The sequence below is a fragment of the Ambystoma mexicanum genome, chromosome 1p (assembly GCF_040938575.1).
Source record: "Ambystoma mexicanum isolate Mex_15411 chromosome 1p, UKY_AmexF1_1, whole genome shotgun sequence".
In the NCBI taxonomy this organism is placed as follows: Eukaryota; Metazoa; Chordata; class Amphibia; order Caudata; family Ambystomatidae; genus Ambystoma; species Ambystoma mexicanum.
The window spans coordinates 202,275,803-202,401,313 of NC_090921.1; the positions used below are offsets into that span (position 1 = coordinate 202,275,803).

At 45.0% G+C, this 125,511-nt stretch overlaps 1 protein-coding gene across 1 annotated transcript; it reads left to right on the forward strand.

Annotated features, from left to right (window-relative positions):
- The first annotated feature begins 41,751 nt into the window (after positions 1 to 41,751).
- LOC138468366 (extracellular calcium-sensing receptor-like) lies at positions 41,752 to 119,838 on the forward strand. The gene is made up of 8 exons (XM_069608934.1): positions 41,752 to 41,978; positions 51,752 to 52,043; positions 55,630 to 56,463; positions 72,819 to 73,043; positions 97,260 to 98,348; positions 98,628 to 98,786; positions 112,755 to 112,878; positions 118,898 to 119,838. The coding sequence occupies exons 1-8, from the start codon at positions 41,752 to 41,754 to the stop codon at positions 119,836 to 119,838; spliced, it is 3,891 nt and encodes a 1,296-aa protein (XP_069465035.1).
- The last annotated feature ends 5,673 nt before the right edge of the window (positions 119,839 to 125,511 follow it).

Consider the following 125,511-nt stretch of genomic DNA (forward strand, 5'->3'; position numbering starts at 1 on the left):
AAGGCCAAGTATTGCTGATCCTGCTTCAGCTAGGCCTCAATTCTAAAATAATCCCAATAACCAAGGGAAACGCTGTGGTGTTTTGGGAAGCATTCTGAATTAACCCGGCTTGCTGCTCACTAAATGCATGCCTGCTGCAAACCTGCCATCCAGCTGATCTGCAGTTTCCAGTGCCAGTCCAGTGCCATCCGGTAACCAGTCCATGCCCAGCTGATCCTGTGCCGCTGATTTTGTCCGGCTGTCCTTTGTTAGTCCAAAATCCAAAAACTAAAAGTGGACTGTGAATATCAATAGGAACCATAGACATTCATAGTTTACCTTGCCTTATTGTTTAAATCATTCTTGTCACCCTGTATTTGATTCCTTGTGCGAGCGCCAACATCTTTAATAATCTTGTCTTGTAAAATCCTAAACTATTAACCCTGTTTGGAGTGATCGGACTGGGTCCGCCATGGCTCATGGCTCAATTTACCAGCTAGAGACCTCATTTCATTTCCATATTGTACCAATTTTGATAAAAAACCATTTTGCTAAATTTAGGTGGGAATGGCAAAAGTTTTCTAATTTCACATCGTGTCATATTGATTATAAACGGTTTTCAATCTTCCATGTAATTTCGAATTGTATGATTTTGCTCAATCCATTGCTTGTGATTGTTAGTATCTTTCCAGTGTTGCTCCAGTAAAGAATTGCAAGGGTTTCAAATCCGTCTTTCACTCTCATTTGAGGAGGGAAAGTTAGATTTTAATTCTGTTTCCAGATTCATAGTCCTAACTGCATGCTGCTTCCTTATATCCATTCGGAAGTGATTGTTTGAGGGTTGAGGGAATTTAGCAGGGGAAATCCTAACTTGAATACTATCTTTCCAAAAATCAAAAAGTGTTTCTATTCCCTGGTGTTTTCTATCTGTGTGGCTAAAGGGTTGAATTAGGTGAATTGCCTCCATTCCTATTGTTCGTATCACTTCATTGGTGATTACTGCCCTATATTAAAAATGGTATGATTCTTTTGATTTTCAAATAAATAAATAAATGTTATATTTTATCAACCAGCCTGGTTTATGGTTCATTGTGACCTGGGGTATTTGAAATGGGGGTGTGATATGAGTGGTATATCATCTCAATATTGAATCTAATCTATACCATAACTCTTAGACACAGAACATTGAACATGCAAGAACCATTCGACATAGATGTCATACGCTTAGGTTGTACACATAACTACACAGTTCGTAACTTTTCTATAACATATGTTGCACAGACGTCGCCCAACAGAGGTACAAGTGGAGCTAGATTAAATAGTGGGTCTCAAAGCAAAAGGATGTGGTGAGATGCAATCGCATATAGTACATTAATGCAAGGGAAAGCATGAGACAGAAAGAGAGAAGGAATAGCAAGCACAGTGAGCAGAAGCAAAGTTAGTGCAGACACAGCTAGCAGAGGTAAGTACTTTACTTTATACATTTACATTGCGCACTAATGACCCAGAGGCTTAAGGGGCCAACAAGAAAAAAATAAAAGTAGACAGGAAAAATGTAGAGATCAGACCTCCGACATCAGGATTTAGAAAAACAAGATAAGAATCAAGGATTTAACTAAACAAGTATGTCTTAAGTTTTTTCCTGAAGACAGGTGTTGACGGTTCCTCCCTAAGGTTCATGGGTATTGTGTTCCATACATAGAAGGCCGCCGCAAAAAAAGCTCCTTTCTTGACTTGCGACAATCTGCAGGCTGGAATTTTCAATTGAGCAGTATTGTTCGATCTCAAGTTGTGGGAACTGGATTTTTCATCCAGGATTTCATTCAGGTATACTGGTTCTGTATGGAATGTGCAGGAGTTACAAATACAACAGATGGTCAACAAGAACAGGAGTTGTCATGGGAGGTAACAGGTAATGGAAGAAATGATAGAAAAAACATGGGAGGGGTACACAGAGCAAAAGGTAATTCTCAGAGAGGGTGATTAGGTGGATTGGAGGATTGATATCAAGATTTGGAAGGGCATGTTGGCATGTGGAAAAGTGGGACATGTAGCGCGACACTGTCGAAGCAGGCCACCCATGCAATATCATCCAGGTGGACTACCAAATCAACACACTGCCTATGATTCATCTTACAAGGCACCAGCATACAGGAGGCTATGCCCCGGGGTCTCGACCGCCGCAGAATACAAGCACAATACAGATAGCAGCTCACATACAGGGATGACATAGTCAGTACCCAACCCTGCATGCTGCACAACATGCTACATTGCAGAAACATTCGCAAACCACCACACATTCGTGGGAGCTGAATGCACAGTACCCCATGATGTGGGAGCAAGTATCTGTCATGAGAGGACAAAGGCAGTGAATATGGCAAGGGAAATGTGCACACGATCACACAGTGAAAAGCTTTGAGTCAAACCGCATGCACTCAGGAACCAAGATACATGTACACTAACACTCTGGATGTGCAGGTAGAGCACATTAAGAATAGAAATATATGAAAAGGGATGTGGGGTACGTGCTAGGAAGCTCCTTATGAATACAAAGAAAGTTGGAAATCTCCTTACACACAATTGATGTTACAGATATTGTCAGCGTTAAGCCCACATACAGGGCAAGCAACAGTGGGATCTGTGAGCTGACATCCTTGACAGTGTTGTACAAGGTAACTAAAAGACAATACTAATGAGGATGAGAATTACCACCTGAAATGTCAGTGAAGCCCACAAACCCTGTTGATCAAAGAGGGACCCAGAAAGGCTATAACAGCAAAGGGAGGATAACTTAATGCATCAGGCTCCTGACAAGGGACAAGTAGGAATAGTGATTACAGAATGGTGGGGCAAACATAGGCATTCACACAGGAGCTGGCTACAACTGCACAACCCACCTAACAATCAATAGGGAACAAAGGGAGAAGTGCAAGGGAAAACATTGCACAGATTCCAAGAGAATGTAAAGGAACAGGTGCAGGCACAAAAAGATTACAAAGACAAAGTCTACCCCCTCCCCATCCAGGGAAGGAAAGGCGAACTGGGACAAAATGTGTAATGTATAAAGGAGGAGTGACTAAAGAATAAAGGCTTCACTGCTGAATAGGGCAAAGTCAAAGGAATAAAGAACACAGACAAAATGGGCTGCACAGCAAAAGGAAAGCATTGAGAAGTTCTAACTACAAAACAGAGGAAAACAGAAAGAGAGAATCCAGGAAGCAGAAATTAATAATAAGCACACTAAATTCTAAATGCAGGGAAAAGGGAACAAGAAATTAGAAACTAGGACCATTTTGTTGACAGACATTAGAATAGTGTGCTCCCCATCAGGAATGCATTATACCAGAGTAGTCGAAGTAGTACAAGCCTTATGCAGCACTAATGCAATTCGGGCCCTACAAGTGCATGAACAGATGTTAAAGTATGCAGTGACAGTCCTGACTTCATAGCTCCCAGTAGTACAAAATATATTACGCTTGCCAGCGAAATCCCTGTTTAGACCAGCAATCCCACAAGAGAAGGCACCAGTAACAATGTTCACTTTACATACAGAAGTAGTGACTCTGCAACTCATCCAAAACAGGACTGCGAGACTTGTCCTTGGCCTCAAGCCCAGGGACCGTATCTCTCCAGGACTGAAATCTCTACACTGGCTCCCTGTGGCTGTGAGGATTAAGTTCAAAACCATCTGCATTGTCCACAAGGCCTTCTGGGGCCTAAGTACCTTCAACTCTCTCTTCCTAAATATCTTCCTTCCCGAGCCCTTCGCTCATCTGTCTCCAACTCCCTCAGGGTCAGCCGCTTCTCGAAGCAACAAGCTGGGGGTAGATCTCTCTCTGTGGCAGGGGCCTCCGTCTGGAACAGCCTTCCTGCCTCCCTGAAACTTGAGGAGAACCATCTTCGGTTCCGGAAGCACCTCAAAACCTTCCCCTTTGCTTCTGCTTTCTCTCTCCCTCTCCCCTGCTAAATTCTTCACTGAAACTGCGCTGAACCTGCACCTGGGCCACTCTCACCGACCTTGGTCCTTGGCCCAGCCACTCTCCACTTGCACTGCCTCCCTGGCAACCCCTGCACTGCGGGACTGTCTCTGCATCCCTACGACCCCCCCCACCCCTCCCAGCACTTGTCTGCACTTACCTTGCACTTGCCACCAGCTGGCCCTATTCATTGATTTATTTATTTTTTATTCTACTTACCCTGTTCAGCACTTCCCCCTCTCCCCTTTCCCTTGCACTTTTTCCTTTCCCTCTACCCCTGCACTTGCGTGATCTGAATGACACCTGGCCTAGTAGGATCGTTGTCTGTCTTCCCCCCTGTTCCCCCTCCATGCCTCGTCGCGCCTTGAAACACTTGTGTATAGGCGCGTTACAAATGTCATATCATATCATATCATATCCTTTTAACAGGTACAGACGAAGAGCTAATTGAATGGTTCACAGTGTTATGCATAGACACGCAAAACTGGCCAACTGGCAAACTGTTATTTGCATACACAGAATCAAAGGGGGAAATACTGTTCAAAATGTGTATACCCTGTCACATGACAGTACAACAAAGAGAGGTACCACAGACAATAGTAGTTGCAACAGAACCACCTTCACAACTGCGTGAGGACTATATGCCCAGTCGACTGTGAACAGACAACCCCCATAATATTGGGTTATTGAACAGCATAGGAACAGTGAGAATCAAACTCAAACCAGGTGCAATACTTCCCAGAGTGAAGCAATACCCACCATCCAGAGAAGCAAATGAGGGAATATATGACATTATTACAGAATTAGCTGAGTGAGGCAGCATAGTACCATCCACTTCACCATGAAAAATAGCTATAAACCCCATGAAGATAGCAAAAGGCTCATCATAGTTAGATTCATACACGATCTCAGACCTCTGAACAATATAGTAGAAGCAGAGTATCCATTCATGCCCAATTCAGCTTCAATAATCTGCAGCATCCCTGCAGATTCAGTATATTTTACAGTGATTGACCTCAAAAATGATTTTGTTTCTGTGCCATCGCACCCAGATTCTCAGTATCTTATCACATTCTACTACCATGGACAGAGGTACCAACACATCTATTTACCACAAGGGTACGGTGAGCACCAAGTATCTTCAAAAGGGTCCTCCAAGTGGACCTAGGAAACATATAGATGACAAGCATAGGCATGTAGAATGTAGAGAACTGCCAGTATGTAGCACCACATAAAAGCAGTGCAGGGAAGACACAATCACACTTCTACAACTTTTCACGGCTAAAGGAGACAGGGTGGTCAAAGAGAAATTACAGCATTGCCAAAAAGAAGTAGTGTACTGGGCAAATACTGTCTTCAGCAGGGAGAAGAGTAACACCAGACAGAGCCACTGCAGTCTGGAACACACCACAACACACCACAACCCAGTACAGTTAAAGAGATGCCAGAGTTCCTATGGGATGTGTAATTACTGCAGGTCATGGATCTTTGATTGTTCAACGTATGTCAGCCCCCTGCTAGAAGCACTTAAAGATGCCCAGAAAAGAAAAGGTGCCCTTCAATGGACAGACGAGATGACAGAACGATTTACAGATCTAAATAAGCAATTCGCTTGTGTTAGCAGCACCACATTACAATAAGCAATGTTATCTGTTCTCACACACAATTGGACAATTAATGACAGCAGTTCTTGCACAGCGACCTTCTCAGAAGAATAAGCCTCTGTCCTATTATAGTGCCTCTTTGGATTCAGTTATACAATGTCATTTCCCATGCAAACAGGCACTAGCAGCCGCCACATTTACACTTCATGCCCAGTAACAGTATATGTCAAATTTGCAGTTTTCACCATATTAGAGAGAAATAAGTCTACCCTTGCCACACATAGAGTGTCTGGGTATGAAATGATATTGTCCAATACAGCCATTAACATAGTAAGGTGTCACAATGTAAAACCTGCATCATTTGCAGCCAAGCTAGTTGAAATACTTGTGTATAGGCGTGTTACAAATGCCATATCATATCATATCAATAACAAGATCAAGTACATGAGTGTGAAGTGTATGAAGGAGATCTAGAAGAGAGCAGCAGTGTGAGTGAGGGTGCACTTGAAATAGGAGAAGCTGTTTATGTTGATGGGTCATCAACCATAAATCAGGAGAATGGTCAAAGGTACACAGGAACAGCAGTGGTGAAATGTGTGAAGGGAGAAGAGGAAGAATACCAGATAGTAATGCAAAAAAGACTACCTTCAGATTCCTCAGCACAAGCAGCAGAACTCATTGCACTCATAGAAGCGCATGAGGTGTCATCAGACTATGACATCACCATATGTACAGATTTAGAGTATGTAACATCTATAGTTCATTCAAGCCTATCAAGGTGGAAAAGAAGAGGGTACAGGACATCAGATGAGTCACCAGTTCAGCATGCCAGTATTTTCTAAATTGATAGATGCACTGAAATGTCCTCACCATGTAGCAATTGCGCAACACATACCAAGGGAAAAGATGCAATTTCACAGGGAAACACAGCTACACACACAGCTGCCAAAAAGGCAGCTTTTATGTCCTTTACAATGAAAAGAAACATGCCATAGCAGTACAACATGAACAGTTACCTAAACGATATCGCTCAGTGTCCATGCTGCACATTGTAGAGTTGCAGGAACAGGTACCAGTTGAGGAGAGAACATGATGAATGAAACAAGGTAGTACATTAATGCCCACTGATATGGTATGGAGACAAAACAGCACAGGTAAAGTAGTGATACCCCTGCAAATACTAAAGGTTGCCTTGGAGGAACTCCACCATATAACCCATGCACCTAAGCAGAACATTGCTGTTGACATCAGTGAAGATTGGTTCGTACTGAACCTGGAAGAACAAGTAAATATGTTTTTGCCACAATTTCCCCCGTGGATACACGTTTTGCCTAGAATCTTTCTATAAGCATGTATACATTTGTGTGAGTACTTTACTATGGTTTTCATACTTTTCAAGTTATCTTTATAAAACAGAGTATTGTTAAAAGACAAACGTGGGGGTGAAAGTGGAAAGGTAGAGGGGGCAAGTGAGTAATACATGTTTGCCCAGTATGCGGCGGGAGAGGTTACAGTCTTGGAGACTGCAGTGGTTATTTTCTTTGGTTCTGGCCCTGTGTTGATTTTCAGTGCACAAGTCAAGTATACGTGTTTGGCCAGTGTCCAGACTCCTTTTTCAGAGAGCAGACTCAACCCCTGTTGTGTGTATTTGAGGCCAACATTAAAAAAAGATACTTGTTCAAGAGTTAGGCTACTAAGATGTCACCCCAGGTTGCCATGTTCCCAATGCAGATGGTTACTCACTAGAATAAATACAGGAGTAAGTAAAGCACACGCCTCCTGTTCAGGGTTTGTATTCCTTGGAATATTCATAATAATTTGTTGGGTTTAAAAGATGGGCTCTTTCATACTTTGCCAGCATATTTATTAATATATATATTCTCCTCTCTGGAATATGTTTCCAGGTTGATTATTTATTGACATATTTTACTGGTATATATTAATTACGTGTCTAGGCTAGCCTACATTTTGCGGCCAGTTGAACATGTTTTTATAGTGGCATGGCATTTTTAATGGCAAAGCATTATATATGTTCCTTCGCACTGTTGGGGACTAGCATGTATTGGATTTTTTGATTGGTGTTACCCTCCAAAACAATTGCATAAACACTGGCTTTTTAGCCAGTTTATTTCCAGAAAGTGTGCTGTATAATGAATTAAAACACATATTCATATCTTTCTCCTTGTGCAGTGTACGGCATGCCCCTGTACCTGCATGACCATATGTATTGCACAAGTGTGTAGTCTACGCTGGCCCAGAGTGTGGTATGACCTGTGATTTCTTGCTGAGTTAAGGGCAGCGGGGCCCCCTCAGCATGGCCTGCAGGGACCCCACCACATTTTGTGCCACGCTGTTAAGGTGGATTTCTGAACTCTGACCTGGTGGGCAGAGGTATAGAATGCCAGCCAAGATCCTTGGAACAGGGTAACATTCTGGACAAGCCAGAGCAATCAAGTTAGCATTGGTGCAGTCAAGACTAGACCTCAGGAGCGGTGAGGGTGATCAAAAGTTCACAATGAGCATAAACAGCAAACAACACCACACATTACTCTCAGTCAGGTTTATATTTTAAAATAAATATACATTTATTAAATACCTTTTAAATAAAACTCAAGATGAAACCAAAGCAATATTAACAATGCTAACACAACCTTACACTAGGGAAGATATATACATTAACTATTGACCTAAAGCATTATAAAACAAGTAAGGATCCTCAAACTGTAACATAAAATGGTCAGACTGTGCAAATATACTTTAGGCAATTCTTCAGGAGTCTCAACCCTAACTAATAGGCAGTCCATCACTCCCAAATGTGGAGCCTTGTGCTCAAAAGTACATTTAGCATGGCAGTGCTCGATCATGCGTTCAAGTACAAAAAGGGTCCCTTCAAGGGGCTGTAGTGTCTCAGGAAGGGGGTAAGGTGATGAAGAATTGCGTTCCACTATTCGAGGAGGGTCTCCACAAGGGTGGAGAGCTATTTTCAGGAATCGGGAATAGGATGGTAGTTCAGACTACCCTATCAAAGGTGAGTGACCCTTGGGGGACAATCATGTGTAAAAGTCTATGGATGCACCAGGGGCCACCGGTAAGTGTTGCAAGTACTCACCGACTCTCGATGCAGTCCAGACCAAACTTTGCCAGTCAAGTCCAGTTCGGTCACAGGTTCGAGTCCCGCAGTTCTGTGTCTCTCTGGCTTTCAGGGGATGTGTTCTGGGACCTCAGTCTGTGGTGGGACCGTGGCCTTTTCTGCGCTTCATGGGAAGGGATCAGGCCAGTTCAGTTCCACTGCAGGTCATCTTAGGGCACAGGAGGGCACAGCAGCAAGGCACCCAGGAAGCTTGTCAACACAGCGGGCGACCCAGGTAACGCATACCTGGTCATTCAGGCGCACTCTCCTAATTCCAGAACTAGGATTGCTAAGTGTATAAAGCTTGGTGGGAGAGTGCCTTCTACCAAGAACTTATGGTTCCCAAAGTCAAAACTTGAGACGTGGCGATTCCAGATCAAAGGTCTTGTACAAGCTGGTCAATTCACTGGGCAGTCCAGCAACAATTCCAGAGGGGTTCATTCGCAGGTTAAGGAGCAGGTGCCATGAGAAGTGTCTCCAAAGGGTCAAAGCGCACTTGTAGGCCTTCTGTGATCGATGAGAAACAGGGGCTCTGACGGGACAATGGTGGGGTCAGGGTGCCAAACCTTACAGCGGGTTGTGGGATGTATTGACCCACTTCTGCTCTGCTATGCTGCATCACCCTGTTATGATGGTACTAGAAACAGCAAGATGGCCGCAAAACTTTTGTGCGTGCCAAAACGCCTGAAAATGGTGCTTTTCAACACACAAAAAGATAGCTGCCCAATCTGCCACACATGTTGTCAGTGGTGGAACAGGGCTCTCACTTCTGAAATGTGTCACCTGGCTCCACAACAATTGAAAGTGGAGTGCAGAAGGAAAAAGCAGTGCTTTGCTAAATGAAACTCCAAATCTTGCTTGAAATCACCTTTTTCTTTGTTGCTGAAACTTCAAAATGCCGGTACAGAACACCTTCAAATATTCAAAATTCTTGCTGGGTGCTACAAATCACTTAGTTTAAGAAATAATTGTGAACTTACAAGGTCCTGAAAGGCTGAGAGCATAAAAAGATTTCCACAGCAAAAGTGGCCTGCATGTGGATCTGTCAAAAAACTCTGTGCAGCAGAGGGCTGCTGTGATGATAGCTGTCAGGGACCGGCCTGATTAAACTTTAACATGTATCTCTGAAAAGCAAAGGTGTTCAATCTAAGAGGCATGTACTGATAGTAAACCATATTGTAATTGTTTGATCCCATGGTTAAATTCTTGAATGAGAATTCTAGTTGTTATTTGAGACAACAGGTTTGTTATGTGATAAGGAAAAGGCCAAAGAATTTAACAATTAATTTAAACCTGGTTGAAGCTGCAGAACTTAAATAACAGGTTTCTCACAGAAGGAAGGTTTTTTTTTCCCCCAGCAGGAAATTACAGAGAAGTGTTAATTACAGCGTAGGAAAGAACCTGGTCTTTAGAGGCAAAAGGAACAATGACAAGCAGCAGAGCAGGAAATTCGAAGTGCGAAGACAGTCGTAAATGGCCTCTACAAGGAACAAACATGGGGGATGGCTCATGGGCTTCCAGGGAGAGACCAAGGGGTGGAGCCAAACAACCATTTGTTACTTAACATGGACAAAGATCATATTTTCTGATAACGTACTATTTGAAATTGTGAAAAATATAAAAATAACAGAGATGTTAATGCAATTTCTGGATGCACGGGCAATGGCAAGAAATGTGGTTTTACACAAAATGTATTTCCGCCAGAATTGTGAAACTTTATTCACTTATTCCCATGTTAAACACGCACACTTGTAGAAATGTGCTTAAAAATTGGACATTGTGTTCCCAATGAAAAGGGCGAAATTCTGTGAAAAGCGGAGACAAGATCCCACAGTTACAGGGTTTTGAGGAATAGCTGCTAGGTAAAATATGTTATCTGTATATGTGAGTCTTATAGAGGTTGCACAGGTGTAAATATGTATTTTGCCAAAAGTAGATTTTGTGTTCCATGGGCTAGGGTGGATTCTCGGCCTCGTAAAATCACACCATAAAGATGACACTCTGTTTCTCTCCTCCTATCAAGGCAGGGGGGAGACTTTGACCTAATCACCTTTCAAAGGGGCAAGCTTAGGCTAAACCAGCACACACACACACTTTATGATGTCACTTCATAGCAAAAATAGGGACAGCTCACCACACATAAAGACAGACAGATTCACTCACTATCCTGAAGCTGGCGCAGCACCCTGTTGCTGAACTCTACATCTTCATTGCTCCATACTCCAGCTGAACCATTCTCAGCTAGGCCTCAAATTCCAGAATCGAAACCCACAAGCCTAAGGGGAAGTAACATACCACAGCTGGGCTGTGCCGTTACTGCTTGCCTGCTGAAAAGAAATAACCTCAGAACCAAGAAGGGCAGATCCAGTCCAGTCCTGTGCCGTGCTGTGACCAGAGCACTTTGCTGATCCTGTCCAGTCCTGTGCCGTGCTGTGACCAGAGCGCGTGCAAATCCTGACCAGTCTGATGTGCCAAGCAGTCTTTACTAAACCAGATCCAATTCCCTGACCAGAACTGACGGTTCCATCTAAAAATGTATCCAGTGAGTATCAATAGGAAGAATTGTGTCTTTAGCATATGTACTTTGCATAGTCTTAGCCCTATTTTAGACCCATCCTATCTTGTATTCAGAACCTGTATTGTTAGGAGTATCTTTGCATTGTCTGAAACCTCTCTCCAACCCATTCTATCTTTACTCCATAACCAGTATTGTTAAAACTATCTCTGCGCTGATTTTTCTCAACTGAAGAAGGCACGTTTCCTTAGCAGGCAGTCACCCTGAATCAAGTGACTGTGTTCCTGTGTGGTATTCGTTTTGTTCATAGTCATCCTTTAGTGTAAGCAACCCAATTGTCATTTTTAAAAGTGCATTCCTGTTTTCCATTCTTGCGCCTGTCTGTAATTCCCTCCGTTTTTGTGATTCTGCTTGTGGCTAACATTCATATCTACCCATCACACCTAAAAACTACCATCAATGTGATTCTCCGGTTATCGTGAATATCGCACAGTGAAACGTTTGCCGCAAATGTTCGTTTTGGGAACATTTTACATGTGTAAAACACCTTTTAATTGCTTCCGACTTTAATTTTAAGTTTTCAAATGTTTTATTGGGACTAAATCATTAATTGTGTTTGTGTGCAACTATTCAAAGCGGCTCCCATAAGAATGTATAACAATTTCAGCAATTTTGACCATATTTGGTGTTTTTGCCCAGTCCATTCTAAAGATAACTTTAAAAGCCATTTTGACAGCTGGATAGTCAACTCCGTTTTTCTCTTGTGTTTACTGGGGGAAAGTGAGATTGACATTCTGTTTGAATTCTGCCATTCCTGAAACCTGTTCTCTCCTATCTCTTTATATTACCTATTGGGGGTTGAGGGGTGTGCAGGGAAAACTCTAACCACAGTGCTATCAGATGTGAACCCACACAAAAGTATTATTTTCTATGCTGAATTGTTTTGCTCACTACCTACTCCTTGTGCATTAAAGAGATTATACAATGTTACCTCACCCTATTGATGATTGTTGTGTACATATTAAAACATACTGTGATTAGATTTTAAATACGTAAATAAATATTTACCTTTGCAAACCAGCCTGATTCCTGGTTCAGTGTGACTGGGGGGTTCCAGGAGAAGGGTGTGATATGAGTAGTATCTCGTTCAGAATGAAGAACTTTTAGACAAAAATAAATAAGGATTTCAGTTGTGCACTACATGCTAGGCGTTGACTTGGGTGTGTGCCGGATTGAAATCACTTACAGGGTCACCAGCAGCTTCACAGATATGTTTCTTCAGTTCAGGATACTTGGATCCTTTACTTAGTTTGGTGTGAACTCAGATGATCGACCTGGAATAGGTCTAGAGTGCCTTCTTGTATCCAAAATCAAATTTGGGCCAAAACAAAGAGAAACCAATAGGATATCAGCTCATATTCACCCATTCCAGACGTGGACCAATCACGGACCATAGTTTGTTTGTTTGTTTCTTTATTTGTAATGCGCGCCATACCCGGAGGCAGCAGGGCGCAGCAGGAAAGAAAGTGCAAAGCTTACAATGTTACAGAGTTATACACTTATGCATAAATATGCATGTACAAAAATTACAGAAATATACAATATGCAGTATCCTAAACAGAATAATAGTTGATACAGAAGCACAGTGCAGTGAGATATATGTACAACAAGGATCTGTGTGTTCAGTATGTGCAGAAATGTGGATTAATATGAATAGATTGGATATCAAGTACGAGGATTGTTCATTAACCTTTGCGTACATTGGAAGGCTAGGGGTTGTTGGCGTTCAAGTGTTTGATGAGGTTCACAGTGGTCCCAGTCATCCCAGCACACCCGACATCCTGGCACCCAGGATGTGTATTGGAACTAGGCAGCTCCAGCCAACATCCTGGACGCACACACAAGGCATGCAGAAGCCTGCAAAAGCTTCTGTTTACACAGGGATCTGCATGACCAAATAAGGAATTTCCAGGGTTTGCTTGACCTGGAGAAGGCAAAGGAACAAAATGGGCAAAGGACAGAAGAAAGGACTTCACGGCCTGGCCATTTTAGGCACTGGCAGCTGTCCTGGGCCAAATTCGGTAAATGCGGTTTGGACCATTGAAAAGTGTCAACATTCCTTTAAAAATAACAGCTGCCAACAGCTTTGTCCTGGGCACAATTGTACACTCGCCAAAAATCCTTTGAGGGTATCTACGGCCTGAGAAATGAAAAAGAGACGCCAGCGCATTGTACTGGAAGGTACATTGTGCACTGATAAAATGTTGCCAAGAAATGGCAACCAAGTGAAAGACTAAGGGAAAGAAAGTCTCCCAGTATTGACAGTCTGAAGGGCATGTCAGTTTCCCCTTAACAAGGTGAACAAAAGCCTAGCGGAGTACAGCAGAAGGCTGGGCTCAACTGGTAAAATTCGGGCTAGGATGGTCAGACAAAAGAAAAAAGTTGGGGGGTTCACAACTGGAGGGAAAATTAAACATAAATGGAAACCTTTATTAACCTCCGCCACTGATTGTGGGTCTCAAAAGATGTATATGATTGGGCAAGAGAACAGGAATTAAGGGACAAGGAGTGCATGGCAGAATTCATTCTGGATGAAATGAAAGGGGGGAATGTTGGGAAGTATGTCCAATGTCCCAAACGTGAGGGAAAATATAAACTAAGGAAGCCCATAAAACACAATACTGAAACCACAGTGAAGACCAGAGGCCCAGACAAGATAACCCACAATGGGCGAGGGAATAGGCTAATTTCCAAAACCTCTCCTCGACTTAAGATAGACAGTAGCCAGCAATGCACAGATAGACTGAGAGTTTTGTTAATGTAGGATGATGGCAAAGACACATAACGTGTGAGCAAACATTAGGTCTAACCAGACATGCACACACACATAAGTGAGCAAGCAGTAATATAAGCACCCATTAGAAACACTAAAGGTTAGCAAATATAAAACAAAACATAAACATATCTAACATCCTTTAGGTGTGTAACAAATAGAATACACCTCAGAATAAAGGGGCCTCAGGAATACATGGACTATTCCAAACAGTAAAATGCATCCAGTTTCAGCTCACACTAGAGAGACACACATACAAGGTCAACAGCCACGGACAGGGTATAAAGTTGTGCTGCAATTGGTCAGAGCAGAAGGGTGATCATCTTTCCCAGGCTCCGGCCAAGGAGCAGTGACTTAATCAGGTGTTACAACTTTGCATAGAGCATATGAGGAAGGGAGTAAGAGATTCACAGGCGATGGGCTAGGAACAGAAGGGCAGCATGTTTCCCAGGTCAGGAGTAAATGAAACATGTTGCAGAAGCTCATTGTCTCTACAGCACTGTTTTCTCTGTAGGCTAGACTACTGCAATAGCCTCTTCCTTAATCTACACTCTTCTTCTGTATGACCCCCTCCAGCTAATTCAGAATAGAGCTGCGAAACGTATCCTTGGCCACAAGCCCACAGACCGCCTCTCTCCCACCATAACATCTCTCCACTGGCTCCTGGTTGCTTCAATGATTAAATTAAAATCCCTCTGCATCATCCATACGGCTGTTGGGGCCAGGGACCATACAACTGGCTCTCACTAAATACTCTCCCTCCAGATCTCTATGTTCCTCCGGCACCAACTCTCTTTGTGTCAAGCACTTTGCTAAACAGCGAGCTAGTGGCTGATCTCTTTCCTCAGCAGGCTCCCTCCTCCCCCTTCTTCTTCATCTTGAAATGGATCTCCTCAAATTGTTGAAGCACCTCAAGTCCTTCCTTTTCACCTCCTCCCTCCTCTGCTAAACCCCACAGTTGCTGAGATTGGTGATCAGAGTCCTTATGTGTTCTGGCCCCCACATCCAATCTCCTCCAGCCTCTGCCACTCCCAGCACTTGCATTAGCACCCACTGGCCTATGCCACTACAGGCCTGCACTTGCTTATGTTATTGGCAATCGTCCACTCTCATCAAATCACTTAACAGCTGCCTATGCCCTAGCACCTCCTTCTGTGTTAATCTTAACACCTACCGCCCCCCCACTGCCTCATCCCTTCTCTCTCTCTCTGCACTTGCACATTCTGAATGCTCACAAGGCCTAGTTGGTCCGCCTCTATCTGTCATTGTTATATTTGCTTTTCATTCCCATGTCCACTCCCAGTTGCTCTGTGGGCGCTTTAAAAAATGTACTTGATGTATAAGCGCCTTGCAAAGGCACAATAAGTAAAATAAAACAAATGTTACAAGTAATATTTCTATCCAGTGCTTTAGAAACTAGCAAGACGAAGGTCACAGCTACAGAGAATGAAAATGTGAGCAGAAAGGTGCATGGGACAAGTTGATTAGGGAAAAGACACATACTGCCCTATGTAGGAAAACATCCACCTAGGAGTGGAATTACAAATACAGAACAACATGAGCACCCCAACTAAGAAAGAGATCGGTAGTCAGCACCAAGAGAAGCCAAGAGGTCCTTGTACATAATTGGGAATATATTAAAGATTATATATTAATTCCTGACAACCCCTGAATTATAGGTATTCATAGGTAGCAGGGCCATTCACCTTCACTCAAATAAAAATGAACTATTTAGACGTGCACATAATCCCGGAGTAAGAGGCCAAGAAGCATGCCCCATGAAGTCATGTAGCCACATCATGAGAAAGGAAGGAGAAGGGTAACATGTTTCAAACGAGCAGTCGCAATACTAGCTATCAATTGAACAGTCACAAGGGTGAGAATGGTAAGTTGTGAAAACCTTTGGCTCCCGTGTGAAAGGACGTGAAGTATTATTTTTTGTTGTCACACTATGTACACCTCACAAAAGGACTGGTAATTATGACAGAAGTGACCAACCCAAGAACCTTCGATGAGACATAGCCAATGTGCAGCAACATTGTATGTGAAACATTTTAGCCTGTCAACTGCCCAATAAAAAGTGTGTGAAACTAGATGGCCTCACCTTGAGATAATTACCATGAGGTAGTCATTAGAATGGTCACGAGGCATAGGATAGACCAATTATGTATTGCTGAATGATTCGTGAATTGTTCCCAGCTACGGTTGCATGTACTACATTTATGTTTTTCTTTCTTCTGTGCACTTTAATGGCTCATTGGATTATTTTTCAATGCCAATGTTTGGGCCTTACCCTACAAGAAGATGGCTTAGGAGTGTTTTGATCTGCTACAATGGGAGGACCACTGCAAATGCGTTGTTTCTTTCAATTAATTGTAATCGTACTACTTGTATAGTAGGTAAACATAACGGGCCTAAGAGGCTTTTAAAAGCTATGGAAGACAGATCTGTATTGTGATGTATTATAATCTACGTTTTTAGATCTGTTAATTGTATGCCACATAACATTGAATTGTTTGATTACCGCAGAATAAGCTATTTCAAGAACTTTGTCAGTTGCGATTTGAGGTACCTAATATTACAACATTGTCCTGTTCTTTGAAATACAGCACAGTACAGTAGCTGCAAATCCTTTGGTATAGAGCAGGGAGAAAAAGTATCCTATCCATATTGTGAGAAGAGGCACTTTTCAAATCCATCTTTGTTGAATATGGGTAGCCAAATCCATGGGCCAGAGCCTTGCAGCACAGTGCAAACTGGATGAGCGAATGCTAAGGCTTTATACAGAGTTCGCTGCACAGATCCAGGAAGTGAAAGGGTGTGCGCCGCAGAAGAGAATGCAAAGTGATTTGGGGATAGGAGGCATGTGTGGTGCCATTGTGCTAGGGGAGAGGTGTTAGGGAGAATTCTCCAGAATGGCTAATTCCCCTTACCTACTGAGTCCCTCAGCAGCTTTGCTGAATTTCTAGGATTTATTTTTTTCACCTGGTAAGAGTGTGAGCCTTTTTCCCCACTCTTACATGTGTTTTGCTGTGTGTTTTACATTTTTGTGTTCATAGACTGTGGAGTCTCACCTACTCCATAGTCATCATCTTTTTACTGTGTGTCACACAGCACCTTTAGTGCAGTGACACAGGGTTGGTTTTTTTAGGCTTCCCACTTTAAACTCCATTTTCTGGGACTGACTACTGTCTCCCAGAACATGTAAAGTTTCCATTGACTTTATTAGTCTTTTTAAATTCACAGACCCAGTACAAACTACCTTCCATAGAGTACTGGAAAGGGTTAATATTTATCCCTTTTTGTCTGTTTCTCATGGAACAATATTTAGTTCCCCTTTCTTTAAGATTTGGCTGGTGGCAGTGGTATCTACCATTTTTTTCCTACCGCGGACTATGAAAATAGCCTTGGTACTGGTTAATGCTATGTTAGTAGCCTCGAACTTCAATCCACTGGACCCATTTTAATTTGATTTGGTTCTGGCTGGGTTTATTCGCCATTTCATTTTGTAAAGGTCTTTCTCGTGTTTTACTCTGCGCTCCAAACCAGGTTTGGTTCCTTTGTTTACCTTCCTTTGACGGGCTTCTGGATCCACTGGATCGAGCGAACCGAAGAGAAGCTGAAGGAAGAGGACTACTGCAACTACTGAACCTCCCGGTGAAGCCCTACTGCGGGTCCAAATCTCCTAAACTTTCCTCTGCAAAGACTCTGAACCATTCACATTGGCACAGGCCTTTTTATTTGAATCCTAGTTGTAGTAAGCCTTTTCTAGATTGCCCTGCCTACTTACTTGTGACGCTGCTTGACTTTGAATAACCTTGTCTTTCCCTCCCTTTTTAAATTGGTGGAGTGCCATTTTGCTCACACTTCATTTTGAGCTTAACTTATGCATAATTCTTTGGGTGGTGTGTACTGTATTAAGATTGTTATTTTCTGCTGCTTTATATTAGTAAACTGTTTTATAACTGATGGTGCACATACATGTATATTCTTTTACTCAGAAACCTTGAGGGAGTGTTTGTTTGAACCATAGCAATTGCTGTCCTTTGTGTAACTTCTGATACTGCTCACTTTACTCTTGAGAGAAGTCTGGCTGCTCAGCCATCGCTACCACTTTACTGTGTAGTACAGGCTTGTACCAGAGGTACATTTTTACTTGCACTTGTAGTCTTAAGTGTGTGTGGTGTTCCCAAAGGGTACTGCATATAATTCTGCCTAACAAGAGGTCCATTGGATGGCAGGCAGCTGTGCATCATGCAGGTGGGGTTTTTAGTGTGGGGGACATAGATGGTGGAACCCCCTCATTGAGCTAACAAATGCAAGGGAAAAGGGGCATGGGGCCCTATTTCTGGGGATAGCAGGGGAAATAGGAAAGGAGTAGGAGGAGAGGATTCAGAGAAACAGGCTTTGAAGGGTGTCCGGAGCCAGAAAGTGGGCAGGATCCGGTCATTGAGGATTTCAGGATCTGTGATTCAACCAGTTTTAATTCAATCAAATTATATAGATCCTGAAAGAAAAGGGCCATGAGAGACAAACACCGCTAAAATCCGGGTTGCCTTGTTGAGATTCAGCATAATTTATTTTAAAGAATTTGGGAACAACATTTTTTCTTATAACATATTTTTCTTGTTCTGAGTTTGTCTTCATGGTGCCTCATGTTATGGGATTTGTTGTTTTACAAAGAGTGCTGACAATTACGCATAATAAAGATATGTGTGTCTTGCTCGCAACAGGGATGTGCATTGGCCAGCCCATAGGATTCATGAAGTGAAATTGACAACCCATGCACGGGGTCAAATGAAATAACCAGATTCATATCGGTAAGTATTAAAGTTTTGATGGCAACATTTAATTAAATCATCTATTGACAGATAAAAGGCAAGTCCCAGATGCCTGGGGCCTGGAGGATGTTTTCCCTGCTGAAAATCAAGTCAAGTGAAGCAATTAACAGTTGCATTCATTATTGAGTAAATGACGCCAGCTGCTCTGCACTTTTCCACTCAACCCCCTCCCCTACTATGAAGGCCATGGGTATATTATGGCACCCTCTTCTCCCGTCCAGTCAGTGTGCCACAGAGACACTAATGCCCGGACTGATTGCCAACCGTTATCTGACTTTCTCAGTGTATTTTAGGGGAGGTTGTGTTACTCCTAAACTCATACGTTTGATGATAGGCTGGAATGTCTGCAAAATGTACAGGCTTGTTTTTCATAAGCACAATCAGACAGAGATTGTTTGAGAGAGTGGGATACAGATTTTGAAGTAGGCCTTGTGGGTTTCATCTCTCCGAACCTCGGGTGTCACTTTTTGTGGAAACTTGAAATTCCCTTAAAGATGGAAATTTGACAAATGTGTGCCTAGATGCACCAAATTGTGTGATACTGTGCAAATTGCTTAGCTCTATGTACCAGAGAAGTTGCAACTGTGAGTGCTGAGAAATCAGTTAAACCAAGTATCAAGGTCCACATATTTAATTGAACAAATCTGCATGTTCCTTAGGTTTCAGGAGATTTTGTGCACTTTGATAGTGAGAAAGGTAGAGCAGTGTCTCGAGCTCCTGTGCTTAGTGGTCAGGGCTTTCAATTGAATCCCACTTTAAGTCCATGTGGCGCGTTCCTTCAGGGAAGCGCCCTGAGCCATGTGTCTGCTGGAAGCTCTCTCTGCTCATACACTGTCTAATGGCTCAGTCTGTCGCTCAGACCATGGAGCCGGGCTGCCGGATCGATGGCTCTAGCGCTATAGGGCTTTTCCAAGATGGGGATGTCATTTTGGGTGGGATCTTTCCACTCCACGATGATGCTGAATTCCAGAAGACCACCTTCACTGAGAAGCCTGCACCAATATCCTGCCGGAGGTATGGCGAACCCATCTTTTATAATGTCTTGTTAAAATCTATCAATTATCTGGCAAATGTATCGAACATCTAACAACCTAACAGGAAACATCTTATTTTCAGTCCTGGTCCATCCTCTGATTAAGTCTTCAGTTTATTTTACTTTCATTCTTACCCACCTGAAAATAACACTAATTATGAGTTTGCATGCATTTATATATTTATTTATTTATGTATTCATTTGTAAATCTATTATACATGCATTTTGAAAAATGTATTCAATATGCTCTACTTTTTTGCCCTGTGTGCCCTGCCTTTGGTACTCATATTTGGGTGGGCTTTTATAGACCAAATGTGGTTAACTTCCTTTTCAGCCACACATCTATGTATGTATATTCCTTTCCATGTTATCACAACCATATGATGAACATGCGTAGCTAGTAGCAACATCAACTGAACTGAAAGGTATAATGGAAGAGGGCCTGGAAAGGACATAGGAAGATATATTAGTGGCACAGCGAAATATCAAATGGCCAGGCACATGCTGATCAACCATGATGGATTGGTCGCAATGTCCTGTAAACAGTGGATAGATACTGTTCTTCATGCTTCGCTTGGAGGGTCGTTTATTATGGCGCATTTCATTGTTTGATCCATTGCACTCTAGCCTCCCTCAAAGTGCTGAGATCAGAATGACTTGTTGATACGGATGGGGATACGGATGGGCACGTATTGTTCACAATATTGGCTCTCAGACACACCTTATATACACAAATGCACTCTGCACCCGCCAAAGCATCAACTATATAAAACAAATCTAAGTAACACGTGACAGTCACGTGAGAGTCAGATTGCTAGCAGTGTAACCTCATGCCTAATAGACAACAGGGGATTTAGGCTGGCAACACAGGAGGCACAGTCTGTTCTAGAGGGCTGGGGCAGCAGGCGAATATCAGAAACTATATAAAACATTGTTTATTATCACCAGCATTTGGTGTCAAATGTCTCTCCTTTATGCGAGCAGGTAAACAGTACTTTAAGTAGGGTTGGCTCAGAGGTTATCTTATGTTTTCTTCCATTTGCATAGTGCCTCCTGCCATAGGTTATGGCTTTGAAGCACTGTCAGAGAGGCAAAGGAGGAGTATGGTAGAACATTCATTAGTGGTAGGGAAAAGCAAAGTCGGGCAGATAGATGGGTTGAGGGTGGGGGGATAGATAGGATGCACAGGAAGGCATGGGAAGGAAAAGGTAGAGGAGCTATGTGTGCAATGGGACCAAATTAATTGTGGCACTCAGCTGAAGTCTATGGGGTGCAGCGCAGAGAGGAGAGATAGCTGGAGAAGAGGGGTTCTCTGCTCAAGGAGGGTATGTGTGAAAATGACTCACTGCATGGTAAGCCTGCCCCAGAAAACACATGTGGCAAAGCCCTTACGCTTTCCCCAGGGTCCCAATACAATGTGCAAGGGGTTGTATGTCAGTCATCTGAATTTGCCAAGTTTGCAAAACGTGTGATGCTACTTATCCTGCCATACATATCTCATGCATGCAGGAAGATCTATAGCGGGCACTTTGACCTCCATCCCACACCATCAGCCCAGGTTCATATCCCGTTGTCCCAGTGTCACAGAAACTCAGCTGGGGGCCTCTTACAATTCGTTATCTGCCTTGTGTTTGTTTTGGGAATGACTGATTTTTAAAGGGACTGATCGTTTTTCTCAAGTGCACTCACGCTGGGTCAAGTGCACTGGGGTTCTGGCCTATATCTGCAGAGACAGATGCGTTGAAAACGCAGGCTAGAGACATTGATTTCAATTTAAAAGCATGCAGCCTTTCGCATGTGTTTTTAATACATGTGCCTGTGTGCTAGGGCTTTTCTGTCGGTGACTATGTGGCTGACCACGTCAAATGTTGATTTACGTTTAGAAACTGTATCTACCACTTCCATTGAGAAGGCTGTGAAGTTTGAACAACTTCCTCCCTTAGTGTTTCACGGGCATACACGGTGAGGTTGCATTATCTGAGGTAGTCGACAACGTGAGTGACTGTCAAGAAACGACTTACATTCAAGATACCTACAAATGTCTTCACAACTCGGCTCCAACATACATTCAGACAAGGTTCCTGCCATACATCAAGGCCCGGCTGTAGATGTGCATGGGCCCATTTCAACATGATGGTTGGGGGCCCCTTTTAGAGTGCAAGACAGTGACTCTGAGGTACACTGAAGTGCATACATTATAATGGGGACAACAACGAAATACACCTGATGGTTAATAAGGCCGGATTGGCCAGCCACCCGAAAGACTAAATGTCCACTGATGATCACCTCATTGACTTTTAACACCAGGTCCTCCTCATCAGCCCCATAGATGACAAAAAATGGTTTACAGCTTTTCAGTTTCCTTTCCTGTTTTCAGTGGTAGAAGTGTACCAACAAAAGTAGTGGAGCTGTGGTCTTGGCAGGGGAGAGGGTAGGTGGAAGATTAGTGCAAAATATGACAAGTGTTGCAGCCGGGGCATTGCAATCGTCTAAGTGACAAGTAACTTAGGCTCCTATTACAACTTTACACGTGCACGGGGACATTAAAGGATATATCCTCTTATAGAATGGTGAATATGGTTGTAAAAAGTAGAAGAATGGTAGACAGAAAAAAATAAAAGCAGTGGTACACTGCTCTGGATCGTTCCCGCTCACTTCGATCACTGATTAGCTCCCTGCTGACTGGCTGTCTAGTGATAATCGGCTGATAATAACCTGGGAGTATGCGCTTTTCAGAGATTACATTACAAGCTTCATTTGCTGGAACCCTTCAGGCTTCTACTTCCAAGTGATTGCCTGAAGGGTTGCAGTGAATTAATTTTGCAACGCGCTCATTTAAAGCCCCAGAACGAAAATAGTACAGAAAAGAATCTATTGCAGCATTATACAAGAAACTACTGGAAGCATGGGGAAAGTGCTGGGGGCCCCCCTTGAAACATCTTTCAATTGAAAAGGTTGCAATGTCCAGGCGCCGTCCCTGCATACATCCGGCATAAGTATAGTGACCAGATTTGAAAGACAAAATAAATGGAACAGGCAACAACATAAAAGGGGTAACCCACTCAGCCCTCTTCGCTCCCCTTTACGCAGACCGTACCCTCCCCCCATTCTCACAGTATCTGCATACAAATTGTGTTGCTTTGAGTGGTCATAAAATTACGTAAATAACACCATTCTAAGTTGACAGAATTAAGAACTTCTAATAATGTTTATTTAATTGCTAATAGTTGAGGAAACAGAATATGTTCAGTTGCTGCCCCACCTTCTGAAACATAATACCTCTCTTTATTTTCCAGACAATAAAAAAAGACTCCCCAAAAAGACAAAGGTTTAGTGCACCCCTTTGCCAGGAAAACAATATTTACTTTGCATACAAAAAGGAAAAAGGTAACAGGAGGTCCTGTAGAACCAAACTGACACAGAGCTCTCTGTTTGTTCAAAGCAAGTATGAGGTTTTAAGGAAATAAATCATCACTTATGATGTGATCAATATACAGTGTCAATCCCCCACTCTCAGTGGCTACCACCTATACATATACTACTAGTCCCCTATAGTCCCATGACTGATTGGCCACATCCTAATCCATCCCTTCCCTCTAACACATGGTTCCCCTATTCCAACACCTTTGTTCCGAGCTACTAGATTGATGAGTTACCTAGGATGTTTCCCGCCCCATCGGCCTAGTCACATGGTGTGCACCAGGTTATTGGCATGAGCTCAGTGGTATACTTGGAGATCAAATGGCCCCTTTGAAGTAATAGAGTGCTATTCGTAATACCTGACATGAGGGCACCCCAATCATGCCTCCTGTTGCAGGACTAGATTTATTGGCAACGCCTCGTGCTCCTCAGACCACAAATTCCAGGATGTTCTGCTTGTCACGCCTTCCTTATCAGCTGCCTACCCCCGGTACACCTCCAGGCTCTCTCAAGGAACACATTACTTCTGATGGACTTAGGTACTCTATTTTCCAGCCATCTGGCAATTCTAATGGGCTGGCCATTGTTCCGGGCGTACTGGTGCCCTAAATCTAGATCAAACCTTTTGGTAGCTCGAGACCTCTAACCTGGCTCCCATGGGTTTGTCCATCGGGACAGGCGCAGCCCTACCCTGGCTCTGCCGTTCACATTCCATTCTGGTTTTGTAGGCCGACAGCTTGATCCAATTAAACTATTATCGGTTCGGCATGAATGCCACTATTCTCAGCTGCTGGGGCTTGGGAAAGGGAACATTATTTGAACTCTTCATTGTGCCACGCTGCAGCACCTCCAACAGAGAATACAAAATGCTAGGCCTCACTTCCAATATGGCAATGCTTACATTTTTCATGCACCCTGGCCCTGTATATACATCATCATCGATACAAATTATATTTCAGTACGGTGACACAATATCACCTATGCTGTACACTTGGGCCTCCCTACACTTTTGTGACTCCTATAAAAGAAACAAATGTGTTGTTCCCACTTGCGCTGTCCACCTCCCTTCAGCCGCGCAATTTCACTTTCGCGTACGCTAACAGATTTTTCAGAGCCTGAATCATTCGGCAGCATGGGAGATGTTAAGTGCATTCCACATCATGATGTTTTACTCCAGCGCCTGCTTATTCCTATTTCATATCGTATTCCTAAGCTTCTTTATTCCTCTTTCATATCATTCCAGAGCCTCTTTTTTTCCTGTGTCATATCATTCCTTTTTACTGCCGAGCCTCTGGGTTCCTTTTGCATACAATGATGGTGTTTCCTGCCCTCGTTAGTCAAGCTCCCCTCACATACACATCCTGCGCCGCTTCATAACATGATGTTGTAGTTCCGGGTCTCCTAACTGCAGCTTCACAACATGCTATTCTACTCTTGTGCTTCTTCCCTTGAGCTTGATTTATAAAGTTATACTCCTCAGCCTTCCCTGGTCCACCTTCATGTGTTGATGTCTTGAGACTCCTTACCAGCCTGCTCCTATTACGCGCCCTCCGTTTGTTTCCTTTCTGACTGTCTCTCCCTTTATCCCTGGTACCGGGTTCCTCTCCCCTGACCTGTTTTTGAATATTTGGCACACTCTACTCATCTCTTCATTCTTCCCACTCTCTCTTGCTCTGTGCCTCTCCCTAGCGGAGTAACCTTGCTGAAAATGTTGAGGGGGGACATGACATCTGAAGAAAAGGTGTCCCAGCCAAATGAATGGGGACAAAGTTGTGTGCCATGAAAGTTGAGGGAGGGGACAAACACCCCTGTCCCCCCCCTAAAATTACGCCCATGCCTCTCCCATACCACTCTCTCTCCACATCTGCAATCCATCTCACCCTTCCTCTCTCCCCATGACCTTTTATGCCTTTCTGTCTCCTACTGTCCTTGTCTCTCTGTTCCACCCACTTCAAGGTTCACCCTCACTGTCTACCTGTCTCTTTCTCTCTCTCTCTCGGTCTATCTCTCTGTGTGCTTTCAGCTCCACACCAGTTATCTCTTTTAATTTAGTCTGGACAGTGGCACATACCCCGATTTGCAAATTATGGCATTTACGTGGTTGAGGGCTTAGGAGAGTGAGTGGAATAAGTACTGCATTTCAAGAACACTGTGCTTTGTAAATCCGCTCCATCGCAAAGTAGTGAATTATAAAAAAAAAAATGCACAAAGCACGGAACGTGGTCAAGTGCGTGATTCCAGAGACAGGGCGAGCGAATGGCTTGAAAATAAGTACAGCCTTGAAATGGAGGATGTCGACATTTTCATTCTTTTCATGTGTGAAGTCGTTAAGAGGTTCTTTCATTAGACAGTATAGTGGCATAACCCCCACTTTATTATGAAACATAATCATCGGGTGTCGGTGGTAGGATGTATTGCATTCGCCTGAAAGTTTGCACAGATTGTCCAGGATGGGCGATTACTATTCATAGATTTAAGAATATTGTTTACTGAAGGGGACTCATTAGTGGTTTTGCTGAATCTCATTATTTGGGAAGCTGAGATTGTTTTCTATTACTTTATTTATAAAAGTGATTCTGAAAATGATGTGACATTTATCAGCGTTATAGGGGTCAGCCCCTATTTTTCCATTGCAGAGATATGTTAGTGTCTGCTTTGAAGACACTTTTCTGGCGAGGCAGTGTAGAAGTTAAGTACAAAGTAGTTTTTTGGGTGCCTGGGGAAGGGTATGTTTGGTCAAATGAGTATTGCTTATTAGTTTTGATTAGATATTATTTGGATACCATACCAAATGCCAAAAAACATCTTTATCATTTTTTCTGTTTAATGCTGTGGGAGTTAATTTATTTTCTGGTCGTGTAATATGGTTTTGCATCATTTTCTTTAAAGGCGAAAGCTAGTTTGTTATGTGACTAGTCCAATGGTATGGAGTTATTTTACTAAGGATTTTTGCTTTAAATTATGACCAATTTGGCCAATTTGCATTGCGCAGATACCATGTTGAGACTCGAAAAGGGTTAATGAACTTGTAAAATCCATGTGGGATCAGCCGTCTCTCTGCCGCTGGGATCAGCTGTCTCGCTGAAGCTGGGATCTCTCCAGTTCTTTCGTGGTTTCACACCTTCCTTTCTGATCGTTCTCAGGCGCTATCTCTGTAGCCCTTTCTTTCTGCCTTATCTGCTTTGGTGTGTGGCGTTCCTCAGGGCTCTGCCCTCTTGCCCACCCTGTCCAATATTCACATACAGCCTTGCTCCTATGGCTTCAGATGTTACTCTTACACTGATGATACTCAGATTATAGTTCATCTGGACCTCTTCCACCCTTCCCATGCCAATCAGCTGAGAGGGTGCCTGCAAGCCGTTGGGAGCTGGTTGAGTGACCACTGGCTCAAATTGAATGGGTGCAAGTCCTAGCTCTTGGTCCTGGGTTCTGCCTCTGCCACCTCTCCTTGGATTTCTTCCTTTGGTTCCTTCCCTGTTGCTGTGCCTGTTGTTAAGAATCTTGGTGTTAAGCTCTCTTCTTCCCTTTATGTGCCTTCTCAGATCAGCTCAGTCTGCCATCCGGGTCATTTTCAGCTGAAGATCCTTAGAAAGGTGTTGGAGTTTATTCCCTAACATCTTTGCGCCCCAGTGGTTACAGCTTTAGTTCTTAGTTGTATTGATGACTGCAATTCTTTATATCTGGTGCAACTAGATTAACTGGTACAACGCCTTCAAATGTTGCAGAACTGTGCTGCCCGGCTTGCGACCAGCTCTCCTTTCAGGGATCACATTCCTCTCGTTCTACGTGCTCTACACTGGTTTCCTGTTGTCAAGCCTCCATGTCTTGTACACAGGGCCTGCCACTCTGTGGGCCAGGAGTACTGGCAGCTTAAGTTTCGGCCTTATGTCCCTGGCTGTCTGCTGTGTTCAAGGGACAGATTTCTCATCTTTGTGCCCAGATTTAGCTTTGTCCGTGTTGGTGGCTGCTCATTTTCTGTGAGGTCCGCCAAGCTGTGGAATGCCCTGCCCATTTCACTTCGGTCTATGGTCGCCCATCCACAATGCAGACGTGTTTTAAAAATCTTGCTCTTCTGATTTTTCTGCTTGGCCTTTGCTGCCTTCTCAGTTAGCGCCAGGTTGCCTTTTGGTGTCAGTTGCACTGTACTTCGGTACAAAATGGATAACGTAACATAACAGGAAAGAATTGGGCAAAGTCTCAAACATGCACATCCTATCACTTGTGCCAAAAAGACATGTTTGCACTATTCTCAAAGGGCACCTGAATGTGCGCAACACAGATGCGCCCATTCAGATGCACTTTCCCTCTCTTTGCGATTTGCACATATAATGGGGTTTAAATGTTTCAATGTACATACTGAATCCACAAACATAATGATCTTTGAAATGCACATAAAATAGTCAAATTTCTCTGCGGCTAGTTGGAATAGGCACAAGAGGACGTGCAGTGCATTACAGGGGCATTGCTGAACTTGTCATGCATTGCAGCTAGAATTCAATATTACCAAAGAGCTGTCATTGAGCTGAGTCGAACCATCAAATGCACCTATCTATACGAGGGGTGCTAATTCAGGTTTGAAAGTTTGAATCATTTTGAGTAATTGTTTTTGAGCCCGTGTGCCCATCTCGAATGGTCAATCACACCGCTCTTTTCAGGTAACCACAATGGGAAGGGCACAATTGCAAGTTTTAATAAAAATCGTTGTGTTCCCATTGTGGAAATTAAGAACAAATGTATCCATAAACTCACGGAGATCATGATTCTTTTTTAAGGCAGAAATTAATAGAAAAATGGAAATTATGCATATTTTTTGCTTTCACATGACCTAAAGGGCCCAGAATAATTACATCTACTTTGCTGACCAAATACCCCCAAAGATGTCCTATCACGAATGCTAAATGGTGCACATGTATGGATTATTTCAAAAGGGGACTGAATAGTAAGTATTTCGAGTAAGTGATAATTTTCAATAATTGTAATGGCCTCTAGATCCCCGATAATTTTTGAGTTATCAACAAACATTAACACATATTTAATTGATAAACTACATAGGTTTCTGTTAAAAGTATTCTAGCCAGATTATCTGAAGCCAACCGACCATTAACTAATCTCATACTCCATTGAATTAACAAACTATGCATGATTTATTTTTATTTCGATATTCCCTTTATGCAACCCTTGAGAGACTGATGACTTTTTTTCCTTTGTCCATTCTCACTGGATTGTTCTCAATTTGGCAGTGCAAGAAGCTTTCGAAACCATTCACCAGCTCTTGAGATACGTGTTTTGTGATTTTTAGGATTTTGGTGTTGGGCCACTGCTTATGCTTAATGGATATCCTGTTTCGTTTTGGCTGGCTGGCTTATGACATGGGTGGCCAGATGTTGTGGATTCCTCCTGGGGTGGCTGTATGAGCCTGGCCTATGTCCAAGGAAATGTTGTGTTTGCTGAGGGAGGAACGGTTGTGTTTGTGGAATACTCCAATACTGTACATGATGACACAGCCTCTGAGGAGACTGACACTTAGGGAGTCATCACACCATCTTACCCAGCCTCCAACCACTGAAGATGTTAATGGTATGCCATGTCTACTGGATAGTCCTCAATCCTTTTTCTCCCACTTCCTGGCTCACCCATATTGCTCCAAAGCTTGCTTTTCTTCGTCTTCCTCCTCCTCCATCCCCTATTGGCTACCACCGAGCCTGCTATCTTTAACCAGCCCCCTACTGATCATCAGGGATCCTTTCCTCAATCTTCTTCTCTCTTCAATCTTCCAAACATGCTTCCCATGACTTTCTGTGGCATGACTGTGCAAACCTTTCCTTTCCTAACTACTGCAGGGCATAGTTTCTGTCCTGCAATGTTCGTATCACACACTTGCATTTCTACAGCCTCTGTCAACCGGCCTGCAGTGATGTATCCCCCTGTCTTTCTAGGCATGCCACTTTAAAACCCTCACCTTGCGTGCTGCTCTGCCTCCAACCTCCAAACTCTAGCTCTAATGATGATTAGATGGATGATGATCAAGACATAGATCAGGATCCATCAGAGTTCAGCCAGGAACATACACATTCTGCAGGGAATGTGTGTGAGTGGCTGGAGGAGTAGAACTAACTTGCGTGCTACACCTATGCTGTCCCATATGCCACAGAACCATACACAGACATGGGAAGAAGTCAGACTGAAGAGCACAGTGGTCAGAGTTTGAACATCTAAATTACATATGTTGGACTGGATATGCGATCAGAGCAATGCCATCACTCACAGCATGGACCTAGAATGGGCATTTTTAATAGCATGTCAGTATCAGCTTCAGTTGCTGTCTAAGGTCTGCTGCTCACTACAACCTTTTGAGGAAAACAAGTTGGTTAATCATCACAAAGCATCCATGAGGGAGGTTCCCTCTCTGGTGTGCTTGCTTGCGCTCAACCTGACCAACATAGAATTGACATATACCTCCACAGGTGATGAGGGACCTGCTATGAACCTTACTTGGGTGGTTGGATTTAAAGAAAATATTGAGTGCCTGCTGGCTACGTTTAGAGACCCATATTTTGAAGTGAAAGTGTCTGCTTTAAATCTGCATGTCTCAATGGAGGTGGACTTGCAGTAAGCATCAAAATGAGTGAATAATGTGTAAGCGTGCAAGGATGCTTGCAAATACCAATTCAAGACAAAATGCATCCAGAAGAAAGAATGACTCCCAGTCCAATTTTTGACAAGTGCACGAGAAATGTCATGCTGCCTCCTCCCTCTGGAATGGCCTCCCTGCGCCCTCAGACTTGAGCAGGATCTTCTAAAGTTCCGGAAACTTCTCAATACTTTCCTTTTCTCCTTTTCCATCCCTCTCCCCCTCCTGTGCTAACTCTCCCTCTGACATTGCAAATGGAGACTGGCCCCTTCAGAGTCATATAGGTGCCAGACCAACCCCTACCTGTCACCTTGCATCCTTTTCCAGCACTTACCCTCAGGCTCCCTTTCCTGAACTAGCCCACCTTGGTATTCCCTGCCCAACACACTCATCCTCCCTCTCCCCCTTTTCCCCTGGCACTTGCCACCTTGGCCCGCCCATCACTTCCCTGCCCCCTTCCATGGACGAATACCACTCCTGCACTTCTCCCTCTGCCCCTCACCCCCTGTACTTATCACCTTCTCAAACACTTGCATGGTGGGATTGTCACAAGGCCAATAAAACCATTTTGTGTTGTTCTACTTTCGTGATTCCCATGTACCTCCCACCCCCACCCCTTTCTTGTCTTGTAACACCTAGAAAGACTTGTATATAGGCACCATACAAATATCAAATAAAATACATTTTAAAAAAATGAAACAAAATGCTAACGATTGAGGGCATCAAAGGGCAGTTCATCAATAGGACACTACAAGGAGGAGAATCTGGGGGAAAAGATTTATTAAATAAAGATGAGTCATCAACCACCGAATATCAACTGCAGATATACTTGTCTATTTTCGGGATGCATCATCCTTGGGAAGTTAAGATGACATTTTACAGTATCTGGTCTGTCTAGTCAGTAGCACTTGTGCGTGTTGCTGTTGCATTGTTAAGCTAACCATTTGACAATGTGCATTCTGATGGCGTTTTTAGTGCAGCTGGGGAAATCCAGCTCACCGCAGGAGAATCCTAGCAGCCCTGCATGTAGAACAACAGACATATATAAAACTGAATAGTCACTTCATTGTGGAAGACTGAACGATGATCTACCTGTAGCCAACACACCTGATCGAATGATGAAGATGCCGATTTGTTACTCAGTACATGTCAGACACTGAAAAGTGGAATAGGGTGTTCTATGTTCAGTGTGCATGGGAAACAAATAGCTGTAGTAGTGCCAGGTCATTCCCTAATATCAGTCATGTTTTTGTATCGTTGTATTTTTCATGGTCACACCACTTGTCATGCTCTCCCCAAGGGCACTGCCAGCCCATAAGGTTATCACTTTCTCTTACAGGGTGCAGCCAATCTTTAAGATTCTTGGGTTCAGCCAAAGGACACAGACACCCCTTATGATTCACAGGTTTTCTCTCAAGCCCAGCCCTCCCTATAAGTTCTCTCTCGGACTGCAGCCGTGCCTTAAGGTGCGCACATTTTCTCACCCGACACAGCCACCCACTAATGTTCTCAAGTTCTCCCACAAGGCGCAGCCAAACTCTTGGGATCTCCCACATGGTCCAGCTACCCCTTTAATGTATTGTTTTTCACAGGGCACAGCCTTCCTCTGGGTACTACACAGAGCTCAGCAACGCCTTCTGGGTCTCAGTTTCTATGATAAAACACAGCCACTTACATTGTGTGGTTCTCCCACATGACCCAGCCGTGCCTTAAGGTGCTCATGCTCCCTCACAGAGTCAGACAACGCTTAATGTAGTTGAGCTCTCTCACAGGTTGCGTCTACCCACTAAAATGAATGAACTTTTTCACAGTGCTTAATCAACAACCAGAGCTGTTGTGCTCATTCACAGGGGACACCCACCCACTAGCATTCTCAAATATTCCCACAGAGCACAGACACCCCTTACAGTTCTCAGGTACTCTCACAGGGCGCAGCCAGCCATTGCATATCTGTCACCCACTAAAGTGACCCTTGCATAGGGCACAGTGTTTCCTAAAGTTCTCCAGTTCTTCCACAGACTGCTGTCACTTGCATTTGGAGAGCCCCACTGTGAGATCAGTTCTCCGCCCTTTACTGTCTCATTACTTACCCCCTGAGCAACATCCTGCATGAGGGAATGGTGGTGGAGCTCCATTTGCCTACTCAGGATGTCTGCCAATACTTTAAGGTCCAGCCCCCGACTCCGCCCAGCAAAAGTACTGCCTGCTAAAAAGGCAGTGGGAACCTCCAGGCCTCATTATGCAGTCCATGGGGTCTGCCCAAAACAGGTACTTCTGGTGGTGCACTACACCCAACTGCTTGTTTGGGTTGTCCCGGCAACAAGGGCCTGTTGCTGGCCACAGATTCTGGTGCAACTGGCACAGATTGGATGTTCTAGGACCTTCTCCTTCCTGATCTCCACTGGACAAATCAGTGGTGGAAACTGGTAGCACATTCCACAGAATCAGAATACTAAATTGTCATATATACTTGGTTGTGTCACTCACAAACATCATTCCCCATGGTACTTTTCCCAATGGTGGCTTTATTGCCCTTTCCTTCCATCCCTGCTTCACCCCATCCCACTGCCCTTCCCCATGCCGAATATATCAGACTACCCCCATAAACATACATGCCTTTTTTCGGAAATTAGCATTATACCGTAGAGGTTTCGAGAGTGCTCTCCTAACACTAATGTTCTACAAACTCCAAGCACCTATGTGGGTGCTGGAAGCACATTTCACAATGACAGGCCCTGTTTGAGGAATTGAAATGCAAGTTAGACCGCAGTGATTTATACGTCGGCTGTGACAGTTACAAAAATTGCATGTGCAAGACCGGGTCAGGGTAGACTCTGTCATGCAATGCGCACCCACTGTGCCAATTCCAAAACAAACGCATGGAGTTGCCTCATTTTACTGCACATTTCACAGTGCATCCTGTTTATGAAATTGTGATGCACTTTTAAATAAGCAGAACGGTCAGCTAATTTGCACAAATGCACAAAGAGATGAAAAAGGGCTAATGTATGGTCAAATATAAGATGCAACTTGTCCTTTGTCGGTTGTACTGCTTTTTTTGTCGCAAATGTTGGTAGGCACTAGCATCACTTACGCGACAAACATTTTTTGTGAACCGTGTGAAACTTTTTCTGCAGGTATTTTTGTAAAAATTCCTGTTTTCATGTTTATTATACATGTATTTATTTATTTATTTCAAATCTTAGTAACGCGCCAAATCGCCCGGAGGCCTCATGGCGCACATGAAACAAACAAGACAGTGACATAAAAAGGGAAAATTGAGATGCAGAAATCATAGAAGAGACCAATTAGCGAGGACTAAGGGGTGTTAAAGAGATGGGTCTTCCACAGAGCAGGGGCAGCGACACTGAAGATGGTTTTGCCAAATTTGACGGAGCGGAAGCGAGGCTGACTAAGCCTGGCCTGCTGAGTGGACCTGAGTGATCGACCAGGGACATAGGGCCTCATTACGACCCTTGCGGAAATGGAAAAATGATGGCGGAAATGCAATACCGCCATCGAACACCGCTCGTTGCGATCATGACCCGTCACCGTAAAGTACGATGCCATTAGCGACACCGCAGTGAACGGCAACGCTAACTGCACCAAGTACGCGCACGCGCGCCTTGCAAAACCGGAATCACCGCCATGGCGCAACGGTACGCGAATTCTGACCCTAGCGGACATGTACTGAACGCCATCAAGCACGTCGTAAAGTACCATTCCGCCATGGCGAGAAATACGGCAACGCGAACCAACCGTAAATGGCCCACTGAGTGCCTGTACTCCACTCCCTGGCCTCATTGCACAACTCCTGGCATGCGCAATGTACTCACACTATGCAACCAGTGAAATCCACAATTCACCCATGCATGCCAACGTAGAAAAGCATGCAGGGGCTCAAAGCGCCCCGTGAGTGGGCATCCATGTACGGCATGTCACCATAGCCGTACTGACGCAGCACAGGCATGTGAAGGTACAACACATCAAAATGAAAATCAAGAACACATGACACAAAACAACAGTAGTCCCCCATCGCTTGCCACCAGCGCAAGGCAACATCCACAACAGCATCCTGAGGGGGATTGCACCAGCCCTGTACTCATGCCAGTAAACAAACCAACCATCAGCAGAAGCATGTACCACACAAGTCGGCAGAGTGACTGAGCAGCCAGGCTCATCCCAAGAGGGGCCGATGGGAGCTGCAGGGCACAGATGGCATCAATACAGAAGCTATTCCAATGGACATGACCCCAGTCCCCCTCCAACAAACGCACGCAAACACAGTCACCTGTGACCAGCCACATTCTGAACAACCCATCATTCCACCAATCGACCTGGCTGACAGGCACCAGTCGGCCAAAAGCCAATCCCCCGCCCCTGAACAGCACATCATGTAAACAGTCACAATGGCAGCCACTATCCGTGACCATACTGTGCTACGTAGGCAAACGCGGCCAGTACTGTACCACACAACTCAACTCAGAAGGCGGAACACAATGCAGATCATCACGCAATACATACCGCCACAAAGCGAAAATCGCCACATCACCTGCAAAGAACAACGCAACACGACAAATATCGGAATACAATTTAAATGCACATCCAAATGACAAAGGCCCCACAGCAATTTGCAAAATACCACCAAAACAACCATCATCACCGAGGGCTGCATCTGCAATAATTGACCGGCTTCCACTTGTGTGACGCCCTGTACCATCATGGCACACAGGGCTTACATCAACGTTCCAAAAGGCAACATGGAAGCGGCAAGAACCGCAGGTCCGTCCCATGAGGCAGGCACTAGTCGAGCTGAAAGGCCGAAATGTTGCACCTAGCCACCAGTACAGCGTAAGGGCATGTGGCCCATTGGCGATCGTCCCATATGATCGAAATGGTGCTCCACTGATTCACCCGAAGCTGCAGGAGTCGAGAGTAAAAACCATCTGGAGGAGTGGCGTAGAGATGGCATCTGCAATAGGGCAGGAGATACCTGTCACCCAAAAGAAACACAAATCAACCGATTGCATTACGGGACTCATGATGCATTACAATCTTCATTCAACACACCAAATCCACACCCATATGCATGCTAGCCCACTCCAAAGGAATATACACACCCCTAAATCAGTATCGAATCACAACGAAACCAATCGAGCTAAATACACCATTGGCAACGTCGGTTACTGTGCATGCGTCCGTCAAGATAGAACCCATGACATGGGATTAGTAACGTGCCTAGACACAAGTGTATGAAGGCGCGTCGAGACAGGGAGGATCCGACAAGGGCAGATAGACGTATGTCCCACTATGGCAGCCTTGCATCACATAACGCAGGGGAAGGGGAGTGAACCAAAAAACCCATGTACATGGCAGACCCTAAACGGATTCATCAGTCCATGCATCCACACATCATTCCCTCATCCCGCAATGAAAACGCATGAATATTCACTCACATAATATGTGAAACTTCCATCGCGTCTGTGCGTAATGCAGTCCGCCAAAAACCACTGTGCCCCTGGCCGGATCTGTAGTGTTGTGAAGCAAGATGGATTTGGGAACGTCCTGCCTCATCGTCCACTACGCTATTGCGCATCCCATTCAATTCATATCATTCATTGCCTGCTCGTTATGGGCCATGTCCCAAGGACATTCTACAATAGAACGTTACATTTCCAGCCAGACCTGTGGGCGTATCCTCGCCGCTACTTCAAAACCCAAAATGCTGGCCTTCGAATTCCTCACTTGCAACATTACGTCGAAAAGGCTTCTGTGAACGCTTGCATTCACAATTACATCAATGTAGTGCGGCTGTGTGTCATGATGCTAACTGGCTGCAATCACAAATGGCACGCCACGCCCGTCGGTGAATTACGTTACTGTGCTGCATGAGGGTCGGCCATCGATCGAGCCCTACATACCACTGACTCTTCACAGGTATGTAAGCGGCTGCAATCATAGCATGTGTAACAATGGGAGCATAGCATGAAAATCAGTCAAAGTACATCACACTGCCATCGGGATTTGATACATGATTCCAATCCCAAGATGCCATGCGGCCAAATGCAGCCTTACGTGCGGGACGTGCTCGACCAGAAGGGATTGCATCTGCCACAGATTCATTCAATCAGCACAGGTGGAGGCCATACAGGCCGACAGCACATATATTGCAGACCCAAACCCCTCCCACAACCACTCCCACTCCAAAATGCTACCGGCAGGACTAGCGATGTTGGGCCTGGGGTACCAGATAGCACTGCAAGTGCTACAACTACAAGAAGACGACGAACAACAACAGGTACAACAACCGGGCGCACAGGGGAGACGGAGGAGAAGGAGGAGGAGGAGGGCAAGGCAGGGTCAGCAAGGCCCACAAGCACTGCCACTACCACCACGCAGGCGGCCCGCAATCCCACGCCTACTGAAGGTGGTGTCTGCACTCCACTTCCTGGCCACAGGCACCTACCAGCACACAGTGGGACAGTTGCATGGCATTTCACAGCCACTGTTCTCACGGACACTCTTCCAAGTGCACGATGCCCTCCTGAAGCACGCCGACGACCACATCACACTACCACGCACGTACCAGGAGATTACCAACGCTAAAGTGGGATTCCATGCACTTGGCGGCATCCCGGGTTGCATTGGTGCCATCGACTGCACCCATGTTGAATTGGTTGTCCCACATGCCATGGAGGTCCAGTACCGCAACCGGAAACAATTTCATTCAATCAATGTGCAAATGGTGTGTGACTCCAACAAGATATTTACGCATTGTTGTGCCAGATTTCCAGGATCTACCCATGATTCTATGGTCCTGAGGAACACAAGAATACCACGCTACATGGAGCGACACGCAGGGCACAGATCCTGGCTACTCGGTGAGTCTCATTCCATGCATGACATCGTGGCCCATTTGATGCGTCAATGACCTTGCAGGGGGGGGGGGGGGCTACTTAGCACTATCATTCCACTGACACCCTTTATTCGTCTCATACAGGTGATGCCGGGTATCCACTGAAGAGATGGCTCCTTACACCAATCCGGAACCCACAGAACGAGCATGAGGAGGACTACAACCATGCCCACTCACGTACCCGTGTGGTCATTGAACAGGCATTCGGCCTACTGAAGGCTCGTTTCCGCAGCCTCAGCAGGTCTGGCGGGGCACTCATATACAGCCATGAGAAGGTTTCTAAGATGGTCATGGCATGTGTCATGCTGCACAACATGTGCATACGTAGGAATGTGCCCATGCCCCCTGACGCTGTACTGCATGCACCTGAAGATGATGATGATGATGAGGGTGGGGATGTGGAGGCACCTCAAGGAGTCCATGAGGCACAGGATGCACGTGCAATCCGACAGAGCATCATAGATGCATGCTTCTAGCAACCACGCATGGTGCCTATTACACGGAAAGGGGACCTGTGGCACTGTGTGTGTGTAGTACAGGCACATTGTGGACTGTACGCCTATGAAGGCCTCGTACGCAAATATCAATGTCCACACATGTCATTGGATGATAATGAGGTGCTGTATTGTTAATGTGATTTGATTTATACACCCTATGGACCCGCCACCCAGTGAAGCCCAACACACCCCCTCCACCCTACTACCTCCCCCCCCAACACCAGTGTCCAAATATGCATGCTGTCCGTGGGTAGACGCTATTGCAAGCCCCCTCTACGGGTATCAGGGGCACCCCTGCCCGTGGAGCGCAGGTTCCTGCCAGATCTGCGTTGGGGGCTGCCCTGGACGGAACTTGCCACGGATGAGGTCTCTGCCTGCTCGCGTCCATGCATGTCTCTGAGGGTTTGTGAGAGCTCCGAGAGCACACGGCGCACAGCAGCAAGTTCAGCACAAACGTCTTTGGACGTCGCATGCAGTTCCCCCCTCAGGCTCTCGGTGCTTTTCTCCATTTGTGCTCTCAGGCTCTCGGTGCTTCTCTCCATTTCTCCCCTGAGGCTCTCACTACTTTTCTCAATTTGTGCCCTGAGTGTCTCGGTGGATGTTTCCATGGCTGCCCTGGAACCCCCGCATTCATTTGCATGGTCCTTGAGTAGCGTGGACGCTTCCTGCTGTTGCTCGATCAGCAGGTCGAGGGACTGTTGCCTCTGCTGGGCCATGGACATTTGCGGTGGTGTGACAGGGGGGCTGCTCAACACATGTTGCCTTGGCACAGGACTTGTGGGGGTTGGCCAGTCGTCGTCTTCAGGGTGCCCCTGCGTGGTTTCGTCATGGTGTAGGGGATGGAACATGCAGGGGGATTGGGAAAGGTCATGGATGGTACCTACGTCGCCAGCACTGTTTTCCGTGTCGGAGCATGCTGGCATGACAGCTGTGTCACCTATGGTGCTGCTACCACCAGAGGCAGTGCCATCAGATACGTTCTTTGGGGGGACCTGTGGTGCTGGGGTTGTGGACTTGCTGGCTGCTGGGGTGCCTGTTGCAGTCCCCTCCAGTGTGCTGCCACTTGATTCCTGCTGCTGCCGTGTCTTGATCCTTGCACCTGAGGTGGAGGCTCTTGGGACGTTGGTCCTGGCCCTCTTTGCAGGTGTGCTGGTAGGGGTGTCCTGCAGCTCGTCGTTGGTATCGGACCCTGTGGTGGAGTAAAGAGGGGCGAGCGTTAGTTATGGGTCTGTCGGATTTGGAATGGCAACGTATCAAATGCATTGGGGTGGTACATGAGGCTGATTTGGGACTGGGCCTTGGAGGTGGTCTCATTTTCGTGTGGATTGAGGATGCATTCATTTGGCTGCCTGCAGTTAGGGGGTGCATGCTGCACATGTAGGGGTTGTTTATGGCTTCTTGATTGATTTGTTTGTTCATTCTGACTTTTAGAGGGCGCTGTCAGGGCTAAGTATGTATTGCACTATGGGGTCACATGGTACTGCACATGTTCGTGGTTTGTGGATTTCGCATTGTTTCTCTTGGCCAACCTACCTGATTCTCCGGATGTCGGCACTCCTTTCTCCATCCCTCCGACTCCCTCTATGCTCTCCATTCCTATGGTGGAGGCGCAGATTTCCTCCCAGGGGGTCAACTTGATGGGCGACTCTGAACCCCCCCCGGTAGCTGTGGCGATGTTCCTGTTCGCAGAAAGTATGCTGCGTACGCGGATCCGCAGGTCGTCCCACCGCTTGCGACATTGCTGTGGCGTGCGGGGTGTTGTCCCCACCGCACTTACGCGCTGTGCCACCAGGGCCCATATGGCCTTCTTGTTGGCAAGGGCCGTCCTGGTCATTTGACTGGAGAAGACGACGGCGGAATTTTCCTGTAGGGTCTCGGTGAGCACGGTCAGTTCCTCTCGGGAGAAGTGTACCTGCCGCTTGCGGTCACACGCTTTCTTGGCTACCTTTCCCATATTTATTTTTTTAACTGGGGTTGCTAACGGGTTGGGATGTGTGTCAGGGTCGGATTTTTTATGGTTGTGTTGGGATTCGGTTTTTATAGTTGTGCGGCGTGCTGTTTCCCGTTCCGGCCACATGCTTTTACTTCCGTTTCCGTATATTTACGGTGGCCGTAATTTGCGGTGCACGCTCGTTACGGTGACCGCTCATTACGGTGACCGCTAAGATGGGTGGCGGTATTGCACCTGGTGCAGCGTACGGCGGCGGTAAGGGCCGTTTTGGGGTCATTTCCGCCATCGCAGCCTTTCGGATTCCGCCATGGCGTAATGCTCGTGCCCGATGGGTCGTGATTGGCCGCACTTTGCTCCTTCGTGCAATGGCGGAAACGCTATTTACGCTGTTGCGGTCCGGTCAGTCACTTTCCGCCAGGGTCGTAATGAGGGCCATAGTGATGAATACACTGGGTCAGATAGATGGGTGCAGAGTCAGTCAAGCATTTGAAAGTGAGGGTGAGTATCTTGAAGGATACCGTATGCTTGATAACCCAACCCTTTTCTTGGCAATCCCTGTGAACGCAAAATCACGATAAGAGTCTGACTAATACTACTAATTCTACTCCTGATAGTAATACATTTAGTACTGGATTGGCACCCTTAGTTGTACTGGTAGAAGTACTGTTTCTGCTGCTAGAAGAAGTGCTACTAATATCGGTAGTTCTAGCACCATTCATATAATACTGTTGGCCCTATTGTTTCTGTTAGAGGTGTTTTTATTTTTTTATTTATGTATTTATAGAGCGCCGCAGCCCGCAGCCATCAGGGCGCTACTACGTCTTCTACTTGCAATGGCATTAGTTTGATTACTGATGGTAGCAGTGGTTTTACTGTTTGTAGCAATGTTGTTACTTCTACTGATAGTTGCATACTTCTTCTGGTACTGCTTCTTTTGGTGGGACTGGATAATAAGAACATTATTGGTGTGAAGTAAAATGAAATGCACTATTTTACGTTGTCCCTTTGCTGCTATAATAGATATGCAGGCTGCACTCACACTTCTCCCCCTGTGTGCCTTCTTCTTAAAGAGCTCCAAAGCAACACCAAAAATAGAGGACACTCCTAGCAAGACAAATGCTTAAAAGGGAGACCACCAGGGGGTGCGGACCACGATGGCAGCTCACCCTTGCGCCTCATATTGAAAAATAAAGCGCAGCCCTAGGCCCAAATCTGCACTGGGGTACAGAAATCAGACCCCCAGTTTGGGGCAGACCCGGATAACGGAACAGGCATGCCCCTTCAAGGCTACTGAAGGACCGCGACGGAAAGTGAAACTGGCCAGGAGAAAAGTGCGACAGGAGTGGTCACAGGGATCAATGGAAGCAGACTGACCCCAGCACAGGCAAGAGATCAGGCGCACCGTGCATGCATACGTACCTCGAGGCCACCACGTAATGGAGGAGACTGCGGGAAAAAAAGGAGTGTGTGTCAGACTCTGACTATGTAGGAGGAACCAGAGGTAGAGTTATGCTGTGGGATGGGAGGGCACTGGGCACAGAGGGAAGGTGTGTAGGCCTGAGGCCTTGATAAAGGGCTCTGGTGCCAAGAGCAAAAGCTTGCACATTGGAGACCACAGCAGAGGGATCTGGAGTGGGCAGGTGACGTACCGTGCACCTTAAGGATCGGGTGGACCCTTGATGTGGGTGGGGGCCTATTGACACAAAGGCCTTGAGGAGGGTGATTAGTCGGTTTTCATAGTGGATGGCGTGGAGGGCCAGACCCCCAGACACACGTGGTGCACACAGCCCAGGCAGAGTGAGTGGAGGTGGATGTTTGTGGGCCTGCAGAAGTTAGATTAGTCGCTGGGTGATGGGGATGAGTTCTGAACAGCGTAAGCTGCTTGTTGGTTGTGACTCAGGACTAGACCCCAATGCCCTTCCATATTTAGGCCCAGGATACAGTGGTTTGCCTTATATCGGTGAGGACAGGAGAGGCGGACAAATGGAGTGTGCCAGGGGAAGCCCATCCCTCAACTACTAGGCGTCCTGGCCCAGTGGGACGACACAGAGTGCAAACCTGGAAGGAGATCTGGGTCAGCGAGATTGCAGCAGAGTGATCTGCTACTGTGGGCCGAGTCGTATACATGCGGTGCACACTGGAGAAGAAACTGTTGGTCAGAAAACAGGCACAACAAATCAGGAGAAGGGCAAATATGGCGAGTAAAGAGAAAATGATCCACAGAAACCGCAAGTGGATGGTGGAATTCAGATCACATCCACAAAGTAAGATATCCAAGCCTCCATTTCAGACCTTCATGAAAGAGTAGAGGTGCTGGAAGATAAGTTGTAGGGGATAGAAAATGATCACCTTGATACTGACTTTTTAGAGGTGACATACGAGGCAAGGATGATGGACTTGGAATCCTGAGATGAAGATTATAAGATGAAGCTGGATGATCTGGAAAATAGGGAGAGGAGGAAAAACCTGAGACTGTTTGGTCTGAAAGAAAAGAAAGCGGAGACACCTGGGGACGTCCAACGGAAGGGGAACGCATTGGTGGACTCCATGTTCATCTGTGAAGGTGGGAAAGAGGTGGACATTGAAAGAGCACATCAAGTTGGAATGGGGAGAGGCAAAGGGCTGAAATCGGTGCTGCTGAAGTATTTAAGGTACAGAGACAAAGGTGAGGGGCTGGAAAGGGTGAAAACACAGACAAACGTACAATTTGAAGGACACACTTTACAAATATATCAGGGCCTCTCGAGCTTCGCACTGTCCCACAACAGTCTCCACCTGAGTTCCTGGATGTAGGAGAAAGGAATCCGATACAGGTGGACCTACCCATTTCCTCTGGTGTTTGACGTCAATGAGGTGGACTATAGAGTGACTATGTGGTTGGAAGTTCGGCAGGTCCTGCAGCATCTCTCTGATAGAGAACAGGACGAAGGGCATCAGTCGATGGAGATCGAGCGGCCCTCAATCCGTGAGCCAGTGAAGGGGATCGTGCCTCGCAAGAGAATACCCCGAGCCTGGAAATTGCAGAGATTGAACACTCATCACCACTGAAGTGATACTAACTCCCAGGAGGCTCTATATAGGCAGAAGAGGGGCCGAGATGCTGGAAAAGTACAACAGGTCTGGGGATGGCTGTTCCAACATATGGGATCTTATTAGTCGGTGGGTGGGGTGGGATCAGGGTACCCTTGGTGGCCCTTTCATGAATGGGTGTCTTGTTATGGGGTTTGACAAGTTCTGGGGTAAAAGGGAAGAGGGGGAGGGACAACGTGTGGTACAGGGGAAGGGGAGGTGAAACCGTTGGGGAATGTTGTTTCATTGTTACCGAGGGTGAGATGAGGTGTACAAGTTTATTGCCCGGGTAGGAGTGAGTAAATGGGGATGGACAGACCAGCTGGTGGTAGGGACCTTGAGTGTAAAATGCTTGAATTTACCTACTAATCGCTCCTTAGTGGCTCCTCAGTGGCTCAAAAATTCCAGAGAGTGGGGCTAGACATCCTCATGGTCCAGGAGACTAGAACAGTGGATATCTGCATACCTAGTGGGCAGATTGACTAGGTTTTCCAGGGGTTGGGAGATATGAAGAAAGGTGGGGATCTTGTTTCATAAAGACTGCAAATGGGTGAACCCAAGATGTGGTGGGAGACGGATGGTAGGATAATAGTGGTGATGGAAAACATTGGTGGAGTATTGCTAATGGTATCTACAGTTTACTGTCCTGTGGGGTTCTTTCAGGTTATCCTAACGTGGATAATTCAGGTAAGCAGGGGACCATTGATATTAGGAGGAGATTTCAATATGTGGGCCAACCGCCAGTTAGATAGCTGTGCCCCCGGGGTGATGGAGAGTCCAGGTCAGACACAGCGGCAGACAGATTTTCAAGAATGTCTGGAAGTGCAGGGAGTGTCAGATATGTGTAGATATCTACATCCAGATATAAAGGGCTACACCTTTTTATCCCACCTCATGGTACATGCACTCGTATTGATAATTGTGTTTAAACAAAGATTTCCTGTAGATCGGTCTCATGTGAATTGGTTCCCATTCGTTTGTTGAATCATGATATGGTGTACATGGATTTATTTATGGCGGGACTGCATACCTCGGAATCCCTATGGGGTTGTAATGACACCCTTTGGAAGGATCAGATATTTGTGGCAGGGATGCAAAAGGTTATCATGGGGTATTTTCAGTTTAATCAGACTGGTGAAGTGAACACTTGTAATGTTTGGGAGGCAGAATAAGCAACTTGGAGAGGGGGCAAAAAATAAAAGGGAAAGGAGGCTGTTTGAGACAAGACTCCAGGCGGAGATTGGCCTCTTCGAAGAGAGGATACAAGCGAGCGAATGGGTGGAGAGAGGACTGATATAGAGAGCAATGGAAAAGAGGGACGAATTGCAAACAGGGAGCAAGGGAAAAGAGAGAGGAATTGCAGACAATTGAGATGGGTAAGGTGGAGCGAAGGTTACAGTATTTCCATCAACAATATTATGAGAAGAACAGCGGGCAGAAAGATGGGTAGATGGGATGTTGGATTCACAGGAGTGGTATGCTCGATGCCAGAGGATATAGAGGACCGTTTTGCCTCATTTTATGAAGGATTTTATAGGGAGAAGGTGGTAAACAGGGAGGACTTGGGATGATACGTGTAGGGGGTGTCTTTCCCAGTACTGGAGTTGTCTGATGCAGCAGGGATAGATGCCCCGTTTACACAGGAGGAAGTCCTGACTGCTATCCAGAGGATGCAGGAGGATAAGGCCCTGGGAGATGACGGCTTTGCAGTTGGTTTTTATTAAAAGTGTGCTCAACTGTTGATCCCCACTTGCTAAAACTGTAAAATTCTATTATGAGACAGGGCAAGCCCACAGAACCTATTGGCAGGCATTGATATCTGTAATACCTAAAAATGGGAAATACCCACATTCCTGTATGTCTTATAGACCTATATCTCTTCTCAATGTTGACACTAATATTTTTACGAGGGTACTCGCCACTAGATTTGAGGTATTCATGCCCCGGTTAGTTCATACGGATTTGGTGGGATTAATTGCAGTGAGACATAGAGGAAGGATAACCCCAGGGCAACGTGTTTGTCTTGGAAACAAGACAATGCAGCGCAACACTGTTTCGAATCCCTGATCCAGGGCTTTGAAACTACTCACTGGTATTAAGTGCATTATAGAAGAACAATTATAAAAGAACAATTATAAGGGAGTGGATACATTGAGGAAAATGCTACATCTCATTGTTTATTTGCGAGGAAGGGCTGGTAATGCAACTCTGCTCTCCCTTGATGCAGAGAAGGCCTTTGATAGAGTAAACAGGGTCTTCCTATATGCAGTTCTGCAAAAGTACATTTTGGGGCCAAGAACCACAATGGCATCAGGGCAGTGTATATAGATCTGTGGGTATGGATGGCAGTAAACAGGAGGTTCAAGAGAGAGATTTGGCTACAGAAGGGAACTAGGCAGGGATGCCCCCTCTCACCATTGAGATTTCCTTTGTCCCTTGAACCATTAGTGGAGAGGTTAAGTAGGACCCCTCAAGTGGAGGAAATACAGCTGGGGGAAATAGATTTTAAATTAGCGATGTATGCAGATTATAGTCTATTACACCTGTGAAATCCACATATCTCAGTGCCGGTTGCCATGGAAGTGATTGACGAATATAGGTCTCTCTCCGAGTTCTGGGTGAACAGATAGAAATCTCTTTTGATCCCCTTTGATGCAGATGTGGAGAGGGAAGTCAGTGCATTTCAGACACTAGGGATGGACGTACGGTTAGAGTATATTAGATATTTGGGAGTAAACATCACAATGGACCGAGGGTGAATTAGGTGATGCTAACTACCCATAACTGTTTGAGGTGGGCAGACCATCTCTTGGATAGGCCGGCTTAACACCCTGAAAATGAATGTTCTTCCCAGAGTGTTATATCTGTTTCAAATGTTCCGTGTTACAGTGCCGGACTTAATGTTGAGAGAGGCAAAGGGACGTATGCTTCATTTCCTCTGTAAGGGAAGAAACCGTGAGTGGCCTATAACACCCTTATGCTACCCAAGGATCAAAGGGTGTGAGGTTGCCAGATCTCAGCTTCTACTACACAGCAGCATAACTGAGAGTACTGGTACCACACTTATGGGCAAGCAGTGGGTCTATTTAGAGAATCAACACCTGTGACCAGTGACAGTTGGTGATTGGTTTTGGGTCCCCCGGGAGAAACTGCTGAGAAGGGTCAGGGAACATCCTATAATAGGAGTGAAAGGGGCCCCTAGGGGTCCCTCGCGGTATGGAAACAAGGCAATAACCATACACGAAAAGATGCGCCAGACACGAGGTTCAAATTCCCAATGCTAGGGTTTATTGCAAGCAAAAATAGTTCCAATTGGCCAACTGTGGTCTCACGCCCTGCAACGTGAGTTTCCTAGACCTCGAGGGACGCAAGAGAGCAAATTACGTACATCAGTTGCATATATACAAAATGCATATCATACAATCAGCTATGTCATGTTTAACACCCTCCTTTATTAAGTTTCTTTGAACTCGGGATGACGATGGACATTTCCGACGGGTATGACAATTATGACACTTTCGATGTCTATTCTAGTAACAATGTGCAATTAGAAAGTGCGGAGGCATCTTTTAGTTGTTGAACAGAACACGGTGGTTCTGTTCTTGGAAGCAAGCTGCACACGGTGGAAGAGTCACATTCCAAGCTTTGCTATCTATGAGGTACTATTCGTGTCCTGGGAGCCGACATGCTCTAAAGGGTTTTGCGAAGGGGGGCCTTAAGAAGAGCATAATTCAAGCCTTTAGCTGCTTTATTCTAGCATATTCTACCACAGTACGAGACTGGCTGGCAGCTGTGAAATGATCAAATGCCCTGCAGCTCTCCATCAAGGCTACAGAGAGGGAGCGTGGGCATTCCTTTCCGGGCTACTCATGAGGAGTTTCAATGAACTCCTCAGTCCCGCGAACTTGCCCTTTCATATTCAGACAACAATGTTAACTGTTGAGCAGAATAAGCAGAATCCGCAAGAATTGCAAGCTGCAAATCAGTTTTAGACAGAAAGCAATGAGCAATGGTTAACAAGCAAAATGGCGATTCTTGCTATGTTTAAAATGGCCGCTTGTTGGTCAAGCATAGCAGTCTGTATTTTCTATAATTCGGTGTATAAGACGGTTGGCCTACGGGCATCAAGTTACGTCTGTCATTCAAAGGAAGGGTATTCACTTTTCCAGATTGACAGGAGTGTTCTGGAAAATCTGGCGACAAGGTCCAGGAATGAAGGGGGTCGCAACTTGCCCCTCACCACTGAGTAATTTATGGGCCCTGCTGATACGTGATGACATTCCAGACCCAGAGACATACCAGAGCGGATTCAAAGTAGGGCTGGCAAGAGTGGGACAACTACGGGTAGATGGGAATTCTATCGCCATTCAGGAGCTGGGTGTCAGACTGTAGAATAGGAAACTAACTGTGTTTATGTTCTTAACAGTGGAGAAGTGCAAAACCATTGATACAGAGGGGCCTTACACGGACTGAGAAAATATTAGACACTGGGATATGAAGGGTCTAATTTCATTGCTGTATACATCACTAGTAATCCACAATAGAATCAGGGCGGTGTATACAGATCCGTGGGCATGGGTGGCAGTAAACAGGAGGTTCGAGTGAGAGATTTGGCTACAGATAGGAACTAGGCAGGGATGCCCCCTCTCACCATTGTTATTTCCTTTGTCCCTTGAACCATTAGTGGAAAGGTTAAGGACTCCGGGGCAAGTGGGCAAGGGATTTGGGACGGGAGGTGGATAAACAGTGATGGTGGATGATGTGTAGGACAGCCATCAAGACCTCAATTGCCTGTCAATAAAAATTCCATGGGGTCAAATGATTACAATGATGGCAATATGACCAGTTCCGGCTTTCAAAGAAGTTCCCAGCAGTAAGCCCCTACTGCTGGCGTAACTGTGGGGAAAGTGCTGCATACTGCCATATGTGGTGCTCCCGCAGAAAGGTATAAGCATACTGGACTGAGGTGCTGGGGTGGATAGAAGATTCAGATGGGGTGCTGAAGGTCCTGTATCCCATGTCGGTACATTTTGGATTGAATTGGGTACATTTGCCTTGGGTGAAAGGATGGTCCATTAAAGTCAAATAGATCTATTCAATGGAAAATATCACATCTGCACTCCACGGAAAGAGCTTTGGGTTGGAGAGTGATAGGTTAGGATTCCAGAACAAATGCATGTGTTCATGACTTCTCACACTGGTCGAGTGTCAAAGTCCGAAAACCGTGAAGGGGTGGAGTGCAGGATGCTGTGGTTTCCCTATTTGTGAATGGAGGATAGCACAGGGGCAACGTGCTCGTCTTGGATGCAAGACCACGCAGAGCAACAGAGGTTTGAACCCCAGATCCATGCTTAGAAACCAAACTTGTATCAGTATTAAACGCGTTATAAGAAACCCATAAATAAATTAAAAAATAAAATAGTCCCCACATATATGGACACTCAATTAGAGGGACGTGCGGTCATCAACTACAGGTGAACGTTCCATGGACTTCAGTTTAGACTTTTTATGTGTAAACATTGCAGATTTAGTTATGTTGCAAGGGGAAAGTTTCCACACTCAGTGTGTAGGTAACTTGGGGGTGGGGGGGATTAGAGAAAGCAAAAAGAGTCCATTATGGGCCTAATTACGAGGTCAGCGGTAACCTGCTGGTGCTACTGGCGATTGCCGCCGACCTTGTCACACCATTTCTGACTGCCTGATATCCTGGTGCCACCAGGATATTACAAGGCCAGGCGGCCCGGGATGTTAGGCAGTGGGAACTGTAAGTCCCCATTCCCGTGGCGTCCCATAGGAATCCACGGGAATGGGGACAGAGAAGCACCAGCATTGTTACATAACGGTGCCAGTGCTTCCGTGAAAACCAGGCCTGCAGCCGGTAGGCCTTCTCGTAGTCTGGCAGTCCGGAAAGGGTGGTGGTACGTTGCTACCTGCACCCTTATTTCCGGACAGAGGTTTTAATCAGATTGACGGAATGGCACAATATACACATCAATCTCTTCCCTAAAGTTCTCTGACACTAGCTTTGGAAACTCTGTTACTTCTAAAATGTTTGTTATATATTCTGGTTTAATGAATAGATTAAGTATGAAAATTATCTGTCAGATTTAAAGTATTATATTTCAATAAAATATATCCCCTTTCATATAAAATATTCATAGATTAGATCTAAGATTGTACATGCAAACTCTTGCTCTAATTCTGATGTCTTGTCTTGTCAAGTAACACTTTATCACACTGTAATCTATTCTCACTGCTTTCTTCTGAGTTCATTTCCCTAATGATATATCTTCATTGGAGTTAAGCCCCAAGTACTTAGTGCTCAGACCTAAAATACCTGCACTGTGCTGGATAAAATGGCATAATAACTACCCCTTGTTGTTCATTGTCTGGCCATTCTATTCTCAGTTTATCCAATTTACCCCATTGGCACATCAATGACCTTCATCTTGGGGGTCTTTCTCTTCTTGGCCCACCTTAAACTGTTCTTTATGGCAGCCCGGATACCCGTACAAGCTTCTTCAAAAAAGGGCATCTCTCAAAACATCTACTTTCTGAACATCAACACCAATACACTGCCTAAAGGTCTCTGCCTATTGCCCACACTTCATCTGTGAGGGAGAAGTTAATTTTGTTAATATGTTCACTATTTCCTCAAGCAATACCCGTCCTCCTATGTTGAGGTTCAAACCGGCATCTTGGATATTCTTCTTGAATATAGCAATTTTTAGAGTTGGCTGGAGCCTTATTGTTGTTATTCGGTATGCAGTCTTTATAACAAATCTTTTATGAAGACATGCTTTTATATCAAAACTTTTATAACGAAAACACATATTGAGAATATATGTGTGGGTGGGGTTAAGGGTTAAATCTGTTCAGAAAACATTGGGGGTAGGTGTTTAGGGGTGGGAAACGGGGGTTCGGTTGGGGCATTCCCCCCAAAAAAATGTGATTTCTGTTTTTTAATTATAATATAGTTTTGGTATACAAGTATTCAATATAAAAGTGTTGGTTATAAAGACATGTATAACTCATTTCCTTTCTACTTATTGGCTCACATTGAAAATGTTGGGTAACTTTGTTGTGGGGGAACGCGCTTCCACTGTCCCGCAAGCTGAACTCCCTGAGGAGCGATCGTGTACTGTGACACTCGCCAGACTTCTTAATCAAAAGCGACCGCGATGCGGATGAGTGCCCCCGTCTTGGCAGTTTAGATCCTTTGCTGATCCCAGTGAAGGACTGCATGTGTAACACGCTATGAATGCGACGCCCACAGAGACGACTTTAATAATTTTTTCAGCTGCAGCACCTTGATTACAAAATATTGAAAACTGTAAAGGATGCACTAAGTGCTTGAAGACAGAATAATACCCAGCCTTCCCCTGTACTACTCTCACTCTGATGCTAGCAGCACCAACGTTGTTTGAGCACTTTATAATGTCAATGTGCTTCATTGTTTGATAAAGAGAAAGTGACGGAGAACTCATATGGGGAGGGGGACAGCCTTGTATTGCACTGGCTACACTCCAGAGATCGGTTTGGGAGGGTGGTATCGGTGTGCCCTGTCTCCGAGCTTACTACTGGGCCTCCCAGCTGGCAGTGGTTAATGACCTACTACATGGGGATAGGGAACTCCCGCACATAAAGGCAGAAATTGCAGCCATCCACGACACTGACCCATTACACCTGCTCTTCCAGCCCCTCCAAAGACCCCTACCCCAAACAATGGCAGCACATGTCTCAACGGTCTGGAGACGGGCCCACGCCTATGTGGGATGGAAAGACAAGATCACCACGGCACAACCCCTGTGGCACAATAGTAACCTGGCCGAATTGGGGAAACTCAGTCCATGGCCCAAACGGGAGGAGGCTGGAATCACACAGATCGGGGATGTCCTGATAGATGGGGAAATCGCCTCCTTTGTAGCACTGCAGCGGAAATTCCACCTTCCAGCAACCGAACGCTATCACCATACTCAAGTGACTCACGCCCTACGGCCACACATCCAGTTGGACCCCGCTATTCCCGAGTACACACCCATAGAACGCAATATACTTCCAACACATATCCCTACTAGAGTCACTTCTAAATTATACAATGCCATGTCCTCCTTTGCTACTGCGGAACTTCCTCGTCTTAAATCCAAATGGGAGGACGATGTGGGAGCCATAGACCAGGAAGACTGGATCCAGATCCAAATGCATCCCAGGGAGATTGCTATCTCCTTCAGACTCCGCTTGGTCCAACTAAAAATCCTCCACAGAATATACTACCCAAGAACTGTGATGCATGGCTGGAAATGAGCCCCAAACCCGAACTGCCTCCGATGAGGGGGAGAGGTTGGTACATTCATACACATCCTCTGGGAATGTCCGCGGATCCAGACTTTCTGGGGGAAATGCTGCAATGAACTATCCAGGGTGCTAGGCGGCAATATAACAATGGACCCGAAGGTGTTATTGTTGGGCTCTCCCGACGAGAACACTGCTAATAAATGGGAAGGACTGCTCCTATCCACGGTCGCAGGACTGATGAAGCGGAACATTGCACAAAAATGGGGCGCCCCAGAGTCCCCAACACTGGAACAATGGACAGACGATATGGACACATTTGCAATGTTAGAGCACAGAGTTTATAAAGCAAGAGGCTGCCCGACCAAAGCTTCTAAGATTTGGGACACAAGGGTGGAGAGAGAATCCCAGTAACTTCATAATGTCCTAAGACACTAGACTGAATTGTAGATGGAATGGGTGACAAATGGAGATCCGTTGACTCTTATTGTGCCTTCACTTACTGATTCGTACCTTGAATGCCTATGTTTTGATCTTGTTTTCTTTTGGTTCGCATTGATTGTGTTGTTGTTTAAATTCAATAAAAAGCAATATAAAAAAACACCCTCCTGAAGATAGTTTGAATGAAAATATACGAACTGAAACATGTCGAGGCATTACACCAGTTATTAGATCTTCTGATTTGTGTATTTAGGTCTTTCTTGACCAATAATTTGTTCCTCTCCTGTATAAGTCATATTAAGGTGTACACAGGAGTTGTGCCCTAGTCTATTTAAAGACTAGTGATGAATTGTTACAATTGATTTTGTTAGCATTTTGCTTGGTGTCACTTGCACTTTATATTTTATGAGTTTTTAACATCTGTATGTTTTTATGATGTTTTTTAAAGATTATTAAATAAAATGTATGCATTGTGATATTAGTTTGGTGTAGCTGACTGTGTTCTCTCTACCTTTGCAATTTGTATTTTTTAACTTTGATGTGTGACTGTACATAAAATAGTGAAGTGCATTTTACAAAACAATATTTCATTGCTAATGTAAGACATCTGTTTATGTTCCAGTGCTCCTTCTGAGACATATCAAGCGCTTCAAGGCATGGTGTTTGCGATTGATGAGATCAACAGCAATCCCAGCCTCTTACCAAATATTACACTGGGCTTCCGGATCTACGATTCCTGTAGAGTAATGCAGAGGTCCATCGAGGGGACAATGTGGATGGTGACAGGAAAGGATGTGTCAGTTTTAAACTTTTGTTGCCAAAGACAACCGCCTCTAATGGGCATCATCGGGGATGCAGGGTCATCATGCTCCATCGTTATCGCACGGTTGATAGGTCTTTACAGACTACCACAGGTAAGAATCGGTCATTCATACATCAATATTAAAGGATGATGAGAGATTAAGGTGAGGTAACTCTATTATTGTAAACCAGAGGCCATGGAAAAAGATTTGGTGCTAAACATACAATAAACAGACATATGAGCAGTATTTCTGAAAAGCGCTAGATGCCTCTAAGAGATAAAGAATTTTGGAAACAATTATTTTTGTCACTTGATTATAGAAACAATGTATATACAAGTAAGGTGAGGACACGTTGTTCTGCATCTTCCCTCCATCTGGCACTTGCAAATTCTCTCAATAGTGCACACCTGTGTGGTTCCTAGCTGCTGATTCACTTTGTATAGGGGAGACACCACTGACTCTACCTTTGACTCAGACCTCAGCAACCTACACATTTCAATCACCAACACTATTGCCAATCTTGCTGCAGTCATGAGGATATGCTTGAAACCTGCTCTCAGCGTAACATCTGGTACGACTCCGAACTCGCAGCCCTAAAACAGCAGTACAGGGCTGCAGAACGGAAGTGACAAACCTCAGGCTCAACCTCTGACAAACTTGCCTGCCACCGGCTGCAAAGGCAATACAGACTTGCCATCTGTGCCAAGAAAAGAGTCCACAATCAGACATGGGTTTCCGGTGCGTCCAATAACACAGCTGAACTTTTCAAGATCTATAGGGAACTAGCCAACCCCTCCTCAGTTTCTTCCAGGCCCTGCGCAATGCATTAGCTTCACAAGTTGTCAAACCCAAAGACATCTTGACCTCCCTTGCTACAAACCCTTGCAAACCCCCTCCTCCAACCCCACTACCTCCTCCTTCCTCCTTCTCCTGCTTCACCTCTGTCACACATGAAGAAGTTACCAAAGTTTTCCGCTACATGAAGGCCTCCTCTCACCGGGTTTCCCCCTGCTCATCCAGGACCATCATGGATAACATTGGCTCTCTTGCCCCTGCTCTCGTTGATTACTGCAATCACTCTTTAGTCACAGGAACTTTCCCCTCCTCCCTTAAGCACTCCCTTGTGTGCCAAAACCTTCATCAGATCCTACCTGCCCTGCCAACTACTGCCCTATTTCCATCACTCCCTTAATGGGGAAACTGCTGGAGAAGTTGGTTTTGCTCCAACTCAACTCACAGACTGAACTTGTTGGTGGACTCCACGACCCTCAATCTGGATTCTGCGCACACAGAGGCACAGAAACTGCTCTTCTGAACACCTGTGAAGAACTGCTTGCATCTCTGGACTCCAACTCTCCAGCTGTCCTTATCCTTCTCGATCTCCACTACATCCTCATACAAAGGCTCCACGATACTGGACTGGCTGACATCCTTCCTTATTGACTGCTCTTCCCAAGTCATCCTGGACACCTTCTCTACCACCACCCTTTCCACCTGTGGTATCCGCCAGGGTTCTATCCTCACCCCCTGGCTTTTTAACATCTACCTTGCTCTGCTTCCACGCCCCATCTCCTCCTTCTCTACCAACTTCCAGTATGACGCAGATGGCACACAGCTCTTTTTCAAACTCCCTGCCTACTCTCCGTCATCCCTGACTGCCTGTCATCCAGTCCTGGTGCACCTCCAACAATCTCTCCCTCAATGCTTGAAAAATTTAGATCCTTTCCTCCGGGAACCCTGCACCCTCTTTCTTCCCCTCACTCTGGCCTTCCTCTTTGGGCTATCCCCTGCACGCTGTTCTGAAGGCAGAAACCTTGGAGTAGCCTTCGACTCCTCTCTCCTTCCTCCCTCACACTCAGGACATTGCCAAGAAGTCCCACTTTCAGCTCTTCTCAAAGGAATTCTCCCTTTACTCACTTTCCCCCAGAGGTTCTATGTCACCCAAGCCCTGGTTCTCTCTAGGCTTGTCTATTGACTCCTCCTGAATCTTCCATCCTCCACTCTGAGACCCATCCCGCTAATCCAGAATAGGGCAGCAAGACGTATCCTTGCCCTTAAGCACAGGGACTGCATCTCTCCTGCACTAGAAAGTCTTCACTGGCTCCCGGTTCCTTCTCGGATTAAAATCAAATCCCTCTGCATCATCCACAAGGCTGTATGGGCACAAGGGCCTCACTATCTTCAACTTTATCTTACCAAATGCTCTCCCTCTAGACCACTACGTTCCTCTGTGTGTAAAACATTTAGCTAAACAGAGGGTAGGGGGTCGTCACTCTCCTCAGCTGGGTCCCTCCGATGGAACAGCCGGCCCCTCCCTCTGCGCCTTGAGCAGGATCTTCTTAAATTCCAGAAGCTCCTCAAGACCTTGCTCTTTACCTCTTCCTTCACTTCATCCCACAGTTGCTGTGATTGGTGTCCTGGGCCCTTATGCATCCTTGGGGTCTTGACCTGCCACACCCAATCGGCCCAGCTCCTGTCTTTCCATTGCACTTGCACTTACACCCTCTGCCCTGGAGGCTTGCACTTACACCTCTCGCGGCTCCGGGCTGTGTAGCACTCAACATTCACAGAACTCCATCTGTGGCTCACCCTTGAGCTCAGACTCCCCAGCATTTGCCCACTCTGCCCTCTTCCTTGCTGCAATTGCACATTCTGAATACTCACAAGGCATAGGAGGTTCGTCCTCTTTTCCTTTCATCCCAATGCTCTTAAATGTTGTGTTTTAATGTATCTTAATGTATTACTGTATTCAATATTAATTTGTTTATGTATTTTCCCCTCCTGCTCCCTCCCCTGCACTGTGGGAGCTTTGAAACATTATTTTATTATTGTATAAGCACCTAACAAGCAAACAATAACTAAATAAATAAATAAATAAAATAACCACACATATAAGAAACACATTATTGTTCTGTGGTCTCTATGAGGGGATTTGAAGCCAACTCAGGCCTGGGTTGCCACCTTCACCCTGTAAAAACAATCATTAGCCATATGTGTGCTAATGCAAATGTTTGCTGTGGTGAAGGAGGGGTTGTGTGCAGGTGCACGGCATAACCCTATGAATGTGAGACTGGGTAATCCGCCTTGCAAAGCGTTTAATCTCAGAAGTTTATCCTCTGCATCCAAGTAGCTAATTAGTGATAAACATTCTGGGGGTGTTGACCAACAAGAGGATTCCTGGGCAATATTGCTATCCTGGAAGCAGGCACACATTTCCCACAGGCTTCACTGGGGGAGGCAGAAAAAGGGCCCTAGTGGAGAGAGTTTGGAAAGCCAACAAAGATGCATGAATGATTTAACACTCGGCACAATGCTGAGAGAGGGTACCCCAGGCTCGAACCCCAGCATAGAGATGTATGTCTATAACTGGATGGAGCATGTACACATTTCAAATGTAATGTACTGGACTGTTCGATTGGACCAATATTGCTTTAAACAAACTGTGAAATCACTTAAGACGTATACAACCACACACAGAGAGTAGAAATCTTCTGAAATTCAATGCAGATAAAAAATAAAAAATAAAATATTTGCCAATGTACATAGTATTATTTAATTAACTAATTTCAACAAACACAAAAACGATATCTAAAATATGTTGAACCCCATAAAGAACATCTAATTAAATTACAGCATTCTAATAAAACTCCTTGTTTGTTAGATAGTTGACATTGTGATATAATTGTAATTTTTACAGATCAGCTATGTTTCAACAAGTCCACTCCTGAGTGACCGGATCCAGTTCCCTTCCTTTTTTCGAACAATCAGCAGCGATACCTTCCAGTCCCAAGGGCTGGCCCAGTTACTGATGCATTTTCGCTGGACATGGGTTGGCCTCCTGGTGGAAGACAATGACTATGGCCTACAGGGTGCCCGTATATTAGAGCAAGAGCTGGCCAATGCTGGAGCATGCATTGCCTTCAACGAGAAAATAATTGTGAGCCAAGCTGACAGGAATGGCTTCCACATCATCCAAGTGATCAGAAACTCAACAGCCAATGCCATTGTCATCTTTTCCAGTGATGCCGGACTCAGGCCTTTGATTGATCAAATGATGAAGCAAAATGTGACTGGGAAAGTCTTCATTGCTAGTGAGGGTTGGTCAACATCTGCAACGTTATCTATTGAGAAGTACAAGGACATCCTTGCTGGCACCATTGGGCTTGCAATGTACAGCGGAGAGATGCCCGGGTTCAAAGTGCATCTCAACAGTGTCCACCCGTCGAAGTCTAAAGACAACGTTTTTCTGCCAGAATTCTGGGAAGCTGCTTTCAATTGCAAATGGTCACCTCAGAATGTCTCCACGACAGTGTGGGGGGGCACGATGTCAAAACAATGCACTGGAGAAGAGAAGATAGAGGACCTTCAAGGTGGTTACAATGATGTGACCAACCTTAGAAGCACTTACAATGTCTATAAAGCAGTATACTCCAGTGCCTGGGCTTTACATGATCTGATTTCTTGCAAGACGGGTGGAGATCGAAGTTTCAATGGGGCCTGTGCAGATGACCTGTACTTTCAGCCTTGGCAGGTACGGTATGAATTACTCAACACATCCAGCTTCACCATAATGCCCATCAACATGTTAGAAAAGAAGAAGAATGCTAGTAGGCTTTTTGAATCTGGACCGTACATATAATATAGGAGAATGGCTCTCATATATCAAGTAGCTAGTTGTACCCTTAGTCTAAGTCTGTCTCTTTGGGTAAGAGCAATGCAATGTGATTTAGGCTGTAAAATTATATGCAAGCATTAGAACAAAAAGCCTGAAGGTAGTGAGGAGCAGTGCAAATAAATTGTCATTCACTGAAGTAATGTAGCTATAGCCGATGTTTTCACAGGTATAGAACGAAGTGATGATCATCATTCAGCAGAACACAAGAGCTTGTAATCAAGCCAAGTTCATATCAGCAATCCCTCCCATACTCTGAAAGATGGGAAGCATGGCACCTTGGATATGAAGTGGGAGTTGACAACTATGCATTATTTGGGATAACTGACATCCAATTGTATATAAGGAGGTTATTTCAAGCCCATTTATGGTCCTCTATGTATGTATTTATTAATCTGGGATTTATATTGTACACATTGCAGCACGTCTCTTCATGGAGCAATGGCGAGAAGAGCTGGGGGTACGCTGGGGAGCAGGTTGGTAGACTGTGGGCAGGGGTAGATGGGATTAATCAGAAATTCAGTCCAATTTTACTTTCAAGGAGTTCTGTCCTGGAAAGTCCATTTTGGGGCACTTTTCAGGATTTTCTACGATTCGCTTCAGTTTGTAGGGGTAGCAGCACTTTGTTTCACCACTCAAGCAAATTAAAGCAATCCATCTTCCACTTTGTCATAGGCTATTGGATTGTTTATACACTATCTGTTATAGTCCTAGGTGAAAATGATGATATTTGCACCAAAGTGCAAATGTAACAGGTTCGCTTGGCGGGGGCTAGGAGTGGGGGCTTACATTATTCGTTCCTCTGACTCATTATAAAGTGAATGGTAATTACATGTAATGGTAGCAATTACATAGGGTTGGGTGTGCCCTGCAAGTTTTCAACATTAACAAAACTGAGTGGCAAATGAAAGAATAAATACAGGCAAAATCATATTCACTCTTCCGTTTCATGCATGTTTTGTAAAAAATGTAAGTGACGCCTACAAATTAGGCCCTGCGGCTTCATTTCCAAAGGATTTCTGTGCTAAATGCATGCAGATTCCATTGAAAGTCTTCCAGGTGGAAATATATGTAGTTTTGCAGGTAGAGAGGGAATAATGAGATGGAGCTACACATCCCCTGCTGTCTCCCACTCAGCCTGAACAATGTTTATGTCCCAGAGCAGTAAAATGAGAGTAGGCAATGGGGCAAGCCATGTACACCTTGTTTTTACAGTCACTTTTCCAGGCCATGTTCTCAGCTCTGCACACGTCGCCTACCTTATCACAATAGCAAAATGGGGCAGAGAGGGAAATCAAGGTGGAAATAATGATGCCTCAATTTCATGAGCCCATTTAAACTGAGGCTGGAATCACTAGCGTGTGCTTTTACACCTCGATTTGACACATTTATTTACAGCAATGTGACAATTAAATTGACCCCAGTTTGTAGTCAGAGAGAAGGTGTTGATGTCTAGTACAGGGCGTAGTCTTGACCTCTGTGAATGTAGTTTACCTTCAGGACTGCCATGACGTTCACAATTATCATAGCCACAATGTTAGGTAAGATGTTCATATTTATGATAAATCGTCCCAACCTGTTTCAACCCCAGACCTTTTTTTCTGGGACTTGCTAATTATTTTACTTTGTCCCTAGGTGAAGGCGAATCTTTTTTTCCCCTCTCACCGAGAGAATAACATTTAGAAACATGAACAGGTCATTAGCACAATAAGTAGAACTATTTACAAGGGGGGAAGAGGGTGGGAGGAGGGTACAGGAGGGGGTAGGTAAAGGGAGTTACGGTGTAGGATTTGAGGTAGGGGAGGAGGAGGGAGGGGATAGGGCAAGGGAAGGGGGAGTGATCTGGTGTCCTTGTTGCCCTTAAGTAGTATTTGTTACCAATTTAAGGTCAGTGGGGAAAGAGAGAGGATGGGGGGAAAGGAGGGGTGCAAGGGTAGGAGGGGAGGTGTAGGAAAGGGAAGTCAGGGGGGAGTGAAGAAGATGTGCTTTCAGGGAGTGGCAGAAGGATGAGTTGATCCCCTTGCTTACTTACCTGTAGCATTTGTTTTACAATTGCAAGTATACTTGAATGGTTGATGCCACTGGTCTACATTAATGACGTTTTAGTCTTATTACTCGCAGGCTTTTTCTAAAATGCTGGGCTCCTTCATTTTTTGCCATTTCTTGTTTGTTTTTGGTTTCTGAGGGCGTCCCCTATGAATATAGGTGAGAACAACCTCAGTGTGAGTTTTGTCTTCGGTGGGAGACCATTTTATTACCTGCCAAAGCTCCAGAGTGTCTTGCATAGGAGGAAGCGAGGGAGGAGTCCACAACTCAGCAGTCCTTTGTCTCTCACCTTGCATGAAAGTAGCCCAGTCAATAAGTTAGAGAGTTACTGCTTACCTTAGTCTGTGTTGCACTGATCTGAAAAGCAACTGTAATAGTATATTACACACTTAGATTTGGCCTGCCTTGAATAGATGTATGCTATTCCTCATAGGTGTACAGTAGGTTTAGCTGACCTTGGTCTGCCTTGTGCAATCCTAAATCAGTGTAGAAAGTTATTGCTTACCTTAGTCTGAGGTCCACTCTGTCATGGGTTTTGAACCATGTTGAATCAATAGACTGGGTAGATGTGGGTCTGAGCTGTCGCCGCCCATTATTCTATCCCAGAACAAACTAAATCAATAGACTGGGTGGATGTGGGGATGAGCTATCGCCGCCCACATTCACGCCAGAATAGGAGAACTGCGCAGTTGGCACGAGACCACTCCAAAGATACAACCTTCTTGTGGGGAATTCATTTTCTTAATCCCAAAAATGGTTGCATTACCAGTACTCACCACTATCAGAAAGCCAGCGTTTTAAAACCACCAGACTTTTGTGTAAAACTGAACAAATGAAACAAAACCAGACCAAGGAAAGACTTGCTAAGAGGTGGATACAATGTAAAACTATATTCTGAAATGACTTGAAGGAAGTAATTATTTAATGTATATGTAAAAATTATAAGTGATTTAAACTGGGAACAAAACGTGACGTTTAGCTGAAACCTGGCTTAATGAAACTGAATTCTGCTTGACAACTACCCCCGACAGGAGTTGATACTGGATCAACAGCTGTGTTCCCAGGCCTGGCTGCCAGGCCTGGCTGCATCCTGAGGTCACATGGCCCTGTTGATTAGATTAGGGGTGGAGCAGCTGGGGACTACAGGGAGTTGAACAAAGGCCTGTCCTGGACTCAGGCAAATGTTATATTGGGGGGCTGTAAAGTGGCTTCCTCTTAGGGGAAACTGGGAGGGGCAGTGCCTCTGCTAGCAGCTGAGCTTGGGGGAAGTGGATAAACCAGTTATTTCACCCTGTGATGTGGGAAGCCACACCCCTTTTTGACCAGGGCATAATTTTAAAAAGATAGATAACTCAAAGTGCGGACTTGTCAGAATTATATAAGTAATATCATTATTTTTGTGATTTTTCTGTGAACATTTTGATATGCGTTAGGACCCTTTGGTGTATTCTGGGGGGTTGCTAGCGGAAAATAGGGTCTCACTCCAAATGTCTGCATGTTAAAAATCTGACACTTCATCAATTAATGTCCATACTCCTTGCGCACATGTGTGTAAATTTGGGTAAATGTCCGATATTGCAAAACCAGTTAAAAAGCGCAAAATGTTGTCATTTTTTAATGCAAGCCCCCAGGAAGATCAGAGGCGGACAAGCATGGACCATAAGGAATATATAATGTGCACATGTAATTTCAACAAATTGTATATCTGGGAAGGATGTATTTGAATCAAATATAGATTTGTGGGCAAACTGACCAGGGGAGGATCCTCTGACCCATAAAACCTACAGCATCACTCTGACTCACATTTCCTTCCCCCAATCATGGGAGAGGGGAGAATTGGGCCAATGACAAGTAGAGAGGGGCAGGCTTAGCTAGGCCCAGGCACACACCCATTTTCAAAACACATAAAAAGAGACTGCTGGGACAGGTAGAGACATTCAAATCCAGTTGCTGCGGAGCGTTTTGCCGGACCACACAACATCCAGAAGATACCAGTTCCAGACTGACTCCAGCTACATACTCCAGAACCTAGAACTTATACTTTAGAACCTAAATCAGAGGCCTAAAACCACAAGCTGAGTTCTCTGCAGCAGGCCTCAAATCATTGCAAGCTACTCACAGCCGGGCGAGCTGCTTGAATCCCTTGCCAAGAACTTTTGCCAGGACCAGTGCAGAGATCCAGGAGCCGTGCAGAGACCACTGTATCCGGACAGACCAGACCAGAGATCCAGAGTGACCCAGACCGCTGTGAGCAGAACCAGAGAGCTGACCCAGATCACTGTGAAGTGCTGAGACCAGAACCGGAGTCCAGTCCAAAACCTGACCAGATCCGTGGTGAGGCCTATTTCAAATTTATATTGTGAGTACCTAGCAGAACTGTGCAGAACCAATCTCTTAGTTAAAATAATCTAATCCAAACTATTTTAACCTAAGTAGAACAGCCTTCTAGAAACCGTGTCATCTGTCATTTGTAAAGCTGCACAACTGTCACCTGTCAATTCTGAAGCTGCAAGCTGTCACCTGTCGATTTGAGTTTACTTTAAATCCGAAAAACTACCTTTATTTAATCGTCCGTATCTCTGGAACCGTTTGGGATAGGAACAAAATTTACTCCTTATACTTTTGCCGTAATCACGATTCACGCACTCGCAAATTTTACCGCGATTTGCGATTTGGTTAAAAATCCAGCCACGTGTAACCATCAGCAGTCATTTCTTTCCTTGCTAAAAATTCGTTTGCCTCTTAATCACCATCTCTGAATCATTGCTAAAGTGAGCCTGAACTCATCCAAAGTATCTCTCACTCACCCTGAACCTCCTAAAGGGAATTAAAAGCATTTTCAGCATATTTCTCACTTTATTGCCACCACATTCAAAGCACTTGGGCCTGTGTTTTAAAACTCATACCGGTTTTCTCTAAGCTTGCTGGGGGGGGAATTGAATTTCGTATTGTATTTGATTGCATTCCTGAGAACTGTGTGTGCTCCTCTTTCCATCTACTTCCATGTCTTACATTGCATAGGGGAGGGGGGTGAATTGCCAGAGAAAAAGTGATTATATTATCTTTTGCTAAAATCATCTCAAGTATTTCTGTACTGCATTTTATTCCTCATTGCTTTTCCCTTGAAATCATAAAAGTATTTTTGCTACTTGATCCATCCTATACTAACTCCTCATTGAATATAAAGAAGTGTGCTAGTGTCAGATTACCCATTGTTGATTAACATTATATTTATAAGGGCGATATCGATTATTAATTTATTATAAAAGCGTGGTATCTATATTTTGTCTTATTTCTCAAATAAACCTTTTAAACTTGCAAAACAGAACTACTTCTTGGCTCAGTGGGGTCAGGGGGATTCTAAGAGAGGGGTGTTATATAGGGGTAGTCATCCAGAACTCATGAACTAGACATAAAGATATATCAATAAGGGTTTCCATTCAATATCCCAGACTAGGCATTGACTTAGCTGTAGTGTTGAATTGAATCCTCTTACAAATTGGGGGCTCGTAGCCGGGGATTCCGGATTAGAACTATCACTTGTGCAGATTAATACAGTGTGCTAACTGACAAGATACATACATCCGGTCGGATCACCACGCTGTGTTACGCTGTAAAGCACACCTCAAAAGGACGCTCTAAGGGAAAGGTCTGTTTTGCAAAAATAAAATACAAACTTCTGTAAGTCAGGAAGGAACTCAAATTCCAGAATGACGACCTTGGTAGATATGAAAATAGCCAGAGAGCACTTCTTACATAAGCTATTTGTGAGAGGTGAGTGGACTCATCAGGACCAGACGGTCTGGTTGCAGGCAATCGCACCCCAGATCACTGAAACAGGGTCAGATAAATGGAGAGACCAGGGTCCCTTACATGTGGCCCTGAGTGAACTATATATGGCTCCTAAGGCCAAGGATGAGCACAACAAGATTGACAGGGTAGCGGCATATTTATATTTACATATGGGAGCCATGCAGGACAAATGTGCTGAAGGCCAAGATCTGGCGAGTAGGCAACTGCTGGCATTACAGAAGGCCCAATCTGATCTAGACTCTTCTGAGCAGAGGCTGCACAGAAGCCAGGAGTCCGAAAATGAGAGTAGACAGTACATCATTAAAATAAAGAAGGATATGGATATCCTGCAACAGGAAAAGACGGACCAGGATACCAGAATTCTGGCTTTGCAGAAGGAGCACCAAGACAGTCTGGACTCCTTACTGCAGAGCCAGAAAAAGCTGGAGCAACAGATCAATTTCAACAGGGCATGCACAGAGCAGGAAGCCACCCTGCAAATCCAACTAGACAGAGAGAAAGAGGAAAGCAATAAATTGATTTTGAAAGACCTGGATACCCAGGCAGAGTTTGATGAAGAACACCAGAAAGCTGGTGCCTTCCAAAGGCAAAGGGATGACCTGGCGGCACAGATGCAGACTCTTAGTCAGGAAAGGGATACCTTAGGCCAGGAAGTCTGCCACTTAAAAAGGAAAATGGAAGAAAATCACCTGGCCCTCCAGGGACTGGGTGACCTCCAAAAAGAACACTAGAACTTGTTAGAGCACAACAGGAGGGTGGAAGATGCTCTGGCAAGAAAGGAGCAGGCCAATAGGGACACAGCTCAGGAGGTAACCCTCCTGCAGCAGAGACTGGCCCAGTACTCCAGGACCAATCAGGAGGCACAGAGAGAAAATGAGGCTCTCTGTCAGCACAATGATAGGCTCCAGCAACAGGTAGCGATGCAGGAGAGACTGATAGAGTCTAGTAAGGCCTTAACTGAGGAACTGAAAGCACAGGCTCTTGCATTACAATAGGGAGCAGGGGCGGATAGAGACCAGGTTCGCTGGGAGAGGGAGACTCCTGAGCATACCCTCAGGAGCCCTAGTACCAGAGGCCTTCATATCTCTCAGTCCCTGGACTCTGCCAACCCCATGTCCCCTGGCGCACATGAGCACCGGGCCACAGGGATGGCAGATTACTATCCAACCAGAAGTATGGGGCTCATAGGCCAGTACCTCCCAGGAATGGAGGGGCGGGCATCCGGGTATGGGCACCCAAGCACAGTGCAATTTAGTGGGGAACCCCAGGAGAGTGGGCCCATTAAGGGCATCCTGAAAACTTCTGCCCAGTTAGGTCAGTGGGGGAGGGTACCCATCAAATCCTGGCAGCAAGGAGGAATCTGAAGACTCCTCTGAACGCCGCAGGACACAGGAGACCAGGTCCCCACATTCTGCCAGCCATTCCCAGGCTCGCAGAATCCGGGAAAACCTGGAAGATCAGACAGGAACCTCTGGGAGCAGTGCCTCTGAGTCAGAGGATGAATGGACCAGGGTTACCCGAACCAAAAAGGCCAATAAGGCAAAAAGGGCCTTGCTTAAGGACCCATTGAAGCAAATAAAGGCAATAAGGAGTGTTATCACGCCTTATCATAAGAACGCCAAGTATTCTGTTTGGGAGCACTTAGAGCTGTTTGAGCAAATGATGGAGACTTTTCATTTGAAGGACAGCCAAAGCTGTATTCAATATGTAAAGTGGACCTTCTCGCCAGGATACTCCAGTTTCTTTGCGGGGCTGGAGGATCAAAACCATTCAAGGTGGTCCACATACAGGGCGGCCATCTTGAAACATTTTTCTGTGCACAGAAATCCCCAAGAGGCTCGGAAGACAGCCTATAATTTGCAATGTGGGGAGGATCAGGCCCCACAAGAGTTTGTGCAAGAATTAAAGCATGCTTTTGCGCAGACCACCAGAAGGGTGCGCACAGACAGCAAAGAGTTTGTCAATACATTTTTCCATGCTCTCCCTAAATATATAATGACCCAGCTCGTGAGAGATTTTCATGAGAAAAGATCTTTAGACTGGGTCATTGAACAGGCTACCCGTATCTATGAGTTGCAGAAGCCTATCGAAAATAAAAATAACGCGCCGAAAAACCCCAAAACCAACAGCACCCCTGCTGCTGCCAAGGTGGCAGAGGTAAAGGTTGCCCCCGTTTTAGATTTGGAGATGGGGGGGCCTAAAAACCTGCCTGCACCAAATAATTCACAGCCCAGAAGGCCCTCGGGCCAGTCACAGACAGGGAGTCGAGGAGGTAGTCCCACAAATGGGGTCCCCCGCTCCCCTGACTATGTAAGTCCCCGCTACAAGGGAAACCGACCAATCCTGGGTTATGTGTGGACTCCTCCAGCCCAAGGGGGGGGATCCAGCCAAGCACCTAACCCAGGGAACTTCCCTCCCAACTTCCCACAGGAGGGCAGAAATTCTCCAAATCCTGGGCAGAACTTTTTCCCCAGGTATCCACCCAATTTCCAGCCCCAAAATCATCCATCCTTCTTTCCCCAATTCCCTGAGCCCAGACAACCTAATCCGGGAGAGGGGAGGCCAAGGGTGGAGGGGTACCAAAATCTTCCCAACCAGGGGTACTACCAGAGAAGGGATAGCTACCCTTCCCGGGATCAGCCCAGGGGAGAAAATAGAGCCCCGTATCAGCCTGAGCGGGTTTCCCAGTTAGAGCCCCAGGTCCAAAATATGGCACGGGATCTGGGTCACATACTGAGGGCTCAACAGAACCCTCAGATGAGCATGCCACCGCAGAATCCCCCAAACTCTGGACCTGGTGCTCCAGAACAATGACGGGGGCAGCACCCCGATAACACACCGGTTCCCAGGGAGGAGGCACAAGGGGAAGGGGGGTGTAAAGCCTTGGAGGAAGCTTCCTTCCCAACTTGTAAACAGCCCCTGGAAAACCAGGAACCGGAAACAAAATCTCCTACCCCTGAAAGTCTGGTAGGAGAAACAAAGGACCCAAACAGACCCACTTTGTGGAGGAGGTACAGGTCTTCCAATTTGAAGGAGAGGGATCCTCAGAAGATCCTGGGAAAAGGATCTTCTCCTTCAGAGATGGGGGAACTCCTCCCAAAGAAAAATGGGTCCCAAGGGATTCCAATCCAGACTGGGGAGATATGGAGACTGAGCTACCGCCGCCCATCATCTCATACCAGAACCCACAATACCGAAATCCCCTGGTTCAAACCCATCCTGGTGACTGCCTCCAAAAAGGGGGGGGCGGCCCAGAACCGGAACCAGGGGAACCCACAATGGCTCTGATCTCCAGTTGCCGACTTTTTCTTTCAGATTCCCAAGACTCTCCACAGAATTCTGCCCAAATCTCTTCTCTAGCAATGTCCAAAACCAGAAAGTTAGCCCACCAGTTGTCCAAAAATGTGCATTAACTGTGCCCCCTTGAGGAGAAGGAGGGAAGATACTTTGCCTCGGTACAAGTACAGGGGCAGGGTACAATTTTGACACTGGTGGACACTGGATCCCAAGCTACCCTTCTATCCAAAAGGGCCTTTGAGGAACTAAATGCAGGAAGGGGGGAGAATTACCGAATTCCTCTCCCCTCTCTTCCTGGACAACTGCAGAACTTTGACAGGAAGGAAATTCCCGTTGAGGGGACTGCAGACTTGGACATTAAAATTGGGTGACACAAGGTGGAACACCCGGTCATAGTAGTGACTCCAGAGGGCACCCCTTGTTTACTAGGGAATGACCTCCTGAGAAGGTTGTCACCCCTAATAGATTGCGTAAACAAGGCCCTCTGGACCCAGACTAGCCGACCAATAAAATTAAAACAGAGTGTCAACCATGTTAGTTTAAACGGCACCTGCCACATGGTTGAACAAAAATCTGACCAAGTAGAATTTCACTTCCAGAACAACCAAATTCCAGACGTGACAGTAATAGCAGTAGGACAACAGACTGGTGATGGGGGGTCCTCTCTATTTCTGAAAATCAACCTTCCTTCCAGTTTAAGGTGGTATTCCACACTGGAAGGAAACACCCTGAAATTCTTTACTAATCCACAATCAGAAACTCCCACTCCTATAGTCCAGAAAGATGTGAAATCAGCTCAGAGCCTGGCTGATATTCAGCAAATTGGAGAGCAGTTGTTCATCCCTGTCCAGTTAAATGATGGGAAGGACTCTGTTCTCGCTCGAGTGTGTGTGAACAACGGTAAGAGCTTCATCAGCGAAGCCATGTTCCGCCAACTCCCAAAAGATCCAGCCATTCCCACATTCAAACTGATAGACAAATGGGAAATGGACCTGGAAGCACCTAATTCCAAACATCTCCTGCCAAGCAGGTGTATGCTCAAAATCTCCATTGGCAACAAGAGCATAGTCCATAATTGTTTGGTCGTGCGAGACGTCACTGCCGCCTTTTACTTAGGCAGTGACATTCTCAATCGCTTTGCCATTAGTTTGGACCTAATAAACTTCAAAGCTTGGTCCCGATTAGCGGATAATACCATGGGCTTTGATGATCCAGAAAAAGCATTTAGGTCAGCTCAATTGCTACCTTATGCAGTTGAAATTCAGATCAAAGAGGAAGTCACCATCCCAGAAAGGACCCGACAATTCTCCCTGGAAGTGAAAGTTAAAAGAGGACAAAAATTGCAAAACCCTGATGCTTACATACATCTAAATGCTTCTCTCCAACAGCAAGGGTTGGGGTTAAACCCAACTCCATTAGTCAACATAGAACATGACACCATTCCAATAGAGGTGGATAACAGCGACTTAAAGAGTATTACTCTAGCCGCAGGCACCATTATTGGAATTGCAGTTGATGACCGACATTTCTCCATTGATCTAGGAAATGAACTGTTAGGACCAATCCCCAAGGACTGTTTTGACAGTGACAGTGATGACAAAACAACACCAGACAGGATCTTCACCCGGCATGGGGGGAACTTCCTGGTGTACACTTCTTGCCCTTACGGTAAGGAAGATGTGACTTGTGACTTCAGGAGGGATGAGGTGATTTTCCAGGTCCATGAGGGCTGCCTTTCCCACCTGAAGCCTCCAGTCCAAATCAGCACTCTGACCAGGGACTTCTCCACCCAGCTGGAGGAGGCCGCTGAGATAGCCAAACCAGAAGGCTTTCCAGGCTTCAGGCAGATGGTGGAAGAGAGGGTCAACCTAGCTGATGCCTGTGTGACTCTGGAACAGAAGCAAAAGTTGAAACAAGTTTTCTTGGATTTCCAAGATCTCTTTGCGGTAGACTCATATGACTGTGGTCGCACCGACATCCACACCACAACAATTCCCACGGACCCTGGAATGACTCCAGTGTTTGTGAAGCAATATCGCTTGCCTCTCGCATCCATGGAGTCCCTTACTGAAATAATTAAGAACCTAGAGTCCCGGGGAATAATCCGTCCAGTCCACAGCACTTTCAATAATCCGGTGCTGGGAATATTGAAGCCAAACGGCCAGTGGAGACTCTGCGCCGACCTTTGGGAGCTCACCAAATGGGTCCATACTTCCCGATGGCCTCTGCCCTACATTGACCAAGGGCTGGCCCAGATTCAGGGGTCACAGGTATTCACAGCAATAGACTTGACCAATGGATACTGGACCGTGCCTGTCAGTAGGGAGGACCAATACAAACTGGCTTTTACCTTTGGGGGCCAGCAGTACACATGGACCCGGACTCCCTTCGGATACCTCAACTCCGGCAATGAATTCAACATTTTCCTACATAAGGCCATGCCCGACCTGGTTGCGAGGGGTAACCTGGCTTATGTAGATGATGTCCTCATCAAAAGTTCATCTGTGAAGGAACACATAGCGGAGATCCGTTATGTTCTGACACAGTTGAGGGCCGCCGGAGCAAAACTTTCCTTTCAGAAAGCACAGTGGTGTAGAACCCGTGTTAATTTCTTGGGGCATGAGATTACTCCTCAGGGCCTCTGTCCCCAAGAAAAGAAAGTGGAAGCACTCCAGAAACTGAAAGACCCCACCACTCTGCGGGAACTAAGGAGCCTCCTTGGACTGACTAATTACAGCAGAAAGTTCATTGAAGGCTACGCAGAGATCACTAGACCCCTGATTCATCTCTTGAAGGGGGGGTCAAGTGGGAATGGGGTCCAAAACAATCTGAGGTGGTAAGACAACTCAAAAGAAGCCTCTCACAAGCGCCTTGCCTAGCTTACCCTGTCAGAAACAAGGAGTTCTTCCTGGAGACGGGGTTCTCTAATACGTGTTTGACGGCAGTATTATACCAAAAGCATGACAAGGTCAATAGCACCTTGGTCCTCCGCCTACCGTGTAATGAGGCCCAAAGTGTGTTTTTCGGGACCATATTTATGCTACAATTTCTATGTACCAAGCTACAGCTCTCTCCCCTTCTTAAAATAAGCCTGGCTGCTCTCTCTAAGCTACCAAATACTCTGGTGGTACAGCCTTATACTAAGAGTGGAGCATATGTACTGCCTCAGTTGTATGGTTTTACTAAGCCCTTTGTTGGACTTCAGAAAACTGTCCTAACACACAGTGGGCCTCATTACATGGACGGCGGTAACCATGGCGCTATTAGCGCCATGGTTGCTGCCGGTATTTTACCGAGTCCGCCTTGGTGAATGGGGGAATTACCGCCCCATTCCAAGGTTGGCGGGGCGGTAATTCCCCATTCACCAAGGCCCTTCCCCATTCCCATTTGAGCCCCCATAGGGCTCAATGGGAATGGGGAAGGAGCAAATAACGGTACCGCTATTAGCGGTACCGTTATTTGCCCTGAAGTCCCTCAGCGGGTCCCTTCCTTAACCTGTTGTCTAGCCACACGTTAAGGATGGGACCCGCTGAGGGACCTCGTAGTATGGCACTAAGGGATTACCGGCACCGGTGCCCTTACCGGTGCCGGTAATCCCTCAGCACCATCCGTGTAATGAGGCCCAGTAACTCGTTCACTGGCAAATCTATTGGATCATGCCCTATCAAAATAACCCATGATTACCATGCCTGTCTCTAGATCTTCATTACTGGTCTGTCCATGTTACCATACACATTCATATCACTCTGTTAAAGACAAGAGACAGCTAAAAGCCCTGACAATCATCATCATATTTTTCAGGGACCTCAATATCATTCGACACGGTCTGGTCTTGTTTTCACACCACCTCACAAACAAAACAGGCAATCTCTTTGGAAAAGCCATACCATCTTCTGCCCCTTCTCTGGCAAAAACCCACACCACCGCACAAAACATGGAAGAACAAAAACATTCTTCCCATGGTGTACACAAGATTTCAACACCAAAGAATGCCACATTAGGTATCTCAACATATCTGGTGTTCTAGCTGCATCACAAAGAACATGTCTGACCTTCAAAGCATGTATATTGCATGCAAATTCCCCATCAGCAATGCTACATCTTCTATTTTGTGTCTGCATCATCTCTGAGTTCATCAATCCTCTGTGAACCCGGAACACAGTTCCAAAAGAAACTCTCATCATGAGCCATCCCACATTACGTTGAAAAGCTAAACTACATCAAACAAAGTATTATTGAAAAAAAAACATGCTGCAATCCATAATTCACACTACCACCTCTTCCTCCAAATCACACAATGCAAAGTCAAGATTTTCCTCTCAACCATTATCATATTAGCTGCTGATCATCCATTCCGCAACTTCTCACACTACTCAGGCAAAGTTATGTGCTCCCTGAAAACTGGTACAATTTCAACCCTGTGGAAGACACCCTTACCAGTCCTTACCACTATTGACATGATCGCCCTTTCATCCACATCACCCTCCTTCGAAACGTTTTTAATAAAAAGGCATTGGAGGTTCAGTGCCAGATAGAAATCTGCAACCACACTCAGACCTAACACTCTGTTTTTCCTCTATGCTGCAAAATACCCAGGTCGTCAATGATACAATAAGACTCCTTGGATAAATTGTGCTTCTTGGAACTCCTGGTTTTCTCAGAGCACTCCTCCTTAACCTTATAAACCTCATAAATTACCCACATTCCCAATCGAACTCTCTCAACCTTTCCTTTCCTCCTGAATCTCCACATACAATCTATCTATTGATTGACTGAATCAAACTCCCTCTGACCATGCTATCATACACTTCAGTATCCTTGCCTCTCCATCTCTCATCCGTGCAAACTCTCCACCTCACCACAAGCAATAACAGCTGGGCCTCACCTTTGTGTGTGCTCCTCTTTGTATCTGCATTAAGGGCAAATCCAACATGATGACTGTTCGTAGATATTAGGGGAGGCGATTGGTAACCAGAAAGGGCATGTTTTGTAACTACAGCATTGCATTTTACACTGGAGTTAAGTTCAGAGCCAACATGATGAGTGTGTGTACATATAGGGATGTGTCACGTGTTTAGCCGGCAAATACTTTTTCTTACTTTGACACTTGATTTATAATGATGTTAAGGGCAAAGCCAACATTATCATGTGAGTGAGGCATGTGTAGCCAGCAAAGACATGTTTTCATACTATGGCATGGCAGTTTATACATGTGTTAAGGGCAAACTCAACGCGAGAGTGTTCTTACATGGGGGGTATGTGGGTAGTCAGCAAAGATATATTTTTTTGCCATGGCATATCATTTTATGCTGTCATAAAGGGCAACAACAACATGGGTGATCTTATGTATGAGGGTGTGCATTTGTGCAGCTATGCAAGACATGTTTTCTTACTGTGGCATTGCATTTTATAATGTTGTGGCGGGGAAGGACAACAGTGTGCTCTTACAAGTGCAGAGATGAAGGGGGCATTTGAGCAGCCAGCAAAGGCATGGTTTCTTACTGTCGAGTGGCATTTCTATCTGGCATAAATGTAAAATTCAACATGTTGAGTGCTATGTAAAGTTGATTTATACTGTGCACCGCTGCCATTTTCAATGACCTCCATGTGCTCAAGTGGCTCTGTAAGGTAAAGTGGGTTGGGTTGGTTAGTGGGGGAGAGAGGGATAGGATAGATGTTGTGCTCATCTGTTGATGTGTGCAGAACCAGGGCCAAATGGCATCTGTGAATTTGAGCATTCTGGGTGTGCTTTGCTTGTTTTGTCCGAAAGGGCAGCTTTCAGTGTTTGAGATGTTTAGTGTTTGGTGTTAATGGTTTTGTAGCTTGTTTAGAGAGTGATGTGTGGTTTGAGTGTTTTGCTGAGTTGTTTCACTAGCCCTATGGCCATGTGTGTTAGGTGAGGGGTGTGGGTGTGTAGATGAAAGAAAAGGGGGTGTTTAGTGGGTTTTGGGTGTTCTCTGGTTATTGTGTTCCTTTGTTATAGTTTATTTCTGTGGGTATTTATCCCATGTTCTCATTGTTCCAGGCTTACAGATTGTATAAGGTTGAGGTGGTTGTTGTATAGTTGGTCTGTGTTTATCCCAGTAAGTTAAATAACCAGGTTTTTTGTTGTGCCCTGAAAGTTAGGTTGTCTTCTGACATTCTTATTTAATTTGGGATTGAGTTTGGCTAAAAGATGGGAGAAGGTGGTTCCTCCAAATGTTCTTTTCTCGTAGAGTCGTGTTTCTATTTGGAAGTCGGTGCTAGATCTTATAACTCTTCTCAGTTGGTATTGGGTGATTTTTGCATGGAGGAATGTGTCTGTGAAGTGATTCATGGTCAATGCAGAGGACTTTGAAGTTGATGCTTTTTTTACTGGTAGTCAGTGTAGACTTCTCAGGGACGATTTGATGTGGCCTCTTCTATTGAGCCTCATGAGTAGTCTTGCTGCAGTATTTTGGAGACATTGCAGTTTGTTGGTGAGGCGCTCAGGCAGTGTAGGTAGATACTATTTGCATAGTCTATTCTTGATAATACCAAGTGAATGATCACAGGGTTCTGTGTGGGAAATTGAGCTAAGGGAAGATCCTTCTTCTTAACAGTAGGTGGTAGAAGCATTTTGTTGCTATTGTATTGACATGTGGTTCCAGAGTGAGACCATTTTACATGAGACTTCCTGAATTTGTTATCACTGTTGAAGTCTCTGGTTAGGTTCCCATGCTGTGTTAGATTGCCTTCTCATGGGGAGATCATTATTAAGGACTGTATAGGGAGGAGAAGGTGGTAAACAGGAAGGACCTGGGATGATGAGAAGAATTCCTAGTTCTAAATGTGAATTGTTTCCCCACTATGAATGTCTGTGACTGTGGACCAGGAAAACTAAAGTCTGATCTGGGCATTTGTATGTGCCTGGATTGTGTAATTCAGGAAATGTTGCTTCTTTTCTCTGTGCCCCAGTTTCAGTTTCTGCAAACATGTATGCAGAAAGAGAGGAATTCCTAATACTGAATGTGATTTGTTAGGACATGACAAATTCAGCAACTGCCTGAGTATCTTTTTTTCCTAATGTTCTCATGTAGATTTTTCACTACGTTAAGAATGTACGTTTCCAAACCAAAGCTGGGGAAGAAATATTCTTCAATCATAATGGTGAAGTCCCAGTTCGATATGACATTGTAAACTGGCAGCGAGGTCAGGACGGAGGTCTGAGGCAGGTGACTGTGGGCAGCTACGACTCCAATGCAGCGCAAGGGCTGGATATTAAAATTTCCAGTAGCCTCCTATGGCCTTCGGGGACAACTCAGGTATGAAATAATTAAGAAGATGATTTAAAATATCAATGATGTGCTTCCACCCGGGGAATGTATCAGGACTCTGAAGGAACATTACCTTTGTGTACCTCTTCCTTGTCACAGTTCTTCAACGTTCAGGTGTGACAGATGTGCACACTGCACTCACCTTTCCACTCTTCATCCCCATTATGACATTCCCTTAAGTCAGACTATCGTCCCCTGCTTCATGTATCCACCCATGTGTCTGGTACTCAGTGGTGATGGCACATGATGGGCTCTGTGCTCTACTAAGGCTACTGCAGTTCTTTGTTTATCCTTTTTGGGATCTGTAATCCTAGAGTAGATCTGGGACAATCTATTTCTTCCCAGCTGTGAGATGGGTTTTAAAGCTGGGTAAAGTTTCTTATTCAGGGCTTTCTCTACTGGAGCGGACCTCATGAAGACTGATTTTCGTGTCTCCCTTCTTCCAGCAACTACTTTTGCTTTTCTTGTTCTGTTCCACAAGACTTCTCTTAGTGAATTATCTTTAGATGTGTGAGCAAAGAGCGAGGTGGAAATATTTGGTTCCTTGGTGACATGTTCTAGAGGTTTGCATTGGTGGGGATGGATGTGTTGTTAGGCGTGGGGAGAAAGGTGTCTTCTTGTATTCATGAAATAAACAAGTCCTACTGAAGACAGGCAAGTTCAAGTTAATTTCGAGGCACGTGTAGACCCCAGTTTAGATCAGTGCAGTGTTCTGTTTCTTCACGTCAATCAGAGAGGCAGGTATTTCGGTGTCAAAGCTATATCCAACCAGGGTTAGTTCATTTTGGCAACTCTTAGACCATATATGTTATTATGTGGGTTGAAATCACAGAGAAAAAAGAAAATAATAATGGGACAAGGGGTCATCCTTGCTTGACCCCCCTATTGGTAGTGAGAGTGTGTGAATGCTGATAATTCCTATCACACCTAACCGCAGATGAAGTGTCTGAATGAAGTAACTTGATTAGGTGAAGGAGCTGGGTAGGGACCCCACTTCTTTTAAGCTTGTCCCACAATAATGTTCGGTTTATGGAGTCAATTGCCTTGGAAACATCTAGAAAGGCAGTAAACAGCTGGTACTTTATCCTTTTTGTATACTTCTCCACTATCTATGTAGACTAAAACACTGATTGATAGTGGAGAAGCTTTTACAGAATCCAGCCTGTGTCTCCAGAAGGTTAGAATTCTCAGAGACCCATTCTTCTAATTGAGCCGGTAAGCAGCTTGCAAAAATCTTACTGGAAGCGTCAAACAAAGCGATTGGGCGGATTGGGGATCAGTCATATCGTTTTGGGACTCCAAGTCTTTTTTAGTAGTGGATGGGGGTATACTAACAAAGGCAATTGAATTAAAAACCTGGAGGAGAATAGGCGTCCACCATTCACTCAGTTTGCCATCTATTTCTGGGATAAGTCCATGCGGGCCCACTGCCTTACCTTTTTTTTAAGCGTTTGAAATTTTGCCCTTATTTCTGCCAGAGAGAATATCAACTTTTTTCCACCCTCAATGTCATCAGTGGGGCTTAATGAACTAGATAATGCATCTGCGTCTGGGTCAAAAAATAATTCTTCAAGATGAGAGATCCAACGTTCTGAGGCAATAAGCCCTACATCTCCCTCATTAGTTTATGCAAACCTCTTAGCAACTAAGGAACTAACCTCGAACATTTTTGTCTGTTTCCCCTTACTGTTCTGTCAGAAAGATCCCACTGGGCGTCAGTAAATTGCTGCTTCTTGTATTTTAAAAGATTCTGTTCTGTCAGAAAGATCCCACTGGGCGTCAGTAAATTGCTGCTTCTTGTATTTTAAAAGATTCTTACTGTAAGAATCTTTTAAAATACAAGAAGCAGCAATTTACTGACGCCCAGTGGGATCTTTCTGACAGAACAGTAAGGGGTAACAGACAAAAATGTTCGAGGTTAGTTCCTTAGTGCATAAGGGCATAGTGCGGGTATTGAAGACTGCTGTGATACTTGGTGGAATACCCATTTAAACTGTCTACCCTCGCCACCATACCAAGGGTCGCCAGCTCTAGAGGACCCCCTGCACTTTCCAAAATCCGGTCAGAAATGAGGGTCAGTATGGTAAATTCGAGTCTGTAATAGTTCAAAGAGCTGGATCACCGCACACTGATGTTGGTATCCTAGAAGTTTCTCACGTAGTGTACTGATGGCACTCTCTTGAGAAATAGTTAGCATGTCTAAACTCTCAATTCTTCTCATTAGGCGTACCTGACTCAAATCCTCTCTGCGGCCAGCCTCGTGTCCAGATGTCATGACTGTCCGCCAATCAATCACCAATGGGTTATGATCACTCTGCACCCAATCATATATTTTCATGTCTTTTACTTTAATAAACAAAAACATTCCACCAGGCAATAATCAGTTATTGTCATCCTTAAGCCCGCCTTATAGGTTTGTTGTGGTGGCAAACCCACGCACATATTCTATTCCGTTCCACCAAAAAATATTTAGCCATAAATAAATCCATTAGCTGTCCCATAGCTGAGAGGACGCCGCTTATATATTTCTTTGGGATCCCACAGATTTCCTTACCCTTAGCTTCTTTGCAGTATTACCCTTTTCTGTCTGTACTTTTATCACTGTTAATTCTGGGCCCAAAGGTTTCTTTTTTTCTCCAGAAGTTGGTACGGCAAGCAAGACTGGATTTTCAGAGGCACAGCCAACTAATGATGAATTATAGGACTGCTTTACCATTTTCGCCAAGTCCCTCTGCCATCTCCCCAATTTAGATTTTTTCTGCTTTTACCATATTCATTTGAAAATCACAGAAACATTCATCTGGATACTGCAGATACTTTGAACAGGCAGGACTCTCCCCTCCCACCTTGCCTGAGCCATTAGCTTGGCTCATGCACCTTTAGGTATTCTACAACCTTTCATACAACTTTTGACTTTGTGGTGTGGTCGCCGTACTATAATAATGCCTCCTTTATTTCTTGTATTTAACCCACATGGGTTAGATGCACTTTGGTGTGCTGCTGAGCGCTCTTTGCAGCATTTTGTTGCGGACGTTTATTCTGCCCGTTGGCCCTGTTGCTATAGGCCATTATGAGATTGATGATGCAGTGACCAGTCAGTGCTCAGTGACCCACCTCCCGTTGCCACCTACAGGTTGGGCCAGCATAACTTGGCTAATCGTAGGTTCCTTCAGGCGAGAGCCAGCCCCCTTCTTAGGCCACTGCAACTCCCTGGCTGCCTCTGTCAGGCCATGCCGCAGTGCAGCTAAGGCGGTCCCGAGATCTACCAGATCTTCCTGCCAGCGCCCCTACTGCCCCGGTTTCTGCCCCAAGCACACCTTGCATCCTGGGAAGTTTGGTTACTGTCTCCTGCTTACTGATCCACGCTTTACCTCTGAGTCAGTTCCCGGCTCCATTATCTGCTCTAGCTCACTCTGTGCTCTCCACTGAGCTCGTGCACCTCTACTCAATGTAGCTCTGTAGCACTACGTACAACTATCTCCCCTGATCATACTGCTAGAACTGCTCTTACTCGACGTACCTGTTCTGCGTGATACCCCCAGTCACTTCCTACACCTACTTGCAGCTGCTGAGCCACCTGCCAACCATTGGTGTATCAGACTTTACTGCAGTTGCTGACATGAGCACTGCAAGTGCATTTTCCTCCCCACTGCTTGGGGTGTACTCATTGTGGTACTTTTGCTGGTTACGCAATATGTTCGCTAATTTCAATGTATGCGACCAGCTACTTGACTTGATTCCTCCCTTTGGGCCCCCCAGCCTTGGCTGCTTTGCTCTCGCTGAGGTAGTTAGCACCTTGTGCCTTTATCCGTCCCTGCTCCCACATATAACTCCATGTCTCCCTTCTCTAAAACGCCAAAAATGTCAATGCCCTATACCATCTTGTTTTTTTAAATTTATTTTTTTATCTGTGCATTCCCCATCGTTTGCTGCATTTCAGTGCTTTATTGGAAATACGAATTTAGGTGTGTTGCTAAATCTGAGCATTCCCTATTTTGTGCTGCATTTCAGCGCTTTATTGGAAATTCGAATTTAGGTGTGTTGCTAAATCTGAGCATTCCCTATTTTGTGCAGCATTTCAGCGCTTTATTGGAAATTCGAATTTAGGTGTGTTGCTAAATCTGAGCATTCCACATTTTGTGCTGCATTTCAGCGCTTTATTGGAAATTCGAATTTAGGTGTGTTGCTAAATCTGAGCATTCCACATTTTGTGCTGCATTTTAGTGCTTTATTGGAAAATCGAATAAAGGTGTGCTTTAAAAAAAACTGTGCATTGACTGTCTTTCAATGCAAACTTCCTTCTCTTTGCCTGCCTAGCTGCTAGGCCACATGATACGTTTCCGTGCATTGTGTGCACCCCTGTTTGTTGTCTCTCTCGCTCTCTCTCTCTCTCCTGCGTTACTCTCATGGCACTCTTTTCCCCCGTATCTATTCCAACTGCTACTCTTTTGCCTGTCCTAACCCTCTCACGAAGTCTGGAAGAAAAAAGTTGAAAAAAGCTCTCCTGGACTCTAACCCAGGCCTACCTATTGCTGACACCCACGTCAATGCTACTTCCAGAGTGACTATTACTGACATTCCCTTTTCTGTCAACCCCCTGACCTATGGACCCCCCACCTGGTCTCCACTCTCTCTCTTTTCTCCTCCTCACCCAATAATGGTGGCAGCAGGTGGGAAGTACTCCTGGCATCTAGGTGTATAATTAATGTGTACCACAATGGCACTATCATGGCTTTTCTCTGTCTCGTTCAGCGCCTAACCTCTCTCATAAATGGCATCCCTTCTCCAGCCACTCTTCCTTCTTCCTCTCACCTCTCCACCACCACTGACGGGAGTACCACGCCCATGTACCTCCCTCGTAAAACCTTCAAAGGTGGTAACCAGCTTCACTTAGCTACCCTGAATGCTTGCTTTGCTGTCAAACATTCTTCTGATATCTGTCTCCTTCTCATAGACTTTGATCTAGACGTCCTCACTTTAACCGAGACGTGGTTCAATGGCAGCTCTGTCACTGCTTTTGACATTCTCCTTCCTGGGGGCTACAAACGCCTCTCCAAACTCAGACCCAACAGGCCTGGAGAGACCCTGATCTCCCCTGAGTGGGTCCCTGCTTCCATCATACATACTCAACCCTCTCCTCTTTTGAACGCCTTGTCTGTAGGATTGCGGTCTCGCTGACTCTCTCTATAACCCTTGTCACCATCTACAGGCCCCATGGCCCTATCTCTCTCTTCCTCTCTGAATGGTACAACCTTGCCTCCTACCTCTCAACCTCTTCTTCCAAACTCCTCCTCCTTGGTGTCTTTAATATCCACCTCGACTCCCTTGACTCATCCACCCCTCAGTTCTGTGTCCACTGCAACTTCCTCTCTCTCACTATTCTTCATTCTGGCATGACCCACTCAGCTGGACACACTCTGGATGCTCTAATTTCTGGCAACATCTCTATCTCTGATCTGGTCACCACCCTCCTCTCCTGGTCTGATCACTCTCTCCTCTCCTCCCGCCTGGGACCCATTAGCCCTCTATCCAAACCCCCTCAGCACTGCCAGCTTCCTTTGCCATCATTCTACCAATGAAGCCAGTGGCAGTCGCTGCTTTTGCTTTCACGTTCATCACCCCTCTGACCCCCACCTCTGACTCTCTCTCTGATTATGTCCCTGCACCTCTCCATTTCCAACACCCTTGACATCCTTGCACCTGTCATGGTGATCCGCCAAAAACCTGCCTCCATGAACAACGGCTGGTATAACTTTGATCTAGCATATTTGAAACGCAAGTGCAGATTTGCTGAACGGAAGTGGCAGACCTTGGGTTTACCCTCTGACAAACTGGCCTGCCATCTGCTCTAAAGGCAATATTGTTTCTCTATAAGCTCCAAGAAGCGGGCCCACATCCAAGCCTGCATCTCTGGAGCCCCTAATAACACGGTCAAGCTTTTAAAAATATCCAAGGAACTCCCCAATCCAGTTGCCATCTCCACCTCTCTCCTTCCTTCCCAAGCACTCTTCCCCACCTTGTCCTCCCATTTAACATCAGAAACCTCGGGCATCCTGTCCTCGCTCTCCTCCACCCCATCTTTAATCCTGCGCCTGCTCCACTGCCTCCCTTGGCTCTCTGCCTTCTACCCCCCCCCACTCTCTGCCCTCCTGCCTATAGCACCAGACGAGATCTCTAAAATTGTCTGCTCTATGAAGGTCTCTTGCAAACAGGTACTCCCCTGCTCTTCTAGAACCATAAAGGACAACATCTACTCTCTTGCCCTGGCTCTCATTGACTTATGCAACCACTCCTTCACCCCTGGCTGTTTCCCTCTATCCCTCAAGCAGTCCCTTGTGCACACTCTCTTAAAAAAAAAGCTGTCCACTGACCCCCCCTGTCCGGCTAACTATCACCCTATTTCACTACCCCCATCCTGGGTAAACTCTTGGAGAAGCTGGCCCTTCCCCAACTGACTCACCACACTGGACTTGTTGGCTGCCTCCATAACCATCAATCAGTATTTAGGGCATCCGGAGGCACAGAAACTGCTCTTCTGAACACCTGCTGTTATCATTCTCCTTGCCCATTCCTCTGCCTTCGACATAGTCAACCATTCTATGCTCATAAAATGACTCTGTGATATCCTCCGCATCACTGACCAGCCACTGAATTGGCAGACCTCTTTTCTCACTAATCACCCTTGCCAGCTGCAACTGGACGCTTTCTCCTCCACCACCACACTTTCTACCTATGGTGTCACCCATTACTCAATCCTATCGCCATGGCTCTCTAGTATCTATCTCACCGCTCTGGCTTACCTGATCTCTGCCTTCTCTCCTCATTTCCAGTGCTATGCTGATAACACATCGCTTTCCTCTCCCATCCCTGATTGTATGTCCGCCATTCAGCTATGGTGTGCAGCCAATTATCTCTGCACCCTCCTTTCCTCCTACCCTCTGGCCGCCATCTCTAGGCCCTCCATCCCCACCATACTGTGAAACCAAAAACCATGGGGTCATCTTTGACTCAGCTCTCTCCTTCACCCCTCACATCAGGGACCTTACCAAGAAGGCCAACTTCCAGCTCAACCTCTGCAATGTCTCGAGAGCTATGGACCCCACTAGGCTGGACTACTACAATGGCATCTTTCTCATTCTCTGTCTTTCGTCCCTAGACCTCCTCCAGCTAGTTCAGAATAGAGCTGCAAGACTTATCCTTGGCCTCAAGCCCAGCGACCGTATCTCTCCAGCCCTAGAACCTTTCCAGTCGTTGCCGGTGGCTGCAAGGATCAAATTAAGACACTCTGCATCATCCACAAGGATTTCTGGGGCCTGAGATCATGCTATCTCCAACTCTCCCTCCCTAAATACTCCCCTGCTAGAGCCCTCCACTCCTATAACTCTAATACTTTGACTGTAAAACGCTTTTCCAGTCAGAAAGTGGGGGGGGGGCAGGTCTCTCTCCTCGACTGGTTCCTGTTAGGGAGAATTTTCATTTAAGTGCTAAAATCCTCCCACCTTCGAGACTCCCAGCTCTTCTGCTGGACTTAGAACTTTCTAACTTTAACCCTGAAGTGAGTGAGACATTTTTCTAACTCTCTCAAGTGTTTTTACCTGATTTGGATTTTGTGTTTTCACGGTTTTTGGAGTCTGACAAACTCCATAGGCATCTGGGTTTTGTATGGTGACACACAGCACCTTCAGTGCAGTATCACAGAGAAATCCCTTTAGATTATTCATGATGTTTAAACACCTTTTCTTGTGTGAACTTCAGTTCCCAACAATAGTAAAGTGAAATTGACTTTACTTACCTTTTAGCTTTGTAGGTCCAGCACACACCATCTTATGTGGAGTGCTGGGGGGTTACCTAGTAGCCCCTTATCCTATATTCTCATGTAACAATGTTATGTTACCCTCACTACTTTAAGTGGCTGGTGTCAGTGGTTTTCTTTTTCGTACCATTGTGGTTTTCTACCACAGCATGAACCCTTAGATGCAGTACAGCACCCATGGGTGACCATCTTGTCAATATGGCCCCTGTCTTCTTCTTTTGCCATTTTCGGTTTGTGAGGTCTGTCCTGGGTTTTACTCTGTGTGTTGAGACAGTTTTGAGTCCTTTGTTTGTCTTGCCTTTTACAGGTTTCCGCCCTGAAGCCTGCCCCTGGCTCCAGTGTGTCTAGAAGGACAGGATGTGAGGGAGGGTCCCGAAACTCCGCTGTCCCTTGTCTATAGGAAGGCCTGAATGCAACTAGTCCTGATTGGCTGATTGGCTGTCCTGCTGTGTGATTGACAGCTTAGGCTGTGCATGCATGGACGAAACCTGCTTAAAAGGTGAGGGTTTTTAGGCTACAGACAGAGCCGACTACTGGGAGAAACACCCAACGAAGAAACCGTGAACAAAGTTTGCTGCATACACTGGGACCTTTGAATTGCCGGTGAAGCCGTGCTGCTGATCTCCTTTTTCACCTGGACAGCGAAGCTCCTCCGGAACGACTTCTCCCCTTAGGTTAGTCCAGTGGTCTTCAAACATTTTTGTCCTGGGCCCCCCTGAGCAAAATTTGGACAGGCTGGGCCCGCCAAAAATGCCAAATGGACGGTATGTATTGCACACCGTCACTGCACCCTACTCCCAGTATAGTCCCTGGGCTCCCCCACCTGCTCCCATCACAGTCACTGGGCTCCCTCATCCCACTCCTACCCAGTCCCTGGGTTCTCCCCACCCCATCACACACCCTTTGTTCTCCCCACCCTGCTCCCACCACTATCCCATGGTTCCCGCCCATTCTGCTCCCAGCACAGTCCCTGGGCTCCCCCATCCCGTTCCCAATACAGTCCGAGGGCCAGTGGCGGCTGGTGAATTTTTTAAGTGGAGCGGCATACCTATTTCCCCCAAAAATGCCATAGCAACTAAGCGCAGTGAGAGAGCCCGAACCAATCAAGGAGGATTTGGGGGGTTTTCCCCCGTTAATTTATTTTTAAGTAATGGGTTAAAATGTTGCATTGTAGAGCATACTTTAAAAAAAAAGGGTAAATAGCTAAACAGTTTGCAATTGGTGCTGGAGGATCCAAGGGGCAGGCATGACATTTTTTACTGGACATCTATGATAGATGTCCTGTAAAAAGATAGCACCCCTGTCTCCTGGGCCCCACTGGGCCTAACACAATCAACATGGTCATACAGCAATCACTCTATCATTCACACGAGCATCCATTACCATACACTCACTCATAACACAAGCATACACGCATCCATACACATGTGGTTGCTTAAATGCCCTGCTCCAGGCAGCTCTGTCCGTGTGTGCGAGGAGGCGCAGGAGCTGCCCCTCACACATACAGACATGCAGTGGCCCAGCCTGCATTTCCAATGAGCTATGCAATTCTGGCGAAGCAAAACGCCCCAGCCTTGCATGGCCCAGTGAGCATGTGCGGCTGGGGAACTGAACTGAACTAGTGTTTCCCTTTGACAGTTCAGCAAGCCCAGGAGCACTTCCTCAGCTGTAAAAAAAAGCTGAGGGAGTACTCATTGTTTCACTGGGCTGTCTTCTTAGCTCCTCCATAATGGGTGAAGGGGCCACTGGGTGGGCACCCCCTCGCCATTATGGATGAGCCGCCAGGCTCGGACTGGCCTATAGGGCAATAGGACAATGCCTGTCCCAAAAAAGCAAAATGCTAGTGTCGGCCAGTCAAAATGGCTCACCTTTTTGGCCAATGTGGGCCAGTTTGTAACTAAAGGAATGAATATCCATTTACAAATGCAGGCCACTTTTTCATTGGTGCCTGAGACAGTTTCATGCTTCAGCCCGACCATGTGAGCCGCCCCTGCCCATTTCTTCCAATCTAAAAAAAAATATATATATATATATATATATTACACGGCACGCAGTAGCGGCCTTGTAGTTATGGTTAAGTTGCTAAACTCAAAGGAAGAGCACTTTTTTGTCGGCTTATAACTTTGCTCGCCCTGGCTGAATCCTGACCGAACTTTGTAAAAAAAGTATATGGGCAGCTCTGAATTTTTTCCCCAATTTGGGCAAGGTTTTGTTTTTGGAGGGGAAAAGTTATAGGAGGGGGTCCCAAATGTAATTTTTTTCCCATAGACTGAATGGGGAAAAACTTTGTGCACGGCTACAGGTCGAACGGCTGGACGGATTTTTTTACAAAATTTGCGTTAAGAGTGGGGGATTGGGCCAGAAAGCATGCTTTTGTGTGTTCGGTGGAAATCAGACAAGTAAATTCTTTGCAAAACACTGAAATTTACGTCCCAAAAAAATTGTGATAATTGGGTCCGCTCCGCTGACCCATTTCCATGTTCGCTCCGCAGACAGAAGTGTCATTGGATCGCGGTATGGTGTGGTGTCGGAGAAGTTTGGACGCGGCCTGTGGTTGGCTGGAGGGAAGCGTGCTGTGCGTGAACATTTTTGGGGAAAGCCGCCATGGTGTATCAGAGGACAGTGCAGCGGTTGGTCTGGAAAATGTACCGTACGCATTGTGTTGGTGCCAATAAGGGAGGAAATGGCTGGGGGAGTGATAAGTGGTTTATATGTGACATATGTAGGCTAGTATTTTCTGTGGTGATTGGAGGCAGCTGTCGTAACAGTCCCTTAGCTTCTGCCGCAACCTGTTTGCAGCGAACTCTTTTCGTGGTGAGTGGTGACAAGTCATTTGTAGATGGGGAGTGAATTAGACATAACATAGGTTGGGTGGGAGCGTGGGTGGTGGTGCGCTGTGGATGGAATGCAGTAGTTGGGCATGCATGGGTGAATGAAGGTGCGGTGGGACTGTGGAAGGATTACACTATTGGGTGCATGGCCGAAGCCCATAGCCAGTAGGCTGTAGGGCATGCACTGAGGAGCGTAGGGCTGCAACATACACACCGCAGGAAGGCATGTTTGAATCTGCATCCGGTACAGGGTGGTGCTTGCATAGTGCAGTGTGTGCAGATTGGATGCAGTAGCGTTAGTGCTGCAATCTGAATGTGGGTAGGTTGGCAGTGACACAGTACTTTGTGAATGGGAGTGGGTACGCCTATAGTATGTGAATGAAAGTGTATAGGGGTGCAGGAGAGAGGGTTTTCTTTCCACATTGTGTTAACTGTTGCAATTTGTTGCTGCATAGCTGCATGGTGTTGCGCAGGTTGGGTAGGACTGCAGGTGGCAGTGGTGTGTATGTCGATGGTCTTAGTTGGTGAAATGGTGAATTGCATGGTTGCATTACATTGCTGTAGGTGTGTTCAAGGCCTATGCTGTGTGCAGAATTGTTGAAGTAGGCTGAATGTTGTGAAAATGTTGTGGTTAATGACACAATACTTTGTGAATGGCTGTGCGTAGAGGTGGTGGAGGATGTGGTATGTTTGTGCATTCTGGTAAGTGTGACCTGTGTTCGTGATTGCGTGTTTTATGGTGCGGGGGAGTTGGGTGAAGTGCTGCTACCTACGTGTGGCACGTTAGTGCAATCTGGTTGCTGCCCACATGGCCATTATGTTAACTGTTGCCATTTGTTGCTGCGTAGCGCCATAGCGGTGTACAGGTTGGGTAGGAGTGTTGGTGGCAATGGTGTCTATGTGGATTGTTGCAGTTGCTGATATGGAGACATGCATGGTGGCATTATGTTGCCGTGAGTGTTTTCAAGGCCTAGACTATTGGACGAACTCGGTAATGGTGATGTCGCCGCAGTAGAAGAACCGAGGGCTCTAACCCACAAAACGGCATTACTGCACGCGTTAGATTTGGCACGCATATGACCTATTGGACGAACTCGCTATTGGCGATGCCACCGCAGTAGAAGGACAGAGGGCTTGAACCCACAAAACGGCAGGACAGCACGCGTTACATTTGGTACGCATAATAGCAGCATCACGGGAACGCTTATTCTGAACCTCTCTATCCAAGCCAGGAATGGCTACCATCGGCACCTTCGGTCCTCGAGACGCCTACGAAATATTGACACAGATTATGTGATTTAAAAAGAACATTCCGATGAAGTTCAACCAGATACATCCCTAGACATCCTATACTCACTAAGAAGAATACGACACCTGGGCCTCAGCTGTCGTTTCTCTGTGTCCTGACGAAAGCCTTATCTGGTCCTATATTCATCTAATGGACATCAGTCACCTGTTATATCCCTGAAGACTGTATTCTTTTAAGGCTGGAAACAGAATCATCCTGTCGACACACCCCCCACACGGGTTTATGTTTACATACTGTCCCGACTGGGGTTTATACAGAAGTATTACCATTCTATGTCTATATGATGAAGTCACTCTTGTCAGTACTAACATCACCTTTGAAAATACAATAGGTTTGATGTATAACTTGAATTAAGCCAACAGATCTATGTGATTGTTTGCACATGACTTTTGCCTTATAGGATTGTGATTTCTCTTTGTTTTGTTCTATGTTTTTTAACATTTTGGACCTATTAAGCTCCAATTTTTTAACATGTATTAGAAAAATAAAACCAAATAATTGTTCTATTGCAATACTAGCTTGGTGCATATCTTGTGATATTTGTTTGACACAAGACTGTGATTCACTTTTGCCCCATTTCAGTTCATATTAATCAGCCTAGCAGTGTGACACCATTAGGTAGCTTGTTTTGGGAATCTCCCCCTTTTTCTAGACTATTGGATGCATGGCCGAAGGCCGTAGGCCGTAGGCCATGCATTCAAGAGCCTAGGCCTTGAGGACACGCTCAGCAGTAATGCATCTTTTCAATGTGCATGAGTTAGAGGGTGGTTACATGTAAGGAATGGGTGTGGAGCACATTTAAGCCATTATAGGCCAATGTTGCAAACAGATTGTGGGTAGGTTGGCAGTGGCACAATACTTTGTGAATGGTAGTGGGTACGCCCATAGTATGTGATTGAAAGTGCACAGGGATGCAGGAGAGAGAGTCTTGTTTGTACATTATGGTAACTGTTGCAAATTGTTACTGCATAGCTCCATGGAGGTGCCCTGTGGTTGGAGATGCTGCAGTGAAAAGTCACGCTGTGTGGCACTGGGTGCAATGCTTCTATACTGTCAGTTTGGTACAGGGTATGGGTGAAGGGCAGTTTATATGTGCTTGGATAGTATGCTGTGTGAACAATGCTTGCAGTATAGGCAATGTTGTAAACATGTTGTGTTTACATTGCCAGTGAAACAATTCTATCTGAGTGGGAGTGGGTAAGACAATAGTATGTGAATGAAAGGGCGTAGGGGTGCCGGAGACAGTGTAATGTTTATACATTATGGTAACAGTTGTATATAATGATGTGAATGTCCATTGCTGTGTCCAGGTTGGTTAGGAGTGCTGGTGCCAGTGGTGCATAGTGGTAGTTGGTGATATGCTGACATGTATTGTTGAATTACGGTGGGGGGAATGTATGCAAGGAGCAAACCCACTGGAGCAAAGCAGGTTTGGTAGTGTATGAGGCACAGGGTGGTGGTCTTTGGAGAATGCGTGTGGAGCACATTGTTGACGTGCTACAGCAGCACGAGTGAGTTGCAAAGCATGTATTGTGCATTCTATGGTTGTGGTGATAGTTGGAATATGCTACAGTATTTGGTGCGCGGCAGGAGATGGTGCAGTTAGAATTTGGGTAGTGTGGCCACAGGGTGCAGTGCGTACATAATGTGAGTATGGAAGTGGGTATGGTTGAAGGGCAGCTTATATGTGGTTGGTTACTCTGCTGTGTGCAGATTTATTGAAGTAGGCCCAATGTTGTGAAGGTGGTGTGCATAGGTTGGCAGTGACACAATAGTGTGTGAATGGTAGTGTGTAGGGGTGGTGCAGGCTGCAATATGTTTGTGGCTTCTTCTAAGTGTGACACATTTTCGTGAATGGGTGTTTTATGGTTTGGGGGAGATGGGTAGAACTGCCGCTACGTATGTAACATTTGTGCATAATGTTAGGTGCCCACATGGTCGCTTGCTTGCATGTGTAGTGGTGTGGTGGGGGTGGAAAGGGTTGCAATGTTGTGTGCATAGCTAAAGTTGTGCTGGGGGCGTGTTAGGATGTTTGCGGATGCTGCAATAGTGCCTTCTTTAGCCGAAATTTCTGGTGGAGGGTCTTTGCAATCAAACAGAACGTGTACTCAGAGTGTTTAACGGTAAATAAGGAGTGGTGTATAGAAATGACAGTGTGCAATGCAGAGGTTTTGTATGTGATTGGTGCATGCGTGTTTTGAAATGTAACAGCACCCAATTGGGGGAGTGCTGCAAAAAGTGACCGTGCAAAGGGAAGAAGTACTGTCAGAGGTTTACAGGGCCGTGTCCCTCACTGTAGATGGGAAAGCACACGTGCACATCCTCCCATTATGAGCAGGGTGGAAATGGAAATGGAATTGTGGAAATAGGCAATTAGGAGTTTAGGGTGTGGTTCATAGGAAGGGGCGGTACCATTTCGTCACAATACTGTGTCGTGAGGGTGGTCGACATGGAGAGACATACAGTGCTTATCGTCGGTGATACCTATGTGCTCCATCTGCAGAGGTGTTGCGTGCAAAGAGGCATTGCTGGTAATTTCGGGTTCGAAGGAGTGGACGCTTTCTGGGCCTGTCAGGGTGACTGCAGTTTTGGCGGGAAGGTTCGCCTTTGCAGATATGTGGCGTCCATCATGAATGAGGACTGTGTTGTGGTGCACTATGGAAGTGTACATTTGGGTTACATGTCGTGTGGATGAGTAATCCGTCTACTGATGAGTAATCCGTCTACTGATGAGGTTGCTGACCCCAGTGATGTGTATTTTTCCTACTACCAAGGTGGTTTTCTCATGCATAACACCAAGAGCAGTGTGGGTCCATGACGGTGTAATTTTTCCCCAGCCAGCATTCGGAAAGGTGTGTTATAAACAGAATTATGCGTCAGTTTATGCAGACTGCTGGCATGTTCTCCACCTACTATGAGATCATGAGGTCGCAAAATATGCATTGGTTCCGTAGAAATGGCATTTATTTTTAGCGCCATTGGCAATGCCGTTTTCTTTCACACTGTGCAAGTAGCATTGACCAGAATCTTGTATAAATGTGAGGACAGGCAAACAGAACAAAATTGCTCGCACACACATAAAAAAAACCCTGTATACATATATGCTGGAAGACTGAATCCCCTGCCCAGTTTCATATTGTTTACCACCGACCCTCCACCCCTACCTTCACTATCATGAAAAGGTAGTGGATTACGCAGTACTTTCAGGATGGCACGTACCACATCCTGGGTGGCTATGGTGATGTATGCGGATGGAGAAATTGTGCATACTTTCATTGAACTTTGTAGTGGGCGTGCTTTGGAATGGCACGACATTTTGTGCTGTAAATGTGTAACTGTACATTTGAAGTGTTGTAAAGCAGTGACAGTGTACGGTTATGACGGTTTTTATGCGATTGGTGGATGTGTGTGTGCCTATTTACCAGTAACCTAATGAAGTAGAGCTGCAGAGAAGATAGTGCAAATGGAAGAAGGACTGTTCCAGTTTTACAGGGGTGCGGCCCACGCCCTACTTTGGGAGGCGCACATGCCAAAATCTGCACTTTACACCACCTTGCCCAATTGCCATGGCAGTGTGGCGATTAGCCAATCAGGTAGTGTGGGTGTGGTTAACAGGAAGGGGAAATGAAACGGTTGCACACTATACTCTGCATACTGAGGGTAGCTGACATGGAGAAACGTATTGTGTTGACTGTAGGTGATCCCTTTGTAATAGATCTGCACAACTATGCCCTGCAAAGAAACTTTGACGGCAATTTTGGTTTATAAGGAGTGGACGCATTGTGGAACGCTGTGTATGAGTGCCATTTCATCGATATGCATGAACTTTGCAAAGACCTCACCATGTTTCCAGTAGTAGATGTTATCGTAATTTATTACGGCAGGATGTATATGGGTTACCTGCCTTGCTTACATTTGTTTCCGTAGACTGAGGAGGTTGCTGGATGTTGTGAGGACACTTTTTCCCACCGCCAAGGTGCTTTTCTCATCTATAATACCGTGAAGAGTATGGCCTACTGCTCATAGATGTTGTTCCGAGCCAGACGAAGGAAGGTGTCTCATCAACAGAAGCATGTATTCTTTTTTGTCCGCTCTTGGAATACTCTTCTGCAACAATGACCTTATTACTTGTGGAAATGCAGAGTTTTTGCAAGAAAATTGCATTTTGTTGTCATCCATTGGCAATGTAGTTTTGTTTGCTCGTCTACAGGATGCGGTGAAGAGCTTACTGAACTAATGTGCGCAGAAGAAAACACAAAAGCTACTAAAAACAGACAAAAAGGTGTTTTTGTAGAAGGATCTACACAAAAAAATAAAAACAGACTCTTTTAAGAGTCGCCCCTTACTACGAACTCCCCCAGCCCCGGTTGCAAGTTATTCCACCACGACCGCATGCATCACGAAAGTCACATGCAGGGATTTTGCGGGTGGCGGCCATGAAAATGGAACTGTGGGGATTGTCCAATGAGTTGCTTAGGATGTGCAGCAATAGGACGAGGGACTCCTGCTGCACTGGCGACCAGCCATCGACATACTTGGGGAACCGCACATGCCACATTCGACGCTCCTCACCATGCTGGCCTATGGAAATGGGACTGTAGAGATTGTCCTATCAATTGCTGCTCAGTGTCTGCATCAGAAGAAAGCGCGCCAATAGGAAGAAGGACTCCTCCTGCTTTACTGGGGCACAGCCCTGGCGGTACTTGGAGAAAGGCACGTGCCACATTCTGCATTTGTGAGCATGCTGGCCAATAGAAATGGGACTGGGGCTTTTTGCCAATCAAATGCTTTGGGTGTGCATCACAGGAAAGGGAGGCATTCACTTTCCCCATTACTTTGTGTATTGCGGCTGACAAACATGGCAAGACATACAGTTTTCGTCGTGGGTGATGGCTTTGTGGAGGTTCTGTGCGTGTATGCCATCCAAGAAGACATGTCTGCCAATTTCGGTTTGGAGGGAGTGGACGCTTTGTGGAGTAGTGTTGAATCGTGCTGTTTCAGCAGATTGCTTCTAGAATGTCCACGCATGGCCTCTTCGTCAACTGTACATGTAGTGATTGTGCACTTTGGAGCCTTCTTTATGGGTTACTTGCCTTGTTCTCATGTGTTCCATCAACTGAAGATTATGATGAAAGCAGTGCAGCACTTTTTTCCTACTGCCAAGGTGCTTTTCCCATGTATACCCCCGAGAATGGTGTGGAAGTATTCCAATGATTCCTGTCACCAGGCAGAGGTCGGAAGGGGTCTCATCAACAGAAGCAAGTGTGACTTCTTAAGTGCTGCTGGGATGTTCTACTGTGAGAATGAGAACAGTGGTTCGCGATATATACACCTTTTCACGACAAATGGCATGTCTTTGTAATACAGTGGCAATGAAGTGTTGTTTCGCAATCTACACACTGCACTGAAGAGCCTACTGTAAGAATGTGAGCTAACGTTGAAAACACACATTTACGCATAAAAACAGCAAAAACAGTGTTTCTAGGGAAGCACCTTTAGAAAAAAAAACACAAACAAAGACCCCAAAGGTACTCTTCACTCCCGCGTGCGCCCAGCACGAAGAGTTAGCGAATATCACGATAGTTTCAGGGTGGCACGTGTTACATACGCCCCTTTTGCAGATGACGCTTATAGAAATGGGCCTTTAAACACTACGGGATTGGGCAACAAAGTTTGTGGATATGGTGTGTACGGACAGACTGTGCTACACAATGTATTTGTGGACAGAAATGCAGAGGGTGCGGCTATGGCTGTGTGTTTCACAAGGAACAGTGTGTGGGTTTTAGGCGATTCCGACATACATTGACTAAAAGTGAATGGAAACCACTGTGCAGTGGCTACTCATTTTGCAATCTATGATGTGAATGTGTAGTGCTATGAAGTAGCTACAATGAAGTGCCTGATTTTGGTTTCTCTATGTGACATTTTTGTAGCAAGCAATCATGCCGATATTATTGTTTTTGATTGTGCAGGGAAAATTGCACAGCGTGTTACACAACTTTCAGAGCTGTTTGTGATGAAGGAGGCACTTGCCCAGTTCATACGTTTGTTTCTGATCTTTTGCATACGTTTTTACCACATTATGCAGTTACTGATGTGGGAGCGTCATTTTCTATTTGGTCCGTGAATGCAGACAACGCAGTACATTGCAAAGAAGTGTATTTCTGCCTTTCTTTGACATGTGCCTATGACATACTTTGCCCCTGGGAATATGACGTTTCACAGCACGAATACTTTTCATCAGCTATAACGTTCATCTTAGTGTGCCAGCCATCCTGATTTGTGTACACCGCCTCTGCATTGGTTTGGTGCCCTTCTTGAAAGTATTCATACTTATTTGTAGTTTGTGTCGCGCTGTGACTCTCTTGAAAACGCTCTGCAACACGTAAACAAACCTATTTGTACAGTGACCCCCTTTCTAACTGATTCCACGACAGTGTTTCCCACACTGCCACACGTCTAGCCATGCATGTGTGCATTGGCAATTCCGTTGTTGATCTGTGCAAGGTGCTTTCTTTATTTATCTTTCGTTCCTTTCCCAGTTCATTTTCATTTATCATGCTGTTCTCACACACGCCACAGAAGGAACAACAGCAAAGGTCAAATACAGAAGGGGCAGCACCTACCTGGATACTATAGGGGATGTGCCAGGAGACAGAATTATTGGGTGGCCCTCACGTACATAGGCGCCAGTCATTGTAATGCTCCCGTAAGGACCGTTCCCACGCACTTCGAAGTACCTTCCCTCTGTACAGTAGCACGTTCCAGTACATGCACAATACAATGCCCTTTGGCGGGTAAGGGTCTGTAGTGTGGCACATCGTTTGCTATGGTTGTTTTAGAGCTCTGCTGCCCTACAGTAGTGCCCCTCTTGTTGCCCATAGCAGCTGTGGGCAATGCTGTACATGAAAGTAGGATATGCAATTGTGGGAAGGGCGGTAGCCTGCCCACTGGTCCCCTGTGCTTTCATTTCAGTTGTCGTCACATACAGTATAACCACTTTATGCTACGCCATTAGTGTTAGGGGTAGCATTCACGCATATGCATACATTGTGGAATACAAGAATGTTTACAACAACAGGAAACACAGCTTCATTATGTGCAGTAGGAAACCATTGATTGTGTGCAACCCATGCAGCTAACGCGCTTTTCTAACCATCACTAAGGTTGTTTGCGCTCTGCGTAGTCTGCTGTTTTTTTATTTGATTTTTCATGCACTAGTGTGTGCATGAAGAAGGTGCACAAGCTTTACCACTTTAGAGACTTAGTACAAACTGTCCCACCTGCAGTTACATATTTTCTTCAACTGCACGACCGGCAGGCGACCTCTTGATACTTTCAGTCACACTGCGGAGTGCACACACAATGTATCTGTTTAACGGGTCATGGAAAGGCAACCAGCAGATAAATCAAAGTAATGAGACATTTACCACGCCCACGTGGTGCAGAAAATGGCTATGTTTGCACGTGAGTTCCTTCATATACACTGAAAAAGTTTGTAATACTATGGTGTGTATAGCAATGCATTGCTCCATGACATACTTCTCTCATGATAGTTCTTCCAATATTCCTTCATAGTTTTCTGCCACCATTACAATAACAATCCCTTGAGGAGGCTTCCTATGAAAAGTAAATGCACTTGTGACATCTTGAGTGATATCAGGAATGAGATTTGTGATGCCAGCTTTGATGTCATGGGTGTTAGTCCTTGCAGTGCACACTGGTGACAGGAGTTATGGTTGCTTATCTTACCATAACTGTCGAATTTCGGTTTTACCTGTAACCATAACATCCCTGTAACAACGTTTTTCCATGTTCAGAACCTAGGAAAATTAATATACGGATTGTGGCATCTTAACCATCGAAGACCTCATTTGACTGGGTAATGTGCTGCTTTTATCAAATCGAACACTATTTCCTCTTGATGGGACATTAAGGACATCACCAAAAGGTCTGTCTCTTCATTTATTAAAACAGATGATAATGGGGTGCCATGTACTCCTTCCACGGGAATAAACATATTTATTTACGATTTATAGAGCGCAGACTATGGCCCAAAGGCATCAAGGCGCTAGGTGGGTGAGCAGTTTAACAAAACAAGAAAACACAGCCTAATGAGCAGTAAGAGAATGAAATAAATGGGTCTTTAAGAGTTTCCTAAACGGGAGCTATTCAGTCTGGACTCTCAAATGGAATGGCGGAGCATTCCATAGGGTGGAAGCCAGTACTGAGAAGGATCGACCACCCAAGCACTTGCAATGAAATTTAGGAATTTTCAGTAGGACTTGAGTTTCTGACCAGAGGTTTCTAGTGGGGCAATACCTCATCAACTTTTTCCTCAAATAATGAGGCCCCACATTATGCGGAGCGCGATGCACAATACACAAGATCTTAAACTGAATCCTCACTCCCACCGGCAACCAGTGGAGCTGGAGAAGTAGAGCAGTAGAGGAGGTCAGACACAGGCACTTGGAGAGCGAGTCGGGCTGCTGCATTTTTAAGAACTTGAAGCCTCTGAATTTGATACTTTGGTTTCCCTAAGTAGATACTGTTACAGTAATCCACAGAACCCATTAGTGAGGTGGTTACCAGTATGGTGCAATTTTCCAGAGGAAGCAAAGGGAGGATTTTACGCATGGATTTCAATTTTCCAAAGCCAGCCCCACACATTATGGAAATTTGGGCTTCACGAGACCCATCATGTAAAAGTTTCACCCTTAAACTTTTAACAGAAGCACACGGTACCGGGCAGGGTCCATGGGATTCTGGCCAATATTGTGCATTCCAAAAATGGTCACTGCCCTTTGGACCCAGCACCTCGGTCTTACTGTCATTTAACTGGAGCCAGTTAGCTGCCATCCAAGAACCCACTCTCTCTGGGCAATTGCGCAACTGACTGGGAGGCGCGCTCACAGAAGAGTCCAGCCGAAATATCAGCTGGTTGACATCTCCGTAGGAATAAAAGAGCACACCACAGTCAGAGATAAGGTTGGCCAGCATCCACACATATAGATTCAATAATAGAATCTATATAAGGCCAACTGCAGGGGGACCCCACAGAGCAGCTGAACAAGGGAAGAGAAGCATTCCTGGAAGGAGACAGTCTGAGAACGACCCTACAGGAAGTACTTAAAACAAGCCAAGATAGGTCCAGTAACACCCGCCGCTCCAGCCTACCCAGCAGAATATGGTGATCCACTGAATCAAAGGCCGCAGAGAGATCAAGGAGAATAAGGACTCCAGTCTCTCTGTGCTAGGGAGAATTCTCAAGAATGGCTAATTTCCCTTACCTACCGAGTCCCTCAGCAGCTTTGCTGGATTTCTAGGATTTATTTTTTTCACCTGGTAAGAGTGTGAGCCTTTTCTACCACTCTTACATGTGTTTTGCTGTCTGTGTTTAACATGTTCATAGATTGTGGAGCCTAACCTACTCCATGGGAATCATCTTTTTATTGTGTGTTACACTGCACCTTCAGTGCAGTGACACAGGGTTGTCTTTTAGACTTCCCAAACTCAGACTCCATTTTCTGGGACTTACTCCTGTCTCCCAGAACATGTAAAGTTGCATTAACTGTATTAGTCTTTTAAAATCCACAGACCCAGTACACCCTATCTAACATAGAGTACTGGAAAGGGTTAATACTTATCCCTTTTTGTCTGTTTCTCTTGGAGCATTGTTTCACTCCCTTTTCATCAAGACTTAGCTGGTGGCAGTGGTAACTACCCTATTTTTCCTACGCGGTTATCTTAAATACCTCTTGGTAGCCTCGAACTTAAACCCGCTAGACCATATAGGTATTTATACGGTTCCGGCTGGGTTTATTCACCATTTCTTTTTGAAAATGTCTTTCTTGTGTTTTACTCTGCGTGCCAAACCAGGTTTGGTTCCTTTGTTCACTGTCTGTTCGCAGTCTTCTCCACAGAAGCCCCCCTTAAGCATCTGAAAGTCTGGGTAGGCAGGATGTGAGGGAGAGGTTTTAGGACGCCTGCCATGGGTTCCCTTGGTAACCCAAGTCGCACTCCTGTTTGATTGGCTAGGTGACTGTCCCAGCGGGACAGCCACTCTGCTGTGTGATTGACAGCCAGCCTGTGTGAATGGGGGAAAACTGCATAAAAAGCAGGTCTCTGGGATTGCAAAGGCAGAGTCGCCACTGGAACGAAAGACAGAAGAGGACCCCTACAAAGACTGCACCGCCTGGTGAAGCCCTGCTGTAGATCCAAATCTTCAAGCTCCAATGACAGAGAAGATCTACCAGGAATCTTCTTCCCCTGTGCTGGTGGGACCAACCAGTTAACCCAAACTGCATGCCAGAACTCCCTCCTCTGGTCAAATTTGCTGGACAGAGCTACAGTGAACCGGATAGCCAGGAAGGTCGGACCCTGCTTGGGTTTTAAGGAGCACATCTTTTATTCATTGCTTTTCTCTGCTGATGGTTTCTTCCCTGGGCAGTGCAGGACCCTCCAGTCTTCTTACTTCATGACAGACTGATAGTCGCTTCATGAACGTGAGCCTGTAGGAATTGCCAGGAAAATCTGCCTCAGCTACAGCTTCTTCTCCATTTAAAGATACTGTGCAAATCCGGTTGTTCGTTTCGTCCAGCCGCGGTTAAGGTGTGTGAAACCTTTTGCCAATCCAAGGGCTTGTCCTTCTCTACTCTTTAAACTAACTTTTCTGCCAACTTCGTCCAGAACTCTTGGAAAAGACTTAACCGTGAACTACCGTGAACTCTGTGATCTTGAGCAAAAGATTTTTGTCCTATTGACTTTAGCCCTAAGCCTTTTTGATTTGATTCCATCACTGTAGTTCCTCTTTCTAGATTGCCCTGCTCACTTACCTGTTGGTGCTGCTCAATATTTACCTAACTTTGTCTTTCCCTCCCTTTTTAAATTACTGGAGTGCCATTTTGAGTTTAACTTGAATATATTGGGAGTGGTGTGGTGTGGTGTATTCAGAGTGTGATTTTTCAACTGCTTTACTTTAGTGAGATGTTATCCAACTGATGTGTAAATAAATGTGTATTCTTTTACTCAGAAACCTTGAGTTAGTGTTTGTTTGAATCATAGTAATTGCTGTCCTTTGTGTAACTATTGATACTGCTCACTTGCTCTTGAGTTAAGTCTGGCTGCTCAACCATCGCTACCACTTTACTGTGTAGTACAGGCTTGTACCAAAGGTGAATTTGTACTGTCACTTGTAGTCTTAATTGTGTGTGGTGTTCGCAAAGGGTACTGCAAATAATTCTGCCTAACACTCTGCAGTCCGGCAACAGTGCAAGATCATCAAGCAGCAATATCATGACTGATTTAGTCCCCATTTTGGGGGGTAGAAGCCTGACTCAAACGAGTGAAGGCAGTCATAAGCTTCTAAGAAGCTCGAGATTTGAGGCGTGATCACCGCCTCCATCAGCTTCATGTTAGCAGGAAGCAGGGAGATAGGCTTATAATTGTCCGGGATCCGGGGATCCAGATTGGCTTTCTTAAGCAGTGGTAACATCACTGCATGCTTTAAAGAGTTTCTAAAACTTGCACGAACAACGGATTGGAAGCGGCCTCTGTGACGCTATATGCTATACGGCTCTGAGGTGCGGCTTGATTCTTCGTCTTGCACGCACGGGCATGTTTAGAGGTACTTTCCTCTAACCTTGCGTTCCCTTGGTGTGTTGAGTGAATACGCGCCAAGTTTTTCTCTCCTGCGGACGGCTGGAACCTGAAGCCTGAAGCTGGGCTGGAAGTCGTACCTATCGGGCCATGGGAGCCGCGGGAACTAGGAGCCGGGAGCCTGAAAAACACGTGAGGCCGGCTTGCGGGGCACTCGGAAGAGCATTGAGCACTGCCTGTGGACAGCGGTGCTCCGCAGTCCCTGAGCTCAGTTGAGCCACTGATTAAGGGTAAGCTCAGAATATACGCCCTGCTTTACCTCCTGCTTTACGAGGCACTTGGAATGCATTACTTATGGTGGATAGTATTTATAACACTGATTCAAAACAGTGAGAATTGTTTTTTTTCTATTAGCACTGTGGATATTTCCATACATAGTACTTCAGTAATCACTGGCACCATTACCTAGAGATTAGGGTGGCCGGAATTGCTGTGTACTATTACGTTATTTATGCTCATTGCATTTTAACTTGGTTGCAGTACTGCGAGCATTGAAAGCTCTTACTGCCTTGTTTTCTTATTTAATTGTAATCAGGAGACTATGGAGGTGTTAATACCGTCTTTGATCCTGGTTAGTTTTAACGTTTAATCAGCTTAAAATGGCAAAATCCAAAACCACCAAATCCCAATATAATTTAAGGAAGGGCAACAGTACTAAGGAAAATTATGTGCCCGTTGTTAAAGACACTAAGCTTGCTCAGGAGGGGGAGCATTTTGACAAAGGGACCATACAGGCACTGTTAAAAAAAATTCCACCTAAAATAAACACACCTGCTATGGAACCGCTAGGAGAGCCAAGCAATTTTAATGGGACTCAGTTAATGGAGGTTTCTAACTATGAGGATATCGATAATAACTCGCTGCTGAATCTGTGCCTTTCTATCCAAAAATCAATGACCCCTCAACCAGGAGGTGGTGGTGCAGACAATAATGGTGGTCAGCTAGTCGAAGTTCAGGTATTATGTCCAGCTGAGACATCTACAGGATCACTCACTACCCCCCAAGATCGGATAACAAATGGAGGTATAACTCCCTCTCAAGCTGGAGACTTATTGTTACCTCCCTCTGATACTCAACCACCTGTTTCAGGAAGGGACAGATTATCGGCTTCACCCAACCTGTATATTGATCTAGAGGGGTCAGTAGCGGCAGATGAAATCAGAGGAAAAGCTACTCCTCACACGCAAGCAGCTTCAATTGCTGAACTCCAAGCTTCGATGGCTACTATGCAATTTGCCTTAAAAATTCTTCTTAAACTTTGTGGTAGAATCCATGTTAACACGGTCTTGCACCTTGGTCTCCCGGACCCAAGAATTCTACAAGACACTCCTCACCCGGAACTAGCAGTTTCTGAAGAAAATTCTATAACTGAAGTTCTTCCTACCAGCCAAGAAGTTGAACCTGTGGAGAAAAAGGAGGTTCCTGTGTCCAGGAAGCAACAAAGACTGATCAAACGGTTAGAGAACCAAAAAGCTCCTTTGATCATAGCCTCCCCGCTCCCAGCTACTGCACCCGGGCCAATGAAATCTAGAAAAGCACGAAAAAGAGCACGTAGATCAAAGAAGCATCAGAACATACAAGCAGGTACACTAACTAGTTGGATGTTAACTGATAAATCTAATGATCTTTCGTATGCTAGTAGTAACGATCAAGATCCTGGATCCTCTACTTATTCAGAAGAAGTAAATGCTTATTCTACCCCTCAAAGGAAAGACAAACATTTATTGAAGTCTCCACCAGTTTCGAAACAAAACATTAAAATAAATTGCACTGAACCAAAAATATGCATTATTAAAAACTTAAATCAAAAGACTGCAAATAAATGGCTGACCAGATCGCAAGTATTGGCAAAATTACACTTAATTCCACAACTGCGAGTTATACATTGTAAAGACTTTTCCTTTGTGCAACGTCTCAGAGTGTCTAATCCCAATGTTACTGCATTACATTGTGAATTACAGGATACCATTGAATTGATTTGCGCTCATAAATTTAGTCCATCACAAGTGGGCCTAGGGGTTGATGTAAATAAAGAAGATGTGGATCCACTGATTCCAAGTGCAGATAAGTCTAGGAAGTCTAATCAGACTACAATACCAAATCTTCCTACGGGCAACAAGGTACAATTAAGTGATATCCAGAATACTTTAAAATGGCTGGCAGATTCACTTCCAACGGTTCTTCAGAATCAATGAACTTGCTCTCTTCTGTCTTGGAACACTTGTGGATTTACCCATCTTCTTACCACCAATGGCTCTCTTTCGCTAATTGATGCACAAGATTATTTTCTATTCCAGGAGACTTGGCATGTGACACCTATGTTTATCGATGGCTATACTATATATCACTGTTAAGCTAAAAAAGGTCCTAGGGGGCGCCCCTATGGTGGATTAATGATTGGAGTGAAGAATATCATCCCCAGTATAAGAATAAGTACCAACTATGAGGATTATATCTGTGCAATTGAAGTGGTAGTAGAGATGGACACTACATTGGTAAAAGTACTTATTATTAATATTTACAACCCCCCTGGTGCTAAACATCGAGATTTGATTCAAGAGGCACTGCACGATTTAATTAGTAAATGGAGAAGAACCACCGGCTCTAACTTTGTTATATGTGCTGGTGATTTTAACTGTTATATCACTGGCGATGGGGGAACGACCAACAACAATCGCCTATACCGATGCAGCAGAATGGAGACCGTTAAAGAGGACGCTGAGGGTGAATATTGGCGATTATTTTTCAAATGTTGGGACCTGTAAATTATGAATGGTCAAACCCATAGTGACAGACCTGGAAAGAGCACCTGGCATCAGGGACCGTATCAGAGTGCAATTGACTACATTTTTACCAGTGCGAAGTTGCTTCTGTGATCTATGACATGGTAGTCACTCAGAATCCATGGAGTGACCACAATCCACTGATATTAACTTTTGATGCTTCACCTTCTATCTCTGGGAATACCTACACTGGTGAATTAACTGGAAACTATCCTGCTAGTCGGATTATCTGGTCTGATAATAATATACTTAAGGCTCGTAGGGTAACGGGCCAATGGAACATAGATATTGTATCAGAATTAGGTTCCATGGCGGCCGAAGAAATCGAAAATTGGATAGTTAGTTTTTCGGGCCAGCATGCTATGAGTAGACGCCCTCAGACAGTGAAGGATAAGTCCTCCCATTCCCCATTTGATAAGATAATTTGCGATGCGAAACGAAAACTTAGGGGAGATATTCGGAAACTTAGGACTACTAATTATTCCTCGAACGTTATTGTCCTCAATATCAGAAAGCTGAAAAATAAATACCATACCTAGCTAAAATATTATAAAAAAATCTTAAACTGGGCAATTGGAGTAAAACAGTGACCGTGCTCTGCTCTAGAAACTCCCGTAATATTTGGGCTATTTTAAGTGGAGCAAAGAGTAAAGGAGTACCCCTATGTTGAACCCAAAAGGTGGGCAGGAATGGGTTTCTTTTCTTGAAAATCGTAACAATTGTGATGTTGGATTTGTAGAGTCGCCTGGTCATATCTCTCCTGTATTCTCCCCTTTTACTGTTACCATTGAGGATCTATTAAGCAATATTAAGAATCTAAAAGCGTCAGGAGCACCGGGCCCTAATGGGCTGTCCAACGCAGTCATAAAGAGCAATCCTTCATTCTGGGCAAACTTAATGAAGATATTGTTTGAAAAAGTGATGGCAGATGGTACAATTCCGATTTCATGGCAAAGGGCCATTTTGATACCAGTCTTTAAAAAGGGTAACAGACTGGACCTGGCTAATTACCGTCTACTATCAATGCTTGACATCACTGGAAAACTGTTTGCCGCTTTTTTATTAAAAAATCTACAAGCATGGGTAGAAAAAATGGGGATTTTAGACCACTTTCAGTGTGGCTTTAGACCGGCCTACTCAACGGCTCAAAACTTGCTAGTTATGGATTCTCTTCGGAATCAAGCACTGGTCCCTAATAATCCACCTCTTTATGCTCTCTATGTCGATTTTAGGGCTGCTTTCGACACAGTTAATAGAGCATTGCTGTGGCATAAGCTTAAAAGTTGGTTCTGTCCCCCCTCTTTGATCTATTACCTAGAGCTTCTTCATACAAACACCACGGTACAGTTACGTCTTGATACCCTGGGCAATCTAACACCTCCAGTTATACAGCATAGGGGTGTTAAACAGGGCTGCGTTACTGCTCCCCTGTTGTATAATCTTTTTGTCTCAGACATACCCGAATATTTTCGGGGTGTATGGAATTGCCCCCTGAAAAGTCGGCAAGACTAGGTGCACGATCTTGTCTTACGCCGATGATATTGCGATATTTGATCACACTTTTAGTGGTCTCCAGAGGTCAGCTGTCAGACTATGGCAGTATGCAGAGGCCAATGAATTAACCATAAATCAGAACAAAACTGAAGTACTACTGTTTACAGCCAGTAAAGTAGCATGCCCTGCTATGCGTGTAGGTATTTTTGAAATTAAATACACACACTCATATCAATATCTAGGAGTAGAGTTTGATAGTAGGGGGAATCATACACTCTGCATCCAGGCACAAAAGGTTAAAGCAGCTCAGCTTAACGCCTTGATATGCAGATATACTCAGGAGCAAAGTGGTTACTCTATTTGGGGTGCAAGACAATTCTATGTTCAGTGCTTTATACCTATGGTTATATATAGTCTTGAAGCATTGAACAACATGAATTTAGAACGGCTTCAGATATTGGAGGGGAAATTCTGGAGACGTATACTAGGCCTTCCTCAATGTATACCGATGGGAATATTGCAACTTGAATTGGGACTTCTATCCTTAAAATCTTTAGTACTGCATAAGAGAGCCGAGTTATACATTAAGATTAAGAGCAATCCTACTAATCCTCTTCTGAAATGCGCAAATGAGGCCATGAAGAGTAATAAGCAATCTAAACTGGAGAAGGATATGTTAATCCTTAGTGAGGTAAGCGGCTGGTCCCCTACTTGGGACCAAGACAACCAAACAATGTTTTACCATCTTCAGAAGTCTATCTCGCTCTGGGATTAGCTGGAGAATTACGCGCATCTGGCTTCATTAAGTAGTTATAGTTTTGTGACTTATGTTCCTTACACCTTTAAGAAGAGTCAACTGTATCTTAATCTCCCTTCCCCTGCGCTGAGACACTTTATTTTACTGATGCGTATTAATTGCTTACCTACCTTAGCAAATCGACCTTGGAATAATGTGTCTCGAGATCGAGAAACTGTAGATTATGTGGTATTGTAACTAATCCTGAGACTGAAAGACATGTGTTAACTCAGTGCCCAATAATGACTCATTATTATTCCAAATATCTTGGAATTTACGTACATAACATTGTACATATGAGATCTAATGAGTTCTGGTACTATGGCATTAATACACTTAATCCGAAGCTCCATATTGCACTTTTTAACATCTGGAATATTGCAAGAAAACAAATTAGTGACAATGATTAGCAGGAGGTATATAAGTCTCTTTTTGATTCTACTTATCTATCTTAGTTAAGACGAAGTATTTTCTTCTGTTTTATGCATTTTAAGATTGAATGATTGGCTGATTAATTTATTCGTTTTCTTCTTTTACCCACTATTGCACTTATGAAGTACTTTATAATTACATTAGAAAGCTAGGTGAACTGATTATGCGTTATTTAATCAATTGATGTATTAATTATTAAGTAAGAACTGTAAATAACATTTTGCATCAAGATTGTTTATCAGATGTGTAAAGTTTAAAAAAATATGTTTAAACTGTATCACATTATAATAAATAAATAAATTAAAGCATCAGGGACAGAGTCTGTAGAAAAGAATGCTGTATAGCAGTTGTCAACAGACTCAAGGCTCACTGAGTGAGGGTTTTCAGGATGCGAAGGGGAACCGCATCACAATGTGTGGCCGATTTCAGTCCAACAAGCACAGTCTGAATGGATGTTTCATCAATGGGCTCCCATTTAAAGATCCTAGCCCCAACCATAGGGGCTGAATTACTACTCAGACCGTTAAGCACCATATTCCCTACTAATTTCTGATCCTCAATGCCTTTACGAATCACAAGAATTTTTTCAGAAAAGAAGGTGCTGATTTCGTTGAACCTAGCCTGGGCATCCCGAGGCGGAACAGAGTTCCCCACAGGCAAGTCAAAATCTTTTTAGCCACTCTACGAAGCTCACGAGAAGCACATGCTGCTTCAGTGATTCTCGAAGCATAGTATTTAGCCTTGCCATCACGGATCAGCTGATGATATAGAAGGACTGCTTGCTTATATTGGCTACGAGAATGTATCTCGTAGTTCGGTCGCTACTGCCATTCCAGGCGTCTACATACCCACTTCTGTAACCTGAGTTTGGGGAATACCAGGCCTCAGAGGGCTTCAACCTACCAAGGCAAGGAAGATTCGGGGCTGCTTTATCAGCCACTAGCTCCAGAGAGTTAAGAAAGGAGCACAAAGGATCCAGCCCCTTTTCCGTGAGAACATGACATTCCTCCGAAAAAAGTTTGGATTTCTCAGCTGAATCAAGCTTATGCCACCTTCTACGGAGCTGTATGGCATGAGAAACCTCTGGGGGAGCAAGAGGACATAAACCAAAACCGGAATCAGGAAGTGATCTGACCAGGTCACAGGGATCGGGATACAACTAGTGACCATTTCTGGCTCAGAGAAAATAAGATCCAACAAGTTTCCACTCTTGTGAGTAGGAAGATGGTTACATAGGTATATTGGGGTCTGCGTGGTATTTGATACTTCTGAGCCCATTCATCGTCAATGAATATTCCAACGGCACCACAATCGATTAAGGCTGGAAAGTTTTCTAGGATCTGATTGGTAAATCTTAAAGATAATTTAACAACAACCATCCTGGTAGGAGTAGGGGAACTTAAAGCTCCTTCCCCAGCCATAGTCCCCTTTATGACCGGGAGGCTGTGTTTCCCGAACGTCTGGGAGGAACTAGGGGACAATCCTTAAGTTTGCTATCTTTAGCTGCGCAGTACATACATAACCCTAAATTGCAGCGTCTAGACCTCTCTTCAGGGGGTAATGGTTCTATGGTGGCTACTAATTGCATGGTTCGTCCTCCTTATTTGATTTTGAACTAAATCGGACTCCTTCAGAGGATCGTGGTATTTTTCGTTTCTCAGCATGCCGTTCTTGTATGCGATAATCTAACTGAATCACTAATGTGAACATCGCAGCTAAGTTACCTAGATGAGGCATTCTTGAAACCTTGTTTTTAAGTTCTTCATTAAGTCCTCTTCTGAATAAAGTATTCAGCGCATCATCTGACCACGCAGTTTCATGGGCCATTTGTTTAAACTGTGTAATAAATGTTAAGGTGTCCATTGAACCGTGTTTGAAGTCTAATAGATGTTCTTGGGCTGAGATGACATTTTCTTGTCTACCCAACATAGCTCGGATACTATTTGTGAATCATGTATATGAATCAAGTATGGGATTATTAGTGGTGACTAATGGGTTGTCCCAGGCTAGCACAACTCCCTCAAGGTTTGATATCATATATCCCACCTTGATTCTTTCTGCGGGAAAATAGGCTGGTTTAAAAGAAAACTGTACATTACAAGAGTCAAGATATTCTCAGAATTTTTTAGGGTTCCCGTCAAATTTCCTACCGGGTAGTGCGCACGGAGGAATGTCAAAAAGTGAGGGAGGGTATGTCACAATTTCTTTCAAGAGTGCATTGTCTGCTTTGAGATGTTGTATTACAGTGGTCAGATTTTGCATTCCAACCATCAATTGGTGGACCTGTTGATCAATTTTGATATGTGTTGCTTTCTGTTACGACATATAATATTAAGCAAAATTTAATAAGCACTTTTAACATGGGTTGGTTCACGGAACCCTTACCTGCGGGAAAGCAGTTTTGTGATAATATGGGGAGGTTTCCTGACTCTAATCCTTTCTCTTGAATTGTGTAACAGAGACACGGGTAAGGCCCAGGAAACCCAACTGGGGAAGAAATCCCGTAGAATGTTGCCAGGACACTTATTCCAGGTGTTAGAAGCAGTTAAATGGTGCTTTAGTGGAAAGCGCCAGTTTTTCAGCATATGCAATTGGTATATGAACACACCAGTGAGGTATTAAGGGAGAGTCCAGAAAAGTGAATGAGTAATAGAAGAGAAAAAGGAAGTACTTCAATGCTGCTTTGAACTTCAAAGTTAGAAATATGGTTGACAATACTGGAGGCAACTTTCTGTCAAGCAACATGCAACGGTAATGTCGCAGAAAGTAGAGTTTGTAGGAGTGAGATAGTAGAAGCGATCCAATTCTGTAAGAATGAGGTACATATTGAGTAGGTAACTGAAGCCGTAGTTTGAATGAAAAGCGTGAGAGAAAAATCTTTCCATTCTGGTAAAAATGGAACAGAGGAAACGTTGTGCTCAGCAGTTCAAAACTGCAGAGTTGGAATGACCAAAGGGGAAGGAAGACGCGGGAGAAAGACACAATAAAGGCAAGAATCGGTGAAAAGGGAAGGAAGAAAGGTTTTAGTGGAAAATCTGTCGCAAGGCGTGTAGTCAAGGTTGAAGAAATGCGCTGAGTGAAATTGACAGTGTGTATTTGAAAATATATTTGAAAATAGAGAGGTTGACCAAAACAGCGGCCATGATGAAAACAACCAGGCAGAGCAAGGGTGAATGGGAATTGAGTACCTATTCGTAGCCATGTTGGAAGGAGGATGCACAGGGCTATCTTTGGTGTTTCCATTTTTTTCCATATGGAATAGCGATGCATGACACTGAGCCTGTCTGTGGGAGGTTTACCGTGAATACTGGACTAAAGTGGCAGACATGTCCGAGACCCGGCCGAGGGAGACCTGTGGAAGTGTGAACTGGACCGATAGAGCAAGGAAAAGGGCATGAAGGAGCTGCTCATCCAGAGAGGTGGCTGACCAGAAGAAGGAGAGCGAGCGGTCAAAGAACCAGGAGAGAGAGGCTGCAATTGAAAGACCCTTATTTGCCAGAATGCGAGAAGTCCAAGAGGCCAAGAAGGTTATGAGAGCCAGCCCAGTTGGAAAGAGACTATTGTATCCCATGCCATAAGGTTGACAGCTGCCCTCTCAGGTGAACGGTGGAGGTGGGGAGGTACCAGCAGATTGAGAGAGCCACAGCCTTGACTTATTTATTTATTTATTCATGTATTTATTTATTTATTTGTATTTTTAAAGCGCACAACAGCCCGGGGGCATCGTGGCTTTGTTACAGAGATGACAAGCTTGCTGGTTACAGTGGAGGGCAAGGTGGTTACATCAATTTTTGCATTACAGAGACATTTTTGCAAGACATAGTAGGGATACAGACATGGAGTGATACAGTCAATCTTGAGGTGTGAGGTGAGGTGGAAATTGTGTATGCGGAAGTAGAGAGTTAAAGAGGTAAATAGTGTAGTTTTAAGTGATTTGTGAAAGGAAAACAGGGAGGGTTCTGCTCTGAGTGAGTTGGGAAGGGTGTTCCAAAGCTTAGGTGCAATGTGGGGGAAGCCAATGCCGCCAGCTTTGGCTCTTCTTATGGTGGATATTCGGAGTTGGTTAGTATGAAGGCTTCTTTTGGGACAGTCGGAGGAGTTCTTGAGTATGGTTTCGGATAAGTAAGTAGGTGCGGCTAGATTGATGCATTTATGAGTAATGGTTAGGATTTTGAAATTGATACTTTCCTTTACTGGGAGCCAGTGTGCATTTCATCTCGCTTGGGATACATGGTCAAATTTAGGTATGTGCAGGGCCGCGCGGAGCGCGTTATTTTGCACCATTTGGAGTTTGTTGAGGTTTTTGGTTGAGGTGCCTGCTAGGAGGGCATTGCAGTAGTCTAGTCTCGCTCCTATGGTAGCCCTGGCAATGGAGAGGCTATTATGGGAGGGTAGGAAGGGTTTTATGGCATAGATGAGTTTGGTGGTGAGCGCGGATGCGGAGGAGATGGCGCTGACCTGTTTCGTCATTGAGAGTGTGGAGTCTAAGTAGACTCCTAAGGTCTTCACAGATGCGGCTACCAGAATGTTTGTGTTGTCAATGGTGAAGTGGGAGTATTCAGGGCCACGTTTGGCTAAAATTTCCTTTGGGGCTAGGATGATGGCCTTGGTTTTATCCCCCTTTAAACAGAGGCCATTGATGGCCATCCAAGTTTGTATGGTGGCTTATATCTGAAAGATGGCTTCTGTGTCTTGGATATAATCTCCAGTGAGGGGGAGGAGGACTTGGGTGTCTTTGGCATAGTTAGTGTAAGAGAGGTTTGGTAAACAGGTTATAAAGGGTGGGTGCAGTGCATGATCCCTGAGGGACTCCACAGTCGATGGTATCAGAGGATGCATTGGCCAGGTCAGAGTATACTTTCATGGCTCTTCCTTCTAGGAAGGAAGTTATCCAGGTGCTGGCCTTGTGCGAGACGTGTGCAGCGTTGGAAAGGTGGGAGGTGACGATGTTATGGTCCACAAGATCAAACGTGGTGGAGAGATCGAGGAGAAGCAGGAGGGCAGGTTTACTAGTGCCCATTATTTTGGTGATTTGATTCTTTAAGTCTAGGAGGGCGGTTTCTGTGCCATGGCCCTTGCAGAAGCCTGATTGTCTTCTGCCCAGGATGGCGTAAGTTTCCAGATAGTGCTGGATTTGGTTATGGGTGGCTTTGTCTAGGATTTTGAGGAGGAAGGGGACAGCAGTGATAGGGCAATAGATATTAGGCAAGGTGGGGTCAAGGGAGGGCTTTTTTAGTAGCGGGCAAACCCATGCTTCTTTTAGGCATTGTGGTACGATGCCTGATCAAAATGAGGAGTTAATGAATGCAGTAATGATAGGTACCAGTGAATCTGTGCATTCTTTGATAATGGTTGGAGGGCAGATGTCCCCTTTGCATGTGGTTGGTTTGATTTTTTTTAGAAGGTCTGTGACTTCTAGTTCTGTGACGTCTCTGAAGACGAAAAGAGGACTTTGAGGGGGTGGCATGTGATAGGATGGTGGTTGGGGGGAGTTTTTATTCAGGAGAGCCTTGCGCTGAGATGCTATTCTGTTTTGGAGTGTTTTAACTTTGTTGAGGAGGGCGGTCTGGATAGTGGAGCACCAAGCTTCATCCTTAATGATTTCATCTGGGCTAGAAATAGGTGTGGTGAGCTCTTTAAAGATAGAAAAAATGTCTCTTGATTTAGAGTTGGCTTTACAGATTCTTTGATTGTAGGATTCTGATTTGTCATGGTAGATGGATATTTTATAAGTGGAGGAGATTTATTTGAATTCCTCTAGAGAGGATTGGTTGGGCGCTGACTGCCACTTGGTTAGGGCTTTACGTTTCTTGATGCTGAGAGCTGATAGTTCTTCTGTGAACCAAGAGTTGGAGTGCATGGATTTATTTTCTTTTTTTTCTGGGGGTGCTATGGTTCATTGGCTTGGGTGAGGACAAAGGCACAGGTTTTGGCGAGAAAGGTGGGGTCATTATTGAACAGTGATTTGAATCCAGGGATATTGAGAAATGGGGTGAGGTTGGTTTTAGTGAGATTTTTATAGCTGCTGACGTTAGCCGCAGGGCATGAATGAGAGTCTTGTGTGTGGCCGTGATGGGAATAGAGAATTGTATATAGTGGTGATCTGTCCATGGGAGGGCTAGGATGTCAGTGATGGATGATGAGCAGTTATGGTCAGCGATCCAGTCAATGATTCGGCCTTTACAATGAGTGGGAGCTGTGACTTTGTGTTCAAACCCTAGATGGGTGAGTTCTTTGGCAAGGGATGCGGCTGTTTTGTCCTTAGGGTCAAGAAGTCCTAAGTCTAGGTCACTGAGTAAAATGGTTTTAGTGGAACTTTTGAGGATGTTGCCTATGATTTGCAGGAGTTGATTCTGGTAGTCTGAGGGAGATCCTGGCGGCCTGTAAGTAATATTGATGTTTATGGTACAATTAGGAGGGAGTGAGAGCTTGGCAGTGAGGAGATAGGCATTGTTTTCCCATTGTTGGTTGCATATTCTAATGCAGAGGTTTTTTTTGTAGATAAGGGCTACACCTCTGCCTTTAGATGTCTTGCAGTCCTGTCTCAGGATGGTGTATCCTGGGGGGAGGGCGAGAGAAATGGAAGGGCTGGAAGCTTCATGGAGCCAGGTTTCGGATATGGCTAGTAGATCTAGTTTGTTGGAGGTGATGAGGTCATTGATTTCAATGGTATGGGCAGGGACAGAGCAGGCGTTGAGGAGAGCGCATTTAAGGTTAGTGTGTTTAGGTGTCTGATGTTGTTTGTGGGTGTTGGTGGTGGCAGTGTAGCGGGTGTGTGTGGAGGTGAATGGTGTTTGTTGGGTGGGGAGAGTGGAGGGTTGGGTGGCGTGTGTGGTGTAGGGGGTGTAGGTTGGTGCATTGTGTGGGTGTACAAGCGCTAAGTCTGCTGTTCCTAAAGAGGCTGGCGAGTGGGGTGCTGTGGAAGGTGCTGTGATGCTTGGTGCGAGTTCTGAGTCGGCAGAGCCTGTTGTGGAGGTGGGCTTGTCCAGTCAGTGTGGTGTTGTGAGAGCAGCTGTCGGTTTAGCGTGCAGTGGGATAGGGGCCAGGTGGTGGTATGAGGTCAGTGTGTGAGGGGGGCATGCTGCATGTTGCCCAGAAGGTGAGAGTGATGAGAAAGAGGGAGAAGGTGAAGTTAGGTGTGGTCCGCTGATGTGGTGGTGTTGACGTGTGAGTTCTACTGTAATACATTTGTGCAATATAGATACAGTATAATATTTAAGGTAAATCTAAGCATAACAAATAACATTGCATTTAATAGCTAGAGCGCTAGTACTAAAGACACTGTATAGATTTACAAGGCTAGTGATATAGTAGGCTGACAGTTCGTGTACCAGGTTCTGTTCTCAGTTGTCAGCGATTAGTACTAGCAGGATGGGTAAACAATAAGTGAAATGCAGATTGGGAGGGACACAGAGTGGGCAATACGGTAGTAGTTGTGCAATTGGAGGTATAAAATAAGGACACAAATTAGTTGAATCTCTGTGTGTAGTTCTCAGGAGTGAAGCGGTGCAAATTAATGATATTAAACTAGCAATACATGAATACATGTGCATATGCTAACAACATCATATCACTTGCAGTAGGTTAGAAGCAAATACTTGTGTATCATGCACGCAAGAAGATATTACAGGCAGCAGGGGAAGTACAGAATATACAGATGCAGGGTAAAGATAGTAGTAGGAAATCGGGCAGTAGCGTTGCAGCGATTTTTGGAGAATCACGGCCTTAACAGGCAAGGAGAGGGTAACACCGGGGCGGATGTTATTATGCTATAACAGCAGTGGCAAGCGAGCGAATGGGGTTCGAGGACTGTGGGGATTAGGCTTGTTTTAAAGCATATAGATTTGACATGCTAGGCAATCCAGTTTGTGTCAGAGGAATCATGGTGTTTGTGCTGACATGGGGTGGTGAACAGAGTAGAATAGTCTGTATCAGCCAGTTATGAGGAAATGGGCAGGGTCTCACCGTTAGTAGTAAAGAGGTCGGATCTGGTGAAGCGGGAGCATTGCAGGTGAGCAGGTCGCGGTGTTGTAGAGCACAGGGACATGGAGCAGTTCGCATTGCGGCACGCTCACTTAGCTCGGTCAGGGGAGTGGCCTTCTTTCCTTGGCCTTACTTCCTGGGCCGGCGATCGCCTGCCGGAGATTGGATAAAATGTAAATATGGTCAGCCAGCCAATCAGTAACAACGAAGGACAGGCTTGCAGTAGGACGTGGTCAGGCAGCAGTGCTTTTCATGGCGGTGGCCATCTTGAGGCAGGATGCCTCGTGTGCAATGCAATAGCCGATGTTATTTAGATCAGTGCATTAGCATGAAATGCTGCCTAGGGAGAGACGAGCACATCAGGGTGTAGCACGATTTAAAAAAGGTAACAGGCATCAGCTGCAGAGAGCGCACATCGGATGCTCGCTGAGGGACTTCAGGGCAGACTCTAATTCTGCCTGGAGCTTACCTATGCAGCACGGCTCTTCATGGGTGGGTGTGCTGCTCCTGCAGCACACGGCGACAGCGCTGGGGAGCTCCTGCTCCGGCATTGAGAGGGCTGAGAGTGACATTATAAAGCTGGAAAAATAGCAAACCTCACTTCACACAGGGTGAGTCAAGTGAGAGGATGAAAGACCGGTTTGAAAATGAAACGCGAGTGAAGATTAAGCAACATATACGAAAAGAATTGATAAGGATACAGAGTAACCAAGTGGTAAGGCGAAGGATGAAAGCCCAGTCGAAGGTCTGTGTGAAATGTTCTACGAACTTTGATGTGTAAAAAGGAAGACTTGAGCCCGACCGAGGGAAGTCTTGACAAGGTGCTAGCAAAATCATAGGGTAAGGGTACCCCAAGAAATTGAGTGATGAAAAGAGACTTTTTTGGCTTGAGCCCAAGTGAGGGGCACCATTGCTGAACTATTGAGAGACATTGGGGTCATCACGAGTTGGGTGGTAACCCTTAAATGCGGCACCTACACCATCAGTGCTGGGAAGTGTTCCCTGTTTTGCACAATTCTCACAGCAATGTGTAGGTGTAGCATTTTGCAAGTGAAAGTTAAATAGGATCAGGTATACATAGGTGTAATCCAATTCTTGTGATTGTGAATTAGTAGCACTGCTTCATAGTCTAAATGGAAAATTTCTTGGTAATTTGCCCATATGAAAAACTCCTGACATTAAAAAGTGAATGAGAAGTGGAAGGGAGTTTAGCATTCATATTTCTATTCCCAGGGAAAATATTCCCAATACAAACCAACCCTCATCTCTCTCTTGACGTTGCACAATAAGGGTAGTAGGATGTGTACTTTTCCTTGTATTAGAAAATCAGAAAACAATGTGAATATTTATTAATATCATATGCCCTGAATGCTGATGCAAATAATGTTAGCCTGCATTTAAACCACATGCACATAGATTAGAAATTCACAACACAACATTTACGTAGGGGGGCAAAGTGAGGTAATATATGTGGATAGAAATGTCGTTTTTCTATGCACCCTTTCTCTGGTTCCTATGCTTGTTTTTAATACTGTAGAAAATAAACCATGCTGAGTTTGCTATTTATTGGCGGAAGTTGACTTAATGTACAAATTAGAAAGAGAGTTTAAATAAAAATGCTGTTAATGGCATTATGGTCATCAAATTAAGTGATTTTTAGAGGTATCATTGTACTAAATTGGATATTCTGTCATTTTGCCTACAGGAATTCCTTCGAACGATTTACTCTGAAGGAATTCCATCGAAATTGAAAGGAAATGAATGCATCAACATATTTAGAGGCTGAGGGCAATGGGTTAAAAGAGGTTAAGAGGGGCTTAGAGTCGTGGAACTAGTATAGGTAAAGGGGGAGTTTTATGGATTTGGGAGAAAACCACCCAAAATAAAAAATAAAACATTTGATTTGTTTTTTATATGCAATTACTTCGAAGTAATTTACTTCAAAGGAATTCCTGTCGACAAAACCTTCCAACCGCTCCCGTGATATTTTAATGACAAATTGGATTTCAAAATAGTTAACATGATCCAAAATTATCCATGAATGCTCTCTTATCACACAAGCAATCTTTAATTTTCTACTACTAAGAGTGGTTACAACCAATTGATTATTTTGTAATGCTTTAATTTAAGATCAAATGCACTTTCAATTTTTTGCTCAGCTTTGGCTTTGGTCTGTAAGAATACATAAATCCCTTGACGTAGAAGTTTGAATTTTGCTCTCTGTAGAATTGTGGTGCACTATCCATTGTTGGCTAATACATTTATGTAGGATGGACAGTGTTGTCTTATCGTAGAGGAGATTTAAAACTAGAAGTATATTGTTTTATTAATTTCATTATTTCATACCTATTTTTCTTCACACTTGTTTACTGTTTTCTTAAAATGTTTGGTGATATTTTATTGTACAGTTTTTTGGAATTGTAAGCCTAAATACATTTTGCTGACTGACTGACTAAATGCAATGTTAAGCTCTGATGACGTATACGGTGGTGATCTGATCTTTTTATTGATGTTATATTTAACAGAATGCTTTAAACTAAAAAAGCAATGCTCTTCTTCCCACTGCTATCCATCTCTAATGTTGATGAAATATTTTTTAGGAACCCGTCTCAGTATGCAGTCAAAGCTGTGCGCCTGGCTTTAGAAAGGCTGCAATAGAAGGGAAGCCCCTCTGCTGTTTCCAATGTGTCCCGTGTGCTCAGGGGGAGATTTCCAACTGGACAGGTGAGTGGATCACACATTTGCAGGTTAGTAGATGTCTGTAGATAGGTCTATCACACAAGAGCCTTATTTAAGCTCATGCATCAACGGTCAATCTCAAAAGTTATTTTTTTCATAACAATTAATTGAAAGGCAACCATGGGTGCCTAAAACTGCTTAAAATGGTAAACGACTTAAATGGCTAATTCCTGCAATTACATGTCCTAAAATAATGATTCTAAGATACTAGCTATTGAGGAGAAAGCTAGATATGAAATGTAGTCTGAGTTTTTTATTAAAATGGGTGTTCCCGATAAAGTGAACCAGCGATGAATATCGTTTTCTAAACCATCAATCAGCCCCACACCTCTAGTACACCAGAATGCATCCAAACAGATTGAAAACACAAGCAAATTATAAACCTCTGTGTCCAGTTTTATTAACGTGAATGGAACGGCAGGCTTATCTCCAAAAGGTTGTGGCTCTATGGCAAGTTGAAACACATCAAAAATACATTTATTACCCAATGATAAAAGGGACTGTCCACTCAAGGTTGTATAAAACTATCTACATTTTTATGATCCCAACAGGCAGTTCCAATACACTACAAAATACAACCCGCCCTGGAATGCAGAGGGCAGACAGCTTTAAAGAAGGAAATGGGATGCACTCTGGATACTGGCAGGAAAGTAGTCCGTATAGTAATTAATCGCGATAGTTCAAGGATACTTGTTTTCAACACAAAGGGAGCAATGAGTCATAAAATGTCACTAGGGGCCTTTGGAGAAGGACCAGGGGGATAGAACCACAATGTACCTTGTGCTGTAGGAGTTCCTGGAGCTTGGCCGGGTTGAGTCAGTTTCAGGGTGCTTTGTAGCTTCTGTGACAGAGTTCAAGACGGGAGACAGCTATGGGTGTCAGGTCGGCAGGCAGTTTGGTAAGGGAAGCTGGATGGACAGCTGCAGGTAGGCAAACCTGGTGACTCTGGGTCAGGAATCAGTGTCTCAGTGCTGGTTGGCGGTTATTTAATACTGATCGAGGCGTCTTGGATGCCGTTAGTGACTGTGGTGTAACAACAGTCAGTGGTGCAGTCGGTGTCAGCTCAAGGGGCTCAACTAACTCAAAAATGGCCGTCTCATAGCTTCTTCATTGGGCTCGTGTCACCCTTTAAGGCAGACGTCCAAAGCTGTGGAGAGTGTTGCAGGCAGCTGCCTTGTCCTTGGTTTGGTTCAGAGACTCACCGGCACTTCCCACCTAGGAAGTCCATATCTGGGCATGCTGCTAGAGGGTCCTTTGTTTACTGGGAGATGTTAGGGGGAGGAATCTTGCTTCCCTCTTGGAGGTCCTGGCCTTCTGTCACTGGTGGTAGATGTAAGGCAGACTGTACTTTCAGCCAGGGCCCAATGATGAGTTCTTCTTGCTACTCCTTGCAAAGTCATCAGATGATCTGCCAAAAGAGGGCATCATCCCTCTTTTAAAGCCAAATAGGCCAGAGTGATTGGTGTAGGCTTAGCCTACCTTAATGAACCAAACCTTCGTCCCCACCAACAATCTCCTGTATGTGTGAGGTCATAACCAGAGTGGTTTGCAACAGAAAAGGTGAAGGGGTGGAAACGTGTAATACTAAATCCAACATATCTTCCTGTCAGTTGTGGATCAAATGGTCTCTCTGGTTAATAGAGCTCTCTGTGGTTCCTGATTGAAGCGCCAGGTCTCCCTTGAAGCTGCGGCGAGACCAGACTTTCTGTTTGAGTCAAACCAACATACCTACCTTCTGAATGGGTTCTCCCTACAGGGAAGACTACGGTAACCATGCTGTCCCAGACATTACATTTTCCTGTTATTCGATGCTGAATGCGGGAGCTGGCATCAGGTTGACACAATGCATATGAAAGGGTGTTGGGTTTTTCCTGTCTCCTTTGTTAGCCTCTGCAGCCAGACCCATCTGGGTCTGTTTGAATTAAACTCGGATGTGTATGTGAATGCTACCACCAGCTACATGAATCAACAACAGGACATGGTGGATCTATGTAGCTTTTCTTAGTTAATTAGGCTGGCCATGGCAGGGGGGATGTTTGGCCATCCCCCTTCTGGGGTGACATGGTGTACTTCTGGCTGTCATATCCCAACTAAATATGACAGGGGGACTGCACCTGTAGGCCGTGTCCAAGCAGTGTAAACAGGTCTATTTATTTTTTCGGCATTTGTAACGCACCTATATGTGTGTCGTACAGTGAGCATAGGGAAATGTGTGCAGTTTATCCCCACACATTTTTCCAGAGGTTGATCTACCATCATTCAATTTAAATTTTTTTAAAAAAAACAGGCATGTGGATGGTCCAATTACTCACACATTCATCACCTCCAACCACATTTTTTTGCTCACTAATTATCCCAGTGATCCCTCCCATAAAGTACTGCCTTTGTCTTTTGCTCTCTCAAAATCCCTTCACCCTCAGTGTTTTTTATCTCCTCACATATGCAGGCCTGGTGCCATCCTTCTGTGTTTCCTTCTCTCTTCTTTCAGCCACTTTCTGTCTCTGTTCCCACCACCCAAAGGAGGAATGGTTTAAACAGAATAGAATAATGAGACGGTGATATATGTGGATGAACCACTAATACTCACCAAAAGCTCAATTTCCTACCTTATTGATTTTGATATTCGACTCCAAAGTTATTTGAGAATTGCTCACAGTATTATTTCTAAAATAAACTCAAGTTTAATAAATAAAAGCAAAATAAAATAATAACAGAAAATAAAAACATATTTCTAAATGACCCCATTGCTTGCATTTAAGAATAATGAGGCCCGAGCAGCGAAAGGGACACACCACCACTATCAGATACCTATATCCATTGCAAACCTGCAGCATATCGACATAGTTAATATGCAAATGCTAAAATGGACCATTCGGTCGTGGTATTACTCCTTTAATTGTTCTTGGTGTATGCCCAGCAGTAAACCTTTGACACACGATGTAGTTCACTATAAATAGTGCAAGGTGCTCTAAGAAATTCAGAATAAACCAGTCTTCTGCAATTTTTGCAGCAACTCTCTCCTTTGTGTGGGGTAATGCAGCTGATCAAGCATTACCTTTAATAATTCTACTGGCATCACCAGCATTCCAGTGCTATCCTCTTACCATAATGCTTCTGTGGGGAATAAAGAGTACCCCCTTTGTTTCCATACTCCTGCTCTTCCTGTGGTGCACTTCCTTATATCCATTAACTGAGTCATCAGCAATTTATTAAACCCTTCTTGCATCAACATAGCTGTGACAACTTTCTCTTTAATGCTCGGAGTGTCAAAACTCAAAATATCTGGAGAATATGCAGCCCTTTTGGCTTCTACATCTGCAACTTTCATTCCTCAAGAAATAAAATCTGTTTGCTTCATGTGAGCTGCGCACTTAACAACCGCTATGGCTACTGGGAGTTGTAGTGCCTTAATAAGCCTGCCCAATAAGAATGCGGGTCGCACTGGAGTGCCATCGCACCAAGGTAGCCCCTCCTTTTCCAACAGGCAAGCCCTGCGTATTCAGTTTATGTCACATAGGTGGATTCATTGTACACCGTCACTTCCTGCCCTTTGTGTTTCTCGAGCACGACAATAAGCGCTACCAATTCTGCTGCTTGCGCTGAAAAATGAGACGGTAGCCTTGCATTTGCTACAACTTCAAATTATCCATTTAACTTGTGCCTTACTGCCGCTGTGTCTGAATGCCTTTCCCCACTAGTCTGATCAATTTTCGAAGAACCATCAATAAAGAGAATTTCCCTTCCTGACAAAGCATTTTCTTCCACACAAGTTACATCATCATGGAATTCAACATTATTTGAACAATCATACAAATGATGGCCGCCAGCTATTTGCGCAGCTATAAACGTGGCAGGATTCATTATTTAGCATCTGGCAATTTTAATTGCTGGGATCAAAATTATTACTTCATAGGCGGAAGCTCTCTGAGATGTCAATGTACCTTTGGGTTTCTCTAAAATGGCAAACAGAGCATGCTCCACGAATAGAGTCATAGAGAAGCCCATAACATTACTTGTAGACTTCTCAATTACGAACATGGCGGCTGCCAATGACTGTTCGTAAGGGAAGTGTCCTTTCATAACTGGGTCTAAAATCCCACTGTAATATACTCTAGGCTTGTACGCCATTGTTGTCCTTTGTGTGAGTACTGCTGTCATAACTGTCCCATTTGTGTGCAAAACAAAATAAAACTCCTCAGCACAATTGGGAATTCCTAAAACAGGGGCTGTATAAATTGATTTTTTCAATCTCTCATACCCTTCCTCCATTTCTTTAGTCCACTCTATGTTCACTTTATCCACTTGTGCTTTCTTTAAAGCTTGCAAAATGTGTCGTGTATATAAAGTAAGGGAAGCAGAGACTAAAAACTCATAAAGAAATCTAGGTACCAGATACAAAAAAATCAAGCACAAATAAAACAAGTGATGAGGAGGCTTTTTTTGCGTTTTCACATGTCACTTTATTCGCAAAGTCAACGTTCACATTTCAGTTGGGCAGCGCAGCAGCAAATACTATGTGCTGATCTGCTTCCTGCATACATGTATGCCAAGAGGGTGCTTGCTTATGAAAGGCTCCCTACACACATGGGTACACAGAGTACATTTTATAGTGACAGTCCCTTAAAGGCCCTTTCGCTCTGAGGTGCATGGCGACAACAATAATTTCTATCTTTGTTTTGGGGATAGACATGTACGGTGGACAGCAAATATTCATACCACTGCAGTTATACCTAAGAAGAAGTGCTGACAGACATACAAATGTAAAGAAAACATTCAGAAAGACATTTGTAAGAAACACATAATACAGTAAATCAAATTTTAGGACCCTATGTGGGATGAACTGGCAATTCAGTTCACAATATAAGGACCACACTCAGTTGAATCTTTATTTTTACAAATCAGTTTGAGCAGGATTGGTAGGTAAAGAGATAGGGCCTCATCACGAGTTGAACGGTAACGCCGGCGGTATTAGCGCTGGATCACGGGTTTGTCGGTAATGGAATTCCCCATTCCCCACTGAGCCCATTCGGGAATGCCCCATTCCCCATTGGGCCCAATGGGGAATTTTCGCACTCTTACCGCCGGCGGATATCTTGCCGGCGGTAATAGCGCAAATTTTTGGCGGATTTCCCCCCAGCTCAGAGCTGGGGAGAAATCCGCTGAAGCCCTGATTTGGCGGACCCTTAAATCCGGCGGTAATAGCGCGACCGCCGGATTTAAGGGTTACCGCCAAACTCGTGATGAGGCCCAAAGTACTTTCTCCATTAATAGCATATTACCTTTTCTATCGGTCCATCTAAGGTCCATCCGTTTATTCATCTTACTATTTTCAGAATAGGCCGGCCTGCCAAAAATAGAATAAGTACCCTCAGGTGCTAGAGATAGCATCATTTTTCTATTTGCTATTGAAACACAACCACCATGCTATGGAAAAATGAAATATTCAAATGCAGTGTGGAAATTTTATAAAGCGCTTTGGCGTAAGGCGCTTTATAAATAAACAAATACAAACAAATACAACTGCGTGTTTTTTTTTCTACATGTCTTTAAAGAGTAAGGGCAAAGTACGAAATCACACTGCAATTTTCTGGGGGGGTTTGAGACCCCTAAGAGACTTGTACAAATTTGCGAGGCTTTCCAAACTTTACGAATCGTGTATGTAAATATTCATATATCACTTTTAATAGAGAGTTAGCATTACTAGATAAATCCAGTATATATTTTACATATAAATGAGTGGTGGTTATAAGCGATAAGTGATAAGTATTTGTGATAAGAAGAATCTACGATTTGTGGTATTTTGGACCTGATTAGCAGTTTGTGTAGCCACAAAATCAGAATTTATGTAAACATGCATTTGCTATATAAAAATAGGTTTGGTAACTAGCCACGATGTGCTTTACGTTTTGTTGTTTAATGATAGATAGGTTGTTGCAGTTCCATTTCATAAACTTTCTGAATACATGGAATGCCTAAAATATGGAATTCATTTCCTGTCCAACAGATTCTGCCGAGTGCTTCAAGTGTCCATGGGACTGGTGGCCAAACTCTGGACAGAACCACTGCACCCCGAAGTCCAAAGAGTTCCTTTCCTATGAAGAGACTTTAGGAGCTGTCCTTACAGCAATTTGCATTCCTTGCTCTTTAATGCCAACTGCAATTCTGGGACTCTTTTTCAATTTCAGGAACACCCCCATTGTGAAGGCCAACAACCGGTCTCTCAGTTACCTCCTGCTTCTTTCTCTCACATTGTGCTTTCTCTGCTCATTTGGTTTCATTGGTTATCCAACCCCAGAGAAATGCCTCCTCCGCCAGGTGGCCTTTGGCATCACATTTGCTCTTTGTGTCTCTTGTATCTTGGCTAAAACCATCATAGTGGTTATTGCCTTCAATGCAACGAAACCCAACAGTAACCTAAGTAGATGGGCAAGACCTCAATTCGCCTACATTGCTGTCAGTGTTTGTACCTTTATTCAGGTTCTTCTATGTGTCTCTTGGTTGATTGGCTCTCCTCCTTTCTCAGTGAATAATATTCGCACTCAGCCTGGAATGATAATAGTTGAATGCAATGAGGGATCTTCCTTTGCTTTCTGGTGCATGTTGGGATACCTTGGACTTCTGGCTACAATCAGTTTCATAGTGGCCTTCCTCGCCAGGAAACTGCCTGACAGCTTCAACGAGACTAAATTCATCACCTTCAGCATGCTGGCCTTCCTGAGCGTCTGGATCTCATTTATTCCAGCCTACCTGAGCACTAAGGGCAAGTACATGGTGGCCATGGAGATCTTTGCTATATTGGCTTCCAGTTCTGCTTTGGTGTCTTGTATATTTTTTCCAAAATGTTTCATCATCCTGTTGAGACCGGAGATGAACACAAGAGAACATCTTATGGGAAGAACCACGGCACCCAAGAACAACGATAATTCGAAAGCACATGTTTTTTAATGCGCTTGGATTCCTCACAAGTTTGTCTTGTGGTTTGTTCGATTTCCTTCTTCTCGCACTTTGAATGCCAAAGCTGTGCAATAATGGTCCAATGCTGTATAAAATGTTGGCTAAAGAACCCTTTTAAGCACTCTAGTACTTTCCATCATAACGCTTACAGGTTTCATGTGAACTGTTTTTTTTCATGTCATCTGTATATGTGGTACAGCTCTACTAAAAAATGTATCATGCCTGGTCCATTGTCAAAATTTATGGAAATCTGTCCACTGTAAAATAACACATCATAGCACATCAGGAAAAGGACGCTAAAGAAATACATCCACGGACTCCAAATTCAAATAATAAATTAATGCATTGGAGATGATTGTTGGCATTGTTATTTTTTTGTTTTATTTCACTTTTTATAGTGATAATTCGCAACACATTTTATTTTCCAGAGCAAGGCAGAAAGAAGAACTGGGTATTACATTGAACCAATGCAGGAACCATAGCGAATACAGTGCATTCCTGTTTAAAAACATCAATTTCTGACACAAACACAAAGTGTGTAACAATGACCTAGATAAAAGTCTGGGGACTCCCGTAGGAGATCATCTCAAAGCCTAGTCAAGAGCCAGGTGCTTGGTGTCTGGAAAGACTACATTAATCAAGGTTGATTTGTGTATATCTTGAATTGTTTAAGTGTTTTGTGCTTAGGGAAGTTAGCTGGTAATGCAATAGTTTACGGAAAAAGGCAGCACACATCTGCATCTGAGGTCTTAACCTTTTATACCTCGGATGGTTCAAGAGTTTATTAACTTCAAGTTGGTGAGTAGTGCTCAGCAGTGCTTAGGTTAACTTAGTGTCCTGGTTGTGGAGATCTCTGTGCGAGATCTCCCACCCCTTGTTAGTTCACCATTGCCCTTCCTTCCTCGTCCCCCGTGCGTCAGCTCCTTGCGTGGTTCGCCCACAATCCCTGATCACATGCTCCCTGTGCCGCTTCCACCCTTGCCTCTACCCACGGCGTGTCCTCAGTCCGCTTTGTCCCTCGCAATATTGATTGCCTGTGCTTCTGCTCCCCTTCCATCCTTAGCTATTCTCGCTTCTGCGCCTCTTTAGCCCGCTTGCTCCCTCGTAATACTTGATCGCGTGTGCTTCCGTGCCCTTCCATTCTTGGCGACGCTCGCGCCAGCGCACCTCATCCCGTGTGTCACCTGGCAATCCTTGATCATGTGTGCTTCCACAACTTTGCATCCTTGGCTACGCTCGCGCCTAGGCTCCTCAACCTGCGAGGTTCCTCACAATCCATGATCGTGTGAGCACTGTGCAGTTTCGATCCATGCCTGTTGCATTTGTGCGCCCTCGGCCTGCGTGGTCCCTTGCACTCCTTAATCGCGTGTGCTTCCGTGCACCTTCCATCCTTGACTATGCTTGCACCTGTGCATCCTCAGCCCACGCGGTCCATCACAACCCTTGAAGGCATGTGCTTCTGTGCCCCTTCCATCCTTGGCTATGCCCTCACATCCTCAGCCCCCTTGGTCCCTTGCAGTCCTTGATCGCGTGTGCTTCTGCTTCTTCGATCTGTGGCAATGCTGGTGCCTTCACAGCTTTCTCAGTCTTTGCTTGCGATGCTCCCTCGCAATCCTTGATCGGGTTTGCTTCACGCCCTTCTAATCCTGGCTTACTAGAACCCACATACTGTGTGTGTCCTTGCCCTACTTCAGGGTATCAGGTAATAATATCCCCATACATTATGTCCCCATACATAATGTTGCAGAGAAAAGCGATTGGTGACATTACATATGGTAACATTATGCTTGGGGACGGGTTGCAGGGATGTCCCCTGCTCCCCTTGTAAAAAGAAAAAGAAATCAGGAGTTGCAGGGGTTTCCCCGCATGTTCAATGTAATAATGTCTCCCCAAAAAACAGTTTCTTTTTTGTCAGGAGACATTTTTGCGGGGACATTATTACATGGAACCCTTCAGGCTCCTCCCCTGCACCTCCTTATAACCCTCCCAGATCCTGTTGCTATGCTGTGTTGCTGTGTTTTTTCTTCTGGGCCCCTTTGCTTATTTGACTGTTTCTGTTTTTGTTTTTGCTTTCTTGACTGCTGTTATGTGTACTGCCGACCTCCATTTGTTTTCTCACTCTTCTCCGTAGGTTCCCTGATCACTGCTCATTTATCTAGTCCGTTCTTGCCATATACAGTACTGTCTACTTTTGTATTTTTTATCACGCTTCTCCTTGGTTCCCTTGATCTCCGTTCTTTTCCAGCCCCTGTTCTGCCTGTTGTTCCCCTGTTGTGTCCTTTTACTTTCAGGTCCCCTGGTTCTTACTCTTTTTACTGGGTTTGTTCTATTCTACTTGATTACTCTTCTCTTGTCCCTTCAAGCCCTTCGTTTAAATTAGTTTGATTTATTTACTAACTTGTTATTGTCTAATTCGGTCTCGTCTGCTTGCACCCCCTCATGTGTCTGCCTCCCAGTGGCTCCCCTTACCATCTCCCACTCCTCACCTCCCCCCTCTTCGTCTCTCCTCTTTCTCCCACCCCAGCATCCTCTATGGTGCTCTCTGTTTCTCCTATCTTCTCTAAATGCTTCTCTATTGACTATCCTGCTCTTCTCTGTAAGTCTGGTAGGAAGAATTTCAAAAAGGATACCCTGGTCTCCAATCCAGGCCTCCCTATTGCTCGCACCTATACCATCACTTCCTCCAGACAGACCCCCACTGACATCCTCTTTGTTGTTCCTTTGCCAGACCTATGTACTCCTCATATGGTCTCTGTGCTCTCTCCTTTCTCTTCATCTCCCATTAATGGTGGCACCCAGTGGGAGGCCCTCCTGGCCGCCTTCCACTCCTCTAAGGTGTCTTGGTCCAAGGCCCTCAGGCCAACCTCCTCCTCTTTGATAGACGCTTCCTGTGCCTTATCAATTTTCTTTCCTCTCCTGCTGTCCCTTCTTCGGCTTCCTTGCCTTCTTCCACTGCCACCTCTCTGGCACCCTCATCCTCCTCCTTGGCTACCTTGCCCTCTCCTCCTTCCTCTTCTGCCCTCCCACTGGGCTCATTCTACTCTTCCACAGGGAGTACCTCTGATTTGTACCCCTTTCCGGAAGTCTTTCAAGGGTGGGAACCATCTCCATATTGGCACTCTTAACTCTAGCTCAGCTGTAAAACACTCCTCTGACATCTGCCGTCTCCTGGAAGAACTTGACCTTGATGTTCTCGGTCTCACTGAGACAATGTTCACGGCCAGCTCTGTCATGAGTTTTGACACTCTCCTCCCTGATCCTCTCTGTGTCCAGATCCAAACGTTCCGGTGGAGATGTAGCCTTGATCTTCCCCTGAGTGGATTCCCACCTCTCTCATTCCTATGCAGACCTACTCCTCCTTTGAATGCCTTTTCTGCAGGCTTTCTCTCTCTCCTGCCGCTCTCTCACTGTGGCTACTATCTACCGGCCATATGTTCTGATAACCTCCTTCATCTCTGAGTGGGAAGACCTCTTCTCCTCCCTCCTAGCCTTGACCACTCAACTCCTCCTCCAGGGAAGAACTCAACATACACCTGGATGCTTTCTGTCCCTCCTCTGGAATCTTTCGTGACATCTGCAACTCTCTCTCTCTATTCTTCCCTCTGGCTTGACTCACTCTGCAGAGCACACTCTGGATGTTCTGATCTCCTCAGAACTCCCCCTCTCTAACCCTCTCACCACTCCTCTCTCCTGGAGTGACCACTTTCTCCTCTCCTCTCACTTCTCTCTCTCTACCCCTCAGGCTGAGCCAACCCCCACACTGCCACCACCTTCTTGGTCATCCGACTCATGTGCCATGTGTCAGTTGAGGCTTTCGCCACAACTCCCCATCCTGCACCTCTGGCTGACTCACATCCTGACACAACCCTCTCCAAGCTACACTTTTCTATCTCTGATACTCTTGATATACTTGCTCCTGTCATGAGGATCTGCTTGAAGCAAAAAGCCAAGTGCAACTCCTGGTATGACTCAGACCTCGTCACCCTTAAACGCAAGTTCAGGGGGGCTGAGAGGAAATGGCTGACATCTTGTGGATCCTCTGACAAACTGGCCTGCTGCCTGCTCCAAAGGCAATTCCGACTCTCTATCCTCACTAAGAAAAGAGTTCACATGCAAGCCTGCATCTTTGCAGCATCTAACAACTCGGCCGAACTCTTGAAAATCTGCAAGGAGCTGGCCAATCCTGTTGCAGTCTCTACCATTCCTGTCCCTTCCCGGCCCGCTGCACAGCCCTGGCTTCTCATTTCATCTCTAAAACCCAGGACATCCTGTGCACCCTCTCGTCCTCTCCTCTCTCTCCCTCTACTATCTCCTCTACCTTCGGCCTCCCTACGGCTACCTCTCCTCTGCTCTTCCCTGCCTTTCCTCTGTTCAACCCTGACAGGGTTTCTTGACAAGTCTGATCTATGAAAGTCTTGTCAAAACAGGTTCTTCCCTGTTTTTCCAAAAACCATCAAGGACTACATTGACACCCTCGCTCCAATCTTGGCCGACTTCTGAAATCACTCTATCACCACTGTAACCTTCCCTTCCCCCCTGAAGAACTCTCTTGTGCACCCTCTTCTCGAGAAATAGTACAGGATTGTTTCATATATTTCTGCACCACCAATAGAAAAGTACCACACTTATCAATTGACGTACAACCACTCCACATTTTTATTTATGGGTGGCTATGATTTGCTTATAAATGCCCTTTTGATGAAACGTGTTTTGGCGATTCTAACGCATTTTTTCAAATCAGGGCTGGTCATTAAACCAACCACAACATTAAATGCATCAATTCTATTGCATTCTGTCTGTGTTGCCCAAGTTTTATGAATTTAAAGTCATGGGTTAAATCCCTGCCTACAAAGTTGTAGGCTTTTGGAGGGAGTCCTTTTTCGCTCCCCGGTGCTAATATGTACAAAGAGCAGGACAGCTCACAGTGATCTCTGGTCTGTCCAGTCTTATCCATTACCACCGATCAGGAAAAGGAACCCCGGTTAGGTGTGCAGGTAGGTGAACGAACGTTCTCATTCATGGTCGATACGGGGGCCACATAATCTTGCATTAAGGAAAGGAAGTTTCCCTTGTCAGCCAAAATCCTGGGCACACAGAGATTCTCTTGGGCTATCGTGTTGGTTCCTTATACTGAAGATCTATGTATCAAGGTAGGTACACAACATTTATCTGCCCCCTTGTTATATTGTACAGATACCTGTAGGAATGTAGACTCCGCATTGCATCATTCCCATTTTAGAGAAGGTTTGAATTTTAACTAGGGCACTGGAGAGATGTAACATTTTCTCTTCAGCAATGCAGTTTGCATCTTGGGCAAACGTACAAAGGAAATCATGTGCTATTTTAATGGGATGAGTTGTCAAGGGAAGGTGCTTTTTGTGTGACATATGGGTTTAAGAAAAAGGTTTGAGGCAGACAGGGCTGGGTCATTTACCCACTCACTGGCAAGGGAAGCAGAAAGGATGGGAGAGAGTTAGCATCCAGGGCAGGCCGGGTCTCCCGTGTCTTGCAAGCAGACTGTCTTGTGGGCTGCCTGTCTCCTGGGTTGGTATTCCTTAGAAGAGCTGCAGTCTCTAGCAACCTTATCTGTGATTGACCCTGAAAGGTTTCAGCAGAAAGGCTGGGGAAGGACTTTGTTCTTACTGCCACGCTGAGTCGGGGAAT

Bases quoted from the DNA above. Each gene is read 5' to 3' on its own strand.
- LOC138468366 (XM_069608934.1), top strand. From the start codon at position 41,752: ATGAAGCTGGATGATCTGGAAAATAGGGAGAGGAGGAAAAACCTGAGA. The intron at 73,044-97,259 runs GTATGAAATAAT...ACGTTTAATCAG, and splicing joins GGCCTTCGGGGACAACTCAG to CTTAAAATGGCAAAATCCAA. The intron at 98,349-98,627 runs GTAAATGCTTAT...TGTGAATTACAG, and splicing joins CCTCTACTTATTCAGAAGAA to GATACCATTGAATTGATTTG.